Source organism: Sus scrofa, chromosome 12, assembly GCF_000003025.6.
Source record: "Sus scrofa isolate TJ Tabasco breed Duroc chromosome 12, Sscrofa11.1, whole genome shotgun sequence".
NCBI classification, from domain to species: Eukaryota; Metazoa; Chordata; class Mammalia; order Artiodactyla; family Suidae; genus Sus; species Sus scrofa.
This window is the reverse complement of record NC_010454.4, coordinates 26316276-26455831: the sequence shown is the minus strand read 5'-3', so window position 1 is coordinate 26455831 and position 139556 is coordinate 26316276. Positions and strand designations below refer to the sequence as shown.

The following is a 139556-nucleotide window of genomic DNA, read 5'->3' as shown; positions in this document are numbered from 1 at the left end:
GCCGCCACGTGTGCCTTTCAGTGCTGAGGGTGGGTCCCTCGGACCTGGGGACTCAAGAGGTGTCCAGGCACACGGGACCAGGGCTCCAAAGTCCTGGGGTTTCCTCCACCTCTTCCAACCTCCCCACTTCCTAGGGGGCTCGGGGAAGTTTCCAGAATCTTCAGAGCAACAGTGTCTCCTGCTGGGCCCGGGCCCTGTGATCTCTTGCAGAGCCGCTGAGAGGCTGCTGGGCTTTGGGGGGCTAGTGCCTAGCAGGCTGCAGGCAAGGGCCCTGGGCAACCCCCCTCCCCTAGCTCCGCAGAGCTGCTGTCCTGGCCTCCTCTTTGGCCTCCAGGTGGGTCTGCTGGCCAGGCCTCTGGGCCCTCCCTGGAGAGCCCCACCTGTGCCAGCTGCCCGTGCCAGGGTAAACAGGGCACTAAGTGTCTGGGCTGGTGCCGGCCGCGAGCTGGGCACAGCTTCCCCACGTAATGCGCACTGTGGCTCAGGTTGCCTCTTCCAGCTAAATGACAGGTCTGAGGCTCCAGGCCCCATAAACAGTGTCTTCTGGGCAGGTGGGGTCTTGGGGACCGTGGTACACAGACGGATAATCAAGTTTCACAGGGAGACAAGTTGTCACCTCCGAGGAGGGCTGCTGAAGTCCTGGTCTGGTGTGTGCCTGGACACCTCTTTGCCCCCCAGGTCCTCGCCCCTCTCAGGCAGCCCTGGTGTGATCCTGCGCTACTCCCCCTCCTCTGCCCCCACCAGCACACACAGCCAGCCGGCTCCCCCAGGGTTTCAGCACCCACTTGCCCTGTGAATGCGGATTTTCCCTCAGCCCTGACTGGCTGATCCGCTCGTCTTGATCTATTCCCTGTTCACAATCCGTGGGTGAAGCCCAGAGAGGGGGAGCCCTATGCCTTAAATCAGCCCCATGGGACGTGAACTTGGATGAGTCCATGGTCCTCCAGATGGCAGAACTGGTGCCCCCTCCACTCAATCCCTGGGTCCTCTTGCTCCCTCTTCCTGTGCCCCAGGCGGGAAGCCTGCTCTCTTTCCCAGCTTCTCTCTTCCTCTCCTCCCCCTTCCTTTCAGCCCCGTCCCCCACCTCTCTTCTGGGACTGACCCCAGATGATAAGGAGACATTTAGTTTGCTGCCCTTTCTCTGGATTGGCCGCTGTCCCCCAACAGGCAGCCGAAGGGGGAGGAGGAGGAGGCTTAGCCCCACGGAGCCTCCCTGAGGGCGGGTAGAGGCCAGGTTTTGGGGGGAGTGGAGCAGGCTCCCCGGGGGTGGGGTGGGGGGAGAGAATTGGGGGGCATGGAGGGGTAGGAGGAGAGGCCTCTCCTGGGGCAGGCTGGAGGCCCTTCACTCACCCTCCTGGAGAGCAGGGGAGAGGGGCCGAGGAGACAGGGGGCAGTGGGTGGTGGGCAGGCACCCAGGCCCGGGGGTGCCACGTGGTAAGACTGGGCTCCGGAAGCTCGCCTCTCTTCCTCTGTCATTATCCATCTCCATGCAGTCTCTCCCTCTCTTGTCTCTCTTGCCCTTTCCCTCCCGTCCCCTCTGCCCTCTGCAGTCCTCGGAGGGGAGCAGCCCAGAGTCTGAAGCCAGGTTCCCAGAGTGATCAGAAAGTCCTTGCCCTGAGCCCGTGGTCTCCAAAGAGCCACATTCAGCTCCCTGCTGTCTGGGGTCAGAGACAGTTCCCCTCTCTGCCCGGGGTCCTGGAGCCTGAGCCACTCTCGCCCTTGTCAGGGGGTGTGGGGAGGGGTTGCGCTGTCTTCAGAACTGCTCCCCAGGGGGTGGAGGCAGCAAGTCCTCCCCCTCCACCACCCCCACCCTTCTGGGAAGGCTGCGCTCTTGGAAGCTGGAGCCTGGGCTGCATTCCTGGGGGGACCAGATGCCTGGTGCACCCAGGAGTCTAGATCTTTTTTTTTTTTTTTTTAATCTTTTTAGGGCTGCAATCACAGCATATGGAGATTCCCAGGTTAGGGGTCGAATCAGAGCTATAGCTGCCAGCTTACACCAGAGCCACAGCAATGCCAGATCCCTAACCCACTGAGCGAGTCCAGGGATTGAACCCACGTCCTCGTGGATACTAGTCAGGTTCATTACCACTGAGCCACAGTGGAAACCCCAGGACAGTCTAGATCTGAGCCATAGCTGGGATGTAACTCTTAGCAGCATCCCCAGGCATCCTGATTTGGACTCTAAATTATATCCCTATGGTCCTGTCAGTCTCTGGAGTCTCACAGCCTCCCCACCCGCTTCCACCTCCTGGGAGAGCTGTGTAGACTGCTTGGGCCTCACCCAAGGACAAGAAGGCCAGACAGCAAAGAGGGGAGCTGTATAAATAGCCTATTTGGGGGGAGGCCCCCCAGCGCTGGGAAGGGCGGGTCTGCTTACTGGAGAGGGAGGAAGGAGTGCGGTGGTTGCCCCCAGGCAGCATGTAATTTAAGGTTTATTTTGGGGCACTCTCTCCAGCTCCGGGTGGGGCTGAGGTTAATTTAAGGGTTTAATGGGGTGGGGGTTGGGTAGGGAGGAAGAGAGGGAAGCCCCCCCCACTCCGGCCTGGCTCCGGGAGAGGGTCCTTTCTGAGATCCTCAATGCCCTTGGTCCCTGGGTCCCTCCACAGAGACCCCACCCCACCCCCCCGCAGACCCCTGTGGCCTCACCTCATCCAGGAGCAGGTGGTGGTTTGTAGTCTCCTCCAAGGCCTGGGCTCCAGGTCATGGGTCCCAGCCCACCTCACGCCCCCAGGCAACCAGCTGATGGTTGAAAGAAGTAATGATGGTGGGGTGGGGGTCTGGGGGATGGTGTCTCTGCTGGGGGGTCCTCGGGCTGGAACAGCAGCCTGCATGGGAGGTTCTGGACCAGATCAGCTCTTGCTCCCAGCTGTTCTACTCACTGTCCTTCCCCTGCTGGCCTCCCAGCCTGATGCAGGAGATGCTGGCTGCGCCCTTGGGAGCCCTTGGTCCCAGCGGAAGCAGGACACAGACTCTCCTTTCAGAGTGGCCACCCGTCATTGTTTTCGTCACAACCTCTGTCCTGATCTTAATTTTTTTTTTTTTTTTTTTGCTTTTTAGGGCCACACCTGAGTCATATGGAGGTTCCCAGGCTAGGGGTCAAATCGGAGCTGTAGCTGCTGGCCTATGCCACAGCCACAGCAACTCGGGATCCAAGCTGTGTCTGTGACCACTGCTCACGGCAACGCTGGATCCTTAATCCACTGAGCAAGGCCAGGGACCGAACCTGCGTCCTCATGGATGCTAGGCGGATTCGTTTCTGCTGAGCCACCACGGGAACTCTGAGTTTTTTCTTTTCATTTTTAAATTGCTCGTTTATATGCTAGTCAGATTCATTAAACATTGAGCCATGATGGGAACTCCCTGATCTTAATTTTTAGTCTTCTATTTGTTTACATCTTTGCAGTCTGTGTCTCTTGCTGGAACTTAAACTGTATCATGGGATTTCCTGTTGTTGCTCAGCAGTAACAAACCAGACTAGTATCCATGAGGACATGGGTTCGATCCCTGGACCCGCTCAGTGGGTTAAGGATCCGGCGTTGGTGTGAGCTGCAGTGTAGGTCCCAGATGGGGCTCAGAACTGGTATTGCTGTGGCTGTGGCATAGGCTGGCAGCTGTAGCTCTGATTTGACCCCTAGCCTGGGAATGTCCATATGCCGTGGGCACGGCTCTAAACAGACAAAAAAAAAAAAAAAAAAAAAAAAAAAAAAAAAAAGAGAAGGTGGAAAATGGCAAGGACTTTATATCCTGTCCTTCAAAGTATCTTCAGTGCTTACCAAGCACACAGTGGGGGCTCAAGAAATATTTCTCAAGTGAATGAATGAATAAACAGCACCATATCAGAAAGCCCCGGAGAAGAGGCATCAGGGGACAAAGTCTGAAGTCTTCTCCCCTGGTGTTCTGGGCGATTTCACCTTTCAGCCTCCTGGCCCTTCTGGACCTACTTTTTGGGGCCACCAGTCACCCTGAACTATTGGCTGCCCCTCAAATATTGGGCCCTCTTTCTACCTTCACGCCCTTTCTCACCACATTCCCTCCTTCTGCAATCCCTTTGGCTCCCAGGGTCACTTGACCAAATCCTGCTAGTTTTCCAAGGCCCTTCCCAAGGTCACCTCCTCCATGAAGCCCACTTGGATCCCTCCACTGGATCTAACAAAGTTTGTTCTCTGTGTCGTTTCCGTCACTCTCTGGGGTCATCGCTTCTCTCTGCTTTAAACCATAAGGCTTGGGGGCCAGGCTTGCCTGGAGCTGTCCTGGAGCCTGGAACCCCATGGGGGCTTAATTGGAGGAGGCAGTGAACTGTTCTGGGGGCCAGATGGAGGTGTGTGCTCCTCTCGGCCCTAGCTTCTAAGAGGACTCCTCCGATGAGGAGTCTATGTGATATTGTTGTTCTTGGGGGTCAGACGTGATCTCAGGAGCTGGAAAGGGCAACCAAGACCTGAGTGGGGTGGGGACGGCATGAAGTTTCCCTTAGAAGGACACTGAGCCGCCTTCTTCTTTTCCTCTTTCTTCTCCTTCTTCTTCTTCTGCCTCTGCCTCTTCTTCCTCTTCTGCCTCTGCCTCTTCTTCTTTCTCCTCTTCCTCTTCTTATTTTTTTCCCCCCCAGACCTGCTCCTGCAGCATATAGAAGTTCCCAGCCTAGAGGTCGAATCAGAGCTACAGCTGCTGGCCACAGCCGCAACCACAGCCACAGCAACATGGGATCTGAGCTGCTTCTGCAACCTACATGGCAGCTCACGGCAACGCCAGATCCTTAACCCACTGAGTGAGCCCGGGGATTGAACCCACATCCTCATGGATCCTAGTTGGATTCGTTACCACTGAGCCACAATGGGAACTCCCATTGAGCCTTCTTCCGGTCAGAGAGAAGAGGAGGGTACACAGAGAAAGAAGGAGGTAAAGAAGGGGGTGGGGGGGGAGCAAGGACGCTGAGGGAGCCTAGGGGTCCACGGGAGGGGAGACAGGACAGAGCTGATGAGGCCGGAGGTGAGAGAGGCGAAACTCTCTTGGTCCCTAGACCACACATCCCTTCTCAGACCTCACCCCACCTCACCCCTGAAACCACTGGAGCCATTGCCAATGCTTCCTTTTTTTTTTTTGGTCTTTTTGCCTTTTCTAGGGCTGCTCCCGTGGCATATGGAGGTTCCCAGGCTAGGAATCGAGTCGGAGCTATAGCTGCCGGCCTACGCCAGAGCCACAGCAACACGGGATCCAAGCTGCTTCTGTGACCTACACCACAGGTCACGGCAACACCGGATCCTTCACCCGCTGAGCAAGGCCAGGGATCGAGCCCGCAACCTCATGGTTCCTAGTTGGATTCGTTAACCACTGCGCCATGACGGGAACTCCAGGCCATGCTTTCTTTAGGAGGCCCCTTGGGACTTTTGGAGGGCCCTTACTCTCCTGGTTTCCCTCCTACCTCTCTGGTTACTCCTCCTCCAGCTCTTTCTTTTTTTTTTTTTTTTTTGTCTTTTTGCCATTTCTTGGGCCACTTCCGCGGTATATGGAGGTTCCCAGGCCAGGGGTCTAATCGGAGCTGTAGCTGCCAGCCTACTCCAGAGCCACAGCAACGCAGGATCCTTAACGCGCTGAGCAAGGCCAGGGATCGAACCCTCAACCTCATGGTTCCTAGTCAGATTCGTTAACCACTGCGCCATGACGGGAACTCCTCCAGCTCTTTCATCAGCTCTGTCCTCTGCATCTTCCGTCGGGTTTGGGCCTGGCCTGTGTGCACCTGCTCTCCAGCAGACCCTACACAGCCAGCGCCCTAATGGGGGTCTCTACTAGGATCCCTCCAGGAATTGCAAAGTCACCTGGTTCCACAGTAAACCACTCAGCCAGGAGTGCCAAGCAGAAACCCGGGCCAGCCCTTATCCCTCTGCCGATCGGTCACCAAGCCCTGTGACTTCTCCCAAATCTCTGTCAATCTGGCCATCTTTTTTCACACCACGGCCGAGGGCCAGGGCCAGGCTGCCGTCACCTCCACCCTGACGTCTGTGGCAGCCTCTTAGCGGGCACCCCTCCTCCATCCTGATCCCTTTCCAACCAACCCTCCACACCTCGTCTGGAGCTCTTCCTAAAAACACGTCTAGTCATGTCACCCTCCCCACCTTCACCCCAAGAGCTCCCTCAGAGCATCTCCGCTCCTGTGGGCTCTGCCCTCAGCTCTCTCTCACCTCTGGCCCCTGGCAGTGCCGTGCCTTCTGCTTGCAGCACCCTTCCTCCAGACTCCTCCTCGTGTCACTGCCTCTGGGAAGTCTCCCCTGATTGCTCTTCTCACCGAGCAGAGGTCAGAAGTCCCCTTCCAGCAGCCTGCCGGAGCCTTAATCTCCCCCATCACAGAACTTGATGCATTGAATAGCGCGTCCCTCTTTCCTTCTGGAAGCTCCTCTAGAGTAGAGACGGTAACTGCTCACAATGAGGCCTGGCACCAGGCACCACTGCTGCCCAGGAACCGTTTGTTGATGGAAAATTCATTCGGGGGAGACTTAATGGGATGACAAGGAAGACAGAGGGCGTCTCCCCTCCCCCTCCCCGGGCTGGGCCTCCGAGGCAGTGGGGTGGGAGAAGTTACAGGACTTGTGAGTGGAGCAGGAGGCCTTGGTTAAGGTTGTTGGGGTGCTGGCCCTGGGGTCAGGGTTGAGGCTGCCCACCACCTGTGCACGCGCCTTGGGGAAATTGCTTCCCCGAGAGATCCCCAGAATTAGCAGGCACCTCCAGCTCTGGGTTCGGGGGTGGGCAAGCCTGTCTGTCGGTGCCAACCAGCATCTTTGGTAGCAGCCTGGGGGCCACAGACCACAAATTAGATATGAACAGCCTCTCACCCTCATTCATGGCCAGGTCCAGGGGGCGATGCTGCTGCTTGGGCTCTGCCGACAGCCTCAAGTAGAGATCTTTGAGAATGTGTTTTCTGCCTTAAAAATTCAGAGCATCACTTCCTACCCTAGCCTATGTTCTTGTATGTTTTCATATTAAAATAATGCTTTAAATCACTTAGCATGGAGGGGGTGGAGAACATTCTGGAAGGTGAGGGACATGCTCAAGCCTGATCTGTCCTTGCCCTCTTTCTGGGTTTGGAAAGACTGCAGGACCAGGAGCCACCAGCCCAGGTCCCAGGCCCTGCTCTGCACCCACTGAGACTAGCTGTGTCATCCATGGAATGGGTGCTGAGCTGGTGCTGCCTCTGCTTAAGACAGTGGCCAGTGGGCGTGAAGACCGAATGATTCATTCACACATGGAACGTGAAGTGCCAGGCTGGCCAGGCGGGGGCCCGGGGCCTCTCCAGGCCCCTTTAGGGTCTGCAGGGGGGTGTCTGCTGACACCCCTAGCCTGCCCCCGCTCCCAGTCCCCCATTCAGCTCGCCTGGAGCAGGCTGGGGGCTGGGGGTCCAGGCAGTGGCCACCCCCTCCCAGGCTGGAGGAAAGGGTGAGCTCAGCCTCTGGCCCAGGGAGAGCGAGCGAGCGCGAGCGAGCGAGCGAGCGAGCGAGCGAGCGGGTAGGAGAATAATTAAAATGCCAGAGGTTAGGAGGTGAAGTTACAATGGAAAGAATGAAGGCCCAGCGCTGTCGGCCGCGGCTGCTTCTCCCACCCCGTGCTCTCTGCCAAGCCCACATTTGATTTTTATTTCGGGAGCCGCCAGCGCAGCACTTGGGAGGGAGCGGAGAAACCTCACTCCCGCTCGCCCTGCCACGTCTGGATCTGGGGCCCCACTTGGGGGAGGGGGCTCCTGGGACCCAGTGGAGGAGGGCTTGACCCCAGGACCAGGCTGGCCTCGGGGACTGGGCACAAGGGAAGGGTGGCCTTCAGAGCAGGGGTGGGAGACAAAGCAAAGGATGGTGACCCCAAAAGAATGAAGGCTCTTTCTTCCCGTTCTCAATGGCTTCAGCTCCTTGGCTTCACTCATTTGAAGCGGAGGGAGAGAAAGATCATCCAGCCTCAGGCCACCCCCCTCGCTCCCCCTTTTGCCCCCTACCCTGACTCAGGGGACGTTCAATGTCCACTGGTGTGTGCATACATCAAAGGGCTCAAAGCTTGATCTTTTTCCTCATGACTTGCTGTGTGACCCTGAGAAAGTCGCTCTCCCTCTCTGGACGTGGATCTCCTCTGTAAAAAGGGAGAGTGGGTGAGATCAGCCCTTTCAAACCGGGCCTGGCCCCGCCTTCCCCAGGCTGCCCTCTCCTGCACATCTCTCATCTGCCCCTTCCAAGGGACTGGGGAGGTGGGGGGGGGGCAGCTGCCGGCCCACCCCCTGAAGAGCATGGAGCCCCCTCTTCCTGCAGACAGGAGCAGCCGCCGGGGCCAACTCACATTTTCCTGCTCTCGGCTTTCTCTACTGCCCATAATACACTCCAGATGGTTTCTCCATCTGAAAGCCGAGGCAGCAGATTCCAGAGGGAAAGTGGTTGGGCTCCTCTCTGGGCTCCTCTTTCCATCGGGCTGGAGCGAGGAGGGGGCTGAGGCCAGGGACTGGGGCGGCTGGAAAAATGGAGTGGGGGTGGTGCTGGCTCTGCAGGAGGAGGATGGATGTCGGGAGGGCGCCCCAGGCATCTCCTGGCCAAATAAGGGGCTGGGGACAGTAGGAGACACCAGGAGATGCGCTGAGATGGGGGCATGGCCCAAAGCACTGGTGGGGAGGGGGTAGGGATTCCAGCAAAACCCTTTTCCTTGATGGGGTGGCCCACCCGGGGAAGGGAGGCTTTCCAGCATTCCCAGGGCAGGGAAAAGAGCAGCATCCAATGAGCTTGGGTTCAAATCCTGCCTCTGAAACCCTTGACTTCGTGGAGCCTCAGGCTCCTCACCTGTAAGATGGAGGTAGCTAACGCTGACCTTAAGGGGTCGTGAAGGTGACATGGATAGGATACAGAAAGGCTTCCCCCATCCTCAGGGGTTCAGGAAATGCTCAGCAGTTGCCTGGGGAACGCTCTGAGGGAGCAGCAGTGTCCTCTCCCTTAGGACAAAGCTCTGTGGTCCCCTCTAGAAGTCCCAGGGGACTTTAAATCACCCTTTGGGGAGTTCCGGTTGTGGCGCAGCGGAATTGAATCCAACGAGTATCCATGAGGACGCAGGTTCGATCCCTGGCCTCGCTCAGTGGGTTAAGGATCCGGTGTTGCCGTGAGCTGTGGTGTAGGTTGCAGATGCAGCTTGGGTCTGGCGTTGCTGTGGCTGTGGTGTAGGCCTGGAGCTAGAGTTCCAATTGGACCCCTAGCCTGGGAACCTCCATATGCTGCGGGCGTGCCCCTAAAAAGAAAAAAAAAAATCATACTCAGGACACTGTTCTCAGGACAACCTTGGGAGAGAGGGTGCTATGGGCCTAAGGCTGAGCCCAAGCCCAGGGCTTGCCTCCTCCCAGGGCCCAGCCCCCTCCACCTCAGACTCAGGACTTAGCCCTTAGCCACGTAGAAGCAGAGCGGGCTGAGAAGGGGGGCCGTTCATCCCCAGCCAGGCCCCGCCTGCCCCTCTACGTCCCTGCCAGGACAGCCTCCCAGCCAGGCTCGCCCTCTCCGCCTCAGCTGTACCAAGGGGAGTGCTTCGATTTTTCCACCAGAAGAGCCAAGAGCAAAATGAGAAAGCCAGCCTGGGGCTGCCAGTCCCCCTGCCTGCCCCCCGTGGTGAATGGAGGGGTGAGGGGAGAGTGAGCCCTCAGCCCCTTCCCTAAGTCCATTGCTACCCTCCACCCAGGGCACGCACGGGCTCCAGGACCCCGGGGGGCACCAGGCTTAGCTGGGAAGGGAGGACCCTCGCTTCCCCTCGCCTACCGTGAAACAGAAGGTCTGTGGCTCCCCACCCCCAGTCCTGGAAAAGAATTGAGGAGAGAAGCCACATCGCCGCCCCCCCACCCCGCCCCAACAAGCTGAGGCTCTGGGCTGGGGACAGTAGGACGGAGGTGTATTGTCCCTTCCGAGTCCCTGCTGCCAGGTGCTCCCGGCTAGACTAAAACATGGGACCTCTGGGCCCCTCTCGCTTAATAAGCCCCCTCTCCCTACCCAGCCCCCTCCCTCTCATTGAGCTCCCTCCCTGAGCCTCCTCCCCACGAAACTCCCCCACTTGTTGCGTCGCTGTCCCCCATGCATCCCCCTCCCTTCTCCAGGCTTCTCTCCACCACGGCTGTCCCTCTGTAGTGACCTCATCTCTAGCTACTTCAGGAAACCACAGCCCCACAGACATGCAGGCAGGCAGCGTCCCGTGCACCTGGCAGGCCCGAACAAGGTGGTGGCCCCTCCCGTCCAAAGTCTCTGCTCCCCAGCCTAAGAGCCCCCTTCCTGCCCCCATCCCTCCTCCTCCCCCTTGGCACCCTGTTCTCCTGGGGCTGCCTGCCTCTCCCCCTTGGTGGACCTCCTGCTCATCCACCCACAAGTGCACCCTAGTGTCTCTTGCCAGCCTCCACACCTGAGCCCTGGGTCACCTTGACACTTTCCTGCTCCTCCCAGCTGTACTTCTTGGGCCAGGGATCATCCAGCCCACACCACAGCAGTGACCCGAGCCACAGCGGTGACATCACAGAACCCTTAACCGCTACCAGGGAATGCCATCCGCTTCCATTCATTCCCCCGCCTACAACTATGACCTTGGAGAGGGCCACGCCCAGAAATCAGGGCAAACTAGACCAGCTTCACTGCATCAAAATGATTTACCTGGTCGTGGGCCGCCAAAAGGAAATGAGATTTTCTGTGGAAGAGACAACATCCGCCAGAGCCTCTGTGACCGCTCACACGCAATGCCTACCTTTCAATAAAAAATTGCCGGGCAACGCTCTTCCTCTTCCTCCTACTCTTCTTCTTCCCTTCTGTTCCATTCCCTTCAAGGGCAGTTCAATCCAGAAGCCTTTAGATGCACCAAGCAGAGTTCCCATCGTGGCACTGTGGTTAACGAATCCGACTAGGAACCATGAGGTTGCGGGTTCGATCCCTGCCCTTGCTCAGTGGGTTAAGGATCTGGCGTTGCCGTGAGCTGTGGTGTGGGTGGCAGACATGGCTCGGATCCTGTGTTGCTATGGCTCTGGCGTAGGCCGGTGGCTACAGCTCTGATTCGACCCCTAGCCTGGGAGCCTCCATATGCTGCAGGAGCGGCCCAAGAAATGGCAAAAAAAAAAAAAAAAAAAAATAGGTGGACCAAGCAAGGTAGGCAGCCTGGGGGCGGGGATAGAGTGGAAGGAAGGCAATGGCCCAGCACAGGGTTTGAAAGCCCAAGGGAAGGGAGTTTCATGAGGATGTGGGGTCCATCCCTGGCCCGCTCAGTGGGTTAAGGTTCCGGGGTTACCATGAGCTGTGGTGTAGGTAGAAGATGCAGCTCGGCACCCACGTTCCTGTGGCTGTGGCTGTGGCTGGCAGCGGGACAGCTCCGATTCAACCCCTGGCCTGGGAACGTCCATATGCTGTGGGGGCGACCCTAAAAAGCAAAAAAAAAAGAAAGAAAGAAAAAAGAAGGCTTAAGTGAAGTAAGGAGGGCGGCTCCCATGGGGGCAAGTCAGAGCAGAGACAGAGAAATAGGGTCGGTCAAAGCTCAGTCTTGCGAAGGTCCGCTGGCCTGACCGTCAGAACTCCCGCAGAGGAAGGTGAGCCTCTAAGAGGATGGCAGCCTGGTGTGGGTGTCAAAGCCCAAGCAAAATAAGGAGAATGGGAGTTCCCGTCATGGCGCAGTGGTTAACAATCCGACTAGGAACCATGAGGTTGCGGGGTCGGTCCCTGGCCTTGCTCAATGGGTTAAGGATCCGGCGTTGCGGTGAGCTGTGGTGTAGGTTGCAGACGCGGCTCGGATCCCGCGTTGCTGTGGCTCTGGCGTAGGCGGATGGCTACGGCTCCGATTCGACCCCTAGCCTGGGAACCTCCATATGCCGCGGGAGCGGCCCAAGAAATGGCAAAAGGACAAAAAACAAAAAAAAAAGGGAGGATGTCCACGTGGGGCCAGCTCAGTAAAGGAGATCATACCCGGGAGGTGCAAAGAGGGCATCTGACCAGGGCAGTGGCCAAGCACCAGGACGTGGAGTCCCAGAGGATGAGCAGGGCATCCCTAAAGGGGTGGAGCTTGGGAGGATGTCAGAGCCTGTCCCTGTGGGCGGAAGGGGTGGGGCGTGTGGCAGGTGGCCCGAGGCCTGTGTGTCAGAGCCCAGGAGGACCGAGCAGGGGTCTGTGTGGAGTGGGGAGCAGCGACAATGGAACGTTGTTATCTATATACAGTAGGACTGACCTAGTCTGTGCATTTGTGGAGGAAATGAACTGTTTCTCACTGTTGGCAGAAGGTGTTATAAATATGGAAAGGGAGAAAGCTTGATGAACCCTGCGGTGTTGGATTGGAACTGGTGGTATGAATGAGCACTTGGGATTTTCAAAATAAATAGATACGGGGAGTTCCCGATGTGGTGCAGCAGAAACGAATCTGACTAGGAACCATGAGGTTGTGAGTTCGATCCCTGGTCTCGCTCAGTAGGTTAAGCATCTGGCATTGCTGTGAGCTGTGGTGTAGGTTGCAGGTGTGGCTCGGAGCTGGTGGGGGTGTTGCTGTAGCTGTGGTGTAGGCCGGCAGCTGCAGCTCTAATTCAACCCCTAACCTGGGAACCTCCATACGCTGCAAGTGTGGCCCTGAAAAGCAAAAAAAAAAAAAAAAAAAAGAAGTTATAGAAATAAATGTTGCCGTAATCATGTGTATATGAGTGTTTACATTGTGCATGTGTGTCAATGTGTTTATATACCTACATACATATTTTCCCAGCTTCATTCACTAAGGGCCTGGGGAGCAGTTACATCTGAGTACTCATGAGCATAACTAGCGCTCGTGTCTTAATTTCTAAATACCACTCATAGTCCTCTAGAAGGAACCGGGGTTTCTTGGAGAAATGGCTGATTAAAGGGCTGGGTCATGGAAAAGACAAGATAAGCCTGGGTCATCTTGAGCCAGGAAGTGAAGAAGCACTCAAAAACGATGAACCACACGACTTAGCATTTCCATTCCTAAGTATATCCAAGAGAAATGAAAACATATGTTTATACAAAAAACTTGTACCTGAATATTTATAGCAATATTATTCACAGTAGCTGAAAGATGGAATCAACCCAAATGCCCATAAGCTGATGAAAAAAAATGTGGTCTATCCATGCCATGGAGTATTAGTCAGCCATGAAAAAGGAATGAGGTAATTGTACATGCTATATCTTGGATGAGCCTTGAAAACATTATGATAAGTGAAAGAAGCCAGTCACAGACACCATGTAATGCATGACCTCATTCAGATGAAAGTCAAGAATAGACAAATGTACAGAGACACAAAGTAGATTAATGGTTGCCCAGGGCTGAAGTGGGGACGGGAGGGTGGGGGATGGTAGCTAAAGGTTATGAGGTTTACTTTCGAGATGATGAAAACATTCTAAAATTGACTGTGGTGATGGTGGCACATGTCTGTAAATGTGCTAAAACTTCATTAAGTTTACACTTAAGGAGTTCCCATTGTGGCACAGCGGAAACGAATCTGACTAGGAACCATGAGGTGGCGGGGTCGATCCCTGGCCTCGCTCAGTGGGTTAAGGATCTGGTGTTGCCGTGAGCTGTGGTGTAGGTCGCAGACATGGCTTGGATCTGGCGTTGCTGTGGCTCTGGTGTAGGCCGGCAGGAGCAACACCAATTAGACCCCTAGCCTGGGAACCTCCATATACTGCAGGTGTGGCCCTAAAAAGACAAAAGACAAAAAACAAACAAAAACACCAAGAATCTGGCTTGGCTGCTAGCTGTGACTTAGGGAAGAGAGGCGGCTCAGATCTGGTGTTGCTATGACTGTGGCTGCAGTTCCCATTTGACCTCTAGCCCAGGAACTTCCATGTGCTTCAGGAAGCCCTAAAAAGAAAACAAAATTTTTTTTAATAAAATAAGTGAATTTGTGGTATGCAAATTATGCCTCAATAAAGCTGTCTTTTGAAAAAGAATGATGGAGACTTAAAAGAATACAGAAGGCAGTTGGAAGGAATTTCCATTGGCTGGATATGGATAATTTGAGCATCCAAATAAATAATGATATTAGTGGATTATAACTGACTTAATAAAATAGGAATCTATGACTCCATATTGACATAAAAAATAAATACATGGAAAGTGGGTTGAGGAATGGAATATTTACCTAGTCTCAAAGCACTTCAGCACAAAATAATTACAAGGATAAAAAAGAGTAACTTTACAGGGCTACAGTGGAGAAGCCAGGCAGTGAATCAAGTGATCAAAGCAAACATGAATAGTAATGAGACAAATTAAAATCATGCATCACCCGAGAGGATGAAATGAGAGAGACGCTGCACTGCTTCAGTGATATTCCTGCATAAAACACATAACCTGAATCTAACAATAAGGAAATTTTGGACGAGCCCAAATTAAGAGACAGTCTACAAAACAACTGACCTATAATCTGCAAAAGTGTCACTAATAAATATTAAGAAAGGATGGAGAGGGAGTTCCTGCTGTGGCTCAGCAAAAATGAACCCAACCTGTGTTCCTGAGGACGAAAGTTCAATTCCTGGCCCTGCTCAGTGGGTCAAGGATCCAGCGTTGTCATGAGCTGTGGTGTAGGTTGTAGAGGCAGCTCAGGTCTGGTGCTGCTGTGCTTGTGGGGTAGGCTGGCAGCTGCGGCTCCCACTGGACTCCTAGCCAGGGAACTTCCATATGCCGCATGCGCGGCCCTAAAATAAAATAAGATAAAATACAAAATTTAAGAAAAGATAAAGGATGGAAGAACTAAGTGTTCCATATTGAAGGAGATCTGAGATACCTGAGAACAAATGTAACATGTGGTTCTCTAGTGGATCCTTTTGTTTTGTTTTGTTTTTTGTTTTGTGTTTTTGCCTTTTTCTTGAGCCGCTCCCTCGGCATATGGAGGTTCCCAGGCTAGGGGTCGAATCGGAGCTGTAGCTGCCAGCCTACGCCAGAGCCACAGCAACGCGGGATCCGAGCTGCGTCTGCAACCTACACCACAGTTCACGGTAACGCTGGATCGTTAACCCACTGAGCAAGGCCAGGGACCGAACCCGCAACCTCATGGTTCCTAGTCGGATTCGTTAACCACCGTGCCACGACGGGAACTCCTCTAGTAGATCCTTTTGCTGTAAAGATATTACTGGGTCCACTGGTGAAACTTGAGTAGAGTTTGTGGATTAGAGGGTAAGAAGGTAGTAATGTTACTTTCATGATTTTGATGGTGGTATTGCGGTTATCTAGGAGGATGTCCTAGTACATAGGATTTACACATTAAAGTGTCTGGGAGGTGAGAGCACCTTACTCCCAAACGAGAAAGGAAAAAAAATTTTTTGTGTGCTATGTTTGTGATCTTTCTATGAGTTTGAGATTACTTTGAATGAAGAGAAATCAGAAGTTCCCATCGTGGCGCAGGAGAAAGGAATCCGACGAGGAACCACGAGGTCGCAAGTTCAATCCCTGGCCTCGCTAAGTGGGTTAAGGATCTGATGTTGCTGTGAGCTGTGGTGTAGGTTGCAGGCAAGGCTTGGATCATGTGATGCTGTGACTGCAGTGTAGGCCTATAGCTGTAGCTCCAGTTGGAACCCTAGCCTGGGAACCTCCATATGCTGTGGGTGTGGCCCTAAAAAGCAAAATAAATAAATAAATATTAAAAATCATTGCAGTTCTCAAAAAAAAAGAAAGAAAGAAAGAAAGAAAGAAAGAAAGAAAGAAAGAAAGAAAGAAAGAAAAATCAATTATCATGTGTGTGGAGAAACTGGGCTCATGAATGCCTGGAACCTAAGGTAAAAGCAGATCTTAGAGGAGTTCTCATTGTGGCTCAGCAGGCTAAGAATCTGACTCATATCCATGAAGATTTGGGTTCGATTCTGGGCCTTGCTCTGTCAGTTAAAGGATCCCCTGGTATTGCCCCAAACTGTGGTGTATGTTGCAGATGCAGCTCGGATCTGATGTTGCTGTGGATGTGGCATAAGCTGCAGCAGCAGCTCTGATTTAGCCCCTAGCAGGGGAAATTCCATATGCCAAACGTGCGGCCTTAAAAAGAAAAAAATAATCAATTCTTAGAAAATACAGTTTCACAGGAGACCCAGATACTGGAATTATCAGACAGGCTTTCTTTTTTTTTGTCTGTGCCCACAGCATAAAAAATTTCCAGGGCCAGGGATTGAACCTGTGCCATAGCTGTCACCCAAGCCACAGCAGTGACAAATGTCAGATCCTTAAACCACTGAGTGAGGCCAGGGATTGAACCCACATATTCATGGATATTAGTTGGGCCCTAATGGAAACTCCTGGGAGATTTGTTTGATTGTTTGTTTGCCTTTTGCCTTTTAGATCACAGGTGTGGGTATTTGGATATTCTCAGGATAGGAGTTGAATCAGAACTACAGCTGCCAGTCTACACCACAGCCACAGCAAACCGGGATCCAAGTCAGGTCTGCGACCTACACCACAGCTCACAGCAACATCGGATCTCCGACCCACTGAGTGAGGCCAGGGATAGAACCCATGTACTCATGGATACTAGTCAGATCCGTTTCCACTGCGCCACAAAGGGAACTCCCCAGGGAGGTTTTTTAAAAAGAGAAAAATCTTAAAAACACCAAGAGAATAATGGCACATTACTTCAAAGAAACAGTGATTAAGACTGACAAAAAAGGCAGTTCCCCGAGTTCCCGTTGTAGCGCAGTGGAAATGAATATTACTAGGAACCATGAGGTTTCGGGTTCGATCCCTGGCGTTGCTCAGTGGGTTAAGGAGCTGGCGTGGCTGTGGCTGTAGCATCAGCCGGAGGTTACAGCTCCAATTTGACCCCTAGCCTGGGAACCTCCATATGCTGCAGGTGTGGCCTCCCCCCAAAAAAAGACAAAAAAAAAAAAAAAAAAGAGTTCCTGTCATGGCTTGGTGGTTAACAAACCCGACTAGCATCCATGTGGATGCGGGTTCGATCTCTGGCTTCACACAGTGGGTTAAGGATCTGGTGTTGCTGTGAGCTGTGCTGTAGGTTGCAGATGCGGTTCAGGTCCCACGTTGCTGTGGCTGTGGCGTAGGCCGGCGGCTACAGCTCCAATTCAGTCCCTAGCCTGGAAACCTCCATATGCCTTGGGTGCAGCCCTAAAAAATCAAAACAAAACAAAACAAAAAAAGAGTTTCCATTGTGGCTCAGCAGTAATGAAGCTGAATAATTTCCATGAGGCTGCGGGTTTAATCCCTGGCCTCGCTCAGTGGGTTAAGGATCTGTTGTTGCCTAAGCTGTGGTGTAAGTGGCAGACGTGGCTTGGATCTCAAGATGCTGTGGCTGTGGTGTAGGTGGGCAGCTGCAGCTCTGATTCAACCCCTAGCCTGGGAACTTCCTATGTTGAGGGTATGGCCCTAAAAAGAAAAAAAAAAAAAAAAAAAGACTGACAAATGGAAGTTCTAGAGATGAAAAGTACAAAATCTAAGGGTATTTTTGAATGTATTTCAAATGGGTGGCACTAACAGTAGATTAGACCTGGCGGAAGAAGAGATGAGTAAATGTGAAGCTAAGTAAAGACGGAGAAGAATGTTTCCAGGGAGCACAGAGAGAAGTAAGGGAAGAGCACTGAATGTGGATGGAAGAGAACCCAGGGAGTTCCCGTCGTGGCGCAGTGGTTAACGAATCCGACTAGGAACCATGAGGTTGCGGGTTCGGTCCCTGCCCTTGCTCAGTGGGTTAAGGATCTGGCGTTGCCTTGAGCTGTGGTGTAGGTTGCAGACGCGGCTTGGATCCTGCTTTGTTTTGGCTCTGGTGTAGGCCGGCGGCTACGGCTCCGATTAGACCTTTAGCCTGGGAACCTCCATATGCCGAGGGAGTGGCCCAAGAAATGGCAAAAAGCCAAAAAGCCAAAAAAAAAAAAAAAAGAGAGAGAACCCAGTGACCTATGGGAGGTCATCAAGTGCTCCAGCATACATGTTGCTTAAGTCCAGAGGCAGAGGGAAAAGAGTTTGCCTGTGACACGTAGGGTTAAGGATCTGGTGTTGTCACTGTAGCTGCTTGGGTCACTGCTGTGCTGAGGGTTTGATCCCTGGCCCAGGAACTTCCACACATGCCGAAGGCATGGCCAAAAAAAACCCAAAAAAATTTAAAAAATAAAAAAAAAAAAAGGCAAACCGAAAGATAGTGACTAAAATTTTCCCAAATTTAATAAACCTAGAAACTCGAAGATCCAAAAATCCCAACACCATTCACAAAGACACAAAACAGACAGTGAGGTCTATTTGTAGTTAAGTTGCTGAAAATCTGTGACAATGAGAAAATCGTAACGGGACATTACACACGAAGAGAAAAAGATAAAATTATCGTGGACTTATTGTCCGAGACTCTACAAGCCAGAGGACAATAGAATACAATTGTTAAAGATGTGGGGGGAAGGGGACTATCAACCTAGGTCCCTAAACTCAGAGAAAACATCTTTAAAATGAAGGCAAAGCCTTTTTCATGTGTACAAAAAAAGTGAGCGAATTGGAGATCTCCTGTGGCTCAGCAGGTTAAGGACCTGGCACTCTCACTGCTGAGGCTCTGGTTACAGTGGTGGCACAGGTTCAATCTCTGGTCGAGGAACTTCTGAAAGCCATGGGTGTGGCCAAAAAAAAGAAAAAGTGAGCAAATTCATCATCAGTTGACCTACATTATAAAAAAGTGTTGAGTTTTTTAGGCAGAAGAAGCATACCAGATGGAACTTTGGATCTACACAAAGGAATGAATAGAACTAGAAATGGAAATTGTGTAGATAAATATAAAATATATTTTTCTCATTTTAAAATTGTTTAAACACAATTGACTCATTTAAGAAAAAAGAATAACAAACAGGAGTTCCCATTGTGGCGCAGTAGAAACAAATCCGACTAGGAACCATGAGGTTGCGGGTTCGATCCCTGCCCTCGCTCAGTGGGTTAAGGATTCGGTGTTGCCATGAGCTGTGGTGTAGGTCATAGATGTGGCTCAGATCTGGCATTGCTGTGGCTCTGGCATAGGCCGGTGGCTGCAACTCCTCTTAGACCCCTAGCCTGGAAACCTCCATATGCCATGGGTGCGGCCCTAAAAGGACAAAAGACAAAAAAATAAAATAAAATAAAAGAAAGACAAGAAAGGAAAAAAGAAAAAGAACAACTATATTGTGGGTGTATAACACATGCATACAGTAAAATGAGTCACAACAATGACACAAAGTATTGGAGAGGGAAATGGGACAGTACTCTTTTAAGTGTCCAACTTTTACACAAAGTGATACAATGCTATTTGAAAGCAAACTGTGATAGGTTAAAAATGCCCATTGTGGAGCTCCAGCTGTGGTTCAGTGGGTTAAGAACGTGATCCATGAGGATTCGGGTTCTATCCCTGGCCTTGCTCAGTGGTTAAGGATCCAGTGTTGCCACCAGCTGCAGCATAGATTGCAGACATGGCTCAGATCTGGTGTTGCTGTGGCTGTGGTGCAAGCTGGCAACTGCAGTTCCAGCTCCAATTTGAACCCCAGCCTGGGAACTTCCATATGCTGCAGGTGTGGCCCTGAAAGGGTGGGGAGGGGGGGAGAAAGAAGGAAAGAAAGAAAGTAAAAAGCATATTGTAAACTTTAGAGCATGAGTCAGCAAAATTTTCCTGTAAAGGACCAGATAGTGAATATTTTAGATGTTGAAGGCCATATAGTCTCTGCTGCAACTGATAACTCTGCTGTTGTAGCATGAAAGCAGCCCTGGACTATATGTAATAAGTGAACAGGACTGTGTTCCAATAAAACTTTATTAGTAGACTCAAATCCAAATCATTTTTTATATCAAAATTTTTCTTCTTTTGAATTTTTTTCAAACTTCGAAAAATGTAAAAAACCATTCCTAACAAATCTCCTAGGCAAAAGAACCCCCAATAATTTACTAGATACCAAAAAAAAAAAAAAAACCCACACACAATTTTAGGGAGTTCCTGTTGCGGTGCAGTGGAAACAAATCTGACAAGTATCCATGAGGACATGGGTTTGATCCCTGGGCTCCCTCAGTGGGTCATGGATCCAGCATTGCCGTGAGCTATGGTGTGGGTCACAGACGCAGCTCAGATCAGGCGTTGCTGTGCCTGTGGTGTAGGCCAGCAGCTGTAGCTCTGATTCGACTCCTACCCTGGGAACTTCCATATGCTGTGGGGGCAGTCCTGAAAAGCAAAACAAAAAACAAACCAAAAAACCCAGCTATGATTAATGCACTATAATGATTAAATTTTTGTGGCTGCACCCACTGCATGTGGATGTTCCTGGACCAGGGATCCAACCCACGCCAGAACAGTGACCCACGTCACAGCAGCAACCCCAGCCCCTGCAGTGACAATGCCAGGTCCTTAACCCACTGCACCACAAGGGAACTCCCAACTGTGATGTTGAATTTTATGTGTCAATTTGGGCTAGGGATGCCTAGATAGTTGGTGAAACATTATTTTGGGTTGCGGCTGAGGGTTTCTGGAAGAGATGAATGTTTGGTTCAATAGACTGGATAAAGAAGATTCGCTCTCACCAATGTAGGCAGGCATTATCCAACCTGTGGAGGGTCTGAATAGAACATGGGAGAAGGATGAATAAATTCTGTCTCTCTCTTCTTGAGCTGGGATTTCCATCTTCTCCGGCCCTTGAACATTGGAGCTCCAGGGTCTCAGGCCTTTGGACTCCAGGACTTTCTTCAGTGGCTTCCCAGTTTTCAGGCTTTCAGCCTCAGATTGGGAAGTACATCACTTTTCCCCCGATTCTCAGGACTTGGGGCTCTGACCGAATTACATCACTGGCTCTTCTTGGTTCTCCAGATTACAGACAGCTGATGGTAGGACTTCTCACTTTCCATAACCACGAGAGTCTATTCCTATAATAAATTTCGTTATATATCAATATCTATAAAAATCCTATTGGTGCTGGGTTTTTTTTTTTTTCTTCAGACAACCCTGACCATACCTATGCCAAGGGTTCTAATGAATAAAGCAGACAGCAGGTGATAACTGATGGAGGATGTAAGCAGAGAGATTGTAAGCAGAGGAATTCTGAGAAGGAATAAAAAAGAAATATTAGGAAGTTAAAACCCTGGAGCAGAAATAAAGAATGCCTTTGATGAGCTCATTAGTAGGCTGGACATGGCTGAGGAAAGACTCTCTAAGCTTGAAAATGTCAACGGAACAGCTTCAAGTGGCATAGGTCACAGATGCGACTTGGATCTGGTGTTGCTGTGACTGTGGCGTAGGCTGGCAGCTGCAGCTGCTATTCGACCCCTAACCTGGGACCTTCCTGATGCCAAAAGTGCCTAAAAAGAAAGGAGAAAAAAATGCAGATGAAATAAAGACTTTCTTTCACAAACGAAAAATGGGATTTGTGGCCAGTAGATATCTGCCTTTCGAGAAAGGTTAAAAAGGAGTTCCCGTCATGGCCTAGTGGTTAACAAATCTGACTAGGAACCGTGAGGTTGCGGGTTCGATCCCTGGCCTTGCTCAGTGGGTTAAGGATCTGGCGTTGCCCTGGGCTGTGGTGGAGGTTGCAGACACGGCTCAGATCCCGAGTTGCTATGGCCTTGGCATAGGCCGGCGGCTACAGCTCTGATTAGACCCATAGCCTGGGAACCTCCATATGCCTCGGGTGTGGCCGTAGAAAAGGCAAAAAGACGAAAAAAAAAAAAAAAAAAAAAAAAGGTTAAAAGTTCTTCAGAGAGGAGGAAAATAACATAGGTCAGAAACTGGGAGCTATATAAAGAAAAGAGCACTGGAGAAAGAATAAGTAAAGGCAAAATAAAAACTTTTATTTCTCTTGTTCTTAATTAATCTAATATATAACAATTTGTTAAAAATTACAGCAACAATGTATTCGATTATATATATTATGTGTGTATATATACACCTTATATGTATGCCTGTAACTGAAATGAATGGCAGTGATAATACAAGAGACATAAGGAAAGGATTAGGATTATTTTGTTATTATAAGGTGCTGCTCATGAAGCTGTATAATGTTATTTGAAAGGGAACTTGAATTAGCTGTGTGTATGTTGCAAACACTAGGGCGACCGCTGAAAAAAATATTGTTGATATGCTAAGAAAGGAAGGAAAAGAGAATCATAAAATGCTTGAAGTACAAAAGGCAGAAAAATTGTGGAAGACAAACATAGAAACAAAGAAAAAGGGCAGTGACAATAAAATAGTAAGAAGTAAGTAAATAGTAATCCAATTATATCAATAATCACATTAGGAGTTCAGTCATGGCTCAGCAGAAAACGAATCTGACTGGTATCCATGAGGATTCAGGTTCCATCTGTGGCCTCCCTCAGTGGGTTAAGGATCTGGAGTTGCTATGAGCTTTGGTGTAGGCCACAGACACGGCTCGGATCTGGTGTTGCTGTGGCTATGGTTTAGGCCAGCAGCTGTAGCTCTGATTTGCTCCCTAGCCTGGGAACCTCCATATGCCACAGGTGCAGCCCCCAAGTTAAAAAAAAAGCACTTTAAACCAATATTCTAAATACACCAATTAAAAGACAGAGATTAGGAGTTCCCGTTGTGGCTCAGTGGTTAACGAATCTGACTAGCAACCATGAGGTTGCAGGTTCGATCCCTGGCCTTGTTCAGTGGGTTAAGGGTCTGGCGTTGCTGTGAGCTGTGGTGTAGGTTACAGATGTGGCTCGGATCCCACGTTGCTGTGGCTCTGGCGTGGCTGGCGGTTACAGCTCCAATTCGACCCCCTAGCCTGGGAACCTCCATATGCCGTGGGAGCAGCCCAAAAAATGGCAAAAAGACAAAAAAAAAAAAAAAAAAAAGACAGAGATTATATTAGATTTTAAAAAAATAGGACCCAACTATACGTTGTCTACAAGAAACTCACTTTAAATATAAACACATATATGGATTAAAAGTAAATAGATGGAGAGACTATACCATGTTAATACTAATCAAAAGAAAGCAGAAGTAGCCGTATGATTTTCAGAAAGCAGACATCAGAACAAGGAAAGTTATTAGGGATAAAGTGCAACATTACACAATGATAACAGGGTCAATGCTCCATGAAGACATGTGACAAACACTGATAGAACTGCAAGAAGAAACAGATGCACCACCATTATAGTTGGAGACCCCAACATTCCTTTATCAGAAATGGACAGATCCAGCAGGCAGAAACTCAGAAAGGACAGAGTTGATATCAGCATCACCATCAATCAACAGTATGTAAGGGTCATTGTTGACTCTTTCATCCAATAGCAGCAGAACACATATTCTTCTCAAGGTCACATGGAACATTCATCAAAATAGACCTCATTCTGAGGTCAAACACATCTTATCAGGAGTTCCCATTGTGGCGCAGTGGAAAGGAATCCAACTGGAACCATGAGGTTGTGGGTTCGATCCCTGGCCTTGCTCAGGGGTTAAGGATCCGGCATTTAACAAATATAAAAGAAGAGAACTAATACAATGCCTGCTCTCAGATCACAATGGAATTAAATTAGAAATCAATTACAGAAAGACAGCTGGCAAATCCCAACTAAACAGCTTCTAAATAACACTTGAGTCAAGGAAGAAATCTCAAGGGATTCAAAAATCTTTTAAACTAAGTGAAAATGCAAACACATCAAAATGTGTGAGATGCAGAGAAAGCGGTGCTTAGAGGTAAATTTATAGCATTGAATGCATATATTAGAAAGGAAGAAAGATCTACAATCAATAACTAAGCTTTGATCTTAAGAAACGAGAAAAAAATAAGAGCAAATTAATTCCAAAGTGAGCAGATGAAAAGAAATAATAAAAATTAAAGTAGAAATCAATAAAAGCGAAAATAGAAAATCAATATAGAAATCCAACAAAACCAAAAATGGTTCTTTGAAAAGATCAATAAAATCAGTAACAGCAACCAGCTTCTAGCAAGGCCAACTAAGGAAAAAAGAGAGACACACAAATTACTAATATTAGAAAGGAAAGAGGAGTTCCCATGGTGGCTCAGTGGGTTAAGAAACTGACACAGTGTCCATGAGGATGTGGGTTCGATCCCTGGCCTTCCTCAGTGGGTTGGATCCTGCATTGCTGCAAGCTGTGGCATAGTCACAGGTCACAGACATAGGCCTCAGCTGCAGCTCTGGTTCAGTCCCTAGCCTGGGAACTTCCATGTGCTGCAGGTAGGGCCCCGAAAGAAAGAAAAAGAAAAAAAGAAAGAAAGAAAAAGAAAAGAAGGCATCACTACAGATCCCATGTACCTTAAAATAATAGTAAAGAAATGTGATGAACAACTCTTTGCCCACAAATTTGGTAACCTAGATGAAATAGGCCAATTTCTTGAAAGACAAAATCTGCCAAAATTCACACAAGGAAAAACAGACTATTTGTTATTTGTTCTTTTTTTTTTTTTTTTTTTGGCCACCCCATAGCATATAGCGTTCCCAGGCCAACAATAAGATCCAAGCCACAGTTGCAACCTATGCTGCAGCTGTGGCAAGGTCAGATCCTTAACCCACTGTGCTGAGCTGCAGATCAAACCTGTGTCTCAGCGCTCCAGAGACACTGCTGGTCCCCTACACCACTGTGGGAACTCCTTTTTTTTTTTTTTTTTTTCTTTTAAAAGAATAGACAAAAAAAGAAAAGAAAAAAAAGGATAGGCTATTTGAAAAATAGGTCTATATTTATTAAATATATTGAGTTGATAATTAATAACCTTCCTAAACAGAAAGCACAAGGCCTGGATGGGTTCATTGGTGATTTCTACCAAGAATTTAAGGAGGCAATTACAACCATTTTCTATAATCTCTTCCCAAAGATTGTAGCAGAGGGAATATTTCCTATCTTATTCTACAAGGCCAACACTACCCTAATAGCAAAACCAGGCAAAAACATTACAAGGAAACTACCGGCCAATATCTCTTATAAACATAGATGCAAAAATTCTTAGCAAAATACTAACAATTAAAATCTAACAATACATGAAAAGAAAAAGAATGTATGCATGGATGTGTAACTGGGTCACCATGCTGTATAATAGAAAAAAAAAGTAATGTATTGGGGAAATAAAAAAATAAAATGTTTTCCAAAAAAAATGTGTAAAAAGAACTATACACCATGACCAAATAGGATTTATTCCAGGTATGCAAAGTTTGTTCAATATTTGAAATCAGTTAATGTAATCCATCACATCAACAGGCACCAAAATAAAGATTTTTATTCTTTTTTTTTTTTCTTTTTGCCTTTTTTTTGTCTTTTCTAGGGCTGCACCCATGGCATATGGAGGGGTCCAATTGGAGCTGTAGCCGCTGGCCTATACCACAGCCATAGCAATGTGGGATCCGAGCCACATCTGCAACCTACACCACAGCTCATGGCAATGCCGGATCCTTAACTCACTGAGCAAGGCCAGGGATCGAACCCGCAACTCTGTGGTTCCTAGTCGGATTTGTTAACCACTGAGCCACGACGAGAACTCCCAAGAATAAAAATCACATGATCATGTCAATCAATACAGGCAATATCCAATACCTATTCATGATAAACGTTCTCAAACAAACTAGGAACAGAGGGAGTTCCCTTGTGGTGCAGTAGGTTAAGGATTTAGCATTGTCACTGCAGTGGCTTAGGTTGCTGCTGTGGCACAGGTTCAGTTCCTGGCCCAGGTACTTCCACGTGTCATAGGTGCAGCCAAAAAACAAAATGAAACTAGGAATAGAGGGGAACTTCTTCCTCTTGATAAACCATGTCAACAAAACATCTACAGCTAAACATTACTTAATGGAGAGAATCATGAAGCTTTCCTGCTAAAATAAGGAACAAGGCAAGGGTGGCTCCTCTCACTACTGTTTTTTGTTTGTTTGTTTGTCTTTTAGGGCTGCACATGTGGCATATGGAGGTTCCCAGGCTAGGGGTCCAATCTGAGCTACAGCTGCTAACCTGCACCATAGCCACAGCAATGCCAGATCCATGCCATGTCTGCGACCTACACCACAGCTCATGGAAATGCCAGATCCTTAACCTACTGAGCAAGGCCAGGGATTGAACCTGCATCCTCTTGGATACTCGTCAGATTCATTTCCACTGAGCCGCGATGGGAACTCCAGGAAGACTCAATATTGATGAGATCCGTTTTTCCTAACTTGATGTATAGAGCCAAACAAATCAAGCTCTCAGAAAGTTATTTTGTGAATATCAACAAACTAAATGTAAAGTTTCTATGGAGAAGCAGAAGTCCAGAAATTGGCAACACAAAATTGAAGGCGAACAGAGGTGAAGGATTGATGCTACCCAACTTGAAGACTGACTATAAAGCTATAGCAATGAAGATAGTTAATAGCATTGGTGAAAACATAGACGAATAGATCAGTAGAACACACTAGAGAGCCTAGAAATAGATCCCCATATATATAAGCAACTGATCTTTGATAAAATAATAAAGGCAGAGTTCCCGTAGTGGCTCAGTGGTTAACGAACCTGACTAGCATCCATGAGGACGCAGGTTTGATCCCTGGCCTCACTCAGTGGGTTAAGGATCTGGCATTGCGGTGAGCCGTGGTGTAGGTTGCAGACGCAGCTTGGATCCCGAGTGGCTGTGGCCATGGAGTAGGCCGGCAGCTGCAGCTCTGATTCGACCCCTAGCCTGGGAACCTCCATATGCCACGGGTGCGGCCCTAAAAACACAGATAATAATAATAATAATAATAATGATAATAATAAAGGCAATACAATGGAACAAAGATAGTCTTTTCAACAAATGGTGCTGAAACAGCTGTACATCCACATGAAATTGAGTGTATCAACACATAGACCTAACACCCATCGCAAAAACAAAATCAGTATTAATCACAGACTTAAATGAAAGGTGCAAAGTTATAACCCTCCTAGAAGATAACATAACAGATAACCTTGGATATGGTGATGACTTTTTAGGAACACCAAAGTCATGATCTGTGAAAGAAAGACTTGAAAAACTATATTTCAATAAAATTAACATTTTCAGCTCTGCAAAAGACCCTGTCAGGTGAATGAGAGGGCAAGCCACAGACTGGGAGAAAATTATTTATTTATTTATTTATTATTTTTGTCTTTTTAGGGCTGCACCTGCAGCATATAGAGGTTCCCAGGCTTGAGGTCGCATCAGAGATGTAGCCACTGGCCTACATCACAGCCAAAGCAATGCCAGATCCCAGCCACGACTGCAACCTACACCACAGCTCATGGCAACGCCGGGTCTTTAATCCATTGAGTGAGGCCAGGGATCGAACCCGCATCCTCATGGATACTAGTCAGATTCGTTTCCGCTGAGCCACGATGGAAACTCCTGAACAGCTATAAAATATAGCAACTTTATTCATAATTGCCGAAACTTGGAAGGAACCAAGATGTCCTTCACTAAATAAATAGACAAATGAACTGTGGTACAAATAGATAATGGACTAGTATTCAGCACTAAAAAGAAACCAGCTATCAAGCTGTTAAAAGACACCAAGGGACGTTCAATACATAATACTCAGTGAAAAAAGCTAGTCTGAAAAATCTGCCTACTGATTCCAACTATATAACATTTTGGAAAAGGCAAAACTATAGTAACAGTTAAAAGATCATGGTTCCTTTGGAGTTCCCGTCGTGGCGCAGTGGTTAACAAATCCGACTAGGAACCATGAGGTTGCGGGTTCGGTCCCTGCCCTTGCTCAGTGGGTTAACGATCCGGCGTTGCCATGAGCTGTGGTGTAGGTTGCAGACGCGGCTCGGATCCCGCGTTGCTGTGGCTCTGGCGTAGGCCGGTGGCTACAGCTCCGATTGGACCCCTATCCTGGGAACCTCCATGTGCCGTGGAAGCAGCCCAAGAAATAGCAACAACAACAACAACAAAAGACAAAAAAAGACAAAAAAAAAAAAAAAAAAAAAAAAAAAGATCATGGTTCCCAATTGGAGGAAGGGGTGTGGAACATGGATTTTTTTTTTTTTTTTAACCAGTTGAATTTTTCTGTAGGATACTTTAATAGTGGATACAAGCTATTTTTCATTTGTTAAAATGTTAAAGAAAGAAAGAGTTTTACACAAAATTTTATGGAGAATAGAGGAGGTAAAAAAAGCGATTTCCTAACTTTTTGGATGAGGGCAGCATAACGTTGATATTAAGACCAAACTAGCGCATTACGAGAAAGGATACCTACAGAACAATTTCTGCAAAAACACACATATAAATTCTAAACAAGAGGATAGTGATCAAATCCAGTGTTCTATAAAGGTGATAATGGATGATGACAAATTTGACTTTATTCCAAGAATGTGACATTGGCTTCACATTTGAGAAAAAATTTTGTAATTCACCACATTAAAAGTATAAAGGAGCGAAGTCACACTTCAATAGATGTGAAAAAAGCACTTCATAAAAATTCAACATTTATTCATGATAAAATTTTCTATCAAATTAAGAATAAAGGGAAATTTTCTTAATCTGATAATATCAAAAAGGAAATCTACAGCAAATTTCATATTTAATGGTAAAATATTTAAAAATATCTCCTTGAGATTGAAATAAGGATATCTACCATTGCCACTTCTATTTAATATTGTCCAGGGAATCATAGCCAGTGCAATAAGGCAAGAAAAAGAAACAACAGCTGTAAGGCTTGATCAGGAAAAAAAAAAAACCCTGTGGCTATTCATTGATAGTATGTTTATATATATTGGATAGTAAAAAACAATCTACAGATATGCTTAAAAAATGCATAAATTTAGCAAGGTTACCAGAACAAGGTAATACACAAGAATCAGTTGTATTTCTTTAAGCTGACAGTAAGCAATTATAAAGTGAAAAAATATTTCATCAACATCAGCAGTTTTTAAGCTTAAAAATAGATAGAAATAAATCTGACAAAGTATTGTCATGATTCTACACATAAAACTACAGAATATTCCTGAGAGGAAAAGAAGACTTAAAAAAAAAAACCCACAAAAACAAAAACAGTCATTGAGCATTTCCTGGTGGCTCAGGGGGGGTTAAGGATCCAGTTTTCACTGCAGTGGCTTGGGTCATTGTTGTGACAGGCACAGGTTCATTTCTTGGCCCAATCACTTCCACAGGCCATGGGCAAGGCCCAAAAAGGAGACATATACTTTATTCATAGATTGGTATTATCAATACTGTAAAGCAGTCAATTCTCCCAGTTGATCTACAGATTCAACTCACCCTCAATGAAACTTCATACACTGCTGGTGGGAATGTAAAATGGTTCAACCTTTCTGGACAACAATTTAGCACTTACTCCAAAGGATAAATATAATGTTACCATGTGAGCCAGCAATTCTAGCATTAGGTATAAGGCCAGGGGAAATGAAACCACATCTACACAAAAGCTTGTACATAAATGTTCACAGCGGCATTTTCATGAGACCCCAAATATTGAAATAACCCAGACAACTATCAGCTCATGAATGGATAAATAAAATACAGTACATCCATTCAATGAAATTTTATTCAGCCATAAAATGTAAAGAAGTACAGATATATGCTAAACATAGATGAATTTTACAAACATTATGCTACAGGAAAGAAGCAAGTCACAAAAGGCCACCCATTTCTCACTTATGTGAAATGTTCAGAATATGCAAAATATTAATTAGAAAATAGAATTAATAATTGCCTAGGGTTGAGAAGGAGTTGGTAAGAGAGGTGATTGCTAATGAGAAGGGGTTTTTAATGACGGATGATGAAAATGTTCTAAAATCGATTATGCTAACACTTATGCAAATCTGAACATACTGAGGTCTGTTGAATTATGCACTTTTCTTTTTCTTTTTCTTTTGTCTTTTTAGGGCCTCACATGGCACTTGGAGGTTCCCAGGCCAGGGGTCAAATCAGAGCTGCAGTTGCTGGCCTACGCCACAGCCACAGCAACACTAGATCTGAGCCACATCTGGGACCTATAGCACAGCTCACGGCAACGCCAGATCCTTAACCCACTATGTGAGGCCAAGGATTGAACCTGCGTCTTCATGGAAACTAGTCAAATTCTTTTCCATTGAGCCATAACAGGAACTCCTATACACTTATGTAAGTGGGTGATTTGTGTGGTATATGAAATAATTTCAAAGTTGTCATTTTGTTTTTATTTTTATTTTTATTTTAGGGCCGCACCCATAGCATATAGAGATTCCCAGGCTAGGGGTCTAATAAGTAGCTACAGCTGCTGGCTTACACCACAGCCATAGCAACGCCAGATCCTTAATTCACTGAGTGAGGCCAGGGATCAAACCCACATCCTCATGGATACTAGTCAGGTTACATAACCCACTGAGCCACAGTGGGAACTCCCCCAAAATGAACTTTGAGTCTTACCCCACATGATATGGAAAAATGAGTCCTAGATGGCTCATTGATCCAAATGTGAAGAACAATAGAAATATGCCTTCAAAATTCTAAAGGAAAAGTATTTGTAATCTAGAGTTATATACCCAGCAAAATTATCAATCAAAAGTGAGGGTAGGAATTCCTGTCATTGCACAGTGGTTAACGAATCCAACTAGGAACCATGAGGTTGCGGGTTCGATCCCTGCCCTTGCTCAGTGGGTTAAGGATCCGGCGTTGCTGTGAGCTGTGGTGTAGGTCGTAGATGTGGCTCAGATCCCGTGTTGCTGTGGCTGTGGTATAGGCCAGTGGTTACAGCTCCAATTAGACCCCTAGCCTGGGAACCTCCATATTCCATGGGAAGCGGCCCTAGAAAAGACCAAAAAAAAAAAAAAAAAAAAAAAAAGAAATCAAACATGAGGGTAAATTAAAGATATTTTCAATGTTTAAAGTTTCAGAAATTGTAATCATTTTGCACACCTTCTCGAGGAATTATTGGCAGATACACTCCTAAGCAACAAAAGATAAAACAAGAAAGAATACATGAGTTTTAAAAAGTGAAGGGATCAGGAGTTACCACTCTGGTGCAATGGGATTGGTGGCATGTTGGAAGCACTAAGTCACAGGTTCAATCCCCAGCACAGTGGGTTAAGGATCCAGGGTTGCCACAGCTGTGGCTTAGGTTGCAACTACAGTTCAGATCTGATCTCTGGCCCCCAAACTCCACATGCTGTGCGGCATTCAAAAAAGGAAAAAAAAAAAAATGAAGGAATTGGATGTAGAAAGGAGGCAAAGGGGAGTTCCCACTGTGGCTCAGTGGTTACAAACCTGACTAGTACCCATGAAGACTTGGGTTTGATCCCTGGCCCACTCAGTGGGTTAAGGATCTGGCATTGCCGTGAGCTATGTTGTAGGTCGCAGACGTGGCTGGGATCCCACGTAGCTGTGGCTGTGGTGTAGGCCAGCAGCTGCAGCTCTCATTCAACCCCTAGCCCAGGAATGTCCATATGTGGTGGGCAGGGCCCTAAAAAGACAAAAAATAAAATTAAAAATCGAAAAGACTGACAATACTAAGTATTCACAAGGACATGCCCACTAGAACTGTTGAATATCTGGGAGGAGTGCAAATTCTTACAACCACTTTGTTTATTTATTTATTTTGTCTTTTTGGAACCACATCCACAGCATATGGCGGTTCCCAGGCTAGGGGTTGAATGGGAGCTGTAGCTGCTGGCCCACAGCAATGAGGGATCCAAGCCACGCCTGTGACCTACACCACTCTCACGGCAACACCAGAGGCTCAACCCACTGAGCAAGGCCAGGGATTGAACCCGCAACCTCATGGTTCCTAGTTGGGTTTGTTAACCAGTGAGCCATGATGGGAACTCCCATAAAACCACTTTAGAAAAAAAACTGGTAATAACTATTAAAGCTAAACACATGCATTCCCTATAAGCCAACTATTCCACTCTTGAGCACAGATCCAACAGAAGTGCCCATATATATGCCATGAAAGGGCATTGCAAGTTTGTTAGCAGCCATGTTACTCCTCATGGTGAAAAACTAGAAAGGGAGTTCCCTGGTGGCTCAGTTAAGAATCCGGGGGTGTCACCGCTGTGGTAGGGGTTCAGTCCCTGGCCTGGGAACCTGTGCATGCCATGGGCCTGGTTAAAAAACCCCAAAACCCCTGAAAGAATCCAAATGGCCATCAGTAATAGAATGGGTAGATAAAGGTGGTATATTCATTCAATGGAATACGGTACAGCAATGCCAAAGAACAAACTACAGCTCATTGCAGCAATAGGGTTGATTCTCACAGACATAACATGGAAAAAAATGATGCCAGTCACAAACAAAAGAAGAAACCATGTTTCCATTTACACGACGTTTAAAAATAAGCAGCTTTTATGGTCTCCGGAGGAGACAGTTTGGGGGGTGGGGGGACGTGCTTGGGCTGTGGGATGGAAATCCTGTGAAATCAGATTGCTATGATCATTATACAACTACAGATGAGATAAATTCATTTGAATAATAAAAAACTAAAGTAAAAAAAAATACAAATAAGCTACACGACGTTTAAAAATAAGCAGCTTTTATGGTCTCCGGAGGAGACAGTTTGGGGGGTGGGGGGACGTGCTTGGGCTGTGGGATGGAAATCCTGTGAAATCAGATTGCTATGATCATTATACAACTACAGATGAGATAAATTCATTTGAATAATAAAAAACTAAAGTAAAAAAAAATACAAATAAGCAGCTTGGAGTTCCCGTTGTGGCTCTGACTAGGACCCATGAGGTTGCGGGTTTCATCCCTGGCCTCACTCAGTGGATGAAGGATCTGGTGTTGCCGTGAGCCATGAAGTTCACAGACTTGGCTTGGATCTGGCGTTTCTGTGGCTCTGGCATAGCTGCAGCTCCGATTAGACCCCTAGCCTGGGAACCTTCATGTGCCCTAAGAAAGACAAAAAATAAAAAATAAAATAAGCAGCTTCTGTCTATAAGGACAGAAGTTAGTTTATCTTGGGAGGGCAATAATTGTATGAGGTTTGAGGGAGACTTCTAAGATGCTGGTCATCTTTTACTTTGTAAAAGTTCACTGACGCATGCACTTAGGATCTGTGCTATACTTTAACTTTTTGTGTGTTTTTTAGGGCCGCACCTGTGGCATATGGAGATTCCCAGGCTAGGGTTAGAATTGCAGCGGCAGCCGCCAGCCTACATCACGGCCAGAGCAATGCCAGATCCTTAACCCACTGAGCAAGGCCAGGAATCGAACCTGCGTCCCCATGGATGCTAGTCAGATTGGTTTCCGCTGAGCCACGATGGGAACGCCTGCTTTGATTTTAAAAATTCCTCTTGCTCTCTCTTTCCCCTTCCCTCTTTCCTTTCCTTCTTTTCCTTTCCTTTCTTCTCCTACACAGCTGAACAATTCTGCTCTAAAGCCATGAGGTAGGCCGGAGCAGGAGAGGTGTCCACAGCGATGGGTGTAGGAGCCATCGTAGTCTAGAGCAAGAAATGAGAGTCAGAGTTGGGTGATAAGGGCATCCTCCCCGGGGATCGTGTGGCTGCTGTGGCTTATCACCACTCTGATGGCAGGACAGCATGAGTGCAGTGGTACAGCCCCATGCAGTTGATGAGAGCGTGGTTGAGAAGAGTGTCCCCGCATGGAGATGACCTAGCACGGGAGGTCAGAACCACAGCATGGTTAATGCATATAGGGTGGCCGGGTGGGGGGTTTCAGCCTGAGAAGAGTAAGGGTGGCCCGGTGGGAGGAGTCAGCCTGAGGGGTATGGGAGGGGCATCCATGCAGTGGGGTGGCCTGGAATGGGGTAACAGAGCCCAAGCCCAGAGTGGACAGAATCGACCCAAGCAGGAAGTGGTGGCAGAGATGGAGACTGATGGGGACCTGATCAAATAATAAATATATTAAGGCTAATGGAAGTCAGTTTTGTGCTGTTGGAGAAGGATGTCACAAACAGGGAAAGAGAAAACTAGCATGAATCCTATCGTGTTGGACTGGGATTTAGAGGTATCTGCAGGCACCCGTCATTTTCAACACATACAGGTAAAGATGACAACGCAGATGTGAATATGTGTAGGTGTGTGTATTCCCTAGTTCTGTCCTTCAAGAAGTCTTGGGAACAGTGACTTTGCACAAACAATGAGCACCCAGTACCCAATCTTGGTTTCTAAGTACCCCTCTGGAGTTCCCGTTGTGGCTCAGCAGTAAGGAACCCTGCAAGCATCCATGAGGATGTGGGTTTGATGCTTGGCCTCCCTCAGTGGGTTAAGGATCTGGCATTGCCGTGAGCTGTAGTGTGGGTCACAGATGTGGCTCGGATCCCGAGTTGCTGTGGCTGTGGTGTAGGCCAGCAGCTAAAATCCGATTCAACCCCTAGCGTTGGCCCTAAAAAGCAAAAAAAAAAAAAAAAAAAAGTACCACTCTCCATCAAAAGGAGCTAGAACTCTTTGGAGAAATGACTGGCTCCAGGAAGGTAAAATACAAAATGAGCCTGGAACGTCTAATGCCAGAAAGTAAGGAACCGCTCAAAGAATGATAGAGATTTTATTCATTTGCTAAGGCTGCCAAAACAAAATACCACAGATTGGGGAGCCTCAACAACAGAAATGAATTTTCTCATGGTTCTAGAAGCTAGAAGTCCCAGATCAAGGTGTTGGCAGGTTTGGTTTCTCCCGAGGCCTCTTTCACTGGCTTGCAGATGGCCACCTTTTGGCTGTGTCCTCGTATGGCCTTTCCTCTGGCGTCCTGGCATCTGTTTCTCCTCTTGGAAGGACCCCAGTCTTACTGGATTAGGATCCCAAACTTACGACCTCCTTATTACCTCCTTAAAGGGCCTATTTCCCAGTAGAGTCACATTGGAGGTTAGAACTTCAATATGAATTTGAGTGGGGACATGATTCAGCCTATAGCAGAGACAAATAAAACAGACAGATGCGAGTTTGAAAAGGCTCCCACTGGCAGAATCTGGATGATGTGAGCATCAAAATAAATAATCCTGTGAATACTGATACAAATAAGGAGAGAAAAAGTCTTTTCCACTGAGTAGAATGACAAAAGGAAGGGTGGAATTAGATCATCAACATTTGGCAACGATCAGAACACAAAATATTTCAGCCAAGAGATATTAATGGCTACTGAAATTAATGGGTCCAAATTGGCCGAGAAATGGGACTCCACACAGCAGTTTACAAAGAACTTCCCACCAAAACACCTGTTAAGTACAATAGGAAAAGAAGTAACTTTAGAGCAGATAAATGTGGCAGACACTAGCTCATCAAAAGATCAAAATTAGGAGTTTCTGTAGTGGCTCAGCAGAAATGAATCCGACTAGTAACCATGAGGTTGCCGGTTCAATCCTTGGCTTCGCTCAGTGGGTTAAGGATTTGGCGTTGCCGTGAGCCGTGGTGTAGGTTGCAGACGTGGCTTGGATCTGGCGCTGCTGTGGCTGTGGTGTAGGCCCGCAGCTACAGCTCTGATTCGACCCCTAGCCTGGGAACCTCCATGTGTCGCAGGTGCGACCCTAAAAAGACAAAAAAAGAAAAAAAAATCAAAATTAACATCATCCACAATGGGACAGTTTGAAATCATGCATCACCTGATAAGACACAGTGACAACATAGCATCACTTCTGTGATATTCCTGCCCCAAATCCATCACTTGAATCTAATCTTGAGAAAACTGTAGGCAAACCCAAATTGAGGAATACGCTACGAAATCATTGGCTTGTAATCTTCAAAATTTAAAAGGTCATGATTGTCAAGGAACATCCACTTTTTTCTTTTTTTTTTTTTTTTTTTTTTTTTTTTTTTTGCCTTTTAGGGCCGCACCCGTGGCACATGGACATTCCCAGGCAAGGGGTCCAATCGGAACTACAGTGCCGCCTACACCAGAGCCACAGCAACACCAGATCTGAGCCATGTCTGTGACCTACACCACAGCTCATGCCCATGCCGGATGCTTTAACCCACTGAATGAGGCCAGGGATCGAACCCGCAACCTCACGATTCCGAGTCGTGTTCGTTTCCGCAGTGCCACAACGGGAACTCCAAGGAACATCTACTTTCAATGTCGTCTCTTGCCACATTGAAAGAGACTGAAGAGGCATGGCAACTACATGCAATGCACGGTTCTGAATTAGGTCTTTTTGCTATAAATTACTTTACTGGGACAAATGGAGACGTGAATAAATTACAATAACAAGTCTGTAATTTTTATGGTTGCACAAGTAGGTACTTAAGAGACGGTCATTGTTTGCAGGATTTATACTAAAGTATTCATGGAGGGTGGCACATCGCTTTAGCAATTCACCCTCAAGCGCTTCAGGAAAAAAAAGGTTCTTTGCACTATTCTTGGAACGTTTCTGTAAGTGTGAAATGATTTCCAAACAAGAAGAAATGGTGACAAAAAGCTGATAAATATCATGTGTATGGAAAGAGCATGTGTGAGGCGGGATATTGTGGCCATCCATTGTGTCTGCCTTTCCCAGCATTCATTCCTTCTTCCTCCAGAAACAGCACCCAGATTTTATTTTGTGGAACTGCCATCCCCAACGTTTGGTTTATGTGTCATTCATGTGGGCCGGTGCCCAGGTCAACCAGCATATTTCATCTGCTTGGACAGTCATTGGTTTAGGGAAGGGCTCAAGTTTGCTTAATATAGGTCAACCCTGGGATTTTTTTTTTTCCCCTGAAACTATTGTGAAAGAGGCTGTTTTTCTCCAACGGTTACTCAGCTTTTAGAAAATAAACCTGGAACTGCCTGAGACCACCACATGGAGCCAGACGGCCCAGGGGGGGAAAAAGCCATTTCACAGAAAAGTAGAAGGAACAGACAGAGAAACTGAGTCTTCCTGATATCATTTTAGCCCATACATCCAGTGGTACTTTGACTTTTTGCTTAAATAACTCAAATATATTTACTTTTCTGCTTAAGCCACTTGGAGTTAAGCTGTTGGCGCTTGCAACCGAAAGATTCATGACTAATGTTAGGAAATTCCTAATTTGGCTGGACCGGCGTTTGAGGCGGGAGGGGGAGGGGAGGGAAGGAGAATGGTATTTGACAATCAGACATGGCAGGGCTTCTGGGCATCACGATTCACCAGGAATCTTGGGACCTTCAAGAAAAGTGGTGAGAGCAGGTGGCAGAGATACAAGGACCAAACCGTAAGTCATTAGACTTATCCCCAAACAACCCCACCTCGTAAGAGCTTGTCACCCAATCCACAGCCCAGTGGTCACACCCTTGGCACAGCCCTGACCAGAGATGCCGGCAGGCCTGCTCCTGAGCCCCACTTCCAACTCCATGGTAACTGTGCCTTGCCTTTCTTCACACTGCCTCTGTTTACAACGCACTCTGTCTCCAGTTTGCACAGTTGAGCCTCAAGGCAACTCTATGAGGGTGTTCTTGTCGTGACTCAGTGGTAATGAAACTGACTAGTATCCATGAGGATGCGGGTTCGATCCCTGGCCCCACTCAGCGGGTTAAGGATGTGGTGTTGCCATGAGCTCTGGTGTAGGTCGCAGAGGCAGCTCAGACCTGTCGTTGCTGTGGCTGTGGTGTAGACAGGCAGCTGCCGCTCTGATTCAACCCGTGGCCTGGGAACCTCCATATACTGGGAGTGTAGCCCTAAAAAAGCCAAACACACACACACACACACAAACAAACAAACAAAACCCAAAAAAGATAACTCTATGAGAAGGTAGAAGTGGGATTATTCAGAAAGTTGAAGCAACCTGCCTAAAGTCACACAGCTGTTCAGTGGTGGAGCCAGGACTACGGGACAGCATTCCTCTTTCCAAGACCAGAGCTCTTTCTAGAGCTTTTTGAGCTTTGGAATTTCTGAGAAGGGTTAGGGTTCCAAGACCAGAGCTCTTTCTAGAGCTTTTTGAGCTTTGGAATTTCTGAGAAGGGCTGAGGGATGGGACGTGTGGTGAAAGGCAGCTTCTCTCCCCTTGGGCTGGGGGACTGCCCTTGAGTGAATGAGGAGGGGGCCAGGCTTTGGGGGGCACATGGGCCCTCAGGAGAGGGGTCAAGGGTGGGAACCCTGTCGGGGGTCAGGATGCTGGCTGGAGCAGAGTAGGCGAGCATCACAGAATCCTCGATCCCCAGGGAGCACCCAAGGGACAGCCTGACGTCATGCTTTGGGCATGGCTCTGGGGAATCAGGAAGTGAGGACTCCTCCCACGCCCACCCAGTCTGCTGATTGGTGGAAGAGACCCCTATAGGAAACAGTATGCTAACACCCTTAAGGCTAACAGGAATTCCATCATACCTAATATTACTTATGCCAGGTACTGCCTCATGTTCTCACAACAATCCTGAAAAAAAAATCTATTTTTAGTCCTCAGTAGAACTGAGGACACTGAGGCACAGAGAAGGGAAGTGAGTTGCCCAGAGTCACACAGCTGGGAAAAGGAAGGGTTGGGATATAACCTGGAAATCTGGGAGTTCCCCTTGTGGCTCAACGGTAACGAACCCATCTAGTATCCATGAGGACACGGGTTCAATCCCTGGCCTCGTTCAGTGGGTTAAGGCTCCAGGGTTGCCTTGAGCTGCAGCGAAGCTCGCAGACAAGGCTCAGATCCTGCGTTGCTGTGGCTGTGGTGTAGGCCGGCAGTTGCAGCTCCAATTCCACCCCTGGTCTGGGGACTTCCAGATGCTGCAGGTGTGGCCCTAAAAAATAAAGAGAGAGAGAGAGAGAGACATAAACAAACTGGAAATCGAGCCCAGAGCCCAGATTCTCAAGAGCTCTGGTTACTCCTCCCGGCATATTCACCAAGCATCACTCCTCGCCAGGCCTGGTGCTAGAAGCCGGGGTAAAGATGACACACCCGGGCGCTGGTGGAGGGTAGGAGGGGAGAGAACAACCAGTCAGGCAGGGCCTGGGCTCTGGTAGGGGAAGTGCAGTCCTGTGGGAGAACCTGATGGAGGTAGGTAGCCAAGGTGAGTCTTGGCAGGATGAGAAGCCAGAGACAAGGAAGGGAGAGTTGGAGTGAGGAGGTGGAGGGGCGCACAGGGCAGAGGAGAGGTTCAGGCCCAAAGGCCTCCAAGTCTTAGAATCAGTGTCCTGATGTCCCGTAAGCCCAACAGAGTTAAGGGGCTCCTGCTCCCCAGGGTCGGCGTAGGCAGCTTACTGGGGGTGGGGGCAGGGCAGCCTGGGAGGGCGGTGGGCCCCTGTTACAGAAATGTGGGCCAGGAGTTCCCATCGTGGCTCAGGGGTTAACAAATCCAACCAGGAACCATGAGGTTGTGGGTTCGGTCGCTGGCCTTGCTCAGTGGGTTAAGCATCCGGTGTTGCCGTGAGCTGTGGTGTAGGTTTCAGACGTGGTTCGGATCTCACGTTGCTGTGGCCCTGGCGTAGGCCAGTGGCTACAGCTCCAATTCGACCCCTAGCCTGGGAACCTCTATATGCCGTGAAAGCGGCCCCAGAAATGGCAAAAAGAAAAAAGAAAAAACAAAACAAAAAAGAAATGTGGGACAGAGGCAGGGGGTCTGGGGTCAGGCAGGAAAAGCCCCAGATTTTACAGACGTTGAAGTCTATGCAAGTGACTGGGGACAGAGACGGGCCGGGGAGGGACATAGATTCATGAGCGACAGGAGTGGTCTACGCAGGAAAGTCACACCCGGGAAGAAAAGGCCGTGTTGGGCCCAGGGGCTGGCGGGGCATGGATATACACAGATCCCAGGGCGCCCACAGAAGCAGTGGGGCAGGGGGACAGGGCGTGAAGGGGCGGATGGAGCCCTTGCACCAGGGGCCGAGCAGGGTATGCTTTCAGAAGGTCACCTGGGCCTTTTGGAGAAGCGGCTGGACGCTGATGGAGAGAGGGGTAGGGAGCTTCCCAGAGGTGGTGAGGGGGCCAAGAGAGAGCAGCTTGGAGCCGAGCCGGTGCATGGAGAGACTGCAGAGCCGGGAGAATTCTGAGCCCACTGTCACGGCCATATGTGGCGTGGGTTAAAAGCCCACTCCTGGCTGTCGGAGCTCGGTTTTGGCGGCTGTTGCCATCCCCGGCACTGTGACGGAGGGCAAGTTACTGAACTCGCTCAACCTCAGTTTTCTTCTCTGTAAAGTGGAGCTAATCTCTATATCTCAAACAGGATCGCTCATGGGGCTCTTGTGGGGATTGAGGCGAGGTGAGCAGGGGGAGCGGGGCTGGCATTCAGTAGGTACACCGTAGCCATTATTATTCTGCAGTTTAGGCTGTTTGGCAGACCCTTAAGTGGCTTTGGAGAAAAGATCCCTGGGCTTCTGGGTCCTGGCCTTCAGATGGGAACACTAATACCTTCCACGTGGGGTGGAGCCGATGGGACAGCATGTGAACCGGAGTTTGCAACCCACTGGGAGAGGCCTTGTTGGAGCGTCTGTCCAGCTGGCACATGGGCCTGCGCTGGATAGGCCGGGCTGCGGGATCTTAAGGGCCCCCCTGGATTCCCTTTAGGGATTTCGTTATCTGCAGTGGAATGCAGTCATGTTAGGCTGTAAGGGAGAATGTGTCTTGCACTCTGAGTGTGAGCAATCCCTTAATGGGCCTTGAGCTCCCACACCCACCGCCAAGTTTCAGCAAATTTTAAAAGGAACGTGGTATTTCTAAAATAATAAAACAAAATGTAACTTTGCAGAAGTCTTATGAAGGATAATGTTTCATATAAGCGAGAGATGATACCGTTGGAAAATTTCCACTGATCTGTCTCCGCTCTGGGTGACAATAAGGAGCCATGAATTTTCATATCCTGTCAGTTTCTTTTCTTATGCCTTATTTGCCCTAAATTAGAAAATCCTAAACCACAATTATAGGTCATTAGAAATGGCAGCAAACGTTTGGCGGCTATCAGAGGGTTGTGGATTCCGACCAAACCAGAGTCCAGAAATCTCAGACCTGTTTCTCCCTGAAGACTATTTTCTTCTCTCTGGGACACTAGGTCCACAGGTAGGAAGCTTCCAAAAGTTAGAGGACCGAGTACTTGACCTTGAGAAAGAGAGAGAGTGACAGACAGAGCCATCCTCCTCTTTTTGGTTGACTCTGACTCTGGAAAGAATTCTTTAAGTTCTGATGTAATATTTGGATGCGGTTTTTAAATAATCTTAATAATATGTCACTGATTCCTTTCTCCCGCTCAGAAACAAAAATCACCGAGTGCTGAGAAAGAATCAAACTCTGACAACAGAGCTGTCCCACTGCAGTTTGGTTTTAAGAAATTCTGCTCCACTTGATATGCATCAGTAAATGTAAGAGCTTAGGGATGTCTGGGCAATACAGATGTTGAACAAACTGCCCTCTGATGGAGTTCCCGTCGTGGCTCAGGGGTTAACGAATCCGACTAGGAACCATGAGGTTGAGGGTTCGATCCCTGCCCTTGCTCAGTGGGTTAAGGATCCGGCGTTGCCGTGAGCTGTGGTGTAGGTCGCAGAGGCGGCTCGGATCCCGCGTTGCTGTGGCTCTGGCGTAGGCCGGCGGCTACAGCTTCGATTCGACCCCTGGCCTGGGAACCTCCGTATGCCACGGGAGCGGTCCTAGAAATGGCAAAAAGACAAAAAACAAAACAAAACAAAACAAAACAAGACAGCAATTGATTTCTCTTCCATCTCATAGTCCAGAGACAAGTAATCCAGTGCTAGAAAGGTGGTGCTTCTGCATTAGCTTGTCCAGAAACCCAGGCTCCTTCTGTCTTATTTTCCTACCACCTTTAGCTCTTGCCCTCATTGTTGTGCTCCAGGGTAGCTCACCATGACGAGGTTCTAGGCAACAGACGGAGGAAAGTGGATGGAAAGGCATGTTCTACAAGGACCTGAAGGTCATACTTCAGCTCACATCCCATTGGCCAGAACATTGTCACATGACCACATCCAGCTGAAAAGAAGGATGGGAAATGTAGGTTTTATTCCGGGTGGTCATGAATCTAGCTAAAAACTGGGAATACATTGTATTGTTGGGGAGCCATAGCTGGCATTGCCAAATGCTGGGGAGCGATCAGGAAACAGATAGGAATTGGCTTTCAGGCACAACTTCTTTGTTGTGGAAGATGGAGGAGTGCCTTTCTTGGTGCTCCCTTAGCAGTGATTGCCAAACCATCTTTTTTTTTTTTTCTTCACTTTTTATTTATTTATTTATTTATTTTGTCTTTTTGTCTTTTGTCTTTTTTGTTGTTGCTGTTGTTGTTGTTGTTGCTATTTCTTGGGCCGCTCCCGCGGCATATGGAGGTTCCCAGGCTAGGGGTCCAATCTGAGCTGTAGCCATCGGCCTACGCCAGAGCCACAGCAACGCGGGATCCGAGCCGCGTCTGCGACCTACACCACAGCTCATGGCAACGCCGGATCGTTAACCCACTGAGCAAGGGCAGGGACCGAACCCGCAACCTCATGGTTCCTAGTCGGATTCGTTAACCACTGCGCCACGACGGGAACACCCAAACCATCTTTTCAGTGCATATTGTGACTCACAAAATGAGTGAGCAAAATTCTTCAGCAAAGAATCTTTTTTTCCTGAAGAGTGGGTTGTAAGTGATAAACCTAAAAGGTATGGAACGCTTTTCTCTAATATATGAATCGCTTCCCACATATGCTAAGTGTGTTTGGACTCAGCACATCACTGATTTTAACCAATTTCACACACATGGGTCCACATCTCTCTCTCTTTCTTTCTCTCTTTCTCTCTTTCTCCCTTTCTTCCTTTCTTCCTTTCTCTTTCTCTCTTTCTCTCTCTCCCTTCCTCCCTTTCCTTTTCTTTCTTTCTTTCTTTCTTTCTTTCTTTCTTTCTTTCTTTCTTTCTTTCTTTCTTTCTTTCTTTCTTTCTTTCTTTCTTTCCTTCTTTCTTTATCACCTCGTAGCATATGGAGTTCCCCAGCCAGGGATCAGATCTGAGCCACAGTTGTGATCTACATGGCAGCTATGGCAACGCTAGATCCTTTAACCCACTGTGTTGGGCCAGGGATTGAACCTGCGTTCTAGTGCTGTAGATGCCGCCAATCCTATTGCACCACAGCGAGATCTCGCCACATCTCTTTTGAAAAGAGAAATGAGATAAAGTTATTTCTTCAAGTCATTGATTATGCTGCTTGAGATCGATTCTTAGATCTCAAACAGCTTGTTCAAGTGTCAATATGATCACTGTGGCAGTACAAACTTAATCTTAGAAGAGCAAAAATATGCAATTTTAATGAGGAGTATAAGATAGCAGGATTTATTAAAACCAAACGAATTTCTCATAATGCATATGCCATTGATACTGGGTGACCCCCGACGCTGTCGTTTGAGAAAGGAAATTTGCCAAAAGCTGGTTCTGCCTGCTCTCCGAGAAAAATGTGTGTCATTCGTTACATAGCTGTTTTACAAGCTTCTTCTCAGATAGTGTTACTTGTATCTGTGTTTTACTAAGAGGAATGCGATTTTAAATGCTGCCAACGTCATTTTGTTTTTCTTCCTGCCTTTAGTGGGGGGGGGGGGACGTCCATTAATTTTGTCCTGGAAAGCTTTTTTGACTCTCGTTCTGGAAGAAAAAAGAAGACGAAGAAGGCCCTAATGGTTTACCAGAAAGGTCACTACGGTGCTTTGTTTGAAAATGATGTGAAAGCCTTAATGGCCTGGTGTCATTATTTGACAAAGTTTCATAAGCCAGCACCGTGGGGATTAGAATGGGACCAAGAGCCCGGTGTCAGAATTCAACATCATACTCACGATCCCACACTTTCCTTTCTCGGCTCCTCGTGTGAAATCATCATACACGTCCGAGTTCTTAGATTTTTACGTATTTACGTCTTTCGGGAACTAGATTCTGGTTCACTCTTCACTTGTCCCACGCTGTTCTCAGTGGTCGTGTTTGGGTTACTCGTTTCATCACTCTTCCTCAGCTTTCATAAGCCCCTTTTGAACCCTTGACTTCCTGAGTGGAGGACTTTATGGATCACACATGAATAACGAAATCCCTACAAAATGATAATAAAAATATATCACCGAAGACAAGCTGCCAAGCAACCAAATCTAGACCTTCCTTGGATTAGGAGCCACGTGGAAGAATGTGACAATATGACAGACACGATGGGATGGCCGTGGAAAGCCTCATCAATTTCGCACGTCGACTTTAAGAGAAAAATGATTCCATTCTTTCTTCCCTGGAAACCTCCACCACCCATGGACCCCTGATGGGGAACACCTAGGTTATATCTTCAAGGAACCTCAGTTTTGTGGGAGAGACACGGTCCTTGTCCTTGGGGAGCCCTAGGTCTGAACCAAGAGACATACTCTGAGGGAGACACAGTTTCCTTCCCCAGTGTGAAGGGGGAGCCAGGTCACATTTCAGACATGGAGACTGGTGATATCAAGGCTGGATTTCAGTGGACAGGGAGATCCCGGGAGGAAGGCATGAGGAGACACGAACTGTGGCCTTTTGTAGAGAGGAGGTCAGTGGGAAGGGTCCTGGGACAGAGCTGATGGGTCCCCTGGAAGTGGGCCCAGCTCAGACATGGATGTCCAGTCTGATAGTGGGTGCCCCAGTCCCTGCACCATTGTCCTTACAGTGGCTGGTAGCAGGGAAAGGACAGGGAAAGACGAAGGACAAAGGGATACACGCAGAGAGACAGGCATGGAGAGAATCAGCCAGAGATGCCAGAAGATCTGAGATAGACACAGACTAAGTGGGAGCAGGAGCTCCCGTTGTGGCTCAGTGGTTAAGGAACCCGACTCGTGTCCAAGAGGACACAGGTTCAATCCCTGGCTTCCCCAGTGGGTTAAAGACCCAGCATTGCCCTGAGCTGTGGTGTACATTGCAGAGGCGGCTCAGATTCAGCATTGCTGTGACTGTGGTGTAGGCTGGCAGCTGCAGCTCTGATTCGACTCCTAGCCTGGGATCCTCCGTATGCTGCGAGTGTGGCCCTAAGGGAAAAAAAAAAAAAAAAAAAAAAAGAATAGATGGGAGCAGAAGGTTAAAATGGAGTCAGAAGCAGAGAAATGTCCCTAAATGTCCCGGCCCTCACCGCCACTCTCCCCCAGCCCTGCCCCTCCATTCCCCCCCTCCCCTGCAGGCTTACCGCATTTGCATCTCCTTGCCTCCAAGCTCCCATCCAGGCTTTGGCATCACTTCACTATTTCCCCTCACTAAGTGACAAATGCAAACCGGAGCCAAGATCCACACATCTAGCTCCCTGGGAAGGAGGGAGCGCGAGAGCAGGCACAGCCCCCATCTACCATGTGGGTAGGGGCAGGGGCAGGTGGGGGAGCCAGGGAGCGCCTGAGCCTTGTCCACCTCTGTGTGTCTAGGCCCTGACACAGTGCAGGGCCCAACAGGGCAGTCAGGAGTGGCTGCTCACTGACTGAATGCGTAGTAGCCAGGATCCGAGGCTGGGCTGTAGCACAGTGCGGAGAGCCTGGATTCGAACCTCTTCTGCAACCGCCTTGCTGTGTGACCCTGCGCAAGTTCCTTGACCTCTCTGAACCTCAGTTTTCTCAAATGTACAATGAGGAGAGGGATGTTAACAGAACCTACACCATAGGATTGTTGCGGCCCCTCAGTGAGCTACTGATTATCTGGCACAGAAAACGCCACATAACTCTTAGCCTGAATCACGGGGGTGCATCAGGGGTGGGATTTTCCTGTGTCTACTGCCTGCATTTGTGCTCGGTGGGGATGTGGCGTGTTCAAGGGGTGCTTCTGGGCTGGGTGACAGTGAGGAAGGCAGGTAGCGTAGCGCATTGGGAAGGGGGCTGGCTCAGTGGCTAGGCCAGGCAGGTGTGGGATCTATTCACAGCTTCCCCAGGTCCCGACTGGGGTCCCCAGCAGGGGGCTGCCTCTTACCTACAGAATGGGGATAAGACCTTCCTGGAGTAGGCGGGTTGTCAGTGAGGAAGAGTAAAGGGCCACTTGAAACACAACTGAGGGCTGTAATTCTCCCCAGTGTTTTCCATGGTCTGTTGTATATGACTACATGTATATTTCGTGGCCGTGTGGATTTGCAAGCAGGGGACACTTGAGGCAATGAACAGAAGCCTGATCTGGCTGTTGGAGGACGTGGGTTCCCCCTCAGTTCCAGGAAGGGAGTTGGGAGCAATGCCTTGACCCTTGGGTGAAGGATCCGGCTTTGCCGTCAGCTGCGGTGGAGTTTGCAGACGTGGCTCGGATCTGGCGTTGCTGTGGCTGTGGGGCTCAGGGGGTTAAGGATCTGAAGTTGCCATGAGGTCTGGTGTAGGTCACAGATGTGGCTTGGATCGGTTGGTGTTGATGTGGCTGTGGGGTAGGCCGGCAGCTGCAGCTGTGATTCAACCCCTAGCCTGGAAACTTCCATGTGCATTGAGTGTGGCCCTAAAAAAGCAAGCAAGCAAGCAAGCAAACAAACATATAAACAGACAAACAAAAGCCTGTGCGCCCTGGAGCCAAACTGCTTGGGTTTGAAGCCCGGCTCAACCTCTTCTTAGCTTTGTGACTGCAGGCAATTGACTTGACTCTCTGCCTCTCTTTCCTTTCTTGAAAGTGGAGATAATAATAGCACTCACTTCAGAGGATTTGGGGAAGAGAACTTTAATTCAAACGTGTTGAGTGCTTATGGCCTAGCCTGGTACGGACACTTATTCCTGAGTCCGGCTGGGTCTGAGGGATGTGCTCTGCCGCCCAGTTCCCAGGCCCTTCCTGGCCAACAGATAGCTCATCCCCTGGAACTGACCTTTCTGAGCTCTGACCAGTCTCCCTCAGGCTGGTGTTCCTAGAAGGGTGCAGCCTGGGGCAACGCTCCAGTGCAAGCTGCTAAAATAATCACCCAGGAGTTCCCTTTGTGGCTCAGCGGTAACAGATCCATGAGGACACGGGTCCAATCCTTGGCCCCTCTCCATGAATTAAGGATCCGGCAATGCTGTGAGCTGTGGTGTAGGTTGTAGATGCGGTTCGGATCCTGCGTTGCTGTGGCTCTCGTGTAGGCCGGTAGCTATAGCGACCCCTAGCCTGGGCACTTCCATATGCCGCAGGTTCTGCCCTTAAAAAGCAAAAAACTGAAATGAAAATAATCACCCATCAAGGGAGGCCCCAGATGGACATTTTTGGTTTTTTGCTTTTTAGGGTCTGCACCCCTGGCATATGGAGGTTCCCAGGCTAGGGGTCAAATCAGAGCTACAGCCACCAAGCTACACCACAGCCACAGCAACAACCTACACAGTCACAGCAACACAGGATCCCAGCCGCATCTGCAACCCTCACCACAGCTCACGGCAACACCAAATCCTTAACCCAGGGAGCAAGGCCAAGGATCGAACCCTACAACCTCATGGTTCCTAGTTGGATTCGTTGCCACTGCACCACGATGGAAACTCCAAAGTGAATGTTCCTGGGGTTCAGCTGCGGGGGAAAAGAGGGAGCCTCTCTGATCTCCCCTCTCCTCCCCCCCCATGGAAACTCAGGACAGTGACCTGACCTGAGGGGGAGGTGGGAGTGGCCCTTGGCAGGGTCAGAGATCTGAAATGCTGAGGGTCAACTCTCACCTCCCACGGTTCCTTCTTGCCCTGCCAATGACCTCAGGAGGAGAGAATGTTTGGGAGGCGAAGGCGGGGGCGGGGGGGGGGGGGATGGCAGCGAGAAAAGAAAGCGGCCGTCAGAGGCGATGCGGGGGGTCTGCCGCACCCACAGTAAGCAGAGGGGCCGTGTGCACGTGCAAATGAGGGTGTGAGCGTGCGAATGGGCGTGTGTGTGTGTGTGTGTGTGTGTGTGTGTGAGAGAGAGACAGAGAGAACACGTGAGGTGGTGGAGAGGGATGGGTGCCCAAGTGTCTAACTGGGAAGAGACAGAATCCTGGACCAGGCTCCCCGGTAGGGACTTTCTCTATCTGGACTCCGCTGAGGAGTCCAGCGGTCACTAAGCAAGGCGGGTCCTAGACCCTTGGTCTCCAGACGTGCAATCCAGGGCTGAGGGGAAGCTGGGGGGAAAAGGGGGCAGCAGACACGTTTGGAGAGGAGAGGGGTGGGAGTTTTTCTAATTCCAGCCCTGCCCCTCCATCATCCAGCTGCTTCTTCAGGCTGCATGAGGAGGAGGCAGGACAGGGCTGCCCCCCCCACCCCGAGAAGAAGGAGAGGAGGAGGGGCCAGAGGCAGGCTCGCAGGGTGCAGGGTTCTGTGGGAAGGGTGCAGGGACCAGCCCCCCTCTTTCCTGCAGATGTGGGTTCCCCCTTCCCCTCCCCCACCCCACCCTGTCATCCTCTCTCCAGCCTTGAACGTGGGGAGGGTCCTTCAGAAAGAGGCTGGGGCAGGTTCCCAGCTTTAGCAAAGCTGAGCCCCGAGACGGACGAGGGGAGCAGCCTAAGCCCACCGAAGTCCTGGCCTGCCCCTCCTCAGTTTCCCCACCTGGGAAGTGGGAGAATGGAAAGAAATGCTATTCGTGATGGGTGAGGTGGCATCCGGGGGGAGTACCTGAAGCCCCCCCTTCACTATGTTGGGGAGCAGTGCCTCCTTGCAGTCTTGCACAAGGCCTCCCACCCCCTCCTCCGGAGCCCCCTGCCTGGGAGGGGTGGCCTCGGCGGTGGTGGCCCTGAGTTTGGGTCCACAGCCTGGAGAGGAAGCTGCAGCCAGAGCAGACATTCCCGATGACTCACGGGCCCGGAACGCCTTGAGGCGAGGCGGCAGCAGCCGTGGGGCCAGCCCCCAGTTCTGCAGGGGCAGCCGGAGAGATCTGGGGGGGCTGGGAGGCGCGGGGAAGGCGAAGGCGGAAGGTCAAGTGATGGCGCGCAGGGAGGCTCCGGCCTGGAGTGAGGGATGAAGGGACGGCCACTGAGGGGGGCCTGAGGGAGGGGAGACAATGTCCCTGCTGCCTTCCTGGCCGTGAATCCAACTCCCAACGCAGCGGGAGCCACGAAGGCTCCACGCAGCAGAAGATGCCTGCGCCCCCCCCATCCCTCCCCGCTCCCCCTCCCCAGCCTTCAGAAAACCCCCCTTTCTTGAGATCCATTTGTGAAGAGGAAGATGTCCAGCCCTATCCCTTCCTGAGCCTGAGCATGACACCTCTGTCCTGAGGAAGCAGGGGATGGCTTCAATGACCTCCCTTGGTTCTTGCCCGCGCCAACCTGCTTCACTGCCAGGCTCCCCTCCATTTATGGGTGGCATGTGGGGGAGAGGACACTGAGGCCCAGAGGGGCCCCGGGGGCTCAGGGAACACAATGGCTCCCCCAAGTCTGCCTGACCTGGCAGAGTTCTGGCCACAGGGCGCCTGTGTCCTTCTGGTCTTTCTCTTCCCAGCAAAAGATGCAGCTAAAGCCTTCAGTCTACGTGGCAGGCAGAGGGGGGCCTCCAAGGCGGGGGGTGGGGGGGGGAAGCTGGGAATGAGGTCAGCGGGTTGGATGGGCCAGGCCGTGGCTGTGAAGGCAGCTGGGCTCCAGCAGTCAGGAAGGTAGGGGCCTCCGAGCCGGGCCACTCCCAGCCCCAGCCCGCCGTCCACCCGCCCACCACGGCCTCTCTCCCGTCTCCTCCCCTCCCTGCAGCCCACACTCCACCCAGGCCAGATGGTTCGCATCAAGCCTCTTCCATGTGGCAGTTCCACCCTGCCCACCAGGCTCCCTTCCCCCCTCTGGCCACATGGCTCAGGGGAGACTTGGGGAGCAACTCTCTGGCCCTGTCCCCCCAGGTCTGGGTAGGATCCCTGTGTCATGTTGAGCCCTCATCCCCTGCTGCCTCCCTGGCCTCCCCAGCTCCCCAGTCCCCCCACCCCCACCCCAACTCAGGATCTTGAAATACAACAGAGATCTTACCTCCAATTCCTGAATCTCAGCTGAGTGACTTTTTTTTTTTTTTGCCAGGGATCTGAACCCAAGCCAAATCCTTAACCACTAGGCCACCAGGGAACTCTAGCTGTGTGACTTTACGAGGGTCACTTCCCCTCTCTGAGCCTTGATTTTCTCCTCTGTGCCAAGAGGGGAGGACAGCGCAGACTGAGCTCAAAGTTTCCTCCCAACTGAACATATATTATTCTATGATATTCTCACCTTGAGACTATAAGCTTCTGGAATCTAGGAGAAGTTGAACCCCGACTTGGTGTGGGTCATCTGGTCTACCTCTTTGCCTGCTCCCAAACCACATTTTCTTATTGATCCGAAACCATAAATCCCCCCTACTTACCTTGCATCTCCCCCTCCCCCCAAGGGCCCCAGTCTTCTACCTTAGGTTTTTTGCTATTGAGGTATAAATTCTCCGGACAAGCCCTTAGCAAAACATCACTACCATACCTTACTCAAAGGCAGTCACTGGCTCTCTGTGGCTACCAAATTGATTACAAATTTCTCTCCTTGAATTCCAGGCCTCTAGAAGTTGGCCCCAGCCAATTTTTCCAGCTTTCTCTTCCACATTCCCTCTTTCCAAGGCACTCCTCAACCTCTCTGCATGTGTGTGTGTATGTATGTGTGTGTATGAGGCTTCCCGGGTTTGGCGAAGCCTTTCCTCCCATTCCAACCCTGCATTTCAAACACTCCCAGGACCAGCTCAAAAGCCACCTCCTCCAGGAGTTCCTGTTGTGGCTCAGTGGTGACAAACCCGACTAGTATCCATGAGGACGCAGGTTTGTCCCCTGGCCCTGCTTAGCGGGTTAAGGATCTGGTGTTGCCATAAGCTGCAGTATAGGCTGAAGATGTGTGGCTTGGATCTGGCATTGCTGTGGCTGTGGTGTAGGCTGGCAGCTGCAGCTCCGATTCAGCCCCTAACCTAACTTTCATATGCCACAGGTGCAGCCCTAAACACACACAGACACACACACACAGACACACAGACATACACACACACACACAAGTAGCCTCCTCCACAAGACCTTTTTTTTTTTTTCTTGTCTTTTTGCCTTTTCTAGGGCCGTACCCGAGGCATATGGAGGTTCCTAGGCTAGGGGTCTAATCAGAGCTGTAGCTGCCAAGCCTCCGCCACAGCCAGAGCAATGTGGGATCCGAGCCACGTCTGCAACCTACACCACAGCTCACGGCAACGCCGGATCCTTAACCCACTGAGCAAGGCCAGGAATCAAACCTGAAACCTCACGGTTCCTAGTCGGATTTGTTAACCACTGAGCCACGACGGGAACTCCCAAAGACCTCTCTTATCACCCACTGGCCTCCTCATTCTTGCATCTCTCTGGAGGCTCCCATTTACCTTGCTGGATGTGCCAGCAAGGTGGTCCATTTATAGACTGGGGAAATCAAGTTTAGCAAGATGAAGCGACTTACTGAAAATCACGCAGCCAGTGCTGCCTTGGGAGAGAGATAATTTTGTGTTTATTTTATTCCCTTCCTGACTCTGCACTTTCTTCAGGCAGGAGCTGTCGTTCCCAGAGCTCTCCCCAAAGCAGGGCTGGCCCCAGGAGGTCTGCAGTAACCATCCACGGAACAGAATGATTAGGATGTCTGCAACAGGGCCCAGTCTCAGGATCTTAACCCATGGCCTATGGAATTGAAAGCCAGGGATCAAGGAGGTGCTGTCGTGGCTCAGCGGACATGAATCCAACTAGGAACCATGAGGTTATGGGTTCGATCCCTGCCCTCGCTCAGTGGGTTAAGGATCTGTGTTGCCCTGAGCTGTCGTGTACATCACAGACACAGCTCGGATCTGGCGTGGCTGTGGCTGTGGCGTAGCCGGCAGCAACAGCTCTGATTAGACCCCTAGCCTGGGAACCTCCTCCATATGCCGCAGGTGCAGCCCTCAAAAGACAAAATGCAAAAATAAAATAAAATAAAATAAATGGCCAGGGATCAAGTCCAAGCCTCAGTTTTGGACTATACCACAGCTGTGGCAATGCCGAATCCTTAACCCACTGAGCCTGGCCGGGAATCAAACCTATTCCCCCTGCAGAAACAACGCCAGAACAATGCCTTAACCTCTGTACCACAGTGGGAACTCCACCAACCCCAGGCTCTTCTTCCCTAAACAGCCTCCTCTCTTCCAGGGTACCACATCATCCAGTCTCTCTGGTCAGAAGACCAGGAGTCACCCCTGCTCTTCCTCACACTCCCTCATCCAATCCAATCCAACCCCAATGCCGGTAAATTCCGCCTCCCATGGAGTTCCCATCGTGGCTCAGTGGTTAACGAATCCGACTAGGACCATGAGGTTGAGGGTTTGATCCCTGGCCTTGCTCAGTGGTTAAGGATCCGGCGTTGCCATGAGCTGTGGTGTAGGTTGCAGACGCAGCTCGGATCCTGCGTTGCTGTGGCTCTGGCATAGGCCGGGGTTACAGCTCTGATTAGACCCCTAGCCTGGGAACCTCCATATGCCGCGGGAGCAGCCCAAGAAATGGCAAAAAGACAAAAAAATAAAAAATAAAAAATTCCTCCTCCTAAAGTCTTCTTGAGTCCTCGTCCTCTTCTCTGTTCCCATCCCCTTCAACCTGGTCCAAGCTCTCATCAGCTCTCACCTTGGGCCACTTCCCATCACAGCCACCTTTCAGTACCTGCTCCATTGAGTGATCACGCTGCTCTTTGACAAACACAGGTCTGACCCTGACCCTCCCTGCTTCAGAATCTCTACTGGGGCCCCAAGTTGTAGGGAAAAGACCAAAACTCCTGATGTGGCTTCTTGAGCCTGCCTAGCCTTTGCGTCCTCTGTTCCGGCCACGCTATCCTTCTCCGAAATGTGTTGGCATCTAGCACTTGCCTGCTCCCTCCTGCCTGGAATGCCTGCCACTCAGAGCTCTGTGTTCCTTTCGTTCCTAACCTTTACCGATGCGATTACGTGTTTATTTACATGATATCATTCATGTGTGTCTCTGCCAGAGGTAAGCTCCATGAGGGCAGGCACTGAATGCCCAGTACCCCTTAAAGTGCTTGGCATATGAGGATAAAGGATTCTGGATCCTTCCTGTGTCCAAGCCAGACTCTGTCCCAAAGAGTGCTCTTCCCAGGGCTGGTACAATTGAGCAGAGGGGGAGTCTCCCCTGCTCACCGCCTTCCCACCCAGGAAACTCCAGAATCCCAGGTTTACTGCGAGGAAGAGCTGGTGGTTGACCTAGATGAGAAAGACATCAGGCATCTGTAACTGATGCTGATCTGTGCGGCGGGGCGGGGTGGGTGAGGGCAGAAGATGAGGCTCTGGACAGGTGTCTCTGGCTCACACAGGCAGCCTCCTCATGCTTTTATTTCTTTATTTATTTATTTTTGTCTTTTTGCCTTTTCTAGGGCTGCTTCCCGCGGCATGTGGAGGTTCCCAGGCTAGGGGTCTAACTGGAGCTGTAGCCGCCGGCCTAAGCCAGAATCACAGCAATTCGGGATCCAAGCCATGTCTGTGACCTACACCACAGCTCAGGGCAACGGTGGATCCTTAACCCACTGAGCGAGGCCAGGGATCGAACTCGCAACCTCATGGCTCCTAGTCGGATTCGTTAACCACTGGGCCACGTCGGGAACTCCCTCATGCTTTTTTTTTAAACCTAGCTTCAAAGAAACTTTTGCATCTAGCCCTTGAACGCTTCAACCAGACATCCAGTTGTGATTCAAGCTCTACCCACCCCCCACCCCTGCCTCCTAGGATGCTAAAGCTGTCTCCTTTGATAGAGTACATGCTTTGTAGGAGACGGCCACTGCCCCCCCACCCCCAAGGAAGGAATGGAACAGAGATGCCCAAAGAGAATCTGTCAGAAATAGAGGGAAGGGAGTTCCCATCATGGTGCAGTGGAAACAAATCCGACTAGGGACCATAAGATTTCGGGTTCAATCCCCGGCTTCACTCAGTGGGTAAAGGATCCAGCTTTGCTGTGAGCTGTGGTGTAGGTCGCAGATGAGGCTCGGATCTAGTGTTGCTGTGGCTGTGGTGTAGGCTGGTGGCTACAACTCCGATTAGACCCCTAGCCTGGGAACCTCCATATGCCATGGGTGTGCCCTAAAAAGACAAAAAAGAAAAAGAAGGAAGGACGAGAGTTCTCTTGTGGTGCAGTGGGTTAAGGAGCCAGTGTTGTCACTACAGCAGATCAGGTCGCTGCTGTGGCACGGGTTTGGTCCCTGGCCTGGGAACTTCCACATGTCACAGACATGGCCAAAAAAATTAAATAAATCTTGTGCAAAAAAAAAAAAAAAAAAAGGTAGAAGGAGTGTGTGGGTGGAGGGATGGGACAATGGACAGAGGCTGAGGAGAGAAAGAAAAAGAAAGAAAAGAACTCAGAAAAGGAAGACAAATACATGAGGAGGAAAAAGGTTCGGGGTGGTGGGAGAAAAAAGAGCAAAGAACAGTAGGGGATGGGATAAAACAAGGGCAGAATTGAACCAAACCAGAAAGAAGGAAATCACTATTCAATTGATTCACTCGTTCAGCCCTTAACAAGAACCTACTCGGCCTTCGGACACTGCGAAGGCGACCGGTGCTCTGATAATGACCTTGATGGGCCCCTGGACAGCCTGGGGAGCTCATGCTTCAGCAGGAAAGATGGGGTTTGACTTGGGATCACCAGAGAGGAAGTGAGGACAGTAGCCCCCAAGCCTGACAGCACCCCATCTAGCAAGATTATTCTCCCTTGGGACCTGGCTCTGACCTGGGGGGTTTGCAGTGGCCCAGGACGTCCTCCTGTCACCTAAGGACCACGCCCCAGCCCTTCTCTCGCAGCCTGTCCCAGCCCCTCCCCTGGCTCCTTTGCCTCAATTTCCCCTTCTTGGACCGGAGGGGACCCAGAGAATGAGACAGAATGTGCACGACTAGAAATCAAGCCTTCTCTTTAAGCGTGAGGACTGATCTAGAAGAGAAGGAAGCCTGGAGAAAGAAGCGGAGTCCCCCGGGAGCGAAAGACGAGGGAGGGGAAGACGATGAGACCTCGCCACACTCTCCTCCCTTTCGGAGCTAAACTCCTCCTCCGAGTTGTCTGCACTCTGACCCCTTTTCCCGGCCTCCCGCGCCCTCCCCAGCCCACTCTGGCCTGGCTTCCTCAGCCATCCCTCCACCAAAACAGCCCACACGCAGGGTGCCCATCGCTGCCACGTTACTTAATCCAGGGACCTTTCTACTCTGTCTCATAGTAATTCTCTCTGCAACAGAGAACTCTCCCTCCTTCCCCCCCTGCAAACACGACATCCTCCATTCCTTCCTTCTTTTTCTATTTTTATTTTTTTTATTACTCAATGAATTTATCCCATCTGTAGTTGTATAATGATCATCACAATCCAATCTCACAGGATTTCCATCCCATCACCCAAGCACATCCCCCCACCCCCCCCAAATCCATTGCTTCCTTCTTGCCCTCCTACTTCTCCCACTCTGGTCCCCTGTCTCCTGTACAGGCTCCTCCCTCCCTGCCTTCCCCAACCCTGAAACCCCGAAGGTCTTCAAGACTCAGTCCTTGGAGTTCCCGTCGTGGCTCAGTGGTTAATGAATTCGACCAGAAACCATGAGGTTGCGGGTTCGATCCCTGACCTTTCTCAGTGGGTTAAGGATCTGGCGTTGCCGTGAGCTGTGGTGTAGGTTGCAGACGCAGCTTGGATCCCACGTTGCTGTGGCTCTGGCATAGGCTGGCAGCTACAGCTCCGATTAGACCCCTAGCCTGGGAATCCCCATGTGTCGAGGGTGCGGCCCTAGAAAAGACAAAAAGACAAAAAAAAAAAAAAAAAAAGGGCTCAGTCCTAACCCTTCATCTCTCCTCCTTCCATGCTTTCTCCATCCACACCATCATGGGGGCAGGGGGCACATGCGTCTCTCCTCTAGATTCCAGACCCAGGTCCCTAAGGATGCCCACCGTGTTTCTGATCGGATGTCTCTTAGGCACCTACCATTCCCCATGGACAAACTTAACTCATCGTCTTCCCTCTAAACCTGGGAAGGATGAAGAGATGGAGGGAAGTTTCAGGCCAAAGAACTTGGGTTGTGGCTGAGGCATAGAAAGAGCAGAGCTGTGCCTGGAAGCTAAGGAACTTAGCTAAGGATGTGCGATGCTGAGGAAAGGGAAGAAGAGAGAACCGCCCCGCCCCCCAACTGCTGGGGTCTGTCCCCAGACTCTGCCCCCAGGGATCCTCAACAGGAAACCTGCAGGGCTCCAAGATGGGGACACATGAAGATCAAAGTCTTTACTGCCACCTCATTTTTAGACCCCCCCTTCTCTCTCCTCAACCCCTCCCCTGGGACCCTCTCTCCATCACCGGTTTGGGGCCCCCGGGTGGGGGCAGAAGAACATTCTGGAGGGTCAGATCAGAGAAGGAGGGCAACAGAACCTCAGCAGGGGACCAGAGAGCTGGAAAGGGCTGACCCACCTGCCCACCAGGTGCACCAACACCTGGGCTGCCTCCTCTTCCTCACCCCGCACCATGGAGTCCAGACAGAGGTGTGAGGGGCTGGGGGAGGAGGGGGTGCACAAGCGCGTTGAGGGAGGGCACTTGGGGAAATTTGGAGAAGGAGCAAACTCAGAGCTCAGCACTTTCTTCCTTCTGTTTTTCTTCTTGAGGAATTTTTTTTCCCTAAGTGCTGATGACTTTACCATTTCTTGGGGGTGGTGGTGGTGGGGGGGGGAACAGGAGATTTGGGCTTTCGCCCCCCCCACTCCAAATGCCAGACAAAGTCTTACATTCCACCAGAAGCCAGAGTTTCAGACTTTCCTAAAGATGAGGTGGCGTCTCCTCCCCTCTCCAGCCTCAGCTCCCTCCCTCCTTTCTCCATTTCCCCCCCCCACCGCCCCCCACCGCCCCGGTCTCAAGCCTTCAGTTCTGGCCAAGGAGGCCCAACCAGGCTGGGAGGAGACCCCAAGTACATTCTTCCTCTCACTGTCATGCTGCAGAAATTAAAGACACATCTCTGGGCTGGGCGCCCGCCAAGCGTTTCAAGTCAAAAAGTGGCAGAGGAAGCCCTGAACCTCAGCTTTCTGCCACGTGTAAAGGATGCTTGGAAACCTTCTGCCCAGAGCCCCTTGGGATGGAGCTGGACACTGGGAGCGGGGCGGGCGGGGGGGCGGTGGCTGTCACCCCCTCACTACCCACAAAGCCCACTTTCCAATCCCAGGGTTCCCTAAATACTCTTCAGAACCCCAGTGATGGAGCAAGTCCTGATTCTCACCTCTGAGTCCTAATCACGCCTTTAAGGTGACGGAAGGACAGCCTGCAAAGGGAGCATGTGGGAAGGGGGCTGTAGGCAGGAGTCCTGGCTGCAATAACTCAGCAAGCGGGGAGGTGGGCAGGTCACACCACCCCTCACCCAAGCAGGTGACTCTCCGCCCCAGACTGCCACTCTAAAGGGGTGCCCACCACCCTGAGGGTCAGGTCCCTGGTCTCCTGTAGGGGGGGGAGAGGGGGTGCTCCTTGCCCCTGACCCTCGCTGGAGGGTGCAGGAACTGCCATCTCAGCACCTCAGCCCCCAGTACTGTCCTGCAGTAGCTGGCACTAGGCGGGGGCAGATCTTGAGCCACAAGTTGCTGCCACATGGTGGGGATAATTGACGAAGGCCCGTCCCTCCATTGCTGTCTCCAGCCCTGCCTCTCTGGAAACTCTATATTTTCTCTTTAATTATAGCCCCTGCAGTCTCCCTCTGCGGCCCCACCCGCCCCGCTCATCCCGGCTGCCCACGGCCAGCCGGCCAGCCGACGTGGCTCCCTCCCCTTCTGTTCTCTTGGTCTTTTTTTCCCTTTGCCTTCGTTGCACAAAACCAGCTGGGGGAGGGCGTGGAGAGGGGCGGGGGGAGGCAATGGAATCTTGGATGGTTTGGGGGAGGCGGGACTCCCCGCTTCCACGTTGCAGCTCTGGAGTGATGGGGGTGGGGAGCTGCGCAAGAAGGATTGGAGTTGACATTGCAAAGGGACCCTCTTTGCCTTTTCTTGGGCCCTCAGCTTTCGGCAGGACCAGGGGCCTGGATAGACGGAGGCTAGGGTAGAGCCCTCTTGGGAGGCTGGGACCTGGAGAAGGGCTGACACCAGCTTCTAGGGGCCTCTCCTCCAAATATAGCCTGGTGGGGTCTCCACCACCTTTCGGGGTGCACATGATTCTCTCCTGGCTCCAGGGCCAAAGAGCAAGGCCTGGGGTTTCCAGAAAAGAAGGGAAGCAGTGGGAAACATCCTTTAAAAGAAGGACACTCACCTGCAATTCCATTTTGAACTCCCCAAGGCAAGTCTCCCCCAGAAACACCCAAAATTCCCCAATCCTGAGTCGGGGTACAGACAGAGACAGAGCTTTATGCAGCCCCCAGGACCCCCCTCTCTCTGGTCCAGGGCTCTCCAGCAGACTCCTCCCCACTTAACCATGGCCATAGCCATGACAGACCCCAACACAAGACTCTTTTCTAAGTGGCCAGTGACCTCAAGCCCTTGCCACCTGGGGTGGGAGAACCCTCGCAATGCCCCGCCCCCACCCCGCAGTGCCTTCACTCAACACCAAAGCTTTCATCTGGAGAGCCCACGTAGTCAAATGTCTCACCCAGGGCCTCAGCCTCCCCACCCCATCTCTCTCAATCAGGCTGGGGCTTCGGGGGGGAGAGCATCTGAGTCCACCTTGGAGACGTGGCAGAAGAACTGACAGCCTCAAAATAAAAATCCTCTCATCCGCACCCACCCCCAAATATCTGATTCTTAATGTCTATCAATGAGTCTCTAACTCGTTCCTCAAATAACCCTAAGTTCTCTACCCCCGCCACACCAGAAGACACCCCCCAGAACGCACATCTTTTAAATTCTCTGGTTCTCCTGCTTTAGAGGGGTCCATAGCTGGCCTCCTCGGGCCGATCGCCTGGCTGTTGCCAAGGATATCGGGCGGGTAAAGGAGGACCCTCTCCCAATCACCCCCAATTCTTCCATCTTTGGAAGGCTCCCTACCCAGCTCCCCAACTCCAGTTCCCCCCAGATTGCGCATCCCCGGAAGAAAGCTGAAGAGGCGCCCCTTCCCACTCTTTAGCCCACAGTATATTGAGGACCGAGCCGCACCCCAGCGGCAGCATCTCTGGCCCAGGCTGCGCTGGGGGGCTGGGGAGGCAGAGCTGTGGAAGGGGGGTGGCGTGCGGTGGACTCCTTTCCCTTCCCTTCCCTCCTCCTCCCCCTCTCCCTTCCGACTCCCAAATTGGGGGCCGGGCCAGGCAACTCTGATTGGCTGGGGGACGGGCAGCCGGCTCCCCCTCTCCCAGGGGCAGGGTTCCTCCCCGCTCACCCTCGGGATGGTATAAAAGGGGCCCGGGCCAGTGGTCGGAGCAGACGGGAGTTTCTCCTCGGGGTCGGAGCAGGAGGCACGCGGAGTGTGAGGCCACGCATGAGCGGACGCTAACCCCCACCCCAGCCGCAAAGAGTCTACATGTCTAGGGTCTAGACATGTTCAGCTTTGTGGACCTCCGGCTCCTGCTCCTCTTAGCGGCCACCGCCCTCCTGACGCACGGCCAAGAGGAGGGCCAAGAAGAAGGCCAACAAGGCCAAGAAGAAGACAGTAAGTCTCAAACTTTTGGGGTCCAAGGCTACTTGGTATCTTGTCCCGCGTTGGGTTCTGGGGGGGTCCACGACGTAAGCTGAGACTCGGGATGCTCCAGAGGCTCAAGGATGAAAGGGAGATGGTGAGGGCTCTTCCTCGGCGCCCTGGGGGGTAGAAAGGAGCGCACTCTGGGCGGGGGTGTAGATGACCTCCCCCCCAGCAGTGGGAGGAGGAGATGCAGCACGGCGCGAGTTGGCTCAGGAGGAGTCCCGAGCGCACACTGTGAAGTACAGCGGGGAAAATTGGTTCTGGGCGCCGGGTACGCGTAAAGTACGTCGAGGATGGGGTGGGGGCGCCGAGTCGGGAATTTGGAGCCCAAGATGTAAAAGTGGTCGGGAAGGCTAGGGGATGATTCATAAGAAAAGATTGTTTGCCCTCTCTGCAGGCTAGACAGTGTTCCTGGGGCCACAGAAGTGCTGGGCTGAGGGGGGAGGGGGCGCTGAGAGTGGGCGGGTTGCAGGCTGAGAAACTTTGGCGCCGGCTTTGAGGGGCAGGGTCCTTGCGCCCTCTGCTGAGCTATACTGGCACTGAGCCTCCCTGGCCAGCGCTTCTCCGCGCAGGAGTCGAAGCGGGAAAATGGGGTTGTTGCCTGGTGTGGACCCCACCTCTAGACTTTGAAAATAAAGTTGGGGACGGGGTAGCTCCAGTCTCTAAAAGAAGTGGCCGGTCGGGGGAAATTGCTTAGGGTGGCCCGCCACCTAGTGGCCGCCTGGGTGGACGCTCCGCGGTGGGCGTGATTAACATCATTTACGGACTTTTTGGATCTTTGGTTAACTAACTTCTTTGGCGGACTTTTGGGTTCTTTGGCTAAGGAGTGACCCCGGGCACTGGCTGGCTTTGGGAAACGGGATTTGTCCTTGGGAGAGGCTGTTAGAGATGTCTGGGAAGTGGAGGTTAGGGCGTATCCTGCTCTTTTTAAGTCTCTGGTACATTTTAAGTCTCTGGGCGGGATCCCACGCCCGTTAGCTCCTCCCCATCCTCCTAGCCCCGCCCACACTATCCCACCTGCCCCGGGAATGAGACGGAATCCTGCCTGGACCTCCCATCTCTCCTCCCAGCCCCTCCTCCGGTCTCCACCCAAACCACTCCCCGCAAGCCTGCCCTCCGGACCAGGCGCCTCCGGTTCTCTCTCTTTCCCACTCCCCCACTCCCCGCTCCCCCACCCGATGGCTTTTTATTTCACTTGGCTTCCGCGCCAATGCGCTGAGGTTGGAGTTGGAAGCAACTCCAGCCTAAAGCTTTGTTTAAATTCCTGAGAACTGGAAAGAGTTATAGCCGACCTGGCCCGGCGCCTCAGCCCTGTCACTGGTGCTGATGAGAAGCAGATGAGCTTTTAAGGATTTGGGGAAAGGAAAAACAAAAGGACCGGGGGGGGGGGGGAAGGAAGAAAAAAAGAAAAAATAAATAAAGAAGGGAAGAGAGAGAGGCCAGAAATAGAAAATCTAAATGTGCCTCTCGGACCGAGGGGAAGCGATGGTGGGATTGAGGGACCTGGAGCCCCAAGGTGGGGGACTCGCAGCGCAGCTGACGGCCCCCATCTTCCCCCAGTCCCACCAGTCACCTGCGTACAGAACGGCCTCAGGTACCATGACCGAGACGTGTGGAAACCCGTGCCCTGCCAGATCTGTGTCTGCGACAACGGCAATGTGTTGTGCGATGACGTGATCTGCGACGAAATCAAGAACTGTCCCAGCGCCAGAGTCCCTGCGGGCGAGTGCTGCCCCGTCTGCCCCGAAGGCGAGGGTATAGCTCGGGACCTGGGGCTGGGATTGGGGGGGGGGCGCTCCCTTGCCCCGTGCAGAGGAGACCTCTATTGCCGGGAGCACCTGGCGCAAGCCCTGCTTCTAAGCCGCGTCTCTTCCCTCCCTAGTGTCACCCACCGACCAGGAAACCACGGGAGTCGAGGTAATCCTCTGCCCTCGACTTGTGCGCCCCCGCCCCGGGACTCTTCACAGTTGGCTTTCTCTAACCCGACGTCTTTTGTTTCTTCTCCCCCAACCCGATAGGGACCCAAGGGAGACACTGGCCCCCGAGGCCCCAGGGTAAGCAATGCTCTGTCTCGCCTGTTGGGGGCTGGGGGTGGGCGTGGCTTCTGGCCTGCGCTCACCTGGCCCGCCCCTCCCACTGCAGGGACCCTCTGGCCCCCCTGGCCGAGACGGCATCCCTGGACAACCTGGACTTCCTGGACCCCCCGGACCTCCTGGACCCCCCGGACCCCCTGGCCTCGGAGGAGTAAGTGGGAGAGTCCAGGCGTTCCTGGAAGGCCTTGGGGGCTGCGCCCCACTCCCCACCCCCATCAGTGTTTTTGTTTGTTGTTTTGGGGGAGGCAGGGGGCATACATTTGGATAATTTCAGGCTTCTAGGAAAAAAGAGAGAGAAAAGTTGCAAGAACACTGCAAAGAACTCACATATCCTTCAGTTTGTCACATGTGTGCTTTGTCAGTCCCTGCCAATTTATACATATAATTATATGTACAATGTATGTATACATGTAATGTACATACACATTATCCGGGTTTTTGTTTTCTGAACCATTGGAAAGTTGCTGGTATCATGTCTCTTTGCTCCTCAACACCTTAGCATGTAGTTCCTGAGAACAAGAACATTCTCTTACATGACTCTTGCACAAGGATTGCATTTTGGAAATTTAACATTGGGACCATACCATTATCTAAAATGCAGTCTGTATTCAAACTTTAACCAATGTTCCCAAAAATATTTTTCATAGCATTTTTTCACCCTTGATCCAGGTTCCAATCCAAGGTCAGGAATTGCATTGAATTGTCAGGTCTCTTTTGTTTCCTTTCATCTAGAACATTCCTCCGACTTTCTTTGTCTTTCCTGTCCCTGAGATTTTTTGAGGAGGCCAACCTGTTTTGTAGACTGTCCCCCCCGTTTGGGTTTGTTGGGTGTGCCTTCGTGATTAGATGTGAGTGATGGATTTGGGGCAGGAGTCATGCTGTCTTGCGAAGTACGCGTCCCATCAGGGGGCATGAGGTGTCAGTTTGTCCCAGTACTGGTGATAGCTTCCGCCTTCGACGCACTGTCCTGACCCTGCTTTCTCATGCGCTCTCTCTTCTAGAACTTTGCTCCCCAGTTGTCTTATGGCTATGATGAGAAGTCAGCAGGAATTTCCGTGCCCGGCCCCATGGTGAGTCACCAGCTGGGGACGTTGATGATAGAAGAAGAGCAGGTGGGGGATCCGGACAGGATGAGCCAGTGAAGGCATTTGGGGTGACGTGGTTAACTTAGGAGGTCTTTGGGACCTCAGAATCCAGAAAGGATGCAGGGCAAATGGGTAGTCTCAACAAGAACCATGGGAGATAACCTTTCCTACAGAGGTGTCATTATGGCCTCCCTTTCTTTCCCTTCTGTAGGGTCCTTCTGGTCCTCGTGGTCTCCCTGGCCCCCCTGGCGCACCTGTGAGTATCCAGGATGTCCACACCACCTTGGGCTTTGGTCTTTTGGAGGGAGGATTGGCATAAGGGCAGGGAAGGTGCTCAGAGATTTCTTGGTGAGATGGGGCACAGATTGGTAGGGACCTACCCTTCTAACCCTACCCCTTTCTCCTTGTCCTTCAGGGTCCCCAAGGTTTCCAAGGCCCCCCTGGTGAGCCTGGCGAGCCTGGCGCCTCCGTAAGTGCCCCTTGACTTGTACCCTCTGTGGAAATCCACACTCCCTCCACACGTATGTGGATTCTCCTATTGAGGGGCCACCATCTGTGGTCTTTCTTACCCCCTCCTTCCAATCCCAGCCTTCTCCTTTTTTCTTTATCCTGGTCATTCTAACATCCTTTCTTCCTGTCTCCTCTAGGGTCCCATGGGTCCCCGTGGTCCTCCTGGCCCCCCTGGCAAGAACGGAGATGATGTAAGTAGCCCTGGCGAGGGGATACCACGTGACCCCCCCTCCCACCTCCCTGGGTTAGGTCCCTGTAATCTCCACCGCTGTGCCCTCATCACCTTTAGGGGTGATACCCAGAGAAAGGAGAGCGTGTTCTCCCTGACACATGGGAACGTCCTTGAACAAAGAGCCTCCTGGGATGTTTCCCCACCTTCCTCACCAGCGTGGCTGTCCCTCCCCTCACCCCAGCCACCTAAAAGCAGTCTCCGACCCCATCCCTTTGGGGTGAGCAATTTCCCTAGGCTTGACCACCCTGGGCACCTCAGATTTTCACCCCGTGTGGTGAGATTAAGATGCTGGTGACAAAAAGAAACAGAAATTCCTTTGGAGAGATGCAGAGTTCACCAAAGAGGGTGCTTCGTGGTAGATTTAAACTGAGATGAGATTCTGGGCCCCAAGGCCTGACCCTCAACCTGACCCCAAGAAGACCTGGGTCTTCCACACTTTTCCAACTCAGGGAGCATGAGCGTGATGGCTTTTTTTTTTCTCTCTCTCTCTCTCTCTCAGGGTGAAGCTGGAAAGCCTGGTCGCCCTGGTGAGCGTGGGCCTCCTGGACCTCAGGTGAGCAGGATGGTGTGGCTGGCCGCCAAGCTTTGCTGCACTTGGCCTTCATTTGGGAGCTATGTCCACAGGGGTGTCCTCTAATGGCCTTGCCTTTGTCTTTCTTTCCTGTTCTCTGCAGGGTGCTCGGGGATTGCCCGGAACAGCTGGCCTCCCTGGAATGAAGGGACACAGAGTGAGTGACCTTTGCATCATCCAAGTTCCCAAAGTCTCTGCATCCCACCATTCCAGCCCTTTCCCCAGAGCATCCTGGTGTGTGTCTTGGGGCGGGGGAGGGTGTGTGTGCCGTGGCAGCTACCCAAGTTCCAAGACCCAGCGAGCAGACCCCCCAAAGAATGTCCCTCCGTTGGGAGAAAAATCCCAATAAAGGGGTGGCGTGAGATCTTGGGCCAGGGGAGCTTTGGTCTCGCTCAGACACAGGGGGATAGCTGTGAAGACCTCCCCAGGTCTGGGTGGGTGTCAAGGTGGTCCACTGTCTCCACAAGGTCTCACCTTGGCCCTCTTTCCTGTCCTAGGGTTTCAGTGGTTTGGATGGTGCCAAGGGAGATGCTGGTCCTGCTGGTCCCAAGGTAAGAGGCGGTGGGAATGTTGTATCCTCTGCCTCCGCCGCAGTCCCTCTGCGAATGAATTGCTAACCCTCTTCTTGGCTCTTTAGGGTGAGCCTGGTAGCCCTGGTGAAAATGGAGCTCCTGGTCAGATGGTGAGTGGGTCCAGTTCTCGAAGGAAGAGCGGGAGCCGGGGGAAGGGACAAGATGGGGGCTTGGGGGATAGGGATGTGTCTCCCATCTAACTTGGCCTCTCTTGGTTTCGTGGTCAGGGCCCCCGTGGTCTGCCTGGTGAGCGAGGTCGCCCTGGACCCCCTGGCCCTGCTGTAAGTACTCCTGGCCCCTTGGGGGATCTCGGCGTTCTGGAAGGGGTTCCCTGCCAGCTAAAGGGACTGGCCAGCCCTCAGTGAATGTACCTGAGGCTTCTCCCCTCTCTCCTGCAGGGTGCTCGTGGAAATGATGGTGCTACTGGTGCTGCTGGACCCCCTGTGAGTACAGCTCCTGGACTTCGGTGCCTGGGAATGGGGAGGTGCCTGGGAATGGGGAGGGGTCTCAGTGTCAGCTCTTGGGTCTGGGACACAGGGCAGGTCTGAACCCCAGGACCTCTTCTGTCCCAGGATGTGACCTGTAGCTGCCATCTTCCTTCTTGTTAACACCTCTCTTTCATTCACAGGGTCCCACTGGCCCCGCTGGTCCTCCTGGCTTCCCTGGTGCTGTTGGTGCTAAGGTGAGACCCCCTTCTCTGAGCACAGCTCCCATAGGCTAAGGGGTGGGTGTTCTCCCTGCTCCCCAAACCAGAGGGACCCAGAGTGGCAAAAGAGAAGCCCATCCCCAACACTTTTGTCCCGGGGTCCCCTTCTCTGATCTTGGAGTCCCGAGTCTTGGCCTCCTGTCCTGGCTCTCCACCCCCTGCCATCTGGAGGTGAGATTGGGTTCCCAGGGTGGCTCCTGACATGTCCTTTCTTCCAATCCAGGGTGAAGCTGGTCCCCAAGGAGCCCGAGGCTCTGAAGGTCCCCAGGGTGTGCGTGGTGAGCCTGGCCCCCCTGGCCCTGCTGGTGCTGCTGGCCCTGCTGTAAGTGTTACCTCCTCCGTGTCTCTGTGCCCCTCCCCAACTCGGAGTCCTGGACGGTCACTCACCCACCTCCCTCTGTACCACAGGGAAACCCTGGTGCTGATGGACAGCCTGGTGGCAAAGGTGCCAACGTAAGTATCCTGAAGGTTTCCGAGCTGCCCCCAGTACCCCCGCTTCCACCCACCCTGTGCCCGCCACTCCTGGGCTCAACGTGTGCTGCCTCCCACAGGGCGCTCCTGGTATTGCTGGTGCTCCTGGCTTCCCTGGTGCCCGAGGCCCCTCTGGACCCCAGGGTCCCAGCGGCCCCCCTGGTCCCAAGGGTAACAGCGTAAGTACCACTCTCGCCCTCTGTGCTGGCTCGTCTGGGGAGTGTGAAGATCCAGCCCAGCTGAGCATCCCCGACCCTCCACTCATCCTCTTCTCTCCCCACGCAGGGTGAACCTGGTGCTCCCGGCAGCAAAGGAGACACTGGCGCCAAGGGAGAGCCCGTAAGTCCCCCAGCTCCATCTCTCTGCCCCAGGAGCCCCTGGCAGGGAGGTCCAGGGAGGCATAGGAGCCCCTGATGCTGTGTGTGGGGGGGTGCCCAGCCTCCAGCCAACTCTGGAGCAGGTACCAGGATGGCGCCTCACCACAGGCTGCCCCCTCTCCTCTGCCCTCTCCAGGGTCCCACTGGTGTTCAAGGCCCCCCTGGCCCTGCTGGAGAAGAAGGAAAGCGAGGAGCCCGAGGTGAACCTGGACCTGCTGGCCTGCCTGGACCCCCTGGCGAGCGTGTAAGTGCCCCCTTCTCTGCCCCGGTGCCAGCCCGGTGCCTGGGTGTGTGAGCTCACTGGCCTTCTCTCCTCCCACAGGGTGGACCTGGTAGCCGTGGTTTCCCTGGCGCCGATGGTGTTGCTGGTCCCAAGGTAATGTCTCTTCATGGCTGGGAGACTGACCTTGAACGTGCTCTTCCAGATGTAGTCAGCCCCTCCCCCTCCCAGCGCCCGATTGCACGTGCCCATCCGGGGCCTACAGACCTCTCTCCTCACTCTCAGCCTCACCTTGACCTTCCCACCATCACCAATGCCCCCGAAAGCACCCCCACCACCCAGGAGGAAGACGATGCTGCCCCATGCCGGACTTGAGAGCCTCAGTGTTGCTTTGACTCCCCCCATCAGGGTCCCGCTGGTGAACGTGGTTCTCCTGGCCCTGCTGGTCCCAAAGGTTCTCCTGGTGAAGCTGGTCGCCCCGGTGAAGCTGGTCTGCCTGGTGCCAAGGTGAGACAGCAGACCTTTGCCTGGCTTGGCCCAGGATCCTGCCCATCCTCTGTGGGCTCTGGGATGACATGCGCGCTGGAGCAGGACCTCAGATCTGCCGTCTAGAGCATCCCTGCTCCCCCTCACCTCCATTCTCCCCCTCCCCCTCTCCCACCTGCCTTCTCCCTCCCTCACTCACGCCTCTCTGCTTCCCTCTTAGGGTCTGACTGGAAGCCCTGGCAGCCCTGGTCCTGATGGCAAAACTGGCCCCCCTGTAAGTATCACCACCAGCGTCCCCCCACCCCCCCCCCCGAGTGGGCTCTCTGCCACTCTCCTGACCTCTCACCCTCTGTCCTCACCTCTGCTTTTGTGCCTTCCATCCTCAGGGTCCCGCCGGTCAAGATGGTCGCCCTGGACCCCCAGGCCCTCCTGGTGCCCGTGGTCAGGCTGGTGTGATGGGTTTCCCTGGACCTAAAGGTGCTGCTGTGAGTATTCAGTGAGACGTGTCATGGGGCAGACACACGTGGGATGGGGGTGGGGGTGGGGGGAAGAGTCCTGGTTCTGGACCCAGCTCTGCCCCTGACCTGCTGTGTGGCCTCGGGCCACTCACTGCCCCTCTCTGGGCCTCAGTCTCCCTATCCATCAGATGAAAGACCTCTGCTAGCTCTATTCCTGAAAATGAGTACTGTTGCCCCCCCAGCCGCCCCCCCACACATGGCTATAGGATGGGCCTTTTCCATGATAGTCGCCCCCAAATCTTGTGGGTTCTTTGAGGTTCAAAAGGAGATATCAGAGCAGACGAAAGCCCTCTGCAGCTCAGCTCCCCAAAGGGGTACCATGGAGAGAAGAAACGGGACAGGGTTGGGAGAGGAGCCCAAGAGGCAGGTGCCCAGGGAGGCGAGGGTTCAGGGAGAGGCCAAAAGATGGAGCAGCAGGAAGCCAGCAAAGGCCTTCCTCAGGGGCCAGAACTGAGAGATAAAAAAGCTCCATAAAGATTCCACTCAAGAGTTCCCCTTGTGGCACAGCGGAAACAAATCCGACTAGGAACCATGAGGTTGCGGGTTCAATCCCTGGCCTCGCTCAGTGGGTTAAGGATCCCGCGCTGCTGTGGCCATCGTGTAGGCTGGCAGCAACAGCTCCGATTAGCCCCCTAGCCTGGGAACCTCCATATGCCGTGGGTGTGGCCCTAAAAAGATAAAAGACAAAATAAGTATAAAAATAAGTACATAAATAAAAGATTCCACTCAAAGTAAAACAGGAGGGACCCAGGACGCCCTGGCTTTCCAGCCCCTCTCAACCCTAACTCTCTTTCCCCACAGGGAGAGCCTGGCAAAGCTGGAGAGCGAGGTGTTCCCGGACCCCCTGGCGCAGTTGTAAGTACCTCCTTCTGGTCCTGTTCCCTTTCTGCTTGTGCCCACATCCCATCCCTGCATCCTGCAGGAGGGATGCAGGATGCTGCAGCCCATCCCCAGGGCGTCAGGACCCCGGCCCCAGGCCGCTCACCTTGCCACCCTGACCCCTTTATCCACTCTCTCCCCACAGGGTCCTGCTGGCAAAGATGGAGAAGCTGGAGCTCAGGGACCCCCCGGACCTGCTGTGAGTGTCCCTCACAGGGAGGCCTGGGGAGGGGGCACTATGGACCAGGAAAGGGGGAATGGTCCCCTGCCCCCCTTCTCCTGGGCCTTCCCATGACCACCACGTCCCCTCTGTCCCCTCCGTGCAGGGCCCCGCTGGTGAGAGAGGAGAACAAGGCCCCGCTGGCTCCCCTGGATTCCAGGTGAGGCCTCACGGCTGTCAGGTGTCGGGAGAGGGGCGTGAACGACAACTCTTCCAGATTCTAATTCCTCTCCTCCCTCCTCCATTTCCCACCTACAGGGTCTCCCTGGCCCTGCTGGTCCTCCTGGTGAAGCAGGCAAACCCGGTGAACAGGTAAGAGGTAGCTGAAGAGATGGGGAGCGCAGGGAATACACAGGGAGAGTCTAGCCTTCTAGCTGAGCAGATCACCAACAGCTAGAGGGATCAAAGTTAGACACGAGGAAGGACTTCCCGTCATGAAGGGAGCTGTGCCTCTGCGTGACAGGTGCATGATAGATGCACGAAAGAGCTGCGTGGCTGCTGCTCTGGAGGACTTCTTTGTAGAGCTACTGGAATACTCAGATGCCCTCAACCCCAAGTTTGGGGAGAGGGATAATCCCAGTTTAGGGCTGAGAAGGGCTTGGCCTCTGACCAGAGACCCCGAGGGCTGCCCCCCGGGAGGACAGGAGTGCTTTCTAGTGGGGAGGACCAAGGTCCTCACTCTTTGCCCCCCTCTCCCCCTCAGGGTGTTCCTGGAGATCTCGGTGCCCCCGGCCCCTCTGGAGCAAGAGTAAGTAGAGCCTCTTCTGCTTCCACCACGACGCCCCGCCCCTGGCTCTGGCTCTGGCTCTGGAGCTGCCATCACGTGCCCTGTCCTTCCCTTCCCAGGGCGAGAGAGGTTTCCCCGGCGAGCGTGGTGTGCAAGGTCCCCCCGGTCCTGCAGGTCCCCGTGGAGCCAACGGTGCCCCTGGCAATGATGGTGCTAAGGTGAGTGCAGCATGGGGACCAGATCTCCCCCTCCCGGGGTGGGGGATGCCTGGCTGTGACCAAAGCCAGCCTGATGCTGGGGCGGGCTGTTGGGGGGATCAGACTGGGGTGGGGTCCATGTGCCGCCTGAACTTCTGGCTGCGCACCTTTCTTTTTAGCTGCTGCCTGTCTTTGGCCTCAGAACAGGCTGGGAGAAATTAAGAGGGGATGCAACACTGTGACCCACTTCTGGAACTCACTCTAGTCTCTTCGATTGTCCTCTAGGGTGATGCTGGTGCCCCTGGAGCCCCTGGTAGCCAGGGCGCCCCTGGCCTTCAGGGAATGCCTGGCGAACGAGGTGCAGCTGGTCTCCCAGGTCCTAAGGGTGACAGAGTAAGTCGAACTCCCCCTCCCCTGGGCCCTGGGTGCTTCCCATCTCTGCTTCAGATCCTTTGGCATCTCTCTCTCTCCCGTCCCTGGGGTCCCGGTCCTTAATCCTCCCTTCCTCTCTGGCCTCTTGGCTGATGAACCCTCTACCTGCAGTCCCTTCTTCCCCACAGGCTACCATGGCAACCAGAGATGGGGTGGGGGGGTGCCCTGTTCATTCCTTGACACAGGCAGGGGCTTCTTACCCTAGCCGCCCCCCACCGCCCCGGAATCCCTACACAGACATCTTTCCCCTGAAAGATCTTGAGTCTTTGGCACAGGTCGGGGCAGAGCAGACACAAACACTTGGGGAGAATGCTCTTGATCGCCTCCCTGCCCCGCGCTGCCAGGCTCAGGCCTTCTTCCGCCTTTAGGGAGATGCTGGTCCCAAAGGTGCTGATGGTGCTCCTGGCAAAGATGGCGTCCGTGGTCTGACTGGCCCCATTGGTCCTCCCGGCCCCGCTGGTGCCCCTGGTGACAAGGTGAGGGGGCCACCTTTCCACCTTCTTCCCTAACACACAGCTTCCCCAGCAAGCCTGAGCACGGCTCTGCAGGGGAGCAGCTCCTGCGATTCCAAGCTGGTGACTCAGAGATGGGGAGCTGGACGGGGTGGGGGGCTCTCCTGGGAGTCATCTGCCCCTGACTCGGGGCCTCTTGTCCCTCCCTCTCAGGGTGAAACTGGTCCTAGCGGTCCTGCTGGTCCCACTGGAGCTCGTGGTGCCCCCGTAAGTACAGAAGACCCCATTAAGGCCCCATACTCGGCCCTTCTCTCCCTTCGTACCAACCCCTGGCTCTCTTTCTGTCCCTCCTCCACCTTGGTTCCCACCGGCTCTTGTCCCCACGGGGGGTGCTCCTCAGGCCCTCCTCCCCCCACCCTCCAGTCCACCCTCTCCCCGCTTCCCCCAGGTCACAGCATCTCTCCCTTTGCCTCCTCCTAGGGTGACCGTGGTGAGCCTGGTCCCCCCGGCCCTGCTGGCTTCGCTGGCCCCCCTGTAAGTACCAAGATCCCTTCCTCTTCCATCTCCAGCCAGGCCACGGGGCCCTGGGTGACTGGATGAGGCCCGTTGACCTAATTCGGAGGGGGAGGGTGGAGGAGGGATTGTCCTCTGTTGAGGCAGCTTCCTGCCTGGAGTTCTGGTCCTTCCGCAGCCACCTCCCTGGGCTGGCACCGCCCTCCCCTCCACTCACACCACTCCCTCCTCCCCCAGGGTGCTGATGGCCAACCTGGTGCTAAAGGCGAACCTGGTGATGCTGGTGCTAAAGGCGATGCTGGTCCCCCCGGCCCTGCTGGACCCACTGGCCCCCCTGGCCCCATTGTGAGTATCTCCCCCTCTGGGCCCCACGCTGCTGGCAGACTGGATCCAGGACTGGCCTTGACGCCTCTGTGCTCTCCTGCAGGGTAGCGTTGGTGCTCCCGGACCCAAAGGTGCTCGTGGCAGCGCTGGTCCTCCTGTGAGTAGCTGGCTCTGACTCTCTGCTGAGGTTCTCCCCGACCAGTGATTGGAGGTAGGGGCAGCCGGGGCCCGGTGAAGGGGCCTTTCTCCCTCTGATTGCATCTCTGTTCTCTTCTCCAGGGTGCTACTGGTTTCCCTGGTGCTGCTGGCCGAGTCGGTCCCCCCGGCCCCTCTGTAAGTATCTATGGCGGAGACCCCGCTGGTCTGGGGTGGCCTGAGACACAGGCTGTCAGGGGTGCGTGCGCCCAATGAGGCCTTGGTGATGCTCCAGAATCTGCCAGACTCTGACAGCCCCTCTCCTCCCCATCCAGGGAAATGCTGGACCCCCTGGCCCTCCTGGTCCTGCTGGCAAAGAAGGCAGCAAAGGTCCCCGTGGTGAGACTGGCCCCGCTGGGCGTCCCGGTGAAGCCGGTCCCCCTGGCCCCCCTGGCCCCGCTGGTGAGAAAGGATCCCCTGGTGCTGACGGACCTGCTGTAAGTGCACGTCTCAGAGGGGTCTAGACTGGGGACATGGTCTCTGGCCGCTGGAAGTCACCTCACCCCCATCTGCTCCCCACAGGGTGCTCCCGGTACTCCTGGACCTCAGGGTATTGCTGGACAGCGTGGTGTGGTCGGCCTGCCCGGTCAACGAGGAGAAAGAGGCTTCCCTGGTCTTCCCGGCCCATCTGTGAGTGTCCCCTCACCTTGGGAACCCTGGGAAGAACCGTTATAGGACTCGGAGGGGGGCAGGATGTAGGAGGTGGGGTCAGCGAGGACAGATGTGGCCGATGATCTGGGGGGACCCAGGGCCCTGTCCCAGCGCATCTCTGGCCTGACTCCTTTTCCTCCCTTAGGGTGAACCCGGCAAACAAGGTCCTTCTGGACCAAGCGGCGAACGTGGCCCCCCTGGTCCCATGGGCCCCCCTGGATTGGCTGGACCCCCTGGCGAGTCTGGACGTGAGGTGAGCGGCTGCCAGCCCCATGCCAGTGGCCTCAGCGTGCCCACTTTAGTCTTTGCCTGAGCCTCCCTCCCCGTGGCTGTCACTCACCTCCCTCCTCCTTCTGCAGGGAGCCCCTGGCGCTGAAGGATCCCCTGGACGAGATGGTGCTCCTGGCCCCAAGGTAAGACGGCCACACCCCTGGGGCCACACCCCCCACCTGTGGCTCCACCTGGCTCCTTCAGCTACGGCTGACTCAACTCGGGCTTCCCTTCTCTCCCCACTCAGGGTGACCGTGGTGAGAGCGGCCCTGCTGGACCCCCTGGTGCTCCTGGTGCTCCTGGTGCCCCCGGCCCCGTTGGCCCTGCTGGCAAGAGCGGCGATCGTGGTGAGACTGTAAGTAGCTAGGCTCTGGCTGGCTGCTTCTGGCCAGGCTGGGCACTCTCCAGGCCTGCCAAGGGGTCTACAGCTGGACACCCGACTTCACCTGGGCAGGGGAGGGGCGGAGGTCCTGCAAGATGCCTGGGCCCTTGGCCTCCTTGGAAAAAAAATTGAGCCCCAGGCGAGTTCTCCTGTGGAGCAGCAGGTTCAGGATCCAGCATGGTCACGGCACTGGCACGGGTCGCTGCTGTGGAGTGGGTTCGACCCCTGGCCCAGGCACTGCCACCCACGGCAGGCATGGTTGCAAAAAGAATTGAGCCCCTTTTCAGCCTCGAGGCCCCTCCCCCAGACAGCACCCTGTCTCCCCTGAAGGATGGGGTTTGTCCCCAGCTGCTTGCCTCGGCTTACATGAAGCCGGACTTTACTGGAAAATTCATCTAGGACTTGGGAGAGATAGATACGGTGGGAAAAGATGTGAAGAAAGAGGCATCTGGCCACCGAGGGGTGGTCTCACCTGCAGTTCAGGCTGTACCAGCCCTTCGCAGGGCTCTCTCTGACCAGGATCTAACGTTCTCTCTGTTCTCTCCAGGGTCCTGCTGGTCCTGCTGGTCCCGTTGGCCCCGTTGGTGCCCGTGGCCCTGCTGTAAGTGCCGTAGTCCGGCCCTCGTGTCCTCAGAACCCGTGTCCAGATGTGGACTGCACCCCATTCAGTGCTGTTGGACCTCCCACCTGACAGCCTGTCCCTCTCTCTCTTCCAGGGACCCCAAGGCCCCCGTGGTGACAAGGGTGAGACAGGCGAACAGGGCGACAGAGGCATTAAGGGTCACCGTGGCTTCTCTGGTCTCCAGGGTCCCCCTGGCCCTCCCGTAAGTATGCTCAGCCCTCCCCAGCCCCCGGCTGCCACTGCATCTTCTTTCCTCATCCCTCCAAGCCCTGCTGTGTGATGGGGGGAGGCCGCGTCGCCTCCGTTTCCCTCTCTGGGCAGTCCTTCCCCTCCCTGGGCAGGGACCAGGGTCTGAAGAATAATGGGCCCTTCCAAGTAACTTCTGCGAGGATGAGGGGGTGCACAGAGAGAGGGTGTGGGAAGGATCTCAGCCTATGGACCAACCTGGGGCTAGAATAACGAGGTGGCTGCGTGGGGAGGTGGTTGGCCTCCCGTGACCCACACTCCGCCTGAACTGCCTTTGCCTCTTTCCTTCAGGGCTCTCCTGGTGAGCAAGGTCCCTCCGGAGCTTCTGGTCCCGCTGGTCCCCGAGTGAGTCATGCCTTCTCTGTATCTGCTCTTCCTGGATGCTGAGCCTAGGCTCACCGCAGGGCCCTTGGCCTGGGACACGGGTGTTCCCCGCCTCTCTGGAGAAGGGTCTCGGGCAGGGGATGAAAGAAGGGAAGAGGGGTCCTGGAAGACCTTACGAAGCCCTCAGCCTCCCCCTCCTTGCTCCTTCCCGATCTAGAGTTTCCTGGCCTGGCTGTGGCAATGAGCCACGATGCGGCTGAGGAGCCAGGAGCAGGCAGAGCGGGTGGTGGGCTTCTCTGCCAGAGCCAGGGTGGGCCTGTGCTTTCTGGCAGGCTTTCTCCAACCAGCTTCCTTCCTCCAGGGTCCCCCTGGCTCTGCTGGTGCTCCTGGCAAAGATGGACTCAACGGTCTCCCCGGCCCCATCGGTCCCCCTGGGCCTCGTGGTCGCACTGGTGATGCTGGCCCTGTTGTACGTAGCCACACCTTTACCCGGTCTGCCTGTGGCCCTCCCGCCCTGGAAGCACCGAACCCCAGTAATCCGCCCTCTCCTCCCTCTCTGCACAGGGTCCTCCCGGCCCTCCTGGACCCCCCGGTCCCCCTGGTCCTCCCAGCGGCGGTTTCGACTTCAGCTTCTTGCCCCAGCCACCTCAAGAGAAGGCTCACGATGGTGGCCGCTACTACCGGGCCGATGATGCCAATGTGGTCCGCGACCGTGACCTCGAGGTGGACACCACCCTCAAGAGCCTGAGCCAGCAGATCGAGAACATCCGGAGCCCCGAAGGCAGCCGCAAGAACCCCGCCCGCACCTGCCGCGACCTCAAGATGTGCCACTCCGACTGGAAGAGCGGTGAGGGCCGGCCCGGCTGTCCCTCCTCCTCCTCAGCCACATAGAGGGCTGAGCCCAGAGGGGCCCATGTCCCGTACCTCCCCTGACGCCATCTCGCCCTGCCCCGCCGCAGGAGAATACTGGATTGACCCCAACCAAGGCTGCAACCTGGACGCCATCAAAGTCTTCTGCAACATGGAGACAGGCGAGACCTGCGTGTACCCCACTCAGCCCAGCGTGCCCCAGAAGAACTGGTACATCAGCAAGAACCCCAAGGACAAGAGGCACGTCTGGTACGGCGAGAGCATGACCGACGGATTCCAGGTGCGTGAACTGGAGCCACTCTTCCAAGATGGGCTGGCCCAGGGCTCCACAGGGGGGTTGATCCTGGGTAACCCAGACCTCTGCTACGTGTGACGGGCTGGGAGGCAGGACCCCGGAGTCCTCGAGACTGGCTGGGACACAGGGTACCTGTAGGCAAGGGGTGCCCCTCTGGACGGGGGGTTCCCTGGGGTATCTTCAGTGGGACGTCAGGGAGGGAGGCCAGGGACCAGAGGCTCCGGCACGGTCGGTCCCTCACTCCTCGCTCTCCCACCCCCCCCAGTTCGAGTACGGCGGCGAGGGCTCCGATCCTGCTGACGTGGCCATCCAGCTGACCTTCCTGCGCCTGATGTCCACTGAGGCTTCCCAGAACATCACCTACCACTGCAAGAACAGCGTGGCCTACATGGACCAGCAGACTGGCAACCTCAAGAAGGCCCTGCTCCTCCAGGGCTCCAACGAGATCGAGATCCGGGCCGAGGGCAACAGCCGCTTCACCTACAGCGTGATCTACGACGGCTGCACGGTGAGTCCAGCAGGGCCCCCATTCATCGGGCTCTGGCTTCCCAGGCAAGCCCAGTGCCCCCCACCCGCTCACTCCCGCTGGGTGACACCCCTCTCCCATTGTCTCCCCTTCACCCCAGAGTCACACCGGAGCCTGGGGCAAGACAGTGATCGAATACAAAACCACCAAGACCTCCCGCCTGCCCATCATCGATGTGGCCCCCTTGGACGTTGGCGCCCCCGACCAAGAATTCGGCATCGACCTTAGCCCTGTCTGCTTCCTGTAAACTCCCTCCGCCCCAATCTGGCTCCCTCCCACCCAACCCAATTGCCCCTGACCCTGGAAACAAACAAACACCCCAAACGGAAACCCCCCCAAAAGCCAAAAAATGGCAGACAATTTCACATGGACTTTGGAAAATATTTTTTTCCTTTGCATTCATCTCTCAAACTTAGTTTTTAAATCTTTGACCAACTGAACATGACCAAAAACCAAAAGTGCATTTCAAACCTTACCAAAAAAAAAAAAAAAAAAAAGAATAAATAAATAACTTTTTAAAAAAGGAAGCTTGGTCCACTTGCTTGAAGACCCATGTGGGGGTAAGTCCTTTTCTGCCCGTTGGGCTTATGACACCCCAACTCTGCCCTTTCTGCTCCTTTCTCCATGCCTTCCTGGGGCCTCCCCTCCACTGCTCCCCAAATCTGAGTCTCCCCCAAAGACACAGAAAACAATGCATTGTCTGCCCAGCAACCAAAGGCAATGCTGAAACACCCAGTGGCCCCCCACCCCCAGCCCACCCCCCTCACCCAGCACCCCCAAACCCTGGGGGCACCTGGAGTTCACGGACTGCCAAGGAAGCCTTTACCATCTGGCGTCCCCGTCGCCCTGGCAACATACCCCTCTTTGTTTTGGAGGGGAGCATGCCAGGGAGACCACCGGCCCTTCACCACCGGGTTCGGAGGAAAGTCAGGAGGGGCCAAGACAGAGCAGAAACCTCGGATTTGGGACCCAAACGGGCCAGAGCCCCGTGCAACCTGGCTGGGTGGGAGAGACTGACCGCTCTGTTCCTTGCCTAATTGTGTTGCTGAAAGACTACCTCGTTCTTGTCTTTGTGTGTCACCGGGGCAACTGCGTGGGGGCGGGGGTGGGGGCGGGGTGGCAGGGGCTCCTCATTTTATACCAAAGGTGCTACCAATGTGATGGAGGCGGGGTGGGGGGGGAATCATTGGTGCTACATGGAAGTGGAGACGCACCCCGCCCCCTCAGGCCAGCAAATGTTCCTTTTTTGTTTCAAAGTCTTTTTTTTATTCTTTGTTTTTTTTTTTTTTTTTTCCTTGTGGATGGGGACTCATGTGAATTTTCTAAAGGTGCTATTTAAACGGGGGGCACGAGTGCCGGCTTTGGACAGGGCCGCTCGCTCTCCACCCTTTCTTCTTCCCCCTCGGCCGCCTCTCACCCCCTGAGGCCTCTCTCCCCCCACGACCTCCTCTCTCTCCTCTGAAACCCTCTCCTCCTCAGCTGCATCCCACCCTCGTGGCCTCTCTCTCTCTCTGTCTGTCCTGTGTCCTCTCTCACTGGGTTTCAGAGCACAGATGCCCAAAGCACAAAAGCAGTTTTCCCCTGGGGTGGGAGGAAGCAAGAGACTTTGTACCTATTTTGTATGTGTATAATAATTTGAGATGTTTTTAATTATTTTGATTGCTGGAATAAAGCATGTGGAAATGACCCAAACCAATCTTGCACTGGCCTCCTGATTTCCTTCCTTGGAGACGGAGGGAGGGGGAGACCTGGGGGAGGGCGCTTGGGGGGGGGTGGGCTCTCTTCTTTCTGCGCTCCCCCCCCCCACCTCCAACACCTTGACGACCCCTCCTGCTTCCGCTTGCCTTTCTCAGGCTTTAACACTTTCTCCTCGCCCTCTCAGCATGCGCATGCGCGTGCCTCTACCTCCCCCGCACATCCTGGCCTGCCCACCCTGAATGTCCTGGCCCAGCGATGCCACCAACTCTCTCGCTCCGTCCACGGCTGGGGAGGGGGGCACTCTGCAGGGTTGGGGGGCACTGGGAGGCTGGGTTGGGTGAGGGAGGGGTGCCTGGGCCCCCACCCCCCAGCAAGTTCTCTCCCTAGGCGAACTGGAGGGTCGTCTGGCCTCTTGAGCCTTGTTGCTGGCTCTGAGCTCTACCAAGAGAGTGACCAGCAGGACCGCACCATCAGTGGTTGCTGAGACTGCGTGGGGGCCCAAGGAGACCTGGAGAAAGGAATGCTTCCTGCTCCTTCTTCTGGGGCCCCAGGAGAGCCTTCCCAGGGCCTTGGAGAGTTGCTGTCCAGGGACTAACCCTGTGCTCTAGGAAGGCTGCAGGCCCTGACCAGCTGGGCAGGTCCTGGGTCCCTCCTGGCCTTCTAAGTTCCCCAAACATGAGACCTCTGGGTGTGGGGTGGCCTGGGGAGGTCATTTTGCCCAGGCCCTACCTCCTGCCCATTCCTAACCCTTTTTAAAAATCTGTGCGTCCTCTTCTTCCTTCTTCTCCCTCCCTTCCCTTTTCGCTCACCCTCTGCTGCTGGCCTGAGAGCCGGAGGCCCCCAGGGGGAAGGCGACTGGTCTCCTCCCCAGTCTCAGGGAAGGGAGACAGAGAATCCAGGAAGCCAGAACTCAGCAGACGAAGCACCCAGGGACCTAGAGATGGGTTGAAAAGTTGACAGCTGTCCCACCTGCCTCCCAAGGTCTCAGGGCCTAAACCTCCAAGGCAGGAAAGGCCCCTGTCCCTCCCTGGGGTCCATAGAAAGAGGGACAAGTCTGCACGGACCATTTGCTGTAATATTAACACCTTGGCTGTCATTAGGTAGTCTTGGCTGTTAATTATGTCCTGTGATAATGTATTATTAGCACGCCGACCACATAGGGTAGGGAACTGCAGCTAGTAAACAAAAGTTTGTTCCTATGCAAATTACCCAAAGTTAGCAGGTGATCCTTGGATCAGTGCATTGATGGGTGATGTCTGCCTGACACCGTCTTTGGTGACTCTCATCCGCCCAGGACCTCCTGCTCCCCGGGCCCTTGGCTGGCTTGGCCCCATCCCCCTCCGCCCCCATGGGGGATCCAGAAGCATCCTGAGCCTGGCATCCAAGGCTTTACCTGGCCGCTACTCATTTGTTCCTTCTATCGCCTCCCCTGCCCACACCAGTCACACTGGCAAATTCAACACGCTCCTCACCTTCCAGGCCTTTCTTATATTTCAAAGGTCTCATTGTTTTCTCATGCTCCTGCCCAAGGCAGGGCTGAGTTTGCCTTTGAGTTTGCAAATCTCTCCGTGCCTGCGGGATTCACCTCAGCCTTAAGACCAGATATTGTTGCCATTTATATGCTGTCCTGTTTTCACCCTGTTCTTCTGTCCAGACCAAGCGGGGCTGGCTCAGGCCAGAGGCTAAGTGCTGTGCAATGCAGGGCTGGGTGCAGGGTTCAGGTGGAGAAATGGAGGAGACCAAAGAGAAAGAACATGAGGTCAAGGGGCAGCTCTTCTGGGTGAGAGTGTGGAGGTGTGAGCTCCACTGTGAACAAGAGCCGGCACAGATCAGCCTCCTGGTGGGAGCAGCCAGCGATGGAAGGCTCTAGGCCTGTGCTTGCTGCAATAATAAAAGCGTCTCTATCTGTGCTGAGGAGGATTTGACAGCAGATAGTGCAACCGAAGAACTCCTTTTTTTTTTGCTTTTTAGGGCCACACTCATAGCATTATGGAAGTTCCCAGGCTACGGGTCGAATCGGAGCTGTAGCTGCCAGCCTACGCCACAGCCACAGCAATGCCAGATCTGAGCCACATCTTTACCCTACAGCACAGCTCATGGCAACACCAGGTCCTTAACCCACCAAGTGGGCCTGGGGATTGAACTTGTGTCCTCATGGATACTAGTCAGCTTTGTTACCACTGAGCCACAACAGGAACTCCTGAAGCGTTTTTTGTTGTGTTGTTTTGTTTTGGGTTTTTCTTTTTGCTTTTTTAGGGGTGCACCTGCAGCATATGGAAGTTCCCAGGCGAGGGGTCACATCAGAGCTGTAGCTGCTGGCCTATACAATAGCCGCTCCTGCTACCTCCACTTCAGCTCACAGGCTCACGGTAATCCGAACCCACATCCTCATGGAAACTAGTCAGGTTCATTACTGCTGAGCCACAGCAGGAACTCCCGAGAACTCCATTTTTAATTTCACTGTGATGAGTTTTAATAGCTGCACGTGGCTAGTGGCTACAGTACTGGGTAGCACGGCCCTAGGCAAAGGACGGACTAAGCCCCTTGCTCCACGTGTACAAATCTACCCATGGGTACGTGGGTGCTCGTGCCGTGAGGGCACACCTGGTGACGCCTCGGCTCAGGGCTGTGGTGGTGGCAGAGTCTGGCTGTGCCGCCCTGCCTGGGTCATGTGATTTGGGGCCAGATTGTGGTTCCACCGTGTGTGTAGGACAGGAGGGGAGGGGGACAAAGGGACCATTGTATCACCTTCCCAACCCCAGCCCTCCTCCTCGCTGACATCACAGCTGCCCTAAATACAGCTGCCCAGACCCTCTGCCCACACGGAGGCACAGCACCACCCTGCTGCTCTGCGGGCTCGCCTTGGCTTCTCTGGGACGGAATGATGGGTCAAGCTCCTGCAGTTGATTTTTCAGCCAAATCCAGACCGAAAATTCTAGAAAGAGACGAGGCTTCTTTTGCATCTTTTACTTTTGCTGCGCGCTCTCTCTCAGAATCCTGGGTCCGTGTTGTGGCTCAAGACATTCTCCTGTCAAGATTTTCTGTAACTGCAATCTGGCGGATTCTCTCTCGTGCTGTCTCTCTTTCAGCTCCTGAACCCTCGCCTCCCAGGTGCCTCCAAGACTATCCTAGACAGAGCTGGGTGCAGTGGAGAGGCTGAGTGGGGGAGCCTCAGGCCAGGGCGCATGACGCAGGGCTGGGTGGAGCTGAGTGTAGGGCGGCTGCAGCAAGCACAGGGCTCTCAAAGCCAAGACCCACAGGGGAAGGGGGAGGGAGGTGGATCCCCCACCCCCCCCAGCCGTCCCCGTGTGAATGAGAACTACCCATCCACCCGGGAGCAAAGGGATCCATGCTCCAAGGGACCTTGCATCCCCTGTGGGTATGTGGGGATGGGCAAGGGTCTGTGGATGCAGGAAGAGCTTTCACACACATCTGGTGACCCCAAAGATGCTGTGTGCCCTGTGACAAGTTCTGTGGGTCCAGGGGATTGGGACATGTGTGCGGAGGTGTGAGAGAGGTCACAAGAGCGTCTGTCTGTGTGATGGAGCATGAATGGGAACGGTAGAGCAAGGAGCGAAGGAGAATGGGGAGAGGCTGGCCCTGCGGGGAGGGCTCCATCCTTAAGTCTAGTGCTGGCTGTGTCTCTGCATTCCCTTCCTGGTGCGTGCTCCAGAGGGTACCACATGGGACCAAGAGATATCCATGGACCAGAAGGCCCAGACTTTGGAAGAAGGATGGCCCTAGTCTCGGAGGGTAATCAGGCCCTCAGGGGCTCGGAGAGTCCAACTCTTTGCAGAGGATGTGCACGGCCAGGCCTGGAGGGAGGTGAGTTTGGTGCACGTGGGCGCTGGAGAGAGTGGGATTTTCTCGACCCAAGACGGTGGAGGAGGCGTTCCCGTTGTGGCGCAGTGGTTAACGAATCCGACTGGGAACCTTGAGGTGGCAGGTTTGATCCCTGGCCTTGCTCCATGGGTTAAGGATCCAGAGTTGCCGTGAGCTGTGGTGTAGGTTGCAGACGCGGCTCGGATCTGGCGTTGCTGTGGCTCTGGCGTAGGCCGGTGGCTACGGCTCCCATTAGACTCCTAGTCTGGGAACCTCCATATGCTGCAGGAGCGGCCCTAGAAAAAGCAAAAAGACAAAAAAAAAAAAAAAAAGACTGTGGAGGAAAAGGAAGATGGTGAGGGGTGGGGACATTTTAGAACAAGAAGGGCACCTTTTCCAGAATGAGGTGCCCTCACAGCTTCTGAAGCAAAACCCTTGGGCTCCTCAAGGCTTCTGAAAACTCTGATGCACGCAGGTGTTCTGGAAAGGGGCTGAATTCTGGGTTTGGGTAGATTTGAAGTGGAGATAGAGGAAGGACCACGAAACCAGTGCTGCGCAGTAAAAACATGAAATGAGCTGTATGTGTAATTTTTCATTTTCTAGCAGCTATAGTAAAAAAATGAAAAGAGGAGTTCCCGTCATGGCTCAGCAGTTAATGAGCCTGACTGGCACCCATGAGGATGCAGGTTCGATCCCTGGCCTTGCTCAGTGGGTTGAGGATCCCGCATTGCCATGAACTGTGGTGTAGCTCACAGATGCGGCTCGAATCCAGCATTGCTGTGGCCCAGGCATAGGCTGGTAGCTACAGCTCCGATTGGACCCCCTAGCCTGGGAACCTCCATATGCCGCTGGTGCGGCCCTAAAAAGAGAAGACAACAACAACAACAAAAAAAAATTAAAAGAGGAAGTTCCCATCGTGGCTCAGTGGTAATGAATCTGCCTAGCATCTGTGAGGATGCAGGTTTGATCCCTGGCCTTGCTCAGTGGGCTAAGCCTCCAGCATTGCTGTCAGCTGTGGTGTAGGTTGCAGAGGGAGCTAGGATCTGGCATTGCTGTGGCTGTGGTGTAGGTCAGCAGCTGCAGCTCCTATGTGACCCCTAGCGTGGGAATTTCCATGTGCCTCTGGTACGGCCCTAAAATGACCAAAAAAAAAAAAAAAAAAAAAAAAAGAAAGAAAGAAACGGGGGGTGTTAACTTTAATAAGATATTTTATTTAACCCAGTGCATCCCCCAGTATTACTATTTCATCCATACCTTTGCAGCACCTCAGTTTTTATTTTTTTCTGTTTTGTGAATTAGTTCATTTTTTAATTTCTTAAAGCATTATTGAAGTATGGTTGATTTACGGTGTTGTGGTCCTTTCTACTGCACAACGAAGTGATTCCGTTTCATCTAGACCTACATCCATTCTTTCTCAGAATCTTTCCCCACATAGATGATCACAGGATATTGGGTAGAGTTCCCTGCGCTATAAGCAGGTTCCCTTTCTTTGGCCAATCATTCCACATACCTCAGTGTGCACATGCCGGTCCCAAACCCTGAGTCCATCCCTCCCCCTCAGCTGTCCCCTTGGGTAACCACAAGTTTGTTTTCAAAGTCTGAGCACACTTCACATGCTCAGCGGCCGCAGGTGGCCAGCAGCTGCCTTACCGGGCCGAGCAGGATTGAAGAGCAGATGCGGCCCAAGGGGCAGGCAAGCATCCACGTCCACCCCAGTCCACAGGGAGAACTTGCGCTCTTCACAGAATGGAAATTGTGCCCATTTAATCGAGAGCTTAGAGGACCAGGACATGCCATGGACCTTGCGTTTTGGGGTGACCATGAGAGTGCTTGTGTGTAATAAATTCTCCATTCTTTTTTTTTTTTTTTTTTGCTTGTTTGGGCCACACCCATGGCATATGGAAGTCCCAAGGCTAAGGGTCGAATCGGAGCTACAGCTGCCGGCCCACAGCACAGCCACAGCCATGTGGGATCCGAGCCGAGTCTGCAACCTACACCACAGCTCACGGCAACGCTGGATCCTTGACCCACTGAGCGAGGCCAGGGATCGAACCCTCCACCTCACGGCTACCAGTCGGATTCATTTCCGCTATGCCACAATGGGAACTCCCTAAATTCCTTGTTCCTGGCAGCTGCCACGCACTTGCTTGTTGCTTCCAAATTCTCCCCCGAACCCCCAAACAGTTATAATTAGTGTCTATGAGTAACCAGCAGGACTGTGATTGGAGACCTGCTCGCTACCTCCAAATCCCAAATCCCAGCAGATACACAAGGGAGCTTTCTATAACATAGATGTAGGTGTGTGTGCATGTGTGTGTGTGTCTCATGAATACAGGAGAAGCGTGCATGGGGTGGGGGTGGGGGTGGGGTCAGAGGCCAGCCAGAGCGGGGCTCTGTGTCCCCAAGTCCATTTGAGAGGTGGTGAGGAAACATCCAGTCAGGCTGTGCACGAGGGCTGCGTTTGGCATGCAGGTGGAGACACCAGGTCGGCTGTGGCTCTGGAGGGGACCGGTGAGTGAGGTCAAGTCTCAGGGTGGAGGGGGTGGCAGAGGCTATTTGTCCTTGGCAGTGGGGTGGGGGTGGGGTGACTGCCAGGTGGAATCTTGCTCCCGTCAGTGAGGGTGCCTGTGCCCTCCCTACGTGCTGCCAGGCGGCTAGGCACGTATCTGTGCCCAGGCACAGCCTGTCATCCCCCAAAGTCACGCCATGCCTCCCCCAACCCTCCGCCCCGCCCCTTGTCTGGGCCACTTCCTCCCGGGCCGGCAGCCAGGCTCCCGTGTGCTCCCAGCAGCTGAGCTGCCAGGCTCTCAAGGCCAAGGGCAGCAGCAGAGGGAAATGTGGGACTGGCCTCCCACTCTCTCACCCCAGGAGGAGCACAGAGGGCTCAGGCGGAAGCAGGAGACAGGGAGAGGGTGGCCCCCTCCTCTCGGGGGCGCAGGGCTGGAGGAGAGCCACCCTGGACGGCAGGCTGACCCGCGGAGCCTCTGGTCTGAGCAGATTCAAGGCAACGCCAGGTTTCAGCCAGATGAGGCCTCACTCCCCCAGAAGGGAGGACATTTCGAGTGAGAAGTCAGAGGCACCCTCTTGTCCGGGAGCCCCTGCACTTGGGTGGTGTTACAGAAAGAGCACCTCAGGGAGTTCCCTTCGTGGCTCAGCAGGAAGGAACTCTACTAGTATCCATGAGGATTCAGGTTCGATCCCTGGCCTTGCTCCGTGGGTTAAGGATCCAGCATTGCCATGAGCTGTGGTGTAGGTCACAGATGCGGCTTGAATCCCAAGTTGCTGTGACTGTTGGGTAGGCCGGCAGCTGTAGCTCTGATTCGACCCCTAGCCTGGGCACCTCCATAGGCCACAAGTGCAGCCCTAAAAAGTGGGGGGGGGGAAGCACTTCAGGAATTCCTGTTGTGGCTCATTGGTAACAAACACAACTAGTATCCACGAGGACACGGATTCCATCCCCAGGCCCACTTGCTGGGTTAAGGACCCAGCATTGCTGTGAGCTTTGGTATAGGTTGCAGATGTGGCTTGGATCTGGTGTTGCTGTGGATGTGGTGTAGGCTGGCAGCTGCAGCTCTGATTGGACCCCTAGCCTGGGAACTTCCATATGCTACCAGTAAGGCCCTAAAACAAAAAACAACAACAACAAAAGAGCACTTCAGTCAACAAACATTTATTAAGCTCATAGACTATGTCAGCCCGGAGCTTCTTCCTGCTTCCATAGATACTTCTGGAATTAGGTAACTAATCAGTGTGGGATGGCCAGCAGGCAGTAGTGGAGGAACCAGAAAATAATTTGTGGAAGCTTTAGCAACAGTCTTGCTCACCTGACCCCCTTTGCCCAAGGAAGAGAAGCAACCTCCTTAAGAGCTCTGAGCAACCCAGACCTGAAGGCCACCTTTCTCGCATTCCCTTAGAATATCTCCACTGAGCACCTACCCGTGGGAGCACACAGAATCCTGTCCTCCTGGACCTTACATTCTAGGGCCGAAATGGACCCCAATTCAGACAGGACATATCCCGTAGGAGAGCTCAGAGGCTGTAAGAGGTGCCTCGGAGGCCTGGCGGAGGGGGCTCTCAGAGGAGTCATTTGGACAGAGGCCAAAATATCTGCACCGAGGGGGGAATTGTCTGGACTCGGGGGGCTGGGGGTTCCTGGCAGAAGGATCGGCAGGGGCAAAAGCTCTGAAATGAGGGTGTGTGAGGAGGCAGTGTGGCTGGAGCAGCAAGCAGCCGGGCAGGGTGATGAGGTCAGAGGGATGGGCAGGGTCTGGACACCTGGCCAAGAGTGGATTTGCTCTTAGTCACGGGAAGACAGCGGAGAGCTGAGAACAGAGGGGCGTGACTCCCTGATTTTTCCTTGTAAAGGATGGACCTGAGACTGCAGAGGCGGGAGGAGGCAGGGAGGCTACAGGGAGGCTGTTGTGAAGAAACGTGAGTGAGATTCTGGGGCCGGGTCGGGGAGGGTGATCGGGGAGGCTGTGAAAAGTAGGTGGATTCAGGATGGTTTCTGAAACTGGGGATTCTGGGAAGTGAGAGAAGGAAGAGAGGGTTCCAGGGGCAACTTGGGGCCCTTGTGACCTGGTGGCCTATACGTTTCTGAACAGCGGGATGCCGAGTTCAGAAACTCAGCCCTGGAGTTGGGGCTCAGTGGGTTAAGATCCCGAAGAGTATCCACGAGGATGCGGGTTCAATCCCTGGCCTTGCTCAGTGGGTTAAGGACTGGGTGTTGCCGTGAGCTGTGGTCTACGTTGCAGATTGGGCTCAGATCTGGTGTTGCTGTGGCTGTGGTGTAGGCTGGCAGCTGCAGCTTCGATCTGACCCCTAACCTGGGAACTTCCATATGCCTCTGGTGCAGCCCTAAAAAGACAGACAGAAAGGAAGGAAGGAAGAAAGAGAGAGAAAGAGAGGGAGAGAGAAAGAGGGAGGGAGGAAGGAAGGAAGAAAGGAGAAAAAGAGAGGAGTTTTCCGTTGTGGTGCAGTGGAAATGAATCTGACTAGGAACCATGAGGTTTCGGGTTCGATCCCCGGCCTCGCTCAATGGGTTAAGGATCCGGCGTTGCTGTGAACTGTGGCGTAGGTCAAGGACGAGGCTTGGATCCTGTGTTGCTGTGGCTGTGGTGTAGGCTGGCGGCTGCAGCTCTGATTAGACCCATAGCCTGGGAACCTCCATATGCCGCGGGTGTGGCCCTAAAAAGACAAAAAAATATAAAAAAAAAAAGAAAAAGAAAAAAAGAAAGAAAGAAAGAAAAGAAGGAAGAAAGGAAGAAAGAAACTCAGCCCTCTCCAGGGGTCCTTGGCCCCGCAGGCACCACTATCAGGCTGGGGGTGGTGCTCAGACTCTTCAGCCCCACCTCAGCCCCAATGCTGGGCCCTTGCCCCCAGGTGAGGGGAAACTCATGTTCTTCCTCCCTACAGCACCCCTCACCCTGCAGCCCCTACCGCACGCATGGAGAGAAGGCATGATTGTCACCTCCAGGACCTTGGGGGGGGCGGGTCCAGGCCTGGTGTGAGGAGCTCAGAAAGGGATGGAAAAGCCCAGCGTGGCAGACAGGATACCTGGCCCTTGTCTGGATTCCCTTGGAGCTGCCCCTGGGTCAGGGGCCTGGGCTACAAGTCCCTGCTCCTCTCTCCCCCTCCTTTTTTTTTTTTGTCTTTTTCTTTTTAGGGCCGCTCCCGCGGCATATGGAGGTTCCCAGGCTAGGGGTCGAATCAGAGCTGTAGCCACCTGCCTACACCACAGCCACAGCCATGCTAGATCTGAGCCGCGTCTGCGACCTACACCACAGCTCACGGCAACACCAGATCCTTAACCCACTGAGTGAGGCCAGGGATCGAACCCACAACCTCATGGTTCCTAGTCAGATTCGTTAACTACTGGGCCATGACGGGAACACCCCTCTCTCCCCCTCCTTAACTTGGTCCCCTCTGGGGCTTAATCTCTGGCCTGTCCTCCCAAAGGAGCATCAGATGTGAGACTTGGTGTGGCTCGGGGGTGGGGGGCAGGGGGCGGGGGGAGCCAGGCTGCCTTGTTTGTAGCCACCTGGGGAAAATAAACAAGCTGTGGCTGCTTCGTGGCCTGCTAAGCTCTCTAGGACTTGTGCAGGGACTAAGCTAAGCCAGTGACACTAAGCTCAGCAAGGGTTTCAGGCTGCACAAGTGTCCTGTGGGGACCTCAACCCTGTCTCTAAGAATCTCACCCGAAAGGCTCAAGGAGCTGGGCATTCAGAGTCCTGCATCCCACCCCTTCTCCTTATCGAGGCTGGTCTCCCTCCCTACACAATTTACAAAGGGGCTCTGGGGACCTGGATGGGTAAGAACCGGGATGTCCTGCTTCCAGAAGCCCTCAGCCTTCCAGAAGGCATTATGGAGGGGGACACACCAGGTCTGAATCCAAGCTCTGCCATGTGCTTGCTGTGTGACCTTGGGTAAGTCACTCATTCTCTCCGGGCCTCAGTGACCTTGTCTGTAAAATGGGAATAATGATTCCATTTCCTCTTGCTGTGCAGGGCATGTGAGGGCACATACAGGCCCTTCTCTCTTACGTCCGGAGAATTTGAGAAATGGCAAAATGCCGAGTGCAAAGGGGAGGTTGGCGGCCCCTGGCTGCCGCTGAGGGTCCCACAAGGCGGAGGGGGAGACAGGGAGGCGATGACAGCTGGGAGAGGGGCTGCCGAGAGGAAGGCGCAGGTGTAGCCGATGAGCAGAGCAGCAGGGATTTATTCTAGGAGTCTGGATCCCAGACACCCCCGCCCCATCCTCATTTCTCTGCTTATTCCAGGCCTGGGGCCCATCAGTCCAGGAGCCAGAATCGGGAGAAAGGATGTGGCCATGGGTTAAGCTGCTCTGTGATTGGGGAGAAAAGGGAGGATGAGGTCAGAGTTGGAACCAGAACAGCAAAGAGAAGAGAGAGGGGCGTCCCCACCCTGACCCTCTGACTCCCAGTGCCTCCCAGGAAGGCACATCCCTGGCACTGCTGAGCAGCGCCCCCAGCCAGCGCTGCCTCGAAAGGGCAGACAGGTCTGTGTGCCCCTTCCTATCCCCCCCTACCCGCCCCAGCCCAGAGATGGAGGTCACCTTATTATTCCCAGAAAAGAGGCTGCCCAGGAGTTCCCTTTGTGGCGCAGCAGAAATGAATCTAACAAGGAACCAACCATGAGATTGGAGGTTCGATCCCTGGCCTCGCTCAGTGGGTTAAGGATTCATCGTTGCCATGAGCTGTGGTGTAGGTCGCAGACAAGGCTTGGATCCCGTGTTGCTGTGGCTGTGGTGTAGGCCACTAGCTACAGCTCCAATTCGACCCCTAGCCTGGGAACTTCCATATGCCGCGAGTGAGGCCCTAAAAAGCAAAAAAAAGAAAAAAGAGGCTGCCCAGCCTGACTCACCTGCGCGGGTCCTCAGTGCTGGTCCAGGATGAGGGGCACCTGGGCGTTGTCCACCTGGGGGGGCAGCCGCTCACCCGTGCGCACGTTGAACATGGGTAGGGTGGAGAGCGGCCGGGGCACCTCTCTGCTGGCTGCCATCTGTCGCAGCTCCTCGGTGTTCCCACGGATGGTGCAATGGTGGACCATCTGGATGCTGGGGGCACAGGGCCAGCAGAGTCATCAGCTCTGGGAGTCAGCACCCACTTTGGGGCCCAGCCTGGCACTCTAGCACTGAGCTACCCTGCAGTCTTCCCCACCTGTGATGGGCTGGGAGCCTTGCAAACATGATGGGTGGGGGAGGACAAACAGGAAGTTCTGTGGTGCCAGCTCTTTGTTCAGTGACTCTGCCACAGGCTCTGGGTGCAGACAGCTCGGGTTCAAAGCTGTGTGACCTTTATAAGGTACTTAACCACTCTGTGCCTCAGTTTCTTCAACTGTAAAATGAGGATAATCATAGAACCTACTTCCTAGGATTGTTGTGGAGAGTAAATAAGAAAATGCAGACTTGGTGTTTATTTCTCGTTTTGCTTTATAGGGATGCACCCACGGCATATGGAGGTTCCCAGGCCTAGGGGTCAAATCAGAGCTGCCAGCCTACACCACAGCCACAGCAACATGGGATCCAAGGCACATCAGCAAACTACGCATAGCTCATGGCAATGCCAGATCCTTAACCCACTGAGCAAGGCCAGGGATCGAACCCCCAATCTCATGTCAGGTTTGTAACCGCTGAGTCACAGTGGACACTCCCAGGCTGGGTATATATGTATGTATGTATGTATTTGTCTTTTTAGGGCCGTACCTGCAGCATGTGGAAGTTCCCAGGCTAGGGGTGGAATCGGAGCTACCAGCCTACACCACAGCTACAGCAATGCGGATCCGAGCTGCATCTTTTTTTTTTAGGGCCGCACCTGCGGCATATGGAGGTTCCCAGGCTAGGGGTCGAATCGGAGCTGTAGCCGCCAGCCACAGCCACAGCCACAGCAACGTGGGATCCAAGCCGCATCTGTGACCTACACAACACAGCTCACCGCCACACCGGATCCTTGACCCACTGAGTGAGGTCAGGGATCGAACCCGCAACCTCATGGATACTAGTCAGGTTTGTTTCTGCTGCGCCACGACAGGAACTCCTCAGCTCCTTCTTCTAAATACTCTCTCCCTGCCCTGAATGTCTCTCCCCTACCCAGAAGCCCCATCTTAGCCTGGCAAACCTGCCTCATCCACCTTTTCCTAGCTTTTGCCCAAGCTCTTTCCTGCCAGGCTTTAACAGCTTATATACTGGATCTTCAGATGGGGGCTCCCAGCTCCCTTTGTGCCTTGACCCCACCCCAGGCTGCCCCCAGCATTGCTTCGCTCCAGACACTAAGTCTTTCTTCCTGTCTGTGTTTCAGACCGGGGCTCCCTGAGGCTGGAACCAGGTCCCACTCTGAATGCCTGGAAACCTCAAATGGACTGACCACGACACCCGCTGGGAATTCCTTCCTGAGCTAGAGCTGGAGTTTCCCCTAAGAAGGCTGAGCTTCGTTCTCATCTGACATTCTCATGGACTTGCTTTCTGCTTGCTGTCCAGGGGCAAGTTTAGTTCATTCTAGGAAGGAGGGTAGCACAATGACTAAGCATGAGGACTCGCTTAGGATTTGAATGTGAGTTCCACTGCTTATTGGCTGTGTGACCTTGTGTAAGTTACTTAATCTCTCTGTGCCACCATTGCCTCAACTGTAAAGTGTTTGTTGTATGAATTGAATGAGTTAAGACAGAAAAACATTTACATGTCTACTGGTCAGCATGCAGGAAAGGGTAACTTTTTTCTTTTTTTTCCTTTTAGGGCTGCCCTATGCTTTTTAGGGCATGTGGAAGTTCCCACCCTAGGGGTCGAATTGGAGCTGCAGCTGCCAGCCTATGCCACAGGCACAGCAACATGGGATCCGAGTCGCATCTGTGACCTACACGACACCTTGTGGCCATGCGGGATCCTTAACCCACTGAGTAAGGCGGGGGATCAAATCTGTGTCCTCATGGATACTAGTTGGGTTCTTAACCCACTAAGCCACAGCGGGAACTCCCACTTCTTATAGGGAGCCTTCGGTTGTTATTATCATTGGTGTGATTTTATTAGCCATCAGGCCCCCTGCTGAACTTGGCCTCCTGTGGGGGGATGATGTTTCCAACCCCTTTTCCATGCACCCACTCACAGTTGTGGGCTCAGCCTGGAGATCTTTTCCCAGACTACCTGGTTGCTGGGTCAAACAGAGAGCATGGACTTTTCAGTACAAACAGTAAGGACTGGTTTTCTTAAAGGGGTGAGGGCCCTGGGCAGGGTAGAAGCAACCTACTTACTGCTGGACGACTGATCAAATCAGGAAGGGGAAGTGACCCCCATCCACCCCCAAGTCTCAAGCAGTGGACACAGACTCCAGCTAGAGCCTGGATGCCAGGAAAGACCTTCTAGATTAAAAAAAAAAAAAAAAAAAAAAAAAGGAAAAGGAAAAAGAAATGGAGTTCCCATCCTTGCGCAGAGGTTAACGAATCCGACTAGGAACCATGAGGTTGCGGGTTCGATCCCTGGCCTCGCTCAGTGGGTTGAGGAGCCGGCGTTGCCGTGAGCTGTGGTGTAGGTTGCAGACGCAGCTCGGATCCCAAGTTGCTGTGACTCTGGTGTAGGCCGGTGGTTACAGCTCTGATTCGACCCCTAGCCTGGGAACCTCCATATGCCGTGGGAGGGGCCCTAGAAAAGGCAAAAAGACAAAAAAAGAAAAAGAAAAAGAAAGAAAGAAAAAAGAAAGACTTTCTAGCTTCATGCTGAGTGGGCCACATGCCTTCCTGGTGGGGGTAGGGCTGGGGGGTAGGAGCAAGAACTTTCTGGCCAGCAGGGGGAGGTGGAGTCGCCCTCTTAAGGCTCAGGGAGAGTCAAGATGAGCTATTGAGTTTGGAATTTGGCAAGCAGCGTTGTCCAAAACACAATTTTCCATTCCCAGGCAAGGGGAGGCTGAGAGGGGAAGGGAGCCAGAAGAGTGAGCCTGGGAAGGCAGCCTGGCAGGTGGCGCTCCCTAAGGTGGGGGAGGCCTAAGCCAGAGGGCCCCCTCCCTGCCCCCAGCCTCATGTCTGGGTCTCATTACTCTAGCAACACACACAGGTGGAAAAAATGCTCTGGGGACATTTTTTTCCAGAACAGGAGCAGAAGCCAGACCCAGGGCGCTCTCCCCTCCATCCTTCCACATAAACACTTGGGCGGACAAACCAACGAGCAGGTGTGTTCACACACACACACACACACACACACACACACACACACACACAGAGCCCCTTGAGCCCTGCCCCTGGCACACAGATCACAGAAGAGGGTCACTGGGCTGGAGGATGTTCTGACCCATAAAGTCTGATGTAGGTGAAAAACAGGCAGCAGAATCCCAATTTTGGATGATTCAAAAAGTAGGAGACCTTGGAGTTCCCGTCGTGTTGTGGCGCAGTGGTTAACAAATCCGACTAGGAACTGTGAAGTTGCGGATTCGACCCCTGGCCTTGCTCAGTGGGTTAGGGATCTGGTGTTGCCATGAGCTGTGATGTAGATCGCAGATGAGGCTCGGATCCTGTGTTGCTGTGGTATAGGCTGGCGGCTACAGCTCTGATTAGACCCCCTAACCTGGGAACTTCCATATGCCTCGAGTGTGGCCCTAGAAAAGACCAAAAAAAAAAAAAAAAGAGAGAGAGAGAGAGACAGACAGACAGACCTTGAACAAGCAAAAAAAAAAAAAAAAAGGATTTCGTAGAAATAAATCAACACAAAATCCAAACCAACAAAGATTAATATCGTACACAGTAAAATTGGTTATTGATTCCAAATGGGTGGAGGAAGCATATTTTCCAGACACCAGCAGAGCTTAGAAAATTGACCCAGGAAAGCTGGATGTGGTAGAAATAACTGGTCCTAGGAAAGTATCCACAAAATTGATCAAATTTGGCACAGGCCAAAAATATTGAGGTATAAAATCCTCCTCGTGAAATTTGCGTAGAAAATCACCGGTCCCAATTGTGACAGGGGAAGTGGGGCAATTCTACCAAATAAAAATGAAGAAAGAGGAGTTCCCGTGGTGGTGCAGTGGTTAACGAATACGACTAGGAACCATGAGGTTGTGTGTTCGATCCCTGGCCTTGCTCAGTGGGTTAAGGATCTGTGAGCTGTGGTGTGGGTCGCAGACATGGCTTGGATCCCGCGTTGCTGAGGCTCTGGTGTAGGCTGGCGGCTACAGCTCCGAATGGACCCGTAGCCTGGGACTCCATAAGCCGCGGGAGTGGGCCTAGAAAAGGCAAAAAAAAAAAAAAAAGAGAGAGAGAGAGAAAGAAAATCCCCTCCCCCTTTTTTGTCTTTTTAGGGCTGCATTCTTGGCATATGGAGGTTCCTGGGCTAGGGGTCGAATCAGAGTTGTAGCCCCTGGCCTACACCACAGCTCATGGTAATGCCAGATCCTTAACCCAAGGAACGAGGACAGGGATTGAACATGCATCCTCGTGAATACTAGTCAGATTCGCTTCTGCTGCGCCACAATGGAAACTCCCAAATCTTTTTTTTTTTTTTTTTTTTTTTTTTGGCAGATACGCTGCCCATCCCATCGTGCCCCAGCAGGGAACTCCAAAAAAAGCAAATCCTTTTCATTGTTTGTATAAAAAGTTGATGAAAGGATCAACTTCAGTACATCCCGGAATTACACTTCTGTTCCCTCTGGACAACTGATTCCCCATTCCAGTTCATTAAGGTTGATATAAATCTGATTCTAGAAATGTATTCTTCAGCCCAGTGGGCTGAGATGGTGGGGTCAACATGATGCGTTTGAAACTGGGCTCGCGGGTCCCCCAGCATGAGCTGGCAAGCACACACACAGCAGGGGCCCCAGCCGCCTGGCTCGCTCAGCCACAGCTCTTTTCCCCTGGCCTGGCAGATGCCCACACACCCTGGCATCTCCCGCCTGCCCCTCCCAAGAGCGAACAATGGGGCCACTGTGACCCCCACAGGATTCTGGTGGCCTCACAATGTCCCCCTGAGGTCACCACAGAGGTAACCCTACCACCCAGGGACCCTGGGGCACAAGTCTGCTGAGGCCAGTGTGGGTGATCATCCTTGGTCCTCCTCTGGCCACCCAGGGCCAGGCTTGGGCCAGATCCCTACCAGGAAGTCTCTGAGGGAACCAGGAACAGGGTCATACCTCCCCCCCCCACCGAGGAGAAACTCAGGGGAGACTTTCCAGCCGCCATCCTGGAGGTCCTTACGCCCAGTTCCCTGCAGCCACCCCAGGAAGAGATGCAGAAAGACACCTCCCTGCCGCCTCCATCTGTGCCCTTGACCTCAAACGCTGCCCTGGGTGCAGGCCGGCAACCCAGCACATCCGGATTGCCTAGCAAGAGCGAGCCTGGGCGCCGTGCCAGCCCCAAAGCCCCCCGGAAGCCCAGCATATCCAAAGTGATCCTGGGGGTTGTGGCGAACAAGGGGGCCCGTAACCGCGTGTCCCTGGCCACCCTGAAGAAGGCTGTGGCCACCAGGGGCTACGACATGACCCGCAACGCCTGGCGCTTCAAGCGAGTGCTCAAGAGCCTGGTAGACAAAGGGATGCTGAAGCAGGTGACAGGCAAGGGGGCCTCAGGCTCCTTCCTCATGGGCAAGAAGCAAGACTCCAAGTTCAAGCTCAAGGCCAAAAGCCAGCAGCGGCGGCAGCGACAGCAACGGAGGCAGCAGCCTGCGCAGCGCCGTCCTGGGCCACGCCGGTTGCTCCTGGGCTCCAAACAGGGGTCCAAGCGGCCCGTCAAGGGGGTTCGAAGGGCAGCCAGATGCCGCCGTAGTTAACCAGGCTGGCTGGGCAAGCAGGCAGGGGCACCGGGCCCGCCAGAGGCTCAGTGCAATGGAAATAAAAGGAGCCTAGCTTATTTCACCTCTGCCTCCTGGAATCTCTGGGGTTCAAGGGAGTGGGAGAGGACAAGGTTTGGGGGCGCAGAGGTGTAAGGCCATGGATGGGGGCGGGGAACCAGGGCAAAATAAGGGTGAGAGATTTGGGAAGGGCTGGAGGAACTGAAAGCATTGCAGGCATCGGCTGGTTCAACCGCATCCTCTTTTGGTTGTTTGTTTGTTTGTTTGTTTTCTGTCTTTTCTAGGGCCACACCCACAGCACATGGAGGTTCCGGGGCTAGGGGTCGAATCAGTGCTGTAGCCGCCGGCCTACACCAGAGCCACAGCCATGTGGGATCCCAGCCGCATCTGCGACCTACACCACAGCTCATGGCAACACCAGATCCTTAACCTACTGAGCAAGGCCAGGGATGGAACCCGCAACCCCATGATTCCTAGTTGGATTCGTTAACCACTGAGCCACAATGGGAACTCCAGCCACATCCTCTTGCAGGTGAAGAAACTGAGGCCAGAGAGGATCACAGGAATTATGTGGCAGAATGCAGCCTGGAACCCAAGGGTCAGACTCAACAGCAAAGTGTGGTTGTGTGTGTGTGTGTTAAGTTGCTTCTCAAACCCTTTCCACCAGGGTGGCAGAAGATCCCTGAAGTCTGGCTAGGTCCCCACTCCTGTCCCGCATTAAACGCTTTCATGGAGATCAGAAAATGAGAAAGCGAAGCCAGGACAGGACAGGACCAGCACCCAGCCAGCCCAGGACTGGAGCTCACAGGCCAAGGGTAGCCCATGCTTCCAGAGGAATCTAGTTGGGTCTATGCTACCCTTGGAGGTTGGGGGGGGTCAAGCTTTATAGTCCAAGGGAGCATCCTTCTGGCCCCCAGATTTCCCCTACTCACTCAGAGGTAGCCAAGTCTCTCTTCAGCCTGTGGAAAAGCAAAGGAGGTGATTAACTATTATCCATAACCCCCTCCTGGGGCCAGGCCAGGCCAGGCCAGGCCCCCCTCCCCCCCAACTCCTTCCCTGGCCAAGGACTCCGCTCCCTGAAGGGTGGGGGTCCCCACAAAGCACAAGTGCCACAGGGGGTCCCATGGATGTGAGCACCAGCCCCAGTGCCCTCCCTGCCCTCCGCGCCCCACACTCACCGTCCCTCCCGCCGGCAGCACATGACGTAGGCCAGCAGCAGGGTGAGCAGCAGGGCCACCAGCAGGGGCACCAGGAGGGTGACCAAGGCATCCGTCAAGAAGTCTCGGGCTGTGGCCTCGGTGGGTGGGCAGAAAAATGGGTCGTGTTCCAGGATCCCATCGCCCGGAGTAGGCACCTCATCTGCGGGCTCTGGCACTGACTTGTCCACCTGCTCAGAGAGCCCAGGCTGACTCAGGAGCAGATGGCTAGACATAGACCGCCCCCCCCAGGGCACCCGGGCAGGAACTCTGAGGCCACTGTCCTCTGTGCAACCACGGGGATGCCTCCTGCCTGCTCATGGGATGGACCAGGACGTGCACTGGACTAGGAGTCAGGAAAGAAATTCTGAGAGAGGCAGGACTGTCCAATGGTTAGAGCTTGGCTCTCTGGTCTGACTTCCTGAGTTTGAATCCTGTTTGGGACAAATGCTGTGCTGCAATGACTTACCTCTAGGTGCCTCTGTTTCCTCACTGTAAAGTTGAGATGTTACTAGCAGTACCTGTCTCCTGGGTGATTTTGAGGCTAAACATGTTGATTGTATAGAACCTGGCCCATAGCAAGTGCTCAAGAATGTTGATTACCAGTTCCTGGCTGTGCTGTCGGTCAAGTCACAGGAAGGGGTCCCAGCCCTGGGAAGAGGATCTCGAGGAACCCTAGACACCTCTGCTCAATATCCCACAGAGCAGTAGGGAGCGTCTTTGGTTTATAATACAGGAGTGAGAGCTATCTGTTCCTCACTGCAGGCCGATTTGCTAAGTGACACCTTAGTGGAAAACAGAGCTGTCACATGGAGGCCCTCGGTGAAGAAGGGGGTTTGGAACCCCCTTGCCAGAGTGATTGTTGTAGCTGTTGGGTTGGGCAGAGCAGGGACTCGGAGTGGAGATTCCTTGTCTGGATTATGGACTCTGTTGCCCTCTTGTGGCAGAAGGTAGAACTTCAGTGCGTGCATGTGGGTGGGGGCGGTGTGGGTGTGGGTGTGGGTGGGTGGGTGTTTGTGTGTACAGATAACTGGAGAAACAGGGAGAGATGGGATGGGAAGATGGGGGATGAAGGAGACCATGACGGGGGCTTTGCCCCTCCCCCACCCTGCCCCCGGCCCCTCCTCACCAAGGACACATTGCACCAGTCAACTCGGAAGTGAGGTGCCAAGGTGTCATAGCAGGACAGCAGTGGAGGCTGGCCCTGAGCACAGCGAGCCTGGCTGTCGGGGGATGCCACCATCTTCAGGCAGGTGGAGAAGGGTGAGGCAGAACCCACCTTGATGTATACGCTGGGCACAGACAGAAGCCACCATCAGCAAACTATCAGTAAGTACTAGGATTTGGGGTCATGGCCACCCTGAGATCTGGGGTTATGGTGAGAGTACACAAGGCACCCCAGGTTTCTGGGGGTGACCATTGATGGGTGGATCTTTCATGTCCTTATGGGCACCAGGAAGTACAGAATTCAGGGTGACTAGGATTTGGGTCCAGGAAGGGCAAGAAGGAGCAGAGCCGGCAACCAGAAGGCGGTGGACAGTGATGTGACACTGTCACTGTCACATCAGGTAAAGATGGGCACGGTGAGGGTGCAAAGAGATGGGTAAAGCCCCACCCAGAAATTAGAGAGACCCACATTTCGCCTATCACCCAGGCAGAAGGCCACCTGCCCCCTCCTCCTCCAGGAAGCCCTCCCTGGTCGCATGCCTACCCTTCCTTTCGACCTTCAATAGGCAGGGGGACTCGGCCCCCTCGGTCCAAGGCAGAAGTGATATTGATCAGCTGGAGATCCCCCGGCTCCCAGAGCCCCCCGAGGGCTGTGAGGAAAAGGCTGGCAGGTGTCGAGGGCAGCACCTCCTCCACGTCATGGCTGCGCACCAGGAACTCAGCCTGGTATGGGAGCAGGGGGCCTGGGAGGGCCAGGTGGGCACCTCAGGCTGTGCCCAGCCCCCAGCCCTGCCTGGATCATTCCCAAGCATCCCCCCACCCAAGCTCCCCCCACCCAAGCTCCACCATCCATGCTCCCCGCACCCAAGTTCCCCCCACCCAAGCTCCTCCCACCCAAGCATCTCCCCAGATCTCAGCTCCCTTCCTTCTTCTTAATACCCCACATAGCAGACCCTTCCTCCACCCTTGCCCCACACCCACGCCCCAACGACTTGCCCAAAGCCTCCTCTTAGTGTATCAGCAGAGCAGCGAAGACTACAGCTGCAGTCTCAGCAGGATGCCCAGCTCCCTACTACTCCCAGGTATCCCCTCTTCCAAGGGAGAGTCCCCAAGACTGGCATTGGTAGGGTAGGGGTGAGGCTGGTGGTACCTTCTGGGTCTGCAATCAACAGCACCAGCCTCTGCCGGGTGGTGTCAAAACTGTCCCGGTTGTAGGCTGTGACCTGGAGGATGGGGAGAGAGAGGGCTGAGCACCCAGTTACAGGCATGGGATTTATGTAAATGAGGGTACGCAGCTTCCTGCTGCCGGCCACTCCCTGGGGCCCCTGCTGATACCTCAATGACCTGGTGTCCGCGATCCTCTGGGGTGGCAGTGCCATAGAGGAAGCCAGGGTGGTGGGGGCTGCGCTGGGTGTAGCGGAGCCACCGGGGCAGGTCTGGGTGTCCCTGGAGGTGGGCGTGGTAGGTGACAGGGACAGCTGGTGGAAGGGAGGAGAGGGGCTTGGAGACACGACAGGAAGCTTTCGGAAGCCTTCACCTGCACCCCCCACCAGCCCACCCAGTGCGCCCCCAGGCCCCTCTTACCAACGTGCTCAGGAAGCTGCAGGAAAGCATCATGGTCCAGGGTGTATACAAACACGCGGCCCACGAGTGGGTGCAGGGTGGTCTGCTGGATCTCGGTGCCCCCCAGCCCTGCCAGGAGACCTGTGGGGACCCACACCCCCAAACACACAGACCAGCCTCAGTCCTGGCCAAGGAATAAGCTTCCCCTTTTCACCCAGTCCCTGGTGGCCCTAAGGGACCAGAGAGACGTGTGCGAGGAGGGGGACAGCTTTGCTGGCTCCCAGGAAGGATGGGGTGGGGCCCTGGCCGAGCCACACACTTTAACCAGCGAAGAAACCCAGGCTTTAGTTTGGTTTGGATTCATGGAAGCCCCCTCACTCTTCATGTTAGGCTCCCATTGGGAGTCACAGTGGCTGGCTGGGAGGGGTGTGTGTGTGCGTGTGCATGTGTGTGTGTGTGTCTACACATGCGTGCATGTTAAGAGCACTTGGAGGAGTTCCTGGCTCAGTGGAAACGAATTTGACTAGTATCCATGAAGATGCCGCTTTGATCCCCGGCCTCGCTCAGTGGGTTAAGGATCCGGCGTTGCCATGAGCTGTGGTGTAAGCGGCAGCTGTAGCTCCGATTCGACCCCTAGCCTGGGAACCTCCATATGCTGTGGGTGCAGCCCTAAAAAAAATAATTTAAAAAAAAAAATTAGGAAAAAAAAGCACTTGGAAAAGAATGCCAAGCTGACTGTCTGGGCGCCTGGAGGGGTGGGAGGAAGAGAGGGAAGAACCCCTTGGAGGAGGCAGGTGGCCATTCTGGGGTTCCCACCCCCCTCCTTTAATAGCCGGGGGGAACAGGGCCTCCACTGGAGGCCACTAAGAGCTGAGCGAAGAGGATCCCGAGCCCCAGGGAGAGGACCTGCCCCAGCGGCCCCCGCACCCTCCCAGAGCCAGATTTAGCCTGGACTCAGAAAGAAGCCAGCCCAGCCAGCGCATTAAAGGGCCCACGACACTCTGGACCTGTGTGGTTAGGCCCGGCCTGGCCCAGGACACCCCACCCCTCCCAGGTCCCAGCTCCCCGTTCCCTGGAGCCCCCACCAGCTGTGGCATTCACACCCCAGAGTCCTTCTGCTCCTGCCTTGCCCTGACCCCCAAGCCCTCCCCTGAGGAACCTCTCACCCCCTCAACCTGGGCCTCTCCCCTGAAGAAGCCCCCAACTTGCCCACGAGGAGAGAAATCCAGATCAGCGTTGCTGCCATGGCCGCCCCAGGCTGGCCCTGCCCTGTGAGTGACAGAGACAGGAGCAGGGAGGAGGGCGGAGGGAGGAACGGGAAAGTGGCCCAGAGCAGCTGGGCCCGGCTTCAGCCCGTGGGGCCCTCCCCACCCCTTCCCAGAGTAGGCACTAAATCTAAGGCAGACACCTCCTCACATGACAAGGAGCTCCCGTCGTGGCTCAGTGGTTAACGAATCCGACTAGGAACCATGAGGTTGCGGATTCGATCCCTGGCCTCGCTCAGTGGGTTGAGGACCCGCCGTTGCCGTGAGCTGTGGTGTGGGTCACAGACGCGGCTTGGATTTGGAGTTGCTGTGGCTGTGGTGTAGGCCGGCAGCTACAGCTCCAATTCGACCTCTAGCCTGGAACCTCCATATGCCGAGGGAGCGGCCCTAGAAGAGGCAAAAAGACAAAACAAAAAACAAACAAACAAAAAAAGACAAGGTCCCTCCAATCCTCCCCTCCTCGGGGCCAGAGTATATTTTCTAAACCTCCAACCTGATGGCCTTGATCCCCCCCTTAGAACCCTAAGGGCTCCCACTGCTCTGAGTTTCCCAGCTGCTGGTGGCTTTCAGGCCCTGTCTGTTCTTGGCCATCCTATCTAGAATCCCCTTCCCTTCTTTCTTTCTTTCTTTTTTTTTTTTTTTTTTTTGTCTTTTTGCCTTTTCTAGGGCCGCTTCCCGCAGCATATGGAGGTTCCCAGGCTAGGGGTCGAATTGGAGCTGTAGCCACTGGCCTACACCACAGCTCACAGCAACACCGGATCCTTCACCCACTGAGCAAGGCCAGGGGTCAAACCCGCAACCTCATGGTTCCTAGTCGGATTCATTAACCACTGAGCCATGACGGGAACTCCCCCTTCCCTTCTTTCTAACCCCGCCCCCAACACACACACACACACACACACACACACACACACACACACACACACTACCCCAGGCTTCTGCCCAGCTCACTCTGGCACCCCACAACCTGATAAGCTCCCCTGAGTCCACATGCCTTTGCATATGCTATTCCCTCTGCCCCAAATTCCCTTCCTGCCCTCATCCAACCAGCAAACTTCTGCTCACCTCTCAAGACTCAGCAGGGGCATCCTCTCTTTTTCTGTGCTCCCTCCTTCCCTAGGCCAAGCTGGGGCTCCCTCAGCCCCATGCACAGCCCAACCACACAGAGTTGCAGACAGATTGGGATCTTATAATCTTTGCATCCCTGGGGCTGGCCCAGGGCCCAGCAACTGGTAGGTGTAGAGGGTGAAGTGACAGCTTCATGAATAGTACATGAGGGTGCCTGTTCACCCAGCCCTGTCCTCAGATAAGGTCCCCCCCCACTCCCCAGCATACGCCCCAGGTCTAGGAAGAGAGAAAGCCCTGGAGGGGACAAGCCAGATAGAGAGACGGGGTATAAAGAAGGTGGCATGGGCTTGGAGGTCTTTCGGGCCCAGACCTGAATCCCACCTTGACCACTCGCTGGAGAATGTGGCCTTGAAAAAGTTTTGGGTTTTTTTTTTGTCTTTTTTTAGGGCTGCACCCTCAGCATATGGAGGTTCCCAGGCTAGGGGCTGAATCAGAGCTGTAGCCACCAGACTACACCACAGCCACAGCAACGTGGGATCCGAGTCTCATTGGTGACCTATATCACAGCTCACGGCAACACCAGATCCTTAATCCACTGAGCGAGGCCAGGGATCGAACCCATAACCTTATGGTTCCAAGTCGGATTCGTTTCCACTGCGCCATGACGGGAACTCTCAGGCTCTATTCTCAAAACTGCAAAGTGACAAGACCAGCGCTCGCCTCCTGCCATCCTTGTGAGGAAGCTGCACAGTCCAGAATTCAGCACGTATTTACAGAGCACCTACTGTGCACTGGGCAGTGAGAGGGGAGAGATGAGCAGCCCCTGCTCCAGTGGAGCTCACGTGCCTGGAGGTAATGACAGCGACCCCCTGCCTGATACTGTGCTAAAGGTCTTACATATATTTACATCTGGGAGTTTCTGTTGCAGAACAGCGGAAACGAATCCAACTAGGAACCATTAGGTTGCGGGTTCGATCCCTGACCTTGCTCAGTGGGTTGAGGATCCGGCATTGCCATGAGCTATGGTGTAGGTTACAAACGCAGCTCGGATCTGGTGTTGCTGTGGCTGTGGCATAGGCCTGCAGCTGTAGCTCCGATTCAACCCCTAGCCTGGGAACCTCCATAAGCTGTGGGTGCGGACCTAAAAATACAAAAAAAAAAAAAAAAAAAAGCATGTATTTATATCCAGTAATTCATCCCATCCTCATAGCCGTTCCTCAAAGCAGGTATTATCTTTGTCCCCATTATACAGATGAGGAAAGTGAGGCACAAAGGGTGTATAACTTCCCCGAGCCCTTACTGCAGACAGCTGAATGTGTGTAAAGCACCAATCCAGGATGCCTCAAATGTCCCCACAAGTGGGGTACCACTTCCTCTCCCTTCCCGCATCTGATCTCAGCCCAGGCGTGAAGGAAGCGGGGAGTCCCTCTTTCCCTGGGCTTCCCGTTCAGAGCAGGCAGAGGGGCACTCTCCCCAGATGCTCTGAGAAGGAGGCAGGGGGCCAAGAGTTCCAGGGTTCCAAAGTCCTCAGTGCCCATGTGGGCATTCTTCCTGGGCCTTGAGACAAAGGGGGTTGGCACCCCACCACCATAACCAAATGCCCGAGGCAAGGACAGCTAGGACCACAGAGTTCCCACTGTGGCTCAGCGATAACAATCCCGACTAGTATCCATGAGGACATATGTGGGTTTGATCTCTGGGCCTCTTTCAGTGGGTTAAGGATCCAGATTTGCCATGAGCTGTGGTGTAGGTCACAGACATGGCTCAGATCTGGTGTTGCCGTGGCTGTGGTATAGGCTGGCAATTGCAGCTCTGATTCGATCCTTAGCCTGAGAACCTCCATATGCTGCAGGTTTGGCTCTTAAGAACAAACTAAAGGACATCTGAGACCGGTCCTGGGTCAGCCTGAGAGGGAGGGTGCTGGCCTGCAGACTGCCTACCCAGTAGGCAGGGGACTCTGTCCTTGTCCCTTCCCCTGTCTCCCCACTGGACCATCCCACCTGTCCCTGGATCCAGAGTCAGTGTCCACTCAGGCTCTCAGACAGGGCAGTGTATGTCCCAGAGACATCTTGGCTCCTCTCTGCCTTCTCAGAGATGGAAGGCAGGAGGAAGAGAGGTTCTGGAAGCCGAGGAAAGTCAGAGGGCTCTGGGGGAGCAGGCAGAGGTGCCAGGGCCTGGCTAGCTGCCCAGGCCTCAGCCCCTTGGTGGCTCCATGTGACTTCCTCCCTCCCCTGCTGCTGCCTCTCCTGCTATTTTTAGAGCCACCCCTTCATACCCTTAGCCACTGGAACCCGGTGCCACCAGCCTGCTGAGGCCAGCCTTTCTTACTGATCCTTCTCCCTCCCCCCAAAACCAGAGGAGCCAGGGCCTGGGCCAGGAGTCTGCTGGAAGGCCCAGAAAGTCTCCTCTGGCCCCAGAGAACCTCCCCACTTCAGGGCTGTCTGGATTATAACCCACTGCTATAACGCTCAGCACCTTCTGTTCCTTGAGGCCTCAGGGTAGGGAGGTGGGAGTCACAGGGTCTTTAAAGCTAATTTGGAAATTTTATTTTTTTTATTTATTTATGAGGTTTGTTTTTGTTTTTGTTTTTTTGCCTTTTCTAGGGCCGCTCCCACGGCATATGGAGGTTCCCAGGCTAGGGGTCTCATTGGAGCTGGAGCCACCGGCCTACACCACAGCCACAGCCACTCGGGATCCAAGCCACGTCTGCAACCTACAGCCCAACTCACAACCTCATGGTTCCTAGTCAGATTCATTAACCACTGAGCCACAATGGGAACTCCCTGGAAATTTTAAAATAAAACTAAAGTATACAGACCAACACAGCCCCCCTGTATCTATCACCCAGCTTCGACAATGATCAACTCATAGCCAATCTCATTTCATCTAGTCCCCTCTCAATTTTCCCCTTCTGTTTAACTTCCTCTGTTAATATTTCAGTGCAAGGAATTCCTGTTGTGGCTCAGCAAGTTAAGAACCCGACTAGTACCTATGGGGATGCGGATTCAATCCTTAGCTTCGCTGTGGCTGTTTAGGTTAGGCCAGCAGCTGCGGCTCTGATTCCACCAGTAGCCCAGGAACTTCCATATGCTGTGGTTAATGGGCCTAAAAAGACCAAAAAAAAAAAAAAAAAAATTTTAGTGTGAATCTTTGAAAGATAATGACTTTCTATTTATTTATTTATTTATTTATTTATTTATTCACTTATTTATTTAGTCTTTTGTCTTTTGGGGGCCGCACCCGAGACATATGGAAGTTCCCAGGCTAGGGGTCGAATTGGAGCTGTAGCCGCTGGCCTACACCACAGCCACAGCAATGCAGAATCTGAGATGTGTCTTCGACCTACACCAGAGCTCATGGCAACGCCGGATCCTCAACTCACTGAGCAAGGCCAGGGATCAAACTCACATCCTTGCGTATACTTGTCGGGTTCGTTAACCACTGAGCCATGACCAGAACTCCCCAAGATAATGACTTTTTAAAACATAATCGCAATTAATATACCCAATCACAAAATTTTATCTTAAAGTTAATAATGAATAATTCCTTTATATGAGATCTATAGTGTTCAAATTTCTCATTTCTCAGAAACGTCTTCTTATTCGTTTTTATTTTTTAACAATGTATTTGTTTGAATCAGGATCCAAATACGATGTACACATTGCAACTGATAGATCTCTTTGAAATCTCTCCTTTTTTTGGCCACGCCTACACCATGCTGAAGGTCCTGGGCCAGGGATCGAACCCATACCTCAGGAGTGACCTGAGCCACAGCAGTAACAACCCTGGATCTTTTAAGCACTAGGCCAAGAGGAAACTTTCTTTAAATCTATAGGTTTCCCCCTCCAACTAACTCTCTCTCTTTTCCCTTGGGGTAACCATGTCATTTGTTGACTGGTTTCCCAGTATGGATTTGTTTTCTTTTTAGGGCTGCACCCATGGCATATGGAGGTTCCCAGGCTAGGGGTCAAATCAGAGCTACAGCTGCCCGCCTACACCACAGCCACAGCAACACAGGATCCGAGCCTCATCTAAGACCTACACCACAGCTCACGGCAACGCCGGATCCCCAACCCACTGAGCGAGGCCAGGGATCGAGCCTGCATCCTCATGGATTCTAGTCGGATTCGTTTCTGCTGCGCCATGAAGGGAACTCTTCCCAGTCTGGATTTTGCTGATAGCATCTCTACTATGTTCATTAGCATATTCCTCTGACCTCTGTGCTTCTAGTAAATTGCATTTCCTGTACATCCTTATGGCTGGCAAATTCCAGGTGGATGGAGAGTCCCGATCAGGGGTAGGTTCACTTCATAGGTGATCATAGGAACCCATCTTGAGCTCCTTATTTGGTCCTACCCAGTTGAAGCATCCATCAGGGAGAACTGGAAGGTTGGTTCTGCATCTCAGTCTCTCTCATCCTTGTCTCCAAAAGCTCAGCTCAGGTTCCCATGCCTTTGCTTTCCTCTTGCTACCCCAGCCCTGACCTCACTGTTGCTTTGCCATGTCTCTCGGCTTTCCGCTCCATCTTGGTCGATCAGTAGCTCAGCTTAATCCCTTTGGTCCTTTGTCCCTGTCTCTCCGCATCTCCACGAATGTTTGCTGAATAAATGAATGATTGAATAATGTATCATTTCCCCAACTCTGTCTCTTGAACCTGTCTCTTGATCTCTGAGGGCCACAGTTTCTTCATTTGCATTTAAACGGAGGATTAGATGCTGTCATGAGGGACAAAAGAAAGGGATTCTCGTCACTGTGATCTGGCTGTCGCATCTGCCTCCCAGACTCCACCTACAGCTTTCTCCTGCATCCTCTTCACCGCCCCCAGCACAACAAAGGGTGTGATCTGTCAGTCTGCCACGAGAGGGCGCCTACGCCGCCTCGAGTCCAGACCTGCGCCTGCGCACTACTGGCCCCGAGGCGGGTGGCCAGTCGGAATTGCCACTCAGCGCCCCGCCCCAGACCGGGGATACGCGTCAGAGATGCTCCGGGAGGGCCGCCGCGGCTAGAGGGGGCGACGGAAGAGCGGACCCAAATTCTCTAGTCCTACCTCGTCCTCCCCTTCCGGGTCCAAAGGATGTTCTTCCAAACAGGAAGCAGAACCCGCGTGGAGGCAGAGGGCTGCATACAGTGCCCTCTTTCCCACATTCTCCATCATCTATATATCATTCCTATGACTTTCAAGGACATGTCCATCTTTCCCCTCCCCCACAACGCTTGGGGGCACCCGCCTGAGGACCTAAGTGTACCCAAAATCCTCCCCCCGTTTTATCGGTGACCTTTAATCCTCAAAGGGGTTCCTTGAGCCTCGTGACCACCTAAAGCTATCAGTTATGAGTCTGCGAATGCCAGAGACCATCCCTGGCCAAACTTTTTAGCACTGAGGAGACACGGAAGGAGAGAGACTGACTGAGGTCCCACAGCCCAGTATACTGCCCAGCCAGATCGCTGGACTTGAAGCTCAGAGCTCTTGCTACCCAGACACTCCCTGTCTGTAACGCGGGGGCAGTCTTAAGAATCGATGAGATAATGGAAGTGAAAGTGCTTTGTAAACTGTAAAGCTCTGGAGAAAGTAAGGGGGCTTTTATTTATTTATAAATGATAGTGCAAGGCAATAGCTGCCCAGGGCCAGCCCACGGGCGCAGCCTGAGAACTGAAAGAAGTCAGATTTAGAAGCCACCATTCAGTGCTAGACGATTGGGAAATTCAAAACAAAACAAAAAAACCTTTTTTTGTTTTTTTTTTTGTTTTTTTTTGGCAGACGGTATGATTATCTATACAGAAAACCCAAGAGATTCCACAGGTATGTTGTCAGATACCTGCAAAGGTTAGCATCCAAATACAAATAAAATACAAAATTCAATGGTGTTTTTATATATAAGCAATAATTTATAAGAAACTATAATATCTTTTTTAATTTTTTCTGGCTGCATCTGTGGCATGTGGATGTTCCTAGGCCAGGGCTTGAACATAAGCTACAGTTACCACCTGCACCACAGCTGCAGCAACCCCAGGTGCTTACCACGCTGCGCCACAAGGGAACTTCCTGTTACATCTTTTTAAAAATAAATCATCACGGTAAAATTAATATGGTACAGAACCCCCCTCCAAAAGGCTTAGAAAATATATTTAAAGATATCTGTGAAGAAAAATTAGGCGTTCCTGCTTTAGCTCAAGGGGATCTTCGGTATCTCTGAAGCTCCAGGACACAGGTTTGATCCCTGGCCCAGCACGGTGGGTTAAAGTGTTCAGCGTTGCTGCAGCTGTGGTGTAGATCAAAGCTATGGCTCAGACCTGATCTCTAGCCCAGGAACTCCATGTGTAGCAGGGCAGCCAAAAAAGAAAAAGAAGATGAAGGAGAAAAAGAAGAAAAACTGTAGCCTATAAAACTATAAAAATTATAAGCTATAAAAGGAATAAATTTCGAGATGGAGAGGTGTATTAAGTTTAGGGATGAGACGCCTCAATATCACAAAGTCAAGTCTGTCCATAAAAATCTATTGATTCAATGCAAGTCCACTAAATATTCCAACAGAATTTTTCAGAGTAAGACAAAACTGATTTTAAAATTCATACCGGGGAGTTCCTGTTGTGGAGCAGCGAAAACGAATCCGACTAGGAACCATGAGATGGCGAGTCACTCAGTGGGTTAAGAATCCAGCGTTGCCATGAGCTGTGATGTAGGTTGTAGACTCGGTTCGGATCCCTCATTGCTGTGGCTGTGGTGTAGGCCAGCAGCTGTGGCTCCGATTCAACCCCCTAACCTGGGAATTTCCATATGCCTCAGGTATGGCCCTAAAAAGCAAAAATAAAAAAAATCATATGGGGGGTTTCTTCCTGTGGCTCAGCAGATTAAGAACCCAACTAGTATCCATGAAGATGTGGGTTTGATCCCTGGCCTCACTCCAAGGCTTAAGGATCTGGCTTTGCCATGAGCTTCAGGGTGGGTCACAGATATGGCTCAGATCTGGGGTGGCTGCAGCTGTGGCTGTGGTGTAAGGCCAGCAGCTGCAGCTCCAACTTGACCCCTAGCCTGGGAACTTCCACATGCTGCAGATTTGGCCCTAAAAAGAAAAAAAAAAATTAAAGTTCAGGAAATCTTATAACAAATAGAATTTATATTTATATATTTATAAATATAAATTATATTTATATCATTTATCATTTTTGTTTCTGGTTCTTTCATGTAAAAGAAACAGAACATGAGAGGTTTTTTGGTTTGTTTGTGTCTTTTTAAGGCTGCACCTGTGGAACCTAGGCTAGGGGTCAAATCGGAGCTGTAGCTGCTGGCCTACACCACAGTTCACAGCAACTCTAGATCCTTAACCCACTGAGTAAGGCCAGGGATAGAACCTGCTTCCTCCTGGATACTAGTTGGGTTTGTTAACCACTGAGCCACGATGCGAACTCCAGAATAGGAGAGTTTGAGCTGAGGCCCCTTTCTCTTTCTCCCTAGTTCCATTACCCACCCCACTCCTTCTTATAACTTTGCCATGCGTCCTTGACAGCCAGTATTTTTTTTTGGGGGGGGGGTTTCGCACCCACAGCATATGAAAGTTTTCGGGCTAGGGGTCGATTCAGAGCTACCGCTGCTGGCTTACGCCACAGCCACACAGGATCCAAGCCGTGTCTATGACCTACACCACAGCTCACAGCAACTCTAGATCCTTAGCCCACTGAGCAAGGCCAGGTTTCGAACCTGCAACCTCATGGATACTAGTCAGATTCGGTTCCACCGCACCACAGCAGGAACTCTCAATAGCCCATAATCTTTAAATTACCACTTCAATTTTTATTTATTTTTATTTTTTGGTCATGCCTAAGGCATGTGGAAGCTCCAGGGCCCAGGATCGAATCCTCACCACAGTAGCCATCTAAGCTACAGCAGTGAAAACACTAGATCCTTAACCTGCTGAGCTACCAGGGAACTTCTAAAAAACCATTTCTTTTTCATTTTTTCAAGTTTTATTGAAGTACAGGTGATTTACAATGTTGTGATAACTCCTGCTGTACAACAAAGTATAAATGACCACTTTTAATTGTCAAAGATACATAATATAAAATTCACTATTTTAGGAGTTCCCGTCGTGGCACAGTGGTTAACGAATCTGACTAGGAACCATGAGGTTGCGGGTTCGATCCCTGGCCTTGCTCTGTGGGTTGAGGACCCGCGGTTGCCGTGAGCTGTGGTAAAGGTTGCAAGACGAAGCTTGGATCTGGCATGGCTGTGGCTGTGGCGTAGGCCGGCGGCTACGGCTCCAATTCAACCCCTAGCCTGGGAACCTCCCTGTGCCATGGGTGTGGCCCTAGAAAAGACAAAAAATTTTTCATCTTCCCAAACTGAAATTCTCTACCCACTAAACGGTTCTCCACGCCCCGTTCCCCAGCCCCTGGCAAGCACCATTCTACTTCCTGTCTCCCTGAATTTGACTGCTCTAGGTATATCATATAAGTAGAATCATACCGCATTTGTCATTTTGTGACTAGCTTTTGCAAACAGCACAATGTCCTCAAGATTCATCTTGGTTGTAACATAGACTTTCCTTCCCTTTTAAGTGTAGCCCATAATTTCATATTTCCCCACACATTTAGGCATTCATAATGCAGCATATAGTAATGCTTTCTGTGCTATTAAAACCTGTAGTGGGAGTTCCCATTGTGGCTCGGCAGAAACAAATCTGACTAGTAACCATGAAGATGCAGGTTCGAGCCCTGGCCTTGTTCAGTGGGTTAAAGATCTGGCATTGCCGTGAGCTGTGGTGTAGGTCACAGACATGGCTCAGATCTGGCGTGGCTGTGGCGGAGGCCAGCAGCTACATTTCCGATTGAACCCCTAGCCTGGGAACCTCCATGTGCCGAGGGTGTGGCCCTAAACACACACACACACACACACACACACACACACACACACACACACACACACACACACACACACACAGTATAATGACCATCATACTGTGTGTATCATTTTGTGTCTTTTTTTGCTCGATCGTGTTTTTCACAATGGAGACACATTGATCCGTGTGGCTTTGGTTCACTTATTTTTAACTTCTAGGTACTATTTCATTACGTGAATAAGCCACAACTTATTTATCAGTTCCTCTAGTGACAGGCCTTTGAGTTGTTTCTGCTTTTTGCTGTTGTAAGCAGGACCGTGATGAATACCCCGTGCTTGTCTGAACCCGCTGCTGGAGTGTGCACCTCGGAGCCGGAAGCCAGGGTTGCAGGCATACTGTCACCTAGACTAGTGATGCTGAGCTGCGCTCTACAGCCACTGAACTATTTCATGCTCTTGCCACCAGCGTTTGTACAAGATGTCCTGTCTGACCACATCCTTGCCAACATCTGCTCTTGTTAGACTTTTTATTTTTTGCCAATCTGATGGGCGTGAAGCGGTATCTCATTTGAATCTGCATTCCCTGCCTCTGAGGTCGAGTGTCTTATCATGCTCCCTGGCCATCTGGGTTTCTTCAAGACAAATTACTTATGTCCACGCCCTTCGCTATCCAGTACAGCTGTTGATACAAGTTACAGAAAGCCCAACTAGAAGTGTTAGTTTAAGCAAAAAGGAATTGTATTATCGTGGAGTTCCCGTCGTGGCTCAGTGGTTAACGATTCCAACGAGGAACCAGAAGGTGGCGGATTCGATCCTGGCCTCGCTCAGTGGGTTAAGGATACAGCGTTGCCGTGGCTGTGGTGTAAGCTGGCAGCTGCAGCTCTGATTCGACCTGTGGCCTGGGAACCTCCATGTGCCATGGGAGTGGCTCTAGAAAAGACCAAAAAAAAAAAAAAAAGGAATTGTATTATCTCATATAACAAGGAGTCCTAGGGTGGGTGCATCTTAGTTATGATACCAAGAAGAGGTTCTTTCCATCTTTCTCCTCCTCATCATGTTGGTTTGCCACCTAGACTGGCCACCTCATGGTCCTAGATGGCTGCCTCGGCTCCAGGTATCTCATGCCGACAACAATGTCTGGAGGCAGAAGGAAGCAGATGCTTAAAAGGAACGAAACACCGGCATTTTTAGCGACATGGATGGACCTAGAAATGATCACGCAAAGTCAGTCAGACAATGAGACACCAACATCAAATGCAATTGCGGACATGTGGAATCTGAAAAAAGGACAGGATGAATTTCTTTGCAGAACAGATACTGACTCACAGACTTCGAAAAACTTATGGTTTCCAAAGGACACAGCTCGGGGGGTGGGGGGAATGCACTGGGGGTGTGGGATGGAAATCCTATAAAATTGGATTGTGATGATCATTGTACAACTATAAATGTAATAAATTCACTGAGTAATTAAAAAAAGAAGAAGAAGAAAGTAGATGCCTTTCTCTCAGTGTCTTTTTCCTAGAGGCCTGTAGGAGATCTCCCTTCTGGTCTCAGTGGACAGGACTGGATACATGGCCACAGCTAAGCCAATCACTGACCAGAAGAAGTGTATTATCATCCTGCTAAACCAATCACTGACCAGAAGAATTGTACTATCATCCTGTATTTAGACCAATCACTGTACACTGGGGAAGGTCCAGCCTCGCCCAAAGCCTAGACCCCTGATTCCTGAATCAGGCTTCTCTTAGGAAGGAAGAAAGGAAAGGATGCTATTTGAGGTGGCACTCAAAAGTTCTGTGCTTGGAGTTTCCATTGTGCAGTGGAAACGAATCCGACTAGGAACCATGAGGCTGTGGGTTCAATCCCTGGCCTGGCATTGTGGCTTAAGGATCTGGTGTTGCCATGGCTGTACTGAAGGCCGGTATCTGTAGCTCTGACTACACCCCTAGCCTGGGAACCTCCATATGCCGCGGGTGCGGCCCTAAAAAACAAAACAAACAAACAAAAAAATGAAAAGAATTAAAAAAGAAGTTCTGTGCTTGCTTCATTGATTTGTAGAAGGTCTTTATACATCCTGGATACTAACCTTTTATCTGTTTTATGTGCTGCCAACAATATTGTCACCCAGGTTAGTGCTTATCTTTTTTTTTTTTTTTTTTTTTTTTGGCTATGTCCGTGGCATACAAAAGTTCCTAGGCCAGTAATCCAGCCCAAGCCACAGCAGTGACAATGCTGGATCCTTAACCGCAAGGCTACTGGGGATTTCCACTTGTCTTTTTACTCAGTGTATAATACCATTTTCTTTTCCCTTTTTTGTCTTTTTAGGGCTGCAACTTCAGCATATGGAGGTTCCCAGGCTAGCAGTCCAGCCTGCACCACAGCCACAGCAACACGTGATCCCAGCCACGTCTGCGACCTACACCACAACTCAGACAACGCTGGATCCTTAACCCACTGAGCGAGGCCAGGGATTGAACCCATGTTCTCATGGATGCTAGTCAGAGTTGTTAACCACTGAGCCACGACAGGAACTCCTATAATGCTATTTTCATAGAAGAAAGCTTTCTTTTTCTTTTTTCTTTTCTTTTCTTTTTTTTTGTAATGGAGTAAAATCAATCAATCTTTGTGAGTTGTGTCTCTCATCTAAAAAACTTCCAGAGTTGCCATCGTGGCTCAGTGGAAACAAATCTAACTAGCATCCATGAGGATGCAAGTTCAATCCCTGGCCGCCCTCAGTGGGTTAAGGATCCGGTGTTGCCGTGAGCTGTGGTGTAGGTGGCAGACTCGTCTCAGATCCTGCATTGCTGTGGCTGTGACGTAGGCCAGCAGCTGTAGCTCCGATTCAACCCCTAGGCTGGGAACCTCCCTATATCACAGGTGCAGCCCTAAAAAGCAAATAAATAAATAAATACATACATACATAAATAAAAACTTCCCTACCCTGAGATGTCCTACATTTTCTTCTAATTATTTTAACCAAGTTTTGTTTTTCACGTTTAGGTCTAAATCCATCTGTATTTGTGGAGGGTATGAAGATGGCTCATATGAAAAGTCACTTGGTGTGACTGTTCATTGACCTGTCTATTCTGTCTCGCCGGGTAGTGATGCCTCTGCCATCATCAATTAAATTCCCACATAGGCTTGGATCTGTTTCTGGGCACTCTGTTCTATTGATCTCACTGTCTAGTCCGGCACCAGTACCATACTGTTTTCATTACTATTGCTTTCAAATAAGTCTTGGTATCTGTTAGGCGCTTATTCTTTTCCGGAATTGTCTTGTTTCTTCTTGGTCCTCTGCTTTTCCAAATGAATTTTTTTTTTTTTTTTTTTGAGCCACAATGGGAACTCCTTGAACTTTTCTTTCTTCCTTCCTCCCGTCCTTCCTTCTGTCCTTTCTCCCTCTTTCGTTCTTTCTTTCTTTGCCTGCCCCCAACACGGCACATGGAAATTCCAGGGCCAGGGATCAAACCTGCGCCAGAGCAGCAGCCTGAGCCACAGCAATGACAACAGCAGATCCTTAACCTGCTAAGCCACCAGGAAACTCCAACTTTTCTTTTTTCTTTCTTTCTTTTTTTCTTTTCTTTTCTTTTTTCTTTTTTGCTTGCTGGGAAATGTTTATTTGCCGCTAAATCACCCAAGTATGCCACAATCACAAGGAAGGTACAGGTTTTGGGTTTTTTTCCCCCATAGTTAAAGTTTCACAGCATCTCCCCCATCATAAGTATTACAAAGGAACAGCAAAGAATCACATTTTTCAGATCTTAGACTTGTCTTCCGCATTTAGCCCAAAGATCTCACCATCTTCAAAAAATAGTTCTCCTGCAAAACTTGTCAGCTAAAAGTTCTACCCAAACTAGCTCATAGCAATTCTTTCCCCATTTTCTCTAGCCAGTGAGGGCTGAACAGCAGAGCGCAGCCCAGATTGTGGGGGTGGAAGGGGAGGACATGAGGGCTAATTTCCCCCAGGACAAGATGGCATCTGAAGCTTGATGGGAGAGCAGAACTGGAGAGACTCGAGGGAAGGGTCCAGGCCCTGTATTCAGTCAGAGTCACTGCTGGAAGAGGAGGAGGAATGCTTGCCATGCTTGTGGTGCTTGCGCTTCTTTTTATGAGCTTTCTTCATTTTCTTCTTCATCTTGTCCATCACCATGCCTGGTCCCACCATGCCAGGAGCCAATGGATTCACAGGTGGCATGCCAGGGGAAGGTGGTGGGTAGGGACCTGAGGGCTGGCATCTTGGATGCCCTGGGCTGTGGCGCAGGATAACAAGGCCTGCCAGGGGGAAAAGCTGGATTCCCCTGGGGCACTCCTGGGGGAGTGGGAAAGGGGCCTGGAGGAAAGGGAGGGTTGGCAGGTAGTGGATGGGCAGGATTGCAACCTCCAGGGTATCTGACATTAGGCGGGTAAGGATTTGGCTTTGGCTGCCCGGCATTAGGATTCCACATGTTCAGGGGTTTTCTCCAGCCCTTTAAAAAGGGCAAGCGGGGGAGTTCCCATCGTGGCTCAGTGGTTAACGAATCCAACTAGGAACCATGAGGTTGCGGGTTCCATCCCTGGCCTTGCTCAGTGGGTGAAGGATCCGGCATTGCCTTGAGCTGTGGTGTAGGTTGCAGATGCAGCTCAGTTCCAGTGTTGCCGTGACTCTGGCGTAGGCTGGCCTCTGTAGCTCCGATTTGACCCCTCGCCTGGGAAACTCCATAAGCTGTGGGAGTGGCCCTAAAAAGGGAAAAAAAAAAAAAAAAAAAAAAAGACCTAAATAAATAAAAAGGGCAAGTGGACAAGTGGAGACCCTGGCTCCCAGCAACGAAGGGACATCTCACCCAGGAATGGAAAAAGAAAGAAACCAACTTTTCTATTTTTGAAAAAACTTTTCAAACTAAAGTAAAAAAAAAAAAAAAAATCTATCTTTTTTTTCCTTTGACAAGTTCTCTAAAGTAAGACTGCTCTGAAGGGGCAAGCTTTGTCAACCCAACCTCTGGTGTGAGGACACCAGAAGTCTGAAGGATTGCGTGTAGGGCCTGGCGAGCTGGTGCTGCAGAGGCCATGCCTGGGCCAGACGCCCACAGCCTCGCCGAGCCTGGTGGAGCCAGTCTGCGGGGGGAGCTGGCAGGGCCAGGTGCCTCTCTCCCTTGACCCAGGGCAGGTGAGGCAAAGGCTGGTGGAGAAAGGTGACTCCAAGAGCCAGTCTTTTCCCCAGGCACCCCCTGCAGATCCAGAGAGCAGATGAAAACTAGAAACCAGCATCAAAACACAGGAATGTGTAATAAGAGCAGTTGGAAGAAAGAGTTCTTCGAATCTGCTGATGACAAAATAATATTGCTCAATCTTTCCGGTTATTTTTTTTTCTCTTTGACCTCCCTGCATATCTCTGGAGCTCCCACAGCTCTGGCTGTCTGCTTTGCAAAATACATATTTACAGGCCCGCTTCGCCTGTCTAAATATAGGCTTTTTTTTTAAAGCAACTGATGATTTAGAGAAATCGTTCCTCTGTCCTCCTCCTCCCCCCTCCACACACACCCCGACTTCTTCTTGTCTCCCTTCTGAATCTCCAGGATGTCTCCGAGATTGCCAAGTGACACTAGGCGGAGTGTGGAGGGGGAGGGGGGACAAAGGAAAGAAGGGGCCAGGGCAGAGGGACCCAGGCAAGGCAGTCTCCCAGTTGTGGGAGGACCCCAAAGGCCTCGCCTCTCCCTGCAGGGGCACTGGGGGACTTGGGACAACAAAAGGCAGGACTGAGAAACTCTTTGAAAGGTACAGAAGGGAGGTCACCGCCCCTCCAGCGATGACCCTAAATGATTATGGAGGAATTGCAGGCAAACTTCAGAATTTCCTATAATAGACCTTAAAGGGAAACTCGACGCCCTGTAGCCCAATGAAGTGTGTCTTAGAGATGCAAATACTGATGCTCAGCTTCAGCCACCCTGTCCCACACATGTACACGTGTGCACACACACCTCGACGTATACGGATGTACATTTTTGTGTGTGTGTGTGTTTTTGCCATTTCTTGGGCCGCTCCCGCGGCATATGGAGGTTCCCAGGCTAGGGGTCTGATCGGAGCTATAGCCACTGGCCTACGCCAGAGCCACAGCTAGGCCAGATCCGAGTCACGTCTGGGACCTACACCACAGCTCAAGGCAACGCTGGATCCTTAACCTACCGAGCAAGGGCAGGGATCGAACCCGCAACCTCACGGTTCCTAGTCAGATTCGTTAACCACTGCGCCACGACGGGCACTCCCATATATGGATATACATATGTAATCAGTAATGACCAACACACCAAGATCCTACCTCGTGCCAGGAGCTGTTCTAAATGTAAATTCTCACAACGATGGGAGGTTGGTCTAACATCTCCGTTTTACAGCTGAAAGAATTTAACTGGCAACGAGTAGTAGCAGGTTGATGATCGTAAGCAAGATGGTCTGGCTTCAAAGCCCCCAGTCTGCTCTCTTCTGGAATCAGGGACACCCAGGATGGCCTATGCTCCGGAGGGACACTCAGACATTCAAAGTTGAGCCCTTTGAGGAAATTGAGGCTTAGGAAGTGGACATGACTCACCTAAAGTCCTGCAGCAAACGGGTGGAGTTCAGACTCAATTCAGTCCTTGTAAACCCTGGTCTCTTTCCTCCCCAACTAAGTCATTTCCCCCTTCACATCGGGAAGTCTCAGCTGTCCTCGTTCCGCCTGGGAAGGGGTCAGCCAAGGGCCACTAAAGGCCCTCCACTGCTGACATCCTGGATGTGAGTTCTCCTGGATGTAAACGTGTACACACGTCTTCCCAGCATCCTCGGATCAGCCCAGGTCCCCAGCAGAAGAGGACAGATGAAGGAGCATGATCAGGGCAGGGGCCACGGGCTCACCACAAATGGCCACCCTCTGCTCAGATGACCCTGACCACAGAAACACCACTTTCAGAGGCTGAGTCTCAAGGCCCCAGGGCTGGGAAGAGAAGCCAGCCTTGGCACCCAGCCTGGAGCTGTGCCCAGAGCACTAAGGGCTTGGGATTTATCGCAAATCAGGTCTCTCCCCGCCTTCATCACCTTTCTTTGCAGTTAACACCTGGTGTTTAAAACTAGCAAGCCCCGGAGGAAAGGCCTCAGAGGGCCCTGATCAGATTTGACGGCAGGTGGGAAAACAGGGAGGGACTTGATCTGGAGGAGGATTGGGAGCGGATTATCTCTTCCCTGTAGAAGCCTCTAGCCTTTTTAGCAAGAATGGAGAAAGGCACACACCCTATCTTCCTGTGTCATCCACTGTCACCTCAGTTTATCTTCTTAGGGCACAGAAAGGCTAAGGGACTTGGCCAAGGTCACACAGCTAGTAAATGGGGGAGCCAGGATTTGAACTTGGGCAGCCTGACTCCTGTGCTAACTTTGGGAACCACTCCCTATTCCAAGAGCACCCGAGTGACTCCACAAAGGATCAAGGGGAGAGAAAGAACAGTTAAATTACCCTGAGGCTCTGAGCTGGGAGATAAGTGAGGATGCAGCCTGAGGAATGAAAATTGGTCTCAGACCCTTCAGTTTGGGTGTGACCTGTCCCCCCACCCCAGTACCCGCCCTCCCCTCCCTATCCTCCTGGCAGGTGTGATCACTGCCTCAGGCGGGCAGGGACGGGTGGTGGTGATAACACCCCATTCCCCACCCCTTTCACAGGCCAGCCGGCCTGGCGCCAGACCCCAGGGAAGGGACGAGTAATGGCAAAGCATTCTTTGCTCCATAAAAGCTCCTTTGGGAATGCCGGCTGGGGGTGTCGCTGAGCGAACCCGGGGAGCCCAGGAAAGAATGATCCCACTCATTCGCCTCAGTCGTCCAAGCTCTGGGCTGACTCCAACCTTCCTGCATCCCGAAGTCCTTAAAGGGCTTTCACTCTTGGAAGTTTCGACATGGCCGAGCTGAGAGCATCCCAATAATTTCAGCTCACGCCAAGCTGCGGCTGGAAATGTTGGGGGTTCTGGGGGTGGGGTTGGGTAGGGGGGTGTCCGCTGGGTCTGACAGTTGGTTCTCAGCTCCTCCTCCCATCCTTAGAAGCTGGCTTCCCCACCTGGCCAGAAGCGTGGGCACAGACCCCTTGGGCTGGGACCAGTTAGAATGACTCACCAAAGGGTGTGGGAGATTCTGGGCAGAACACCCCAAGGCTCGCGCCCTCCCCCAATCCACACAAGAGCTTCTGAGGACACTCTGCCCAAACTCCCAGCCCCTACCTAGGTGAGACTTCTGTCTCACCTAGCTTCCTTAGTGAGGTAGGGGTGGGGCTTCAAGCCCCAGACAGGCGTTGGGAACCCAAGTCCCAAAGCCCCTGCTGAGAACCCAAATCTTCCTTCTCCCTTAGCCTCAAGATTGCCAGCCTCTAGATCCAATCCTGTGGTTCCTGGCCCCTCCCCGTCCCAATATTCAAGGTTCCCAGGCGGCTTCCCACACCCCATCCCCCACGCTCTTTTGCACGTGCTGACCGGTTTCTATCCCACAAAACCCGCACATTGGGGGGGCTGAGTGGATTCCTTTTGACAGCCCTTCTAGGCAAAGGGCGGGGGAGGGGGAAGTGGGAAATTGGGAAGAAGAGGAAGAGGATGGAAGGGAAGAGGGCGGGGGAGGAGGCAGAGGCCCCGCAGGAAGGCCTGAGATGCAGGAAGCAGCTGGGAGTGGGGGGAGGCTTTGTGCCTGAGTTGTTCTCTGGGTCCTAGGGTCCACAGTGTTCATCAGGTTCTGGGATCCGGGCGGTGAAGCGGTACATCTGGATCTGTCATGGTCTAGGGAGTGGACCTTCCCTCCCAGGCCCTGGCAGCTGAGAAAGGGGAGAGGGCAACCCCAGGCCTCTGGCTGTGTGTGTGGCGGGTGGGGGACCCTGAAGACAAGCTGCCAGGGTGGGGGATGTGAAGGCCCCTGCCACCCTTCCCCCTCCCTCCCCGCACACACATGCACACAGTGTGTCTTCAGATCAGAGACACAGCTAGAGCTCTCTCTGGTGAAACTCTGGCCCCAGGCTCCAGAATTCCTCCTCCCAAACACTTTCTTCCTGTTTGAGAGGCATGAGTGCCCTCGTCGGGGGCATGAAGATGGGGGACTCCGCTCCTCCTCTCCAGCCTGGGCGCAGGGGAGGACACCATCTGCAGACTTCCAGAGGTCAAAGGCCAGCTTCCGGCTGCCACCTGGGTGCTGAGGGGGGTTTCTCCCCTCCCCGTCCTTCTCCACCATCTCCGCGGGGCCAAGGTGTCACACCTTAAAGGGTGCAAAAGCTTTCCTAGGGGAGATTGTTCAAATGCAGGTTCCGGGGCCAGCCTCGGAGACTCCGCCTCACAAAGCTTGGGGGAGAGAGGATCCAGAAATCGGAATTTTTGAAAATTTCAAAGTGGATCATAATAGGGAGCTCCAAGGACCTTGAAGGAAATGATCGTTTGCCCCTCCCCACCGTTCTCCCGTCACGTCTGGGGTAGAGAAGGGCTGCACCGGAGACCACGATGGTGGATCGCCTCCCCCCCAGTATTTAGTAGGGGTACAGTTACGTGGGTTGTGAAAAGCCACAGAGGTTGGGATGGAAGGCTTCAGGAGGACTAGCCAGCCTCTGGGGTCAGGGCACGGCTGCGGCGAGGGACGGGCAGGGGAGGGAATACATTAGGGTGGAGGGGAAGGGGAGGGCTCACAGGCTCCGGCCCCGGAAATCCGATCCCTTTAGGACCCAGAGGTGCCAGTCCCCCAGCGGCGGCGGCGAGAAGGGCAGCCGCTCGGTCTCGGGCAGCCGCTGCTCGGGCAGAGCCAGAGAAAGACCGAGGCTCGGGGCGCGGGGGGGAGGGAGGGAGGGTGGGTGGCACGGCGGCGGAGCGGCTCGGGCCGGCCGAGCAGCCATGGGCGCCCAGGTGCCGGGCTCCCCGAGAGCCAAGGCCCCCGGCCGGGGTGGGGGGCGCCCGGGCTACCAGCCCCGCTGACACCGCCTCGGACGATGTGAGCCGGCGCCTCCGCCGCTGCTTCGCGGGCAGGGCGCGCGGTCCCACCCGCCCCGGCCGCCGCTTTTCTAATTTGGGTGGGGGAGACCGTACCAGGCCGCTCGGCCTTTGGCAGAGGGGCTGGCTGCCTTTGGCAGCTTGATTAGGGGAGGCGACCCACACAGGGAGCTGGGAGATTTTTTTTTTTTTAGCCTTTTTTTTTTTTTTTTTTTTTTTTTTTTAAAGCGAGGTTACTGTTTTTGGCAGCTGCTTTTGGGGGAAGCCTACAAAAGGCCTTTTGGGGTTCCTTTATTCTGGGGGAGGGGGCGGTGGTCCCGACTTGGCCAGCCGCCTGTTGGAAGGGGGGAGCGGGAAGCGTGGGGATGCGAACCCGGCTCCCCCCACTATGATGAAGACGGAGCCGCGGGGGCCCGGGGGTCCCCTCCGGAGCGCCTCCCCGCACCGCAGCGCCTACGAGGCGGGCATCCAGGCTCTGAAGCCGCCCGACGCGCCCGGGCCCGACGAGGCACCCAAGGCGGCCCACCACAAGAAATATGGCTCCAACGTCCACCGCATCAAAAGTATGTTCCTGCAGATGGGCACCACGGCAGGCGCGCCGGGCGAGGCGGGCGGCGGCGCGGGCCCCACCGAGGCCCTGCGGGCGCCCGAGCGCGGCGTGCGCCTGTCGCTGCCGCGGGCCAGCAGCCTGAACGAGAACGTGGACCACAGCGCCCTGCTCAAGCTGGGCACCAGCGTGTCGGAGCGCGTGAGCCGCTTCGACTCCAAGCCCGCGCCCTCCGCGCAGCCTGCGCCGCCGCCGCACCCGCCGTCCCGGCTGCAGGAGACGCGGAAGCTGTTCGAACGGAGCGTCCCGGCGGCCACGGGCGGCGATAAGGAGGCCGCGGCGGGCGGCTGCTGAGGCAGGAGCGCGCGGGCCTGCAGGACCGGAAGCTGGACGTCGTGGTGCGCTTCAACGGCAGCACCGAGGCGCTGGACAAGCTCGACGCCGACGCCGTGTCACCGACCGTCAGCCAGCTCAGCGCTGTCTTCGAGAAGGCCGACTCGAGGACCGGCCTCCACCGCGGGCCCGGGTTGCCCAGGGCCCCGGGCGCTGGGGCTCCCCAGGTCAACTCGAAGCTGGTCAGCAAGCGATCCCGGGTGTTCCAGCCGCCCCCGCCGCCGCCCGCCCCGTCGGGGGATGCCCCGGCCGAGAAGGAGCGTGGCCCCGGGGGCCAGCAGCCCCCGCAACACCGAGTGGCCCCCGCCCGGCCGCCCCCCAAGCCTCGGGAGGTGCGCAAGATTAAGCCGGTGGAGGTGGAGGAGAGCGGGGAGTCGGAGGCCGAGGCAGCGCCCGCGGAGGTGATCCAAGCGGAGGTGACGGTCCACGCGGCCCTGGAGAATGGCAGCGCCTTGGCAACCAGTGCCAGTCCCGCGCCCGAGGAACAGAAGGCCCAGGCGGCCCCCGAGGAGGAGGCAGCGACCGTGGCGGCGCCTGAGAGAGGGGTGGGCAATGGTCGGGCCCCGGACGTGGCCCCGGAGGAGGCGGACGAGTCCAAGAAGGAGGACTTCTCGGAGGCGGACTTGGTGGATGTGAGCGCCTACAGTGGGCTGGGGGAGGACTCTGGGGGCAGTGCCCTGGAGGAGGACGATGAAGACGACGATGAGGAGGGGGAGCCCCCCTATGAGCCCGAGTCGGGCTGCGTGGAGATCCCGGGGCTCTCGGAGGAAGAGGACCCGGCCCCGAGCCGGAAGATTCATTTCAGCACGGCGCCCATCCAAGTAAGTGAGCCCCCCTCCCCGCCCCCGCGCCGCCCCTGCCACGTGCACGCTGTCGCCCCCACCTCGCCAGCCTGCCAGCCTGGTTTGGCAGGCTGAGTCAGCCCTGTCACCCAGCCCCCTTCCCAGAAGTAATTCCCCGAGGGGGGCGTGGGGGACTTCCAGCTGTGCGTCAGAGCAGGAGGATTTTTTGGCCTGAGGCTGGGTGGCCTGCCCCGACCTGCCCCTGCAGGTTCCTCTGCCTGCTGCCCTGCCCGGCGCTGGGGCAGGGGCACAGCGCCCTGCCCCTGCGCGGCTGCTCGGACACCTGCAGAGGCTGCTGGAGGCGGGGGCTTGGGTGACGGGAGGATGTGCCTGACCTCAGGAGCGCCTCCGCACTTTGGTCCTTAACTCTCCTCTGGGCAGGAGGAGCCAGGGGAGCTTAGAAACACCCCCCTGCTTTCTCCCTGCGCTGGAGCTGCACAGGGGAGGGAGGAGCCGGGAACTTCCCAAAAGGAAGGGGCAGGGGCCGGAAGCCCTTCCTGCAGACTCTTCTGTAGCCCTCACCCCAACTTTGCAGAAGTGAAAGGAGGAAGCAAGTCTTTGAGGGTGAGCTGGGCTGGGGACATGTGACTGGGGGCCCTGTTCCCTGGGGTCTGTGCGGGGCCCACACCGGAGCTGGGGGTGCAGGGTTCCACAGGGGGCAGGCACCTTCCGCAGTTTTTGAGGAGGCTCGGAAAGGGGGGTGGGGCTGAGAAACCTTCAGGTGCCTGGCAGCTGCCCTCCTGCTTTTGCCCTTGGCCTTGACAGCCTCCAAGCACTCTTGCCTCATCCTCCTGGTGCCCTGAAAGAGGGATGGGAGCAGCCCTTTCGGGAAGAGGGGGGGGTGTCTCATCTGCCCCCCCAACACACACACACACACACACACACACACACACAATTGGTGATTGGTTTGTGGGTTTGTGCCAGTGCCCTGAGATCCTCAGGACAATGCTGATGGGGCTGGGGACATCCCCTGGGAGAACCAAGAACCCTAGCCTCCCACCCCACTTTCTACTACCCTCCCTTCTTGGCTGGCACATGCGGCCTCAAGGCGCTTGCCCACCACCCAGGCTCAGCTGTGCTTCAAGAGGATGTCCAGGCCAAGGCAAGTCTAGCCTTTACCCCTCCCGAGCCGAAGCCCCATCTGTTTGATCCAAGTTTCCATAACTACTCCCAGACCTGAAGCTGCCCAAGTTTCCTCTCACCTGCCCCCCGTGTCTTAGCCTCTCTTCCTCTCCCATCTTTCAAAAGTGCTACTCCCTTCCCAAGCCAGCCCCTGCCCCCAGACTGTGACCTTGCAAGCCCTGTCTCCACCCCCACCCCCCCACCCCCCCGCCTCTCCCCTCCTGAAGGTCCTGGGATCCCGGAGAGAGCGAATCGAAGCTTATGGGGTGTTTTCTTGGGACACTGAGGCCCGTGGAAGGGACCACCCTATCCCCCACCACCGCCAGCAGTTCTTTGAGCTGCCCGGTCCCCTCGGAGGTGGAGTTTGGTCTTTCAGTGTCGAGCCTCTGCCTGTCTATATTTGACACCTTACCCTGATTCTTGGGTAAAAAATAGCGCATGATTTAGAGCAGCGCTCCCTGACTCCCTGGTGACTGCTGCTCGCCTGAGTGTGGGAGCCTGTGGTGTGTGGGGCCGCCTTTGTGTGTCTGCCTTTTGACCTTGCTGGGGGAGTTCCTCCTCTCTGTCCCCACCCCGGCATTGACATTAAGTCCAGGGTCTTGTGTTCCTCGGGTGACCCAATTGCTCCTTTTACGGAGGCTGCTCTTGAAGACGGAGCTCCAGTCCCGATTGTCATCTGGATTGCCATCTGGACTGGGTCCGGGGCCCTCTGATAGGCTGGCCCTATGGTGGTGGGCCATGCGAGTGGTGGTCGGGGGGCCTCTGAGCCCGGCGAGGCCTGGGTTTCCTGCAGGGGGCAGGATTCGATAGGCTGAGAAGCGAGGGGAGGGCAAAGCGCAAGACAGGCTGGGAGGGTGTTTTGGAGGTCACAGTGTGTGCGTGTGTGTGATTGCGTGTGCTCATGCCTGGGGGCGGGCTTTGGCTGACCCAGGCCACCACCTAGACTGAGGGATGAAGGGACTCTCTGTTGGAGTGGTAGGTGAGGGTTAAGGAACACAGATGCAGAAGTGGGCCACAGCTGGTTTGCCTGGTCTAGGCGCACTCCAGCCCGTCCCGGGGCCTGGATCATGTGTGCACTGGGGACAAAGTCTCGGTGACCCACCTACCAGAGCCCAGCTGGACACAGTCTCATCTCTCCCTGCCACGGGCTAACCCGCCTGACCTTGGGCAGTGGTGGACCTGGCATCTTGCACTTTGTACAGACAAAGTGGCCTCTTCCTCCCAGGAGCTTGGGTCCCCTGGCCAGATGTCAGGAGGGCAGTCTAACCGCGGCACCATCAACAGGAAGCTGGAAGGGTCTGAGCTTGGACTTTCTCTGATGCTGTGAAATTGAGGGCAGGGAGTGAAGTGACCACACAGGCCCTTCCCAGCTGGGAACCCCTTTGTGGGAGTGAGCCTCTGCGGTGGGGCTGGGGGGGGGGGTGACACCAAACCAAGGCTGGGACACGAGTGCTGTTGCTGGCCTGAGTGCCGGAGGGTGGGGGGGGGGCTGCTTCTGGAGGAGAGGGGCCCTGGCAGGGGCCTCAGGGAGACAGTGCCCCACTCCAGCACCTCAGGCCCAGCCATCTGATAGGAGCTGCTGCCACCCTGCGTCGCCCCCGCTTGGCTCCAAGTGGTGCCAACCTGTCGCTGCAGGCAATGAAGCAGGAACACGTCATGGTACCCCAAATGGTTCTCATTAACCTCCCACTGGGGGCACCCCGCCTGGACCCAGAATTAGCCACTCCTGCCCGGGCCCTTGTCCTACCTTCTCTGTTCTTTGGAGGTGGGTCAGGCTGGGGGATTCCCGTTTCTGCTGCGAGACAGCAGAGGGGGTACAGGGGACAGTTAGACTGGGTCGCTGGGGATGGTGTCAGAGGCTGCCACCTCCCTGATCTCCTTGCTTTGTCCAGGTCACTGGGCCCAGGACCTCTGCCCGGGCCTCCTGGGGGCCAGGGACTGAGGGGTGTACCTCAGAGAGGGAGACAGGCCCGGCCGTGCAGGCAAGGCCAGAGGGCACTTCGGGTAAAGAGCCTACCCTCTTTTCTAGGAGGGTAGAGATGGCCCTTCGTGCCTCCCTCCTCTCCCCTGGCCTCAACTTCAAGTTCAGGTCACTTGGGTGCCCCTCTGCCTCTTCCCACCCCTCTCTTCCGCCACCCCCCATCCTGGAGTCTCACACCCGCTCCCCCCCCTCCCCATCTGGCATCCTCCAGCATCTTCTGTACTCTTTGCTCCCCTCCTCCTCCTCCCCTCTTCCTCCCAGCCTGTTCCATCCTCTCTCTCCTGCTGTCTGTGTCCGTCCGTGTCCCCCCACTCGCCTCTGTCTGGGACAGGGGCTCTCTTGGTCTCTCTCTGACCCCGGGGACCTGGGTTCCCGAGCCTGACGGTTTCTCCCTGGATCCACTTGCCTTTCCGACTCCAGCCGGCCCCCGTTCCTGTGGTCAGGGCTGTGGCTGGGGGCAAGGCTGGGTCCTTTTCTCTCTCACCCTACAGCTCCAGCACCAGCAGGGCCTTCCCTCTGAGCTGGGGGGTCATCGCGGGCTGGCGGGGGGAGAGGCCTGTGGCAGGAGGGGTGCATGGTGGGGGGGTGCAGCCTGCCCCTGTGGCGGCCTCCTTGCACCAGGTCAGCCCCCCCCCCACCACCGTCGGCCCCTCTGACAAGTGGCCTCCCCCCTGCAGGTGTTCAGCACGTACTCCAACGAGGACTACGATCGGCGCAACGAGGACGTGGATCCCATGGCCGCCTCCGCTGAGTACGAGCTAGAGAAGCGGGTGGAGAGGTTGGAGCTGTTCCCTGTGGAGCTGGAGAAGGGTGAGCTGGAGTCCCTGGGGCCCCTCCCGGGGCGGGGGGGCAGCTTCTGCCCTGGACCCTTGGGGGTTTGCACCGGGATGTTCCTGCTCCCTGGGAGCAGGCCCCTGTCCGCGTCTCACAGCCACACAGACCCAGCCCAGCCCAGGCTCCCGCCACCACCGCCCCTGTCGTGCGCGCTGCCCTGTGCACGCGCGCTGCCCTGTGTGCTCCTGCGGTTATCAGTCCCCGGGGGAGCATGTGGGCTGGGTCCACAGGCTAGGGGAGCCCTGAGGAGGTGCAGCTTGAGTTGCGATCTGAAGAGATCAAGGGAGATGCAGGGAAGAGGAGAGACCTGGTGGATTCAGGTGGCCGGGGAAGAAGGGTGTGCAAGCAAGGCCTCTTTTTTTCTGCGATGGACTGGAAGCCTTTCGAGGCATGGGCCAGGTGTTCTAAAGAGACCCCACCAGGCTGTGCTGTGAGTCACAAGTGGATGGAGGGGAAACCACTGTGGTGTGGACAAGATGATGGCCATACAGGAGATGGGTGGACCTGAGCAATCCTTGGGAGGCAGGATCTGTAAGATCTGGGGGTTACTTGGCTTTTACAGAGGCTCTGAGGAGGCGAGGGGAATCCAGGCATCTCCCAGGCCCCGTGAAGGAGTGGCAGACGGGAAAAGCCTGTCTGTGGGGGCAGATCATGAGTGTGGATGTCGGAGGCCTGTGAGAGAGGCAGGGGCAGCTGCGGAGAGAGGATTGGTCCTTGGGGGACAGAAATCAGGAGGTCCCCTTGGGTCATCGAGGCTGTGAGCCGGGGCGAGATGGCTTGGGGAGGGGGAAGCCCGAGCCCACCGTGGCTCCCCCACTGGTCCCCTGCGGCCACCACATGCCATCTGCATACAGAGAGTCCCGCCTCACCACGTCCTGCTGCCCACCAGCTCTTTGGGTGGGGCAGAGGGCAGGGAGTGACTCACGAGCATCCTGGTTGGCTTGGCAAAAAGGGGGTGGACAGACCCATGTCCTTGCCCACGTGCGGGACATGCCCTCAGCATGGAGATGGCTTGAGGTGGGGCCATGCCCCAGAGCGAGGGGTGGGATCGAGGGCGCCCCTCTCTCTGTCCCCCGCAAGCCCCAGGCTGCCGCTCCTCCCCCCACCAACCCCCACCAGCTTCTCCTCACCCTCTGTTCCACAGACTCCGAGGGCCTGGGCATCAGCATCATCGGCATGGGGGCCGGGGCGGACATGGGCCTGGAGAAGCTGGGCATCTTCGTCAAGACGGTGACCGAGGGCGGCGCGGCCCATCGGGACGGCAGGTACTGCCCCCAACCCCCACCCCCATACCCGCCCCCCTGCGTGAGGCTCATAGGTTCGTGTACCAGGTGCTGGTCCAGGCCTCAGGGTTCAGTGAACAAAACAGATGGAGCCCTCGCCCTCATGGCGCGCGTAACCTAGAGAGCCGTGTTGGTGTGGTGTGTCCTGGTTTTAAGTGTGTGTCCGGCTGTGGTGCGGAGAGCTTAGAAAATACCGAGACCCTGGAGTTCCCGTTGTGGCGCAGTGGTTAATGAATCCGACTAGGAACCATGAGGTTGAGGGTTCGATCCCTGGCCTCGCTCAGCAGCTCAAGGATCCCTCGTTGCCGTGAGCTGTGGTGTAGGTTGCAGACACGGCTTGGATCTCGCATTGCTGTGGCTGTGGCATAGGCTGGAGGCTACAGCTCCGATTTGACCCCTAGCCTGGGAACCTCTATATGCTGCGGGAGCAGCCCAAGAAATGGCAAAAAGACAAAAAAAAAAATACTGAGACCCGGACCCTGCTGTAAGGCTGGTGCCAGGCCCTGGGGAGCCGGTGACGAGGGCTTTACCTGCGGGAAGCAGGGACTGTAGCGAAGCAGGTGGACCTTCGTGGACCTTCAGGTGAATACACGGAATGTGGTGAGATGGAGGGAAGGTACAGCTACGTAGGAGGGCTTGACCTCTCTGGGTATCAGGAGCCTTCCTGGAGGAAGTGACTTTGGAGCTGAGACCTGAAGGATGAGCAGGAGTTAGCTAGGCTGAGGGAGCGAGGGGTGCAAGGCATTCCGGGCAGGAGCCCGAAAGCAGACAGGCATGGCAGGACCCAGAGACCCACAGGGATCAGGTGTGTGGCATGACTGGGACAACCAGTGGGTGCAAACCAGGGAGGAGGTTGCTTCTTGCCAGTGTGCCTGTGTTTGGCATCTGAGGCTGGAGGGTGTGAGTCCTGTGGGTCAGAGGGCTCAGGGAGGACCCCCTGGAGTCCTGGGCAGCCCACTGACCCCTCTGTGGGCCACCCCACTGTGTGTGCATTGCCAAGGGGAAGTGGGAACCGCTTCAGGGCACCTCTGGGTTGTTGTAAGTTAAAGGCTGAGGGAGCTCCCATTGTGGCTGAGCAGGTTAAGAACCTGACATAGTGTCCGCAAGGATGCAGGTTGGATCCCTGGCCTCGCTCAGTGGGTTAAGGATCTGGTGTTGCCGCCACCTGCAGCATAGATCACAGACGCGGCTTGGATCCCGAGTTGCTGTGGTGTAAGCCGGCAGCTATAGCTCTGATTCGACCCCTAGCCTGGGAATAAAATGCAAATAAATGAAGGTTGATATCAGGGCTACCTCGTGGTGCCCCTAAACACCCCTCCATGTGACAGAAGTGAGGGGGTGTCCCTGTAAGGACTGGGATTATGCTTCGAGAGGTGGGGTGCTTCATCCAGGGAGGTTCTGCTTGTTAGAGCACGGGTAGCATGTGGACAGCCCAGCTGAACCAAGAAAGGGAAGGGGACCATCCCCGCTGTTTCACTTACCCCTCATCCCAGCTTCCCAGAGCCTTTCCCATGGTCGCCTGTAGGCCATCGGGGGAGTGTGTGTGTGCGTGTGACAGTGTCCACAGCTCATGCCCCCCCGTGCAGCCTGTGGGGCGAGCTGTAAACAGCCTGTGGGAGGCTGTTTCCTGCATTTCCAAGTGCCTGGTCCTCCTGGTGGAAGTTGGGGAAGGAGGCGGCCCAGGGTCCCTCCCACTCCTTCCTCCCCCCTCAGCCGGCCAGGCTGGACCACCTGCATCTTTTTCCTCGGGTAGAGCATAGGGGCTCCGGCACCGCCACCACCACCGCTGGAGCATCTGGGGGCACTTTGCACCTGTATGGGAGGGAGATGACCCCGCGGGACTGTGCGGGAACAGGGTCTCAGGCCTTTGGAGGAAATCTGCGGACTCGGGTCTGCACAGAAATGGGAGCGTGAGAGGGCTGCGTGTCACGCACGTGCTGTGGGCCCTTTGCCCATGAGCGTGGCCGTGATGCGCTCTGTGAGTGTCATCAGGTCTGTGGTCTGTCGGGTGTGAGGGAGGAGGGGACGAACGTGTGATTGTTGCAGAAAGCGTGCTTGTCACTTTTACCCGTCCCAGTGTCTGTGTCTGGCGCGCTTGCTTGGGCGTCCCTGCCCACAGGTGGGCCCAGCTGCCATCTGATCCTCGGCCTCGTGCATCTTCGGCAGGGAGACAGACTACCGGGTCCCCGTGGGGACTGCGCCTTGAGTCACTGATGGGAGGGGGGCTGTGTCTACCCCAGCTCCACGGTTCCCCTCATGACCCCTGACCCGTGTGCCCTCTCCCAGGATCCAGGTGAACGATCTCCTGGTGGAGGTGGATGGAACAAGTCTGGTGGGAGTGACCCAGAGCTTTGCAGCCTCCGTGCTCCGAAACACCAAGGGCCGCGTCCGGTGAGGCTCGGGCGAGTGGCCAGGGGTGGTGGGGAGTGGGAGCCAACAGGAGGCTCCGCTTTCATCCAGCCCCTTTGCCCACCTGTCCACACCCAGTTAAGGCTCTGGGTGACCCAACTCATAGCAAAAGTTCCGCTGCTCGCCTGCCAGAAGGAATTGCTGGCTGCATATCCCTTGCTCTCTCCACCTTCCCGCCTCCAGCCCCTGACCACTGCCAGCCACCAGCGCTCAGGCTTCAAGGCCTGCCATCCACCACACTTCCAAACTGGTCTCTTGGACTCATTCTCCATTACCCCTGATGGTCCCGACTTATTTATTGAAGATTCAAGATGTGTAGCGAGGAGTTCCCATCCTGGCACAGTGGAATTGAATCTGACTAGGAACCATGAGGTTGAGGGTTCAATCCCTGGCCTCGCTCAGTGGGTCAAGGATCGGGCATTTCCGTGAGCTGTGGTGTAGGTTGCAGACGCAGACACGGCTAAGATCTGGTGTTGCTGTGACTGTGGCATAGGCCAGCGGCTGCAGCTCCAATTAGACCCCTGGGAATCTCCATGTGCTGTGGGTGTGTGGCCCTAAAAAGACCAAAAGCAAAAAAAAATGTTCAGTGAGAATGGCATCCAAATTGGGCTTCACCCCTCTCTCCTCTCTAGGCCGGGGTAGTCCTAGGAGGATGCTCACTTATGGGAGTTGGGTTAGAAGCCCCCCATGGTCCTCTCCGGCTTAACATTCAAGGACCACTCCCTCCCCCTCCAAGAGTGGCACTGCCCCCAGGAAAGGGTGGTAGAGAGAAACAGGATGTGGGTGGCCACGGAGAGGAGGGGCTGGTGCCTGGAAGTTCCACTGTTTCCTCTCCATCCTAATCTCCAGTCACCATCATCCCGCCCCTTCCTGAAGCTCAAGGGCCCGGGAGCACACACAAGACACCCCACTACAAGCCCAGGGTCAGCTTCGTCAGGCCCCTGCCTCGTTTACTCCCACGTGATGGAAAAACGTGGCTGCTACACTGGCCCCTCCTAAACTCACGTCCCCTGCAGCCCAGCCGGACGTCTGACTGACAGCTCCCTCCCCCAGAACTGGCCAGCAGGGCCAGGGGGCCTCTGCCTCTCCTGGGAAGGAAACCCAATAAGGGCCCCCTGTTCTCCCATTCATTATTAACACTCTGCAGCCTCTGGACTCAGCCCTCTCATTTGACGTCCCCTGGGAGGACCTGGGGGCGGAGAGGGGCGCACCAGCGGGGAGGATGGTGGCATTATCCAGCTGAAGACAGAGACAAAGGAGATGATGCTGGTACCCCTGCAGGTTTATGATTGGCCGGGAGCGGCCGGGTGAGCAGAGTGAGGTGGCCCAGCTAATTCAGCAGACCCTCGAACAAGAGCGATGGCAGCGGGAGATGATGGAGCAGAGATACGCCCAGTACGGCGAAGATGACGAGGAGGTAGGGACGCTGCCCGGCTGGGAGCGCCATCGCCCCCTGGTGGCCTGATGGAGCATTACATCCATGCTCTGCCTCTGCGGCTCTTCCAGGCCTTGTGAAGGCCCCCCAAACGCTCTCTATCCTGGGGAAGCCCCTCAGTCTGAGGGAGGCAATGCGGACCTTTCCCTCAAAGAACCTCCAGTCTGATGAAGGAGTCCCACCTTCTGTCTTCAGAAAGACTTCCTGGCCTCACAAGGAAAACATAGCTCCTCCTAAGAGTCCCTGCTCTGAGGGGACCTAGTCTGAGAAAGGGGACAGCTCCAGACCTCAGGGGACCTGTTGTGCGAGGGGGGAGGCAGAGGTTGTTTCTTCAGGGGTCTCAGCCTTTTTTTTTTGGCTGTGCCTGCAGCATGTGAAATTTCCTGAGCCAAGGACTAAACCCATGCCACAGCAGGGACAAGGCCAAATCCTTAATCGCCAGGCCACCAGGGAACTCCAAGGGGGTCTCAGTCTCACAGAAGAACTACCCCTGCCTTCAGGGGTTACTCTCCAGGCTTTTGGGGGTAGACACAAACCGTGTCCCTGGTGGAGCCGCCCCCAGTCTGATGGGGGAGGCATGAACTGACAGTGAGCAGACTGCTGCTGGTCTAAGCCCTGGTCATCAGGGCCGAGGGAGGCTGGGCTGGGCAGGGTGCACGGCCTCCTTTCTCCCTTTCCAGACGGGGGAATACGCCACCGACGAAGATGAGGAGCTGAGCCCCACGTTCCCGGGCGGTGAGATGGCCATCGAGGTGTTCGAGCTGGCAGAGAACGAGGATGCCTTGTCCCCTGTGGACATGGAGCCCGAGAAGCTAGTGCACAAGTTCAAGGAGGTGGGCGAAGGGGGTCTCTGGGGCGGTGGGGGGCAAGGGCAGGCCCGTGGGCGGCCCCGCAGCACCACCTGCCTCAGCCACCACTGAGCGTCTGTGCTCCTGCCCCCACAGCTCCAGATCAAGCATGCTGTGACTGAGGCAGAGATCCAGCAGCTGAAAAGAAAGGTAAGAATGTGGGTTGGGGGGCAGCGCTGAGGGCTGGGGGGACACCACCTCACCCCCACACACGCTGCCTTGCCTACCCCCACCACAGGAGCCCACAGAACAAGCTCCTCTGAGGCCAGGTCGTGTTAAGAGCTCAAGCTCTGGACCTGACTCCGCCACTCACTTGGGGGCCCTGTGCCTGTCTCCTCACCTATACAATGGGGTAACGACAGTGCCAACACCATAGGATCATAGTGAGGATGAAATAGTACAATACAGGAGTTCCTGTTGTGGCGCAGTGGTTAACGAATCCGACTAGAAACCATGAGGCTGCGGGTTCGATCCCTGGCCTTGCTCAGTGGGTTAAGGATCTGGCGTTGCCGTGAGCTGTGGTGTAGGTTGCAGACGTGGCTTGGATCCCGTGTTGCTGTGGCTCTGGTGTAGGCCGGTGGCTCCAGCTCCGATTAGACCCCTAGCTTGGGAACCTCCATATGCCGTGGGAGCGTCCCTAGAAAAGGCAAAAAGACAAAAAAACAAAACAAAAAGACAAAAAAAAATAGTACAATACATGTCAAGTCCTTAGTACAGTGCCTGACACATAACAACAGGTGCTTGAGAGAGAAAGGGGAGCTGTTAGCTGTCAACACTGTAGATGCCACCACGTTCACAGGCCCACAGGCGTCCTGTGCCCACAAGCCCAGCAGTAAATGCACACCCTCTAGAGATCCATACACTGGCACACAACAGGCCAGCCCCCAGGCACACGGTACCCACAGACCCACGGGGACACAGAGCTTCACGTGGGAAGGCCTCCGTGCCTGTCTGCTGGGAGACGCAGGAAGAGCGTCATGGGACAAGTACATTGTCACAGAGATGCTGATGGTGATACTACCAGATGGTGCCACACGGGACATCTACAAACACACATGTGTGCCGTGTACAGACACCCACACAAGCACACGGTGTGCCAACACACTCGCACGCATTGATACACAGATTCAAAGTCTGTACTGGGGGAGTTCCCGTTGTGGCTCAGCAGGTTACAAACCCAGCTAGTATCCATGAGGATGTGGGTTCGATCCCTGGCCTCGCTCAGTGGGTTAAGGATCCAGCAGCTATGGGCTGCAGTGTAGGTCACAGACGCGGCTCAGATCCCTCGTTGCTGTGGCTGTGATGCAGGCTGGCAGCTGTAGCTCCGATACAACCCCTAGCCTAGGAACCTCCATGTGCTGCAAAACCCAGAGTCTATACTGGGCCCCTGCTGGGCCTGGACATAGGAGTCCTGACTCCTGCGGGGCTTCCAGTGTGGCGGGGAAAGGCAGGGGTACACGGGGCCGTGCAGACATGGTGCACCCGGGTACATGCGTGTGCACTGCCATACGTGGGCTTCGACCGGCATGCATGGAGAGAGGAGAGTGTAAAGCTGAGCCCTGGGGGAGGGCAGGGCTCAGATGACTGAGGCAGAGCAAGGGCATTCTTGGCAGGGAGACAAGCCCGGGCTTGGAGGGAGGCCCTCAGGCTGTGGCAGTCGTTCCCAGTGGGGGAGAAGTGGGAGGCAGAGCTGGGCTGCCAGGGTGGGCTGTGGCTTGCAGGGTCCCGATCCCCCACTGAGGCCTCCAGCCTTGGTCCTGTGGCCGTGTGGGGACCCTAAGGGGGGAAGGTCACTGCTGACAAAGTGGGAGGCCTGAGGGTTGGGCAGGGCTTAGAGGCCAGTGAACCAGTCAGAAGCCTGGGTAGTATCCTGGCAGGGGTGGGCAGGGCTGCCCACGGGCCCAGGCAGAGCGTATGGATGGGAAGGGTGGATTTGAGTTGCATTTCCCAGGTCCAGGTGCAGAGCGTGAAGGGCAGGAGCAAGTCAAAGGTCTTTCAATTTTTTTTTTTTTTTTTGGTCTTTTTTTTTTTTAGGGCCACACCTGTGGCATATGGAGGTTCCCAGGCTAGGGGTTGAATCGGAGCTACAGCTGCTGGCCTACGCCACAGCCACAGCAACACCAGATCCGAGCCACGTCTGTGACCTACACCACAGCTCACGGCAACGCCGGATCCTTAACCCACTGAGCGAGGCCAGGGGTCGAAGCTGCAGCCGCATGGATCCTAGTCGGGTTCGTTAACCGCTGAGCCACGACGGGAACTCCAAAGGTCTTCCATTTATAAGCATCTATCGGGTGCCTTCTAGGCGCCAGCACTGTCCAGTCCCTGTGATGGGCAAAAGCCGATAGGATTGCCCCTGTGTGGCCCAGAGTCTGCACGCCCGTGGCCATATCCTAGAAGCTGACACGGGCTCCATAGGAGAGGACAGGGCCGCTGAGCTCTGAGAGCTGGCGGGGCCTGAAGCAGCCGGCAGCATGTGTGGGCTGGGCTGTCCGAGGGAGGCACGGGAGACTTTGGGGGAAGGGATTCGCTGAGCAGAGAGCTAGAGGGTGAGCTGGGGGACATGATCCGGCCAAGGGAGGGTAGGTGGGTGCGTTCCAGGCGTAGGGAACAGCAAGGGGAAGGCCCTGCGGCAGGAGGGAATGGCCTGGGTAGCTGGGAGGGCAAGGAGGGTTTGCAGCCACCAAGGTTGGAGGGTCAGGCAGGGCTGGAGGCTGAGCGCCGGGGTGGCAGTGAGATGATGGCACCCGGGACAGAGGTGGGCTGCTCAGGAAAGGAGGAAGAGGTTTGTGCTGGTGGGGCCAAGGTTTGGGGCAGGGCGAGCTGGGGGTGAAGTTGGGCTGGTGATTCGGGGCTCAGTGCACAGAGGGGGTGAAGGAGGTAAGAATAGAGAGAATGCAGGCCCCAGGACTGGGCCGTGGGGGTGGAAGGTCTGCACTGGGGCGGGGGGGGGGGTGGGCTGAGGAACTGGCAGAGGAGCCAGGATTGTTTGGGAAGCCAGGGCTGCAGAGAGGGGACAGAGGGCAATGGTGACCCTCATCTGCCCTGTTCTTTCGCATCTAACATCCCACCGCAGCCTTTGTGAGCCTGGGGAGGCAGGACTTTACAGATGGGAGGACTAAGGTTTAAGACAGAAGTGGCCTTACGGGAGTTCCTGTCGTGGCTCAGCAGTGAAACTGACTAGTATCCATAAGGACACAGGTTCGATCCCTGGCCTCGCTCAGTGGGTTAAGGATCCGGCATTGCCGTGAGCTGTGGTGTAGGTCGCAGATGCGGCTTGGATCCTGAGTTGCGGTGGCTGTGGCTTGGGCCGGTGGCTATAGCTCCGATGGGACCCCTAGCCTGGGAACCTCCATGTGCCGTGGCTGCGGCCCTTAAAAAGACAAAATGAAGTGGCCTTACCCCAAGGCACCAGCCAGTCACTGACACCCATGGCCTCCTGTCTTCTAGGAGTGTGGCATGGTGTCAGGGGCCCTGGCTGGGAATCCTGAGGCCAAGGTCCCGCCTCTTCTCTCTCCAGGGTTCTCTGGCTCAGCCAAGGAGCGTTGGGGGGCAGTGGGCTCTGTCATCTGTAGGAGTCATCCAGAGACTCTGGCCCCCACCAACCCAGAGCTGTTCCTGCCTCTCTCAGCTGCAGAGCCTGGAGCAGGAGAAGGGGCGGTGGCGGGTGGAGAAGGCCCAGCTGGAGCAGAGTGTGGAGGAGAACAAGGAGCGCATGGAGAAGCTGGAGGGCTACTGGGGCGAGGCCCAGAGCCTGTGCCAGGCCGTGGACGAGCACCTGCGGGAGACCCAGGCCCAATACCAGGCCTTGGAGCGCAAGTACAGCAAGGCCAAGCGCCTCATCAAGGACTACCAGCAGAAGTACGTGGCCGGGGGCTGGGTGCCGGGGGTGGCCTGGGCCTGGGGAGGACGGAGAGGCCTGTCTGGTGGCAGTCCTGCCCCACCCCCACCCCCCACCGAGTAAGGAGGCTCGGAGGCAGGGGGGTGCCTGGGTTTGTCAGAGCCAACCAGCCAGGCCCCAGAGGCTTTGGGAAGGCCTGGGACCTCCCAGCCTGGGAACAAGGAGAGAGGGGCCAAGCTGTCCAGGCCGGGCCGAGGACCCCCAAGACTCTCCGGATGGAAGCCAGACCCCACACCCTTACCAACCGTCTGTCCCCACCCCTCCTGTCCCCCAGGGAGATCGAGTTCCTGAAAAAGGAGACGGCACAGCGCCGGGTTCTGGAGGAGTCGGAGCTGGCAAGGAAGGAAGAGATGGACAAGCTCCTGGACAAGGTAGGCCCCGAGGTGCCCTGGGGGCAGGAGGGAGCAGCAGGTAGGCCCCCCTCTAGCAGCCGCCCTGTGGATCCTGGAGGGAGAGAGGGGAGTCATGCTGCTGGCTTCTGAGAGCTCAGGGTCATCTCCCCTCCCAGGGGAGGGGGGCGGCAGAAGGGGCAGGGCCCACGCCCAGGTCCCCCAGGCCTGACCCCCTCTCCTCTTTGCTTTTCAGATCTCAGAACTGGAAGGCAACCTGCAGACACTGAGGAATTCCAACTCTACTTAACAGGAATCATTCCTTGAGCGGACAATACTGAATCCCCTCCCATCGTCCTCCCTCCCCTGTCCTCAATAGTTCACCCCGCCCCCTACCAGCCTGGGGACAGGTGCCCCGACTTCCCCACCCCTCCACCCCACTTTCCCCAGCTTCAGGGACCAGAGGGCCCGAATCACAAGGCCCCCTTTAGGTGGCCCGGGCAACACAGGTGGTGGCAGGAAGGATGGCCTCCTCCTTGCCCATGGGGCTGAGGCATGGGCCATGGGATGCTAAAGGGCTGGCCTGGGTGGTGGATGGACACAAGGACCTGCAGACCAAACTGCCAGACTTTACAACCTCCAGCCTTTGTCTCTGGACCGGACTGGGGCTGGGGGCTCTTCCAGCATCTCACCATCTGGAGGCTGCTCCCTGCTCACGGGGCTCCTGGGTGGCCCCTGGGCCTCTTGACTTGAGCTTCTACCTTCTTGGCCCTTCCCCCCTCCCTCATCATTGTGCTGTTCTGTTGCATTCTGACCCTCCTGCTGGGAGGGGCTGCCTCCACACCTCCTCCCACCCCCATCCCTCTGCCCTCCCAGGAGGGCCAGAGTCCACCCAGAGGCTGGAGGCTGGGCCTGGCCCTGCACTGATTTCTCACGCATCCTTCGTGGAAAGGGGAGCGTCCTGGACACCTGGTGTCCAGCTCCCCCTTTTCCTGGGGCAACAGCCCTTAATTGCTCCTTGTGCCTCCCCTCCCCCAGGTGCCAAATAGCCATAACCTCCTCCTAGAACTGTTCTGCGGCCTCTCCGGGGTCCAGGTTTCCTGGCCAAGCCTGGCAACACAAGAGAGGAGAGGAGGTCAGCTTAGGGGGACCCGGTTTTGGGCAAGGGGAACATTTCTCACCTGGAGAGCCAGGCCCTGTCCTGCCCTACCCAGGGCTCCACCTGGAAGCCTTGTACTAACATCGCAGAGATTCATTCAGCCTCACCCCCCCACCCCAGTTTTCCAATGTTCAGACCGGAGGGCAAAATTTTACTCCTCCTCCTCCTCATCTCTTTGGAGACCAGGGCTGCCCTGCTGGCAGCCTGCTTTCTAAATGAAATCGACGCCGTTTCCCCACTTGAACCCCAAATTGGGGCTTGGACCAAGGGAGGTGAGACCCGCCCCCCACGTCCCCTCCCCTTTCAGAATCCATCTCTCATTTCGCCTCTTCCTCGTGCCCCTGCCGCAGCCTGGGTTTTTGTTCTTTTTTTAAAAAAAACGGACAACCCCGTTCCATCCCTTTGGGCTTCTCCTCGTCCCCTTGTAAATAGACCACGCCATCGATCAGTATTTCTCGGCACCCTCTTCCTGCCCCCAGACGTGCGCCCACCCTACGAAAGAGCTGGCTGTCTCAGCGCCCCCGCCCGTGCACTTCGCCTCCTCCGCCCAGGCAGAGGGAGGGGGCGGGGCTGGGTGGGCGGGGCCCCGGGGCGCTTCCGGTTTCTCCGCCGGGGGCCACCCCTGCCCCGCCTCCCGCAGGACTGCGTCTCTGTACATAATATATATATGTATGTATTGTTCCCGGTTTTGTACGGACCATGCCCTCTGTCAGGTCGTCCCCATAAAAGCAGCCCCCAGAGCCTCGCTGCCTGGTGTTTTGATTCGCGGGGGCGGGCAGGTGAGGGGGAGCGGCAGAGATGCCAGTCGGAGTCCAGTGGGTCCCCTCCCTCCAGTGCTACCTCTGACCCTGAGGATCTTTTTATACAGAAAGCCCGTGTTTCCGCCAATTCCCTCTCTGCCACCGTGCCCCCATCAGCACCCAAGCCTTTTTATCTGTTCTTCCTGGGCAGGGCTGGGGTTTCTAGAGCTTCCTAGGGCTCCCAGCCTTCGGGTCTCTGATGGAATTTAGAGGATGGGTTAGCCATGGTAAGGAATCCCTCTCCTGAGAAGTCCTCTAACCTAATGAGAATACCCAGTCCCTGCTCTCATGAGGGAGAAGGTACTTAGGGGAATGACTTACTGGGGGTGGGAGGTGATTGGTTAGAGCAGTTTTGTCCCCAGGGTCCTAGATAATCCCTTTGGGGGTGGCCAGAGAGTTCTTAAATAGCCCTAGCTATCCCCACCCCCCACCCTCTGTGCCAGCAGGTCTGGTTTGCTAACTCACCAGCTCTAATACCAGTGGGTCCAGGACTCCAGATGCTGGGGTTCCAGGGACACACCAGTAAATTTCTAGAGAGAGATGAGTGCAGGAGGCAACAGGATCATCCCCATCCCCAGCCCTTCTTTGCTGTGAGTGCTGTGTGCCAAGTGTGAGAAAACTGAAGCATAAGGCTTGTGTTCAGTGGGCTGGCCCCCAAGACAATTCTCACAATCCCCTTTGCCCTAAAAAATAGAAGTCCCAACATCAGGGCCTTTCAAGGGCCCCTTGGTGGGTCCCTAACAAATCTGAGATGAGTGGCCTCCACCAGAACGCCCAGCAGCAGTCAGCTCCCGTGGTGGCCACTCCCTTCTGGATGGGTCTGCCGCACCAGTATCATTCCTATCAAGCCATATTCTGGTTTCCCATAGCTTCCTCTCAAAAATCCTAGTTCTACACCTCAGGGCCATATATGACCAGTCCAGTCCTGCCACCCACTTGAGAATCATCTGGAGATGATGGCCATGCCTCTCAAGGCATTTTCTCTTACAAGGGGCTCTCTGGAACACTTCTGCAAAGACAAATCCAGGTGGCTGAATCCCAGGATCAGGGAACCAGACCACAGGATCACAGGTCATACCTGGAGTCAGAGGTGACTTGGGCCCTGCTCAGACAAGCTAGCCAAGAACTCCCAAGACTGGACCTTCCTGGGTGGGGAGGCAGACATGAGAGTTGTGAGGAGGACTCGTGCTGCTCTGACGGTGGCTAAGCATCCAGGGTGGGGTCCTGCTCCCGTGTGTCCCATGTATTAGGTGTGGGGTTTGCATATATATATTCCAAAAGGTGGACCCCTTTGGGAAGCTGCCCCCCCCCCCCCCCCCGCCAAGCCTAAGCCTGAGTGTGGTGTGTATGGCCGAGGACAGTGTGTGTAGCTTTGCTGTGAGTTCCTCGGGCCTGAGATGTGATTCTCCTGGGACACGTCCATGTTTGGGGCTGTGTCAGGTGGCCATGGGCGAGCTTGCGTGAGGCATGACCCCAGCCCTGCCCTGCCACCTCTCCAGTTCTTAGGACCTTGAGCAAGTTTTCCCACCACCTCCAGCACTTGCCACAAGGAAGGGGAACCAGATGGGGCAAGGTTCTCAGAAGCTTAAGCATCACTGGGAACAGGGGGTCCTCCTGGGTCCGATGGCTACAGACACCCTCCCATGGAACCTTCCCCCAGCACTGACACCACATGCCCATCTCCCCACTCCCTACAGGGCTGTATGATCAATCACCCCTCTCCAGCCTACCACCCATATCTCACCAAATGCCTGCAAATCATGTTCTCTCTCTCTCTCTCTCTCTCTTTTTTTTTTTTTTTTTTTTTTTTTTTTTTGTCTTTTTGCCATTTCTTGGGCCGCTCCCGTGGCATATGGAGGTTCCCAGGCTAGGGGTCGAATCGGAGCTGTAGCCTCCAGCCTATGCCAGAGCCACAGCAACACAGGATCCGAGCCGCATCTGCAACCTACACCACAGCTCACGGCAACGCTGGATCATTAACCCACTGAGCAAGGCCAGGGATCGAACCCACAACCTCATGGTTCCTAGTCAGATTCGTTAACCACTGCGCCACGACGGGAACTTCCCATGCTCTCTTTTAAGACCCCAGACACAGCCCCACTGAGACCTCCATCCAGCATCACCACTCCCTCCCCAGATCTCCACAGTCTAGCCAGCAACCCAGAATCTGATTCTGAAAACACCCAGCGATGCCAAAACACTTACAGATCTCCTTGGAAATCTTCAGTCCCTAAAGGTTATTCTGTCCCCATCCATGGTCCCAAGACCATCGGGGCTCAACATGCCACTTCCACAGCCCCTCAGAGACCTGGGCCTGCAGAGACTCCGGCAGGCCACCAGGGAACTCTATCCCTACAGACTGCACGTGTTCCCCCCAAACTCTGAACCCCCTTATCCATCCTCACCACGTAATCTTGAACAAACGAAGGGGGTAGTAGAAACAGCTACCTCCTGGGTTTACCTGGAGGGTGACATTAATAAATCTGAGAAAAGTGCTTAGTGCAGGGCCTGGCCCCTCCTGAACCCTCTCAGGTTGGTCACTGGTTGTTGACGATTGCATCGTCTCCCCTGGCTGGCCCGCCACCACCTCCAGCTCACTGGGTCCAAGTCTGATCTCATCCCCCCATCCCCCCCTCCACCAAGCCAAGACTTCAAGCCAAGACCTGCAGTCATCTAGACCCCTCCTCCTCCTTCAGTGGCCAGCCAGTCCCCAAATCCTGTCAATTTCTTCAACTCTACATCCTTCCTCCTTCTCATGGTGGTCTTTGATTTTCATGCCCACTGCCATCCCC

The 139556-nt window shown here is 53.7% G+C and overlaps 3 protein-coding genes and 1 pseudogene across 6 annotated transcripts; 2 read left to right on the top strand and 2 right to left on the bottom strand.

The window, feature by feature from the left end:
- On the top strand, window positions 58652-76745 carry COL1A1 (collagen type I alpha 1 chain). Of its 3 annotated transcripts, XM_021067153.1 has the most exons (51): window positions 58652-59057; window positions 60648-60842; window positions 60970-61004; window positions 61106-61141; window positions 61230-61331; window positions 62182-62250; window positions 62477-62521; window positions 62681-62734; window positions 62913-62966; window positions 63507-63560; window positions 63682-63735; window positions 64076-64129; window positions 64216-64260; window positions 64378-64431; window positions 64549-64593; window positions 64779-64832; window positions 65080-65178; window positions 65265-65309; window positions 65408-65506; window positions 65613-65666; window positions 65841-65948; window positions 66027-66080; window positions 66333-66431; window positions 66631-66684; window positions 66797-66895; window positions 67730-67783; window positions 67953-68006; window positions 68134-68187; window positions 68286-68339; window positions 68731-68775; window positions 68874-68972; window positions 69237-69344; window positions 69752-69859; window positions 70049-70102; window positions 70316-70369; window positions 70586-70693; window positions 70776-70829; window positions 70952-71005; window positions 71143-71304; window positions 71390-71497; window positions 71664-71771; window positions 71878-71931; window positions 72036-72143; window positions 72718-72771; window positions 72887-72994; window positions 73330-73383; window positions 73724-73831; window positions 73927-74209; window positions 74322-74512; window positions 74793-75035; window positions 75154-76745. In XM_021067153.1, the coding sequence occupies exons 1-51, from the start codon at window positions 58946-58948 to the stop codon at window positions 75298-75300; spliced, it is 4401 nt and encodes a 1466-aa protein (XP_020922812.1). In that variant the 5' UTR covers window positions 58652-58945; the 3' UTR covers window positions 75301-76745. The 3 variants fall into 3 exon arrangements, with proteins under 3 accessions (XP_020922812.1, XP_020922813.1, XP_020922814.1); XM_021067154.1 differs by lacking the exons at window positions 64549-64593; window positions 64779-64832; window positions 65080-65178 and having other exon boundaries at window positions 58791-59057; XM_021067155.1 differs by lacking the exons at window positions 64216-64260; window positions 64378-64431; window positions 64549-64593; ... (5 more) ...; window positions 65841-65948; window positions 66027-66080 and having other exon boundaries at window positions 58791-59057.
- SGCA (sarcoglycan alpha) lies at window positions 87271-99141 on the bottom strand. Of its 2 annotated transcripts, none has more exons than XM_021066044.1 (10): window positions 98987-99141; window positions 97799-97918; window positions 97550-97692; window positions 97365-97437; window positions 96759-96957; window positions 96177-96339; window positions 95030-95256; window positions 94784-94810; window positions 87956-88148; window positions 87271-87416 (listed from the first exon to the last, which is right to left on the bottom strand). In XM_021066044.1, the coding sequence occupies exons 1-9, from the start codon at window positions 99021-99023 to the stop codon at window positions 87968-87970; spliced, it is 1170 nt and encodes a 389-aa protein (XP_020921703.1). In that variant the 5' UTR covers window positions 99024-99141; the 3' UTR covers window positions 87271-87416; window positions 87956-87967.
- Window positions 112481-113497, bottom strand: LOC106505441 (annotated as a pseudogene).
- On the top strand, window positions 118743-136709 carry PPP1R9B (protein phosphatase 1 regulatory subunit 9B). The gene is given in 11 exon segments (XM_003131593.5): window positions 118743-119768; window positions 119771-120642; window positions 124444-124576; window positions 125745-125865; window positions 128170-128274; window positions 129574-129709; window positions 130408-130560; window positions 130672-130725; window positions 134207-134436; window positions 134751-134847; window positions 135062-136709. Coding segments are annotated over 11 exon segments (2454 nt in total). The 5' UTR covers window positions 118743-119269; the 3' UTR covers window positions 135116-136709.

Coding starts and splice junctions, on each gene's coding strand:
- SGCA (XM_021066044.1), bottom strand. CDS start 99,023: ATGGCAGCAACGCTGATCTGGATTTCTCTCCTCGTGG. Junction 97,438..97,549: donor GCGGACACCAGGTCATTGAG/GTATCAGCAGGG, acceptor CCCATCCTCCAG/GTCACAGCCTACAACCGGGA. Junction 95,257..96,176: donor ACTGGTGCAATGTGTCCTTG/GTGAGGAGGGGC, acceptor CTCCTGAGTCAG/CCTGGGCTCTCTGAGCAGGT.
- COL1A1 (XM_021067153.1), top strand. CDS start 58,946: ATGTTCAGCTTTGTGGACCTCCGGCTCCTGCTCCTCTTAGCGGCCACC. Junction 61,005..61,105: donor AGGAAACCACGGGAGTCGAG/GTAATCCTCTGC, acceptor CCAACCCGATAG/GGACCCAAGGGAGACACTGG. Junction 72,995..73,329: donor AGGGTCCCCCTGGCCCTCCC/GTAAGTATGCTC, acceptor TCTTTCCTTCAG/GGCTCTCCTGGTGAGCAAGG.